Below are 144179 nucleotides of genomic sequence, written 5' to 3'. Positions count from 1 at the left end.
AACCTGTTGTTGAAGGGGATGATGAACAATCTGCAGGGGTTTTCTTGGGCCGACTGAGCACCAAGGTCTTCAATGGTTTTGCATGGACACCATCTTGGCCCACATCTTTGTATGCCATAGCTCTCCACAGTCACAGCATCCGTGTGAGGAGGAAGGCTCTCAGTTTGGTCACAAAATTTAACACATTCCTGACTAATAATGTTGATGTAACTGCAAGTGGGAGGAGAGAAAAAAACACAAGCAAGGAGAATAATTCCATTTATTCACTCTTTCTCTCCTCACTCTTCCCTTTCAGTCAAAAGATTTGTTTCATTTACGTTTTCTCGTATTATTTTGAATCACAGGAGAGGGATATCTTAGATCATTTACACTTCTCATTTACTCATTTCATTCACTCTTCCTGTTCTCACTCACAACCTCAAATGTCACTTTCTCGATTTCCTTACATTTCATTTCAGAAACGAATCACTCAATTTATTTGCAAAACAACACATGTCATGCACGGAAAACTAACAAGATTCCCATCCCAAAAAAATACTTAGAAACCATTCTCTTATTTTGAAAAATCGCCCCTGATTTTCCTAATTAACACAGTGTTTTATTCGTCAGCAGTCTAGAATCTTGAAGGCACGAGCATGAGTACAATACTCAGCAGTCTTGTTTCCGTTTCCTTTTCCATTATAGTTGATATTAACTATGTGTTTGTTCTATATTGACTTATCTACATTCATATGATATCAATCACTCCCTTCATTTCATCCATGATGGAGTCCTCAATAGTAGGTAAACTTTATTTGAAAAAAAAATTTAATTATGGAACTAGAAATCTGATTCGTGTTGTTTCACATCCTTATCTGAGAGTAAAACTGAGAGGTGTTTTTTTTTTTTTTTTTTTTTCAAAATAGCACAGGGAGATGGATCCCAAGTGTAGATCTTGAAATTCAGATGTTACCTTCTTTTCCTTTAGTCTTTTCTTCAGGAAAAAGACAAAACAAGTAGTACCTGGGTGGAACCAGCCGTTCCCAGGACAATTGCTTCACCTCGTCCCCAAAATGAAAGAACCAAATATGATTTTTTTTTTTTTTTTTTTTTTCTGGATCCAATCACCTGAACTTAAATTTTAGCTATGCAATGAGAGAGAGAGAAAACAAAAGTGACCAGGGGCTTACTGGCCATGCCCTAGACAAAATGCACCCTTCCTCTCTGCATTTAATCCTGTATAATTTTTATAAACTTGATATGTTTGTGCAAAAAAAATAATAATGTCTGTTCAATAGAAATATTCCATCACTGGTCATATTTGATCAGAAGCTGTAGTGCTAATCTCCTTTTACTCCCCTTTTCTTTTTTTTTTTCGGATAATGATTCCTACTTTACATGGAATTTAGGTTTTTTTTTTTTTTTTTTCTTTTTATCCTGTGTTTCCACCATCATCATTCAATACTCTGTGCTTGCTGCTCCATCTATTTACACAACTGCTGATAAAACATACTGACAGAATCCAACAAAAATGATCAATATCTTCACCTCTATGGTTACGTTCTTTGATCCTTTGTTTGCCATAACTTCGCTTATCCCCTTTTTTTTTCTCATTAAGGTAACCTTTTCCATATGGTGAAAACTGGGCTTGCTCACCAGTCAACACACGTCCCACTGTGTCTAACCTGATCCACCTTTACATTGGTGGCATCAAACAGATTTTGTAGAAAATAACTGGTGGGTTCCTAACAATCTACGATCCAACTCTGCTAGCCAATACGATTCGCTGCTAGCCTCTGACATATACATAAGGCCTGCCAATTACACTACAAATAAATACAGAAAAGAAATGTCACTCTCATGTGCCTCTCCTGTTCCAACAAAGAAAAATTGTCCTGTTCCTTCAAGACAGAGGAAACACAATAGTGAGCCTCCTCCCACACTGTTCTTTCATTCTTCAGGGTTTCTATCTTACAATTTCTCTCTTTTTTTTTTTTTTCTTAATCTCTCCAAGCATCTCTAAGTGCGCCTGCCCAATCAAATCCTTCGCCTTCAACTCGTCGGTTTAACCTCGCTGCCAGTGGCGCTCCTAGCATCCACTGAAAGGTCCTATCCACCATACTTGGCTGTTCATCTGGGTCTGCAGTTCTCTGTTCTTCACTATTTTGATCTGGAGGTTCACTCCTCTGATTCTCTGTTCCTATGGTAGGATAATTTTGTTCTGCCTCATCTCTTCTAACTGGAACTGACTCGGGCACTACTTCATTTTGTGGTGGAGAGATACTAGACACCACAGGAGGGGGGTGAGTCACACGGCTACGTAAGTTGTATGGGTGAGACTGGGTGGGTACCTGTGTAATTCTGTCTGAACTTCCAGACGGCTCTGTCCTCCACTGATTCCTCGATGGGAGAGAAGACAATGGGATTGATACAGGCAAACTCACCGTTCTATCTGGTTGTAGTCTCACAGGTCTGGGGTGTATTGGTGGAATCAACGCACATTCTTCTAATATGGGCTCATCAAAGATCCAAGTTTCCTTCGGCACTGTCTCTGTACATGTCTGATCCAGTGATTCACTATCTTCGGGTTCTTCTTCCTCTCCTATTCTAAGTTCGGGAAAAACTTTCCGATCGACAACCTTTGTCAACCGATCCACATGCACTATCTGCCTGTCCTTTGGGTTATACAGATTTTGTATCTCATAATTGACCAAAGAAGTTTGCCTAATTACCCGGTATGGACCTGAGCTTAATCGGGCCAGTTTCTTCGTAGTACCTGTCTTTATCTTAGGTGTGAACAGGTAAACTAAACTTCCAACACGAATATTTTTATCTACTGCCACAGCAGTTCTGCGTTCTTCTTGTTTCTGTACAGCCTCTTCCAAATGTTGAGACACAGTCTCATAAGTCCTTTGGAGACGTGCACACATTTGTTCTGAGTAGTTTTCTAACGAGGCATAGCTCCGTCTGGTTTTTCCATGCCATAGGTCAGATGGTAGCACCAAGTCTCTGCCATAGATTAAGAAGTTGGGCGATTCCTGAGTAGCACTATGGGTTGCTGCATGGTACACAGCTATCGCCAATGGCGTCATTTCATCCCAGTCTGATTGAGCCTCATTTATGACATGCGATAAAATATTTGCTAAGGTGCGATTTAGACGTTCTACTTTGGCATTTGTTTGCGGATGATATCGAGACGTATGAATTTGATGAATATTCAACCTCTCACACACTTGTCGTACCAAAGAGGACATGAAATTTGTGCCTTGGTCTGTAAGAATGTACTTAGGAATTCCATGCCTAGCAATCACATTATTAATAAAAGCTGTAGCAACTTCATCCGCTTTTTGAGTCTGCAGTGGGACCACTTCGGCATAACGAGTAAAGTTGTCAACTGCCAACAGCAAATACTTGTTTCCTTTCAGTGTCATTGGGAGAGGTCCCAAAATGTCTAATGACACCCTCACCCAAGGGGCGTTTTCGACTGGGACTCTCATCAGAGCCGCTTTAGCTTTAGGATTATAACCTTTTCGTTCCATGCAAGATGGGCAAGATTCAAGATAATTCCGGATATCTGCGTACATGCCTGACCAGAAAAAGTCCCTTTTAACTTTTTCCAGTGTCTTCTGTAACCCTAAATGGCCTCCAGAAAGTAAATCGTCATGGCATGATTTTAAAATTTCCCCCTTTAGACCTTCTGGAACGACTAACTGTTCATTTGGGTCTTCTCGGGTGTTTCCAGAGCCAGACAGAGTATAGTGGTACAATAATCCATCATTACTCATATAAAAGGAATCTGGCACTCTTGTTGATGCCTGGAGTGTTCCTTCTAGCGCTTCGATTAATTTCCGCAAGATCGGATCTTCTCTCTGTAGAGTTTTGATCAAAGTTCTGGTTTGATTTTGAGGAAAAATCACTGGTTCCTGATTTGCCTCTGTTGATATTGGAGCGACTACCTTCATATTTCTTTGTTTCCTGTGCTTTTTCTGTGACTCATCTTCCTCTAACACAGGTCTAGAAAGGAAATCTGCATTTGAATGAACTCGACCAGGGCGGTAGACAATTTGAAAATCGTATTCTTGCAACAACATGCTCCAGCGGGCTAATCTAGGCGATGGGTTCTTTAAATTAAGCAAAAAACTCAATGGTTGATGATCAGTTATTAGTGTAAAGTGATTTGACACTAGAAAAGGTTTAAATTGCATGACTGCAAAGATTATAGCCAAGGCTTCTTTCTCAGTAGTACTGTAGTTCAATTCTGACTTTTTTAACAGTCTAGACGCATAAGCTACTGGCTGTCTAGAATTCTCATCTATCTGTACTTCTAAGCATGCTGCGACACAATATGAAGATGCATCAGCAGATACCACGAAAGGTCAGGAAAAGTCAGGGTAGACCAACAAAGGTGGGGTGGTCAGAACAGTCTTTAACTGGTCGAAAGCCTGCTGCGTTGAGCTGTTCCAGACGAATGGTGTTTCTTTCTTCGTCAAATTTGTTAGAGGTCTCGCAATCTCTGAAAAATTTGGAATAAATTTCCTGTAAAATCCTGCCATTCCTAGAAAAGATCGCACTTGTTTCGCAGTTCTTGGGGCTCGACACTCTCGAACGGCAGCCACGTTGTCGGGATCGGGGCGAATACCTTCAGAATTGATTAAATGCCCAAGGTATTTTAATTGTTCTTTTAGGAACTCACATTTCTTAGGTTTTAGCTTAAGGTCGTATTCTCTCAGACGCTGGAAAACCTTTCGCAGCTTCGAAAAATGAGAATCCAGGTCGGACGAAGCAATAATTATGTCGTCGAGGTAGGCGAAAATGGATTCCTTCCCAAGGTCATGAAGCACCAAGGAGAGGGCCCTTACGAAAGCAGAGGGCCCGTTCTTCAATCCAAATGGCATTCGGGAAAATTCATACAAAGATTCCCCAGTGGTGAAGGCGGTTTTGTGCCGATCAGCTGGGTGCACCTCAATTTGGTGGAAACCACTTTGCAAATCGAGCGAAGAGAAATATCGCGCCTGACCAAGAGTTTGCAGTATTTGATCAATATGGGGGAGAGGAAAGCAATCAGAGAGAGTCTTAGCGTTCAATCTCCGAAAGTCCACACAGAGTCTGTAACTAGCATCTCGTTTCTTGACTAAAACAATTGGCGCCGCATATGGGGAATGGCTTGGTTGTATGATGTTGGCTTCCAAAAGTTCATTTACCTGCCTTCGAACTTCATCTTTTAACAAAAATGGAACTCTATAAGCTGTCTGCTTGACCGGTATGTTATCAGTCAGTCTAATCCTATGCTTTAACACCTTCGAGTTTCCTAACTGAGCTAGTGATTTAGCGAAAATATCTCTATACTCATATAACAAATCAGACAGTTTATGCCTTTGATCATCTGTCAAGTGATCGAGGTCAAAGTCTTGCAAAGTCACAGGAGCTGTAGTTTTCTCATTAGCTTCCTCACCTGTAAAAACAACTGTATTATCCCTAACACCCTCAAGACTAGCAATATTCATCCCTTTGGGAAGGTGGAGGGTTTCATTAGTCAGATTGGCTACAAGAACAGACACTCTGCCATCTGGACCTAATCTGTCTATTGAGCATTTGACTGCTAGGTCATCACGACCTAAGTTAGAGTTAGGTTCTGTCAACACTAACTGTTCGGCAGAAGCAGCAAGATGGTTACAAACAGCCGTTACTACTGTTTCTGATGAGGCGGGGATCAAATGTTTGGAAGTTAATTTGGCTACCGATGGTTTTAAATTCAAATACTGGTCTCTTACGCCTTGCTCCTCGCTACCCTCTTCCCTTAAGCAAATGTTCAAAGGGGCAGAGTGTATAATTCCCTTACCCAAGTCTAATGTAAACGAAAATCGCCTTAAAATATTTAATCCTAAGATTACATCGTACTGGTCCTTAAAATTTCCTGAAGCTACCAAAATCTTATCCCGAAAAGTCGCCTGATCTAACTTAAAATTTACTGTAATTTCTGTATGTATTGGAACCACATAACCTGAGACTCCAGTTACAGTTAAATCTGGACGTCTGGGATTCAATGATCTATCATGCTTAATTTTATTAAATAAATCTGTGCATAAAAGCGATACACTTGCTCCCGTGTCCACCAAAAACTTGGCTGGGATGCCTTGAACGTACCCATTAATTAGCGGCAGTTTGGCATCATTATTTAATATATACACCCCATGTTGTATATTTCTCTGATAGGCATAAGATTTATCGAATCTATGGAAATTCTGGCGAGGGGAAGCGGTTTTATTGCGTTGGAAGTTCCTTCCGTTTCGCACCCTGTTCCTTCTTTGTCATAAATACCTCTCCCCATTTTGCCTATAGTCTACATGATTTGGTGATCTTCCCAAAATAGATCTGTGCTGAGTTTGATCAAAGGTACATTCATCTCTGGGTGTTCCCCTTCTTTCCCTTGTAAATGAGCTCATATTATCCCTATTTCGATTGTTATTATAGATTTTATCTGTTAATGTATCTCTATTTCTATTAAAATTACTGCTCTTTCCATTAACATAGGCTGTCCCATTTTTTGGCACTGCAGTGTATTCGCGCGTCGAGCGCCAATCATGCCGAGAAGGAGAAAAATTCGGCACCGGCCGATAATTACTTGAACGGCCGCAGCCAGCAAAACGATTCTGTCCCTGCTCCCTAGCGTCTATGTGATTCGGTAACCCATGCTTCCGGTCATAATTCGGTTCTCCAAAGCGTCGGTACTCGTGATTGTTGACCCCATTCGTAGCATATCCTAGCAGCGCCCTTCCTGACTGTGAGTGCCTTACGGGGAACGCTACGTGATCGCAGAAAGGGGGGGATGCATAAGTTTCCGTATTAAAATTTTGGCTTGGATGATACCTGTTATTATCTGCGCTTTGTGTTTTTAAATTATTATGTGTAATATTATTTACAGCTAGTGTATGTAGCAATTGCTGTAGGTCTTTTATCTGGTCCTGTAATGGCTTAATGATTTCTTTAAGATAGTTTTCTTGTTGGTCCCATATTTCTCCATCACTGTTATTCTGACTATACATGGCATTAATTGACCTGTGTTTTGTTTCTGTAATAAGCTCGTTGGTTTCCTCTCGTTTCGCCACTGTAATTGCTTGTGTGAAGGTGAGAGGATTTTGTGAAAGAACCAGCCTCCTGATCTTATTTGAAACGCCCCTGAGAAATTGAGCCAGCATTGCCTGATCTAATATTGATAATGCCTCTGGCGACTCACTTTGCGTTTGAAACGCTAAACGGGCCAAATTTTTAACCCTCGTAGCAAAATTTGCTACGGTCTCATTAGGCAATTGTACAGCATGTGAAAAATTATGTAGACATGTCACACTAGGTTCCGTTTTTTCGAACTGAGCCAAAAATGCATTTTTAAACACACTATAATCTTTTTCTTTACGTAAGTCTACAGAATTTGCGAGGAATTCTGCAGCAAGAGAGCGAACTTTGGACTTACAGACAGCTATTAATTCGCAATTTCCCCAAAGTGCTAATTGTCCTACACTTTCTAGCATTTCAAAAAAATATTGAACAGACGGACCTTCATCTACTTTGCCAGAGAAAACTGGCACTAAACCCAAATAACCAGCAATATTTGTCAAATAAGGTCTGCCCATTTCGGGAGGGGGTTGTGTCTCCTGGGTTCCAAAAGGTGGAACAGAATTTTCTATACCCGAGGTTTGGGGGCTCTGTCCCTCCATTTTGACTTAATTAGTGTCTGTGTAAAATTAATGTCCCCCAAAATGGTGTAAAACCTACCTTTCCGTTGAGCTGAAACAGAAATATATTGTTAATAATCAGCAATTCTAAAGCAAAAGGTGTTACAACATGTAGCAACTCATTTTATTCTTAATTTTTGATAAATTTTCTAGTTTAAAACATTACAAGTTGCTGCCTGTTGTTCAAATGAGTGTTCCTGGAGACGTCTGTGTTATTTGTACTGCTGTAAAAAAAATATGCCTATGACTAGTCTCTGTACACACAACAATCAGTGCTGTCCCAATCCTTTCTATTAGAAGTACTTTCCTCAGTCTACAACCATCAGAATCATTTACGGGCATTCATATAAATCGGGTTTTTCATCCCGCAAGGACACACTTGAATCCTGGACACAATTGGCACCAGTGTTGCGCAGGTCTTTTCTCCGTTGTAGTATAAACTTGCTAGGGTTCCAACAATTCTCAGTTATGGTGTGATGTGTCAGTTAGGAATAAATGTTCTTTGCAAGAGTTACACTAATATTTGCATCCGGAGAAACCTGGCTTTCATGTAATCGTCTAGCAGTTAGTTAGGACAAATCCCGTGTTCTGAAAACTAACCCAGATGGACGTTGAGCTAGTCTGCAACATCAAAGATTGCGTTGTGTGATTTTCACCTTTGACTCCTTTCTATTTGATTAGAATCAAAAGCGCCGCCTTAACAGTTCTTTATCAGTAATCCATTCAAAGAAATCATGTGTCATCAGAGAGTAATCAATAGGCAGAAAATTAGCAAACAAAACATGGTTTATTAAACATACTAAATTGTTACAAAATACAGTTAGACAAAACAGTGTATAAGTCTTTAGTAAAATAGCCTTGAGCTTTATACCTTTACATATTTAGGTAACCAACGGATTAATTAATAATGGTATGGGTTTGCAAATTGTTATGTTCTTCATGAACAATCGACAGCCAAAGAGCGTTCATACATCGCGTAGCTGACGAATATTACACCACATTGGTGGAACATGTAAGATTGTAGGCCATGATTAATATTCAGTCTTAATATTTAATTATAATATTCAGTTATAATATTTAATTATAATATTCAGTTTTAATGTTAATTAGGATTATTCAGTTTTAATATTTAATTATAATTAATTCTAATTAAATAACGTCCGGTATTCATGTACAAGTTACAGCATCTATTAAATATGAAATGCTAAGTAAAATAACAAAACTCTCATCAAAGTATGAGTGTGCGTGAGGATCGATGTCTTTAAGCACATAAAAAATATATAAAAGGGGGGGGATGGAAGTATGTTCGACTTAGCGCAATTAAGTTCCGTTTATAATTAAATAACGAGGGTTAACTTACCCGAATAATTCAGCAACGCCTCAGGAACTGTAGTTAAAGGACAGTAGTTCATCTCGATTCCTTCCTATATCTCATTAACGAGTTTTTAGCCTTCTTCTTCTTCCGACTTTTCGTTTCCCCTTCTTAAGAATATTTTCTTCACATTCTAAAAAAGATTATCATTGCGACGGCTCTCTATCTTAACAAAATCCTAACTCAAACTCCGCTAACTGCCCTTACAAGTCACAGCTCTTTCACTGACCAACTCTCACTGTCCAAGGCTCGGCTCCAACTGCCTCGAACTCCGACTTCAACTATTCCCACACCCTAACTGTTAACCGAACTTCCTTCCCCCCTATTTCCCTTCTAGTTAGTTTCGTCAAACGGAAAAACATCTGGGGAACTGTATTTTTACAGCGTTCAGACTCAACCGAAAATCCGATTTATGAAAGTCGTTGAAAGAATTACATGTTTGTATGAGGCTCGCCCAAAAGCCAAAACGGACATAAAATCGTCTACTCCGACACAAGAAACTATGAAATAATAAACACTCTGCTGATGCCTGAATCAAACACAATACTAGTAGTGTTCTCCGAAAATCTAACTCCCCTGTTTTTCGTCAACAATACGCTTGCCCGCTCCGAACGAGTAAATAACGTACGGCAGGCGTCGGACGGTGGTTTTGGAATTTCGTGGGTGCGGCTCTGCTCCCATGCGAAAGCGAAAGTAATTCTGCCTTCTCCGGCGAGGTAAATATCGTATGACAGATACAGTGCAGCAAAAAGTATGAGGCCCTTGTGCTCTCTAAGAATGTACCAATACGGTTAAAAATAAATGCATTTTTAACAGTACATTAAAGCACTAAAATTCTTCTTTCACCAACACGGGCTATCATTTCTCAATCTTAAAGTTGATATTTCTCCTCATCTATTGGTCCTTGGGACCCCGTTATTGGTAGGTGAGGATCTTATAAAAATACTTAATTTCAAGAATTTTTCTGGCGCCCTCAGGCTATTAGGGACTGAGATCTAGACACTGCTTTTCGAAGATTTCAGAACTTCCCTTCCACTTTCCATCCAGCTGGATAAGTGAAATACATATTGAACATAGACATATTGATATAACTCTGTCTTTGAGTATCCTATTAGGATTGAGAAGACAAGTTTAGAACAAGAGGATAGACAATAGTCGTGTGGTTTTTTTTTTTTTTTTTTTTTTTGTTTTTTGCCTACACTTATCTGACATGGATACTGACTTGGACCATGACCAAGTTAGGATACTGACACAAGATATTGACATTGAGAATTCTTCTGGATCAGAGTCTACGGATTCATCTAAGAAAAAAAAGGGATGCAGGGGGAAGAAAACTCCCAAAACTCCTAGAATTACTCAAGCTCGAGGAGATAAAAACATTGTGGTGGAGAGTCCCTCTGTTTCGTTGGCTTCTGAGCCGCCGATGGTCATTGTCGATAGTAACTCGATTCCAACAGAATCTTCTGAAGATCTTTCTCTAACAGAGGGATTGGACCTGGGTGGGTCTTTGAATGCTTCAATTGTATATGCGACGGTTGCCAAAATCAGGAAAGCTCTGGGAGAGTTTCTATCAAAGGATTCTAGCAAGATAACTAAGTCTGCCTCTAACCGCATTCATAGTCTATGGGCGGATCTAGAGGCAGTTACCACCGCAATCTTAATTGACAATGAACGACTTAAGACCAAAGCATCTGAATTGGAAATCAGAGCAGGTCTTTTGGACAAGATGATACAGATCCAACGTGATCTACATCCTCATAAGACTTTTACGGAAGTTGTTCGTGGTGGGACAAAGCGAAATAGACAGACTCCTGAAATAACAGAGATTCCTCTGCTAACGTCTTCAGTGGAGGTGGCAGCTTCTTCGGGCAGACCAATTGCTGGTGAAGATAGGATGGATTCCGGAAGTGGGATCTCTGATTCCGAAAACATACTAATACTTAGGCCCTCAGCAGAATCTTCCCTGGCGTCTAGCCAGGATATCAGGAAGGCAGTTACTGAAGTGATTAAAAAAGATCACAAGGACATGAAAATCAAGGGTGTACGTCTTTTGAGAAATAAAGGTGTGTTGTTAGAGACAACAAATCCTGATGATGCCAAGAAGATCTCAAGTGCTTCTGCATTAAAAAAAAGCAGGATTATCAATAGAAAAACCCAGATTGTCCGATCCTACAATTTTGATCTACGGTGTCCCGAAGGAATATTCTAAGGAGGATATTTTGGAGGATTTAATTAATAAAAATTTAAAAGACTTTGGTTTTAGCCAGGAGGAAGTTAAGAATGAGATTACATTCAGATTTAACTCTGGCACCGGAACCAGAGTGACCAATTGGGTTATTGGTTTCAGCCCACGCCTTATGGGACACGTGATTCAGAGTGACAAAATTTATCTAGGTTTCACGTCACATAGATTTCGTAAGTTTACACTTGTAAGCAAATGCTTCAGATGTCTAGGATATGGTCACAGTGCGCAGTTCTGTTTCCATAAAGCTGTATCTTGTGGCCACTGCGGGGGTGGAGGCCATGTTTTTTCTGACTGTATTCACAAGGAGGAACCACCACAGTGTGTTAATTGTAAACGTAGAGGTAGGGATTGTAATCACTCGGTCAGGGATAATAAATGCCCTGAGTATCTTAAAGCTGTTGAATTGACAGACCGAAGAACCAGACATGAATAATACAACGGTAATTGATTCAACAAGTGTTAACCTGCAATACGGCGAAATAAAAATTCTTCAGATTAATGGGCAAAGATCTCGTGCAGCGGCGGACGAGATTAGGAAAGCTGCTGATGATCTGGGGTTTGATATTGTATGCTTGCAAGAACCGTATTACTCTTCTCAGGTAGGGGGTTCAGCGTATAAAGTTATAGGATATCCAATTTCGGCAAGGATTATTGCCTCAAGTGACGATCGACCCAAGGCCGCCATAATTATCTTTAACAGTGAACTAGTAATAACAACTATCTCAAGTGAATGTTCTGCTGCCACAGTTTGTATCCTGGTTTCCTCCAGGGACCAGTCGTTTTATCTGGTTTCCCAGTATTTTCCTCCCTCAGAAGATATTCAGCCAGCCTTACACAGACTTGACAGGGTATGTAGCAGATTTTCAGCTAAAAACTTACTAATTACAGCAGATTTCAACGCTAAGTCTACACTTTGGAACAGCGGCTTTTCTGATGCTCGAGGCGAGCAGTTGGTTGATCTGATCTTGGATCATAATCTCTGTGTAAAGAACTTGCCAAATAAACCATATACATTCTCGACGACAAATGGTGAATCTAATATAGATGCTACTTTAACCTCCATTAATCTGGTGGATAGGGTGCAAAATTGGGACGTCAATCCGTATCTAATTAATAGTGACCATCGAGCAATCACCTTCTCGATTTTACCGGAGGATAGGCAAGTGAATATAACAATAAGGGATTTAAGGCGTTTTCGGATGGACAGGGTGAACTGGACCAAGTTTCGTGAATATCTGAATACAATTTTTAATGGAGATAACAAAGTAATCATTAACACCTTAACAGCAAAAGAATATGTTTTTCTGGTTCAATATCATTTATATCAAGCGATGGCCTACTCGACGAAAAGAAAACAGACAGGAAGAACTTCTGTCCCATGGTGGTCTTCGACACTAGCTGAATTGAGACAACAAACTCAACAAGCACGAAAAGCATACCAAAGGAATAGGCATCTATCGGACGCAGACACTCAGGCTTTGAAAAATGATTACAGAGACTTGAGGAAGAGGTACCATAAAGCAATTGCTGATAGCAGGCAAAATTGTTGGCAACGTCTGGTGAAGGAAACAGGAAATGCTGACCCTTGGGGTATAATCTATAAGCTTTCAAGAAATAAACTTTTGTGTGGTGAAATTTACAACACGATAATTAGAGAGAATCAAGAAACTTCGGACTGGGAATCTACAGTCGAAGGGATAGTGAGTAGCCTATTTCCGGAAGATTTGCCGTTTATGGACAGCCCTGATCAAGCGGAAATTAGACGCATTAATCGTGAATATAAGGGGACAACCGAAACTGCCATTTTTAATATGCTTGAGCTAGGTGCTGCAGTAGCTAAATTGAACCATAAAAAATGTCCTGGCATTGACCTCATTGAGAATCAAGTAATTGGAAAATTTTATGAATTCTTCCCTGAGATTTTATTAAACTTATTTAATAAATGCCTGCTAGAAGGGCTTTTCCCTCTCGAATGGAAGCTTGCGCTCTTAAAAATCTTGCATAAACCGGGAAAGCCAAAAACAAACCCCAGAGCATACAGGCTCTTTATTGGCAAATCTTGGTAAATTATTTGAAAGGATGATTGCCCCAAGGATTTTTAAATTATTTACAGAACATAATCTCTCCTCTGATTGCCAGTTTGGATTCAAAAAAGGACGTTTCACTGAGGACGCAATCTCAACCCTGCTGACTTACATTCAGGAGGCAAACAGCAAATATGTTCTTGCTGTTTTTATTGACTTTGAGGGCGCTTTCGATTCCCTTTGGTGGGAGAGTGCTCTCAGGTCACTGCAACTGGCAAAGTGTGATGACTACCTGTTCAGAGTCCTCAGATCTTACTTTAAGGATCGACAAATTAGAGTATGTGCAAAGCATTTATCATACGCGACTACCGTTTCAAGAGGATGCCCTCAAGGTTCAGTCTTGGGACCTCTCTTTTGGAATGCAGTGCTAGACCAGTGGCTCACGAAGGATAGCGATGAGTTCATCAAAGTTGCATATGCAGATGACTTGGTGGTGGCGGTGCAAGGAGGATCAAGACAAATTCTCGAACAAAAAATTCAGTCAGTTTTGAATAATTTAGTGGCATGGGCGGGTTTGAATAAACTAAAGATTTCTGTCACCAAGACCAATTTCATGGTGTTTAAACACCACTTCGATTATGGAAGGCCGCCAAAGGTAACCCTATATGGTACTCAAATTCCATATGTACAGAACACCAAATATCTGGGTTTAACTTTAGATGATCGTCTCAGGTTTCATGTACATGTCACTAAAATCAATGAAAAAATCAAAAAGTTCGTAGCTGCAGTTGTTAGAATTTCCCGCAAGGAATGGGGTTTATCCAAAAAAACTCTGGTATTGTACTACAAGACGATATTTCTTCCCATTGTAGATTATGGTGCTGGTATTTGGTTTGCGGCTGCTACCAAGGTTACAACTAAAGCCAAGCTTCTGTCCCTGCAACGTACAATGTTGCTTACAGTTATACGCGCTCCAAGGACAGTGTCGACAAATGCCTTACAGGTTATTGCAGGTACCATCCCCTTGGATTTACACATTATTTTCCGAGGTATTGTATATAACTTAAAGAAGGGAAGGGCGTTACAAATATTGAATATCACCTCTAATCCAAATAACAACATAAAGGAGGAAAAACGTAGAATTTGGGGCGAGCTTGTGAATTGCTGGCAGCAACGTTGGGATTTGAGTGAGTATGGAACCATTACAAGAGGCTTCATTCCAGCCGTAAGCTTTGCAATGGACAGGAGGGTGTCGTCTTGGTTTGCTCCCACCATGACAACGAGTTACTTAATCACTGGACATGGCTTAAGGGCCAAACTATTTGAAAGAGGATTAGAACCTGACCCCTACTGTTCGTGCGGTGAGGTGGAATCTTGGAGACATGTCATCCTTGAATGCGCACTGTATACTTCAGACAGGCAGGAATTACTAAATAGGTTGCCAAACCTCACGGAGAATAATTTACCTCTCTTGGTTCAGAGGTGGGACATCTTTGCTTTGCTTCAGGAATTCTCGGCCAAAGTTTTTAAAAGAAGACAGGAGCTAAGAAATCTATTGCAGGATACCAATTAAGGGAAGTGCTGCACATTTGACGACAGAACACTTCGTGTAATGTCATCTTTATAGGATGTTTCTTGTCTACAGCGAGATGATCTTCTGCTCCTGGACACCCAATTCAGGCTTGCATTTGTGGATGGACTCTAAAGTGGAGATAATGTTAATGTTAATGTTTCTAAGTGTTAAGTTAATGTAAGTGTATGTATTTGCTATTTGCATGTAAATAATCGTATAATGTTGCTTTTTTTTTCAACAAGTGTACATTGTTCTTAGTTGGAAAATTTTTATTTTTATTTTTTATTTTATTTTTATTTTTATTATTATTATTTTTTTTTATTTATTTATTTATTTTTTTTTTTTTCGCTGGCCTCCAAGTTTGGGCAGCCTTGGGGGCGGGATTGCTGGCACCTACCAGTATAGCACTACTTCCGGTAGGTGCAGGATTTGTGCATTACAGCACACATAGAGAATGGTGGATCCAGGTGTTAGTTAATCCCTGGTGGCGAAATGGCCTGACATAATGCTCTTTTTTTCAGGCCTGTCTTGCAGACGTTCTCAGCTTTCTCAGGAGTAAAAGGTGGAGATGGGCTTGTGTCTAGGAGCCACCCTTCATATCAGGACACACACAATCAATGTACAGAAAGACTACAGTATATATAAGAGCATGTATATAAATCTGTATATAAATATTGTATATAAATTGATTAATATTGTATGTAAATTGATTAAGATAACTTGAGAATGTATATACAGTTGTGTGTTAATAAATAAAATAAATAAAATAAAAAACACAAACTTCTTGTCAATGTTTCGTATCGACATGAAACTATAAACAAACTCGTATTAGGTGGAATATTTCGAAAAGATTGAACGAAGCTGCTGTTGTCAGTGCTATCAAAGCTTTCGAAAAATCCAGGATATATCCTCTGAATAGAAATGCAGTTCCAAGTCGCAAATGCCAGAAGCTAAATCAAAATATCGAAATGATCCGATTGACCTCGACAAGTTGGCTTAGACCAGGCGACGTCTTAAGTACGCTCAGTAAATCTCAGGCTACTAAAATAGAAGCTGCTAACGAAGAGGATAGTCCTACGCATAGAAAGTTAAGGAAACATTTCTTAACTTCTCCTTTCAAGAAAGAGGAAATTCGCATCACAGATGATACAAGTAACATCTCCTGAAAATATTGCTTTAATTAAAAAAAAAAAACAAGAAATAAAGAATCATGCTAATAAATCAAAGAAAATCACAGATCCTGAGACAGAACAGTCAAATTTTTCTGATCCAAAATACTTGAATAAAAAAGCTGGAAAGATGGACAAAGAAGACACTCCATGATCCTACAATGACCTCTATCAAGACCACATAAATAAAATGCGTTCCAATGCGTGGTTCACGAGCGGGATGGCTTTTCCCGAGACTGAAGGATCCTGGCCCGTGTCTACGAATGTACTCCGTCTGGATGATCACTTTGCATCCTGCGATAATGTGTTGGATCATTTCTGAGACGAGTTGTCATCGTTCACATGTGTCACTCCGGGCTCCTTGGCGATATATTTTCTTTAATTCCTGGTCTTGGATGGCGAGCATGAATCCTTCAGTCACGGGAAAGACCATCCCGCTTGTGGTACACAATCGGGATCAGAAGTTAGCAAGGAAATACCAGTTGATCAAAGAAAGTGAACCGTATTACAAGTACGAACCCCAGGCCGTACTAGAGACCCCAACCCACAAGCTGTACTGGAACTGAGCCATATTAACGAACAACCAATCCTGCACAGCAGACCAGATATAACCATTTTAAAGACCTCAGTTAGGCACTATGTAAAGTTCCTGGTTGGCAAACTCTCTAGCCCACATATTTGAAGCGTTTTCCTCATAAGAACGACCATCTTTTGTCCAACCGGGATGCCTAACTGTGTACTTTTTCAACAACTCTGTCCTTTTAGGTGCGGTGTAGAAAGATCCGATTTGCTTAAATGTACCCTAACTAAAAGAAAATGAGTTTTCATTATATGAAACAACAATAAACTTTTAACGCATGAAACAACGTATTTATTTAATTAAGCTTTTTAATAGTAAAAATCCCGAAACTTATCTTTTTTTTTAACCTTTCAGATATTTCATCTCTCATTAAGCTCTAAGATGTATTACATCAGGGGAATCCAATAAACGGCGCATCATTTCAGATCAACTAAGAATCGCGTAGAAAATTCAATCTCGGTTTCAGTGCAGACCTAGATCCACATCAGGCCTCTTGTGAGCAGAAGTTTGTTGTCAGACATCTTTGCCACTGACGGATCAGAAATACTATCGACTTCCTCTGTAGTCCAGGTGAGTTCCAGGTTGGTGCGTTGCAACCCAAAACCAATCCTATGAAGTAGTTCATTATAAATAAATAAATTATAAATAATTTAACTAGGTGTATTTGAACTTCTCAATTATAAAATAGCGAGTGACATTTTGGCCTTTTCAAAATTATATAAAATGGAGCAGTTTTCGCGTTCTTTTGTGATTTTATTTGAACTAAGGAAACTAAGGGCATGAAGCGTCAGTGTACCAAATCTGTGAACTGCGTGTATTCTATTGATGGATTGCCTATTTTATGATGAATAACTTCCGTTTCCTGAAGTCCGAATAAATTAGCCACACTGTGAACTGTCTCGAAGTGATCCGAACCCAGGATTTTCCATATAGGGGTAGAAAGATCTCGATTGCAGCCAATATGCTAGTCGCGAGTATTACACCAGCATTCCAAATTAATTCTTAATACACGCAATTGTCTCACCGCTAAACCGAAGTCTCCATTCATCAGTGGTAAGAGAAATCTTAGAGGCAATGATCAAGAGTGAAATCCATGGACATTTAGAAAGAAATGGCATTGTGAAGGACATGGTTTTGTTAAGGGAAAACCATTTTGAAGTGACCTGGTAAGTTATTTTGATACAGTTTCTTGTGAGCTAGCTGTAAGGAACAATTTGGACAGTTTATTTGGATTTTAGCGAGGAATTTGAGAGTTTACTGTATAAGCTGGAGCACGTTGGGATTACCGGAAAAATTCTAAGATGGATTGCAGGGTGGCTGTAGGGCAGAAGATTGTGATTAATGGATATTCTTCAGATTGGTATAACATCAAAAGTAGGGTCTCCCCCCCCCAGGGATCGGTTCTTGGACCACCGTTGTTTCTCATTTTCATAAACAGCATCGACGAAGATAAAAAGGGTGTGTTGTCAAAATTTGCAGACGACTTTTACATTGGGAGAGTCGTTAACGATCCGTGTCAAGCAGTGCTCCTTTAGGATGACTTGAGCAGGCTACAAGAATGGTCAGAAAGCGGCAGATATGTTGCAATGCAGCAAAATGCAAAACACTTGGGAAAAACATCCCCAAAATAATTTTTATACTTGGTGAGGTTGAATTAAAAACGCTAAAGGAAGAAAGGGATCTGGGAGGTACGATACAGGCAGATATGAAGGTTGTACACAGGTGGCCAGGAAAGTCCATGGTGTCCTATCTATGATTTATTGAACAATATTGTAGAAGTAGCGAGGTCATTTTCCCACTTTTTAAGGCAATTGTAAGATCGTATTTGGAATACCTCGTCCAAGTATCAAGACTTCATCTGAAAAGAAAAAAAAAGGCATTGGACTTCTAAAAGGGTCCAAAGAAAAGCAACTGTCATTGTGAGATTTTTTTTTATGAAAACCCCAAACACGAGAGGTATTAGAACCTATAGTACTTAGTACCGTGCTTGGGTTGCAGGTTGGGAAGACGAAAGAAGATATTTGTTGACATTGAACTTGAACTTCTGTAGATTACAATTTTCAGGAAATACGTATGAAGGAAGGTTGTTCCAGAAAACGACAGTTGAATGAATAAACGACGAAGATGAAAAGTTGGTTCTGTGAGTTTGAAGTTGGATAGTAAATGGAAGTTGGCTGGTGTTCGGACTGTTTTGAAAGAGAGAGCGGGAATTATAGAAGCCAATTGAGAAGAACAGTTTCCATGGAAGTAGATGTAGAAAAGGCATGCAGCAGAAACAGTACGTCTATGAGAAAGCGAGTGGAGAGACTGTTAGAGATGAATCATTAATTAACCTAACTACCCTCTTCTGAATGGAATCAAGAAGCCTGAGAGAGGTTTTGGGGGCACCACCACAGATGTGGGAACAATATTGCACGGCAGGGCGGATTTGCGATTTATACAGTGAGCAACTGTTTGGAAGAAAAGTAACGCCGAGAGCGAAAGAGAAAACCAAGTTTTTTAGATGCAGAGGAAGCAATATTTGTAATGTGCTTGTGCCAAGAGAGATTAGAAGTCAGAGTAATCCCCAAAAGAGATATATCCTTTTGCCTAGAAATTGGAGTGTCACTAAAGATAAGCATAGGAGCAGAAGAATCCTTTTTGCGAGATATAAGACAAGATTGAGTTTTAGAAGGGTTGAAATCAACTGAGTTGTCTTTGCCCCACTGGAGAATTACCTGAAGATCGGCATTTAAGGAATTGGTAGCAGATTTTCGAGAACTTGAAGCTGATTGAGCAGGGCAAGGTTTCTCAAAATGGAAGGTTGAATGCAATGTGCTATCATCGGCAAAACTATGGATAGGATTTCCAGTCAATGGAAGAAGGTCATTGATATTCAAGAGGAAAAGAGTGGGGGAAAGAACTGAACCTTGGGGGACACCAGCATTAGCGGAAAAGTTAGAAGACAGAGCCATCTCCCATCACCTTCAGTGAATATTACCAGTGGATCGACACTGACGAAATCCATATTGGCGATCGTTGATCAGACGGAAGGTTTCTAGGTAGTTTAAGAGTTGGCAGTTAATTGATTTCTCCATTACTTTAGAAAGAGTAGAAGTAATTGCAATGGGAGGGAGGGATTTGTCACCCTTTTTAGGGGCGCCTCCGTAGCCAGGTGAGCAGGAGCGGCAGTGCGTAGCACACGCTTCTTGATTAGACCGGGGTTCGAGATCCGTGACCACCAAATACGGAGGATGCGGAAAGGTCAGGGAATGACCACCGCATATCCCCGGAGCAATATGGCCTTAGTTGCTAATGCTCCTAAAAACCAAATAACAATAACAACAACCCTTTTTAGGAACTGTCTGGATATGAGCAAATTTCCAAGCAGAAGGAAAAACACCTTCGGAATAAGAAAGTGAAAAAAAGCGGCAAAGAACAGGAGTAAGTTCAGGAGCACAGGTTTTGAGAACAAGTGGAGAAATACCATCGGGACCTGGAGCTTTCTTAGCATCAAGATTCGTCAAAATCCTTCTGACATCATTTTGACGGAAGACCACAGGAGGCATTGAATGCGGTGTGTTGGGAATGGGGAGAGGTGTTTTACCAAGGTCATTAATACATAATTGGAAGGGAAATGGGATGCTAGCAGGTCAGCTTTATCCTTGGCTGAAGTGACAACAGAACCATTTGATTTGGACGGAGGTGGGAGCAGAGATGGGCAAAAGTTGCGGCCAATAGCTTTGGCAAGGGACCAAAATGTTCGGCTACCATTAGGACAAGAAGCAAGTTTTCTACTCTTAGCCTGTTCAAACTCTAGTTTGGACTGATTAATAACTGCTTTACAACTGTTGCGAGCTTTCTTGTAGGCCGAAAATGAAACTGAAGAATTGGAAACAAGCCAATTACGATATGCAACATTCTTCTCTTGGACAGCCTTAGCACATTTATTGGAAAACCAAGGTTTAGATAAAGGACGAGATTTTAAAGTGGAGTGTGGAATAGAGGATTCCCATTCCTACAAGAATAATTTCGCTGACACGATCTGAGCAAATGTTGACGTCAGAAGTTTTGAAACAGTAATCCGACCAAAGAAAAGAAGAAAAGAAATCCCGCAGGCCAGAAAAACCCAAGAAATGGCGAAAAGGCCCTCCTACCTTTCTTAATACAACCCAAGTATATCTGCCCCAATACTCAAGCAACTGACATCTGTCTGAGTACACGCATTTGTATACGGAGACAGCTGCGAGTTACTTACTTGAACATTCTGGACGATAAAATTCCGGACTGCAAAGCTTTTCACTGTAAATCGATTTTTGGAAAAGTTTTACTTTTCAAAAGATTGTGCGAAGAACTGTGACAGAAACTCGCATGCTGATAGACACCAGCAGAAAGATAATTTGTTTTTTGAACATACAAATATTCCATGTACGGATTCTATAAACACTCCTCAGATTTTCCGAGCGATTCTACAGACATTTAAAATTTAAGAGCTCAACAACTCTCGTGCATTGAAAATATCATAAAATATTTTTCTTTGACGAAATTGTTGCTTTGCATTGTGTACAATAAAATGGATTTATTTAAATTACACATTGAAGGCCAAATTACAAAATATTCATAAATGCCTGGACTCTCCGTTTTTAATTATTATTGATATAGTAGGAAATATAAATAAACTTAGTAATAAGAAATTCATTAAACGAAAATCTAGTTGAGGAAAGCTATTCCTAGTGAAAACGAGATGTATGCAAAGTAGGAACAGATTCGAAAACGTTCGGGGAACAGCAAAGATATCACAAACAAGCAGAATGATTTTCGAAAAGAACCTCCAGGATTTGAAGGGCTTAATTTTCGGATGCCATATTAGTAGTTTGTCAGTAAAGGCGAAAACCTGATAAACAGGAATTCCAAAAGAAAGTGGTGAAAGGAACTGAGATACGTACTAAGAAAACGTTACATTGGAATTGTAGATGTCTACAGGATCCGTACGATACTGCATGGCATGGGTTTTCATGGTAGAACTGCTGCTCACAAACCCCAAGTAACACCAACGAAACCTGGACATCATATTGCCTACCGCGTGGTATTTGGACCGTGGAGGAGGGGAAAACCATGTTTTATGGAAAGACGAATCCCATTACATTGTCTTAAGATCAACAGGTCCATCTTCCTGTGAAGACTGGCAAAGAAAACTTCTGAAAGGTCGGAAAAGAATGGGCATCCTTTAACAATCACTACTTACAACACTCGACCATATCAGCTACCTCAGTCATTCCACAGACCAATTCCTGTCTTAAGTTTACATGGGCCTCACCAAAATGCACTACAAGAGCTGAAGTTTCTTTATAACTACAAGGACAATAACACTGTTGATAAACACCGAACTCCCCTAACTTCCCAAAAAGCTGGGCAGTGTGTGTTAAGCGTCAAGGCAAGAAACGCTATGAGGCGTCAGTACATTGTGTCTAGAATTGGTTGTGGACTGCGGTCAATTTGCTGAAAGAAAAACCAGTTTCCAGGAGTGGGGTGCAAACCATGCGACTCTTGCCTAAGACCAACTGACTCACTCAAGGTGTGAAACAAGCCCATGAAATTTCCTCGCATCATTGAAGGGATTCGAACTCAGTTTTTCCCTCCTGCTTGAGATGATGGTCATTATATCACTTGGCACTCGGGTGGTTTCCCAAAGAAAGAATGGTAGCTTGTTAACAGAAATGTGTGCTGCAAATGCATTTTCGGTTGAAGCCAGTCACACCGGCCAATGAACATCAATGAACAAACCACAGAACAGCATTTCTTTGTAATCAATCCTTTATCCAGCGTATTTTCCATTTTCCCACCAGTAGCTGCCAGAAAAACGTCTTCTCTTTAACATTATTCGCTACCTTATCGATCACCGTGGCCGACTGCTCAAACGCGAAGATATATTTCTGTAGGCCATACGATCTTTTTCAGAGGTCCTCACATAAAGTGACCAGATCCTCACTATTCCAATCCGGCACATCGATTTTACAACTCCCCCCTATGTATTTAATTCATATAAACATATGAATTAAATACATATACTTCTTTGAACCTAAACTTATAAAACAAAATATCACACTTTTAAAAAAATTAAAGTGTCTGTACCCTGTACGCATGGAAGATGTTTTAAGTGAAAACATCCTTGGCTAGGAAGAGGTTAGCGAAATATATTTGTAGAATAGTATGAGTCATGCTCATACTTCCTGCAAACCCTAGTAACTGCAGGAAGTTACCAGCAGTAGTAACTTCCTGCAGGAAGTATGATTGTGACATCGATACTACATCGGCACAATCATAAGGAAGTATGATTTGAGACGTCACAATCATACTTCCTGCAGTTACTACTTCTGAAAGTATGATTGCAACAATACAAATATTTGACCACAACATTTGCATTTCCGTTACATTCAAATGTCGCTATAGACGTTTTCATATCAATAAATAAAAGTAAGCATACGTAACTTAAATGCAATTAACTGCCAGATTTGTAAAATATGGTCCAGTTTTTAAGAACAACTCAACTCAATTTTATATTTGGCCCTTTTAGAAAGATTTGTTGAGCATTCCAAATATCCTTAAAATCGGACTAATAGAAATGCTACAATTATTACTTAATTGTTTGTCTGTCCGGCTGCATGTAATAAATCTCCCCAGTATAAATTTTAAGGAAATTTATATTTCGCTTTGTAAGAAAGATTTGGCGTTCCTTCCTATGTTTCTTTAATATTACACAATAGAATTCCATTTTCTTTCTTTTGAATATATATCACATGGGCTTAATATCTGTAGCACTGGATATTAAGCTTGCTGACATGCGCACAAACGAAGTTTTCTGTTCGCCTATAAATAATTAACGTTTGCTAAAGCGCCTAAAATGCTCTGCGCATATTAACTACCTTCTTTTTCATGTATTTATTTTTTAGCAGGTGCAAACCCCAGTAATTGATTTTTGCTGAACAGTATAATTATTCTCATTTTACTCGATGGTGCATGCAAGAAGCAGAACATGTCTCTTAATAGACTGGCCGCAACCCACCTTATGATGGTGGCGCGGCTGCCCCACCACTAACCCCCTTCCCTCAAGAGAAAAGTCCGCAGCGAAAACGCTGCGGAGTTTGGTCTACTCGCGTCCCTAGCCCTATCAAATTTTCGTGTACCCCTCGTCGCGAAGGGCGGTTTGTCTGTTATGAGGGGAAAACCGGAGTCAATCCCGGAGAAAAACCTCACGACCACGGTTTGAGACCGCCAAACTCAATGCTGAATGCCCCTGAGAAAATTCCCATGAGGGTAGTGCTGGAATCGAACCTCGATCAGCTATTCAGCAAGCCGGCAACGTTGCCACAAGGCCACCGTGGTCCCGTATGCTATCACTTTAATTTCCGTATTTGACATTACAATTCTCACCAGTCACGTGGGTAGTGTGAAGTCATTGCTAAACTTCCGTTACATTCCATCGTTAGGTGCCTCTATAGATGTTTTCATATAAAAAAAAAAATATATGGCCTAACAATATTTTTGGTTTTTTCCCAAATATATTTGTTTTATTTCTGTGAAATAATAATAATAATAGAAATTAAATATATTTTTTCTTCATTATTTGCTATTTCTTTGTAAAATTCTTCAGAAGAATTAGTAAAATTGCACCATCTATCAGACAAAAGATGCAGAATAAAAAAAATCAAATTTGTGATTCATGATATAAATATGGAGGCTAAAATCATTTTATCTTAACATATATTCTTCTCTTTTAATTCATTAAAATGTTCTGCAGCTGATGGAGAAATTTTATGAGGAACTGCAAAAAGAACACTTAGTAAGCTAATGGCGAATATTGTTTCGATTTCATTCCTAATTCAAAGTGTAAAGCTGTCCCGCGGGATAAACTTATTTCCCACTAGCTAAACTCAATTGAAAAACACTACTCTTCAGTAATGGGATTGCCAGTTTCTTGTTTCCTTTTAAAATTTAATCTGAGAGAAGACAACAGAACCTGTTCATGTATGTACTGTGCGGGTGGGTGCATCTTACGGTTACGCCTTGATCTTTTCTTTCATAACTTTGTCACGTTCTGTCTCTTCAAATTGAGTTTTCAGGAAATCCGATTACAAAGCACACTGAAACGGCTTCAACAAGTAAGTGATTCCGACTTGGAAGCGCCTTTCTCTCCTCCAAAAATAGCCTTCTTCATCCTCCCAGTAATTTACTGAAGGGCCGTAAACATAAAGAAGGGTTCTACATTCGAAATGTAAAAAAAAATACACTAATAAATTATTTTACCACATCTACGTTAAATTATTCATAAATAAAGATGATGTATATTTGTCTCTTTATTTTTTATTAAAATTAGGAAAAAAAATTTAAAATAAGTAATAATTTTAAATTATAATTAAATTAACTATTATTTTTTATAATAATAATTAAAATATTGGCTCGATAATAACGATTGTACATTTTAATTAGTGTAGAATTACTACACTAAAGTTAAACGTATCGTGGGCCGCATGCGGCCCGCTAAAGTTTGATGTGCTTGTAATGTAGATAATGACTATATAGTCTTAATTAAACTGAAAGGGGGCGTGTGTCGCGTTAATTCAATTAAGACATTATTTACGTTTTGCTGATACATTAAAATAAGGATTAAAAAGATCCAGAATGTGAAAAAATAAGAACTAATTGGAAAAACATCTATTTTCCTAAGGATAATATTTATGAAAAAACAAAATGGAAAATATAATATTTTAAGGTGTGTATAATCAGAGAAATTGATGTTATGAAAGGGTTCATTTTTTGTAGACTTTTAGGCCTGACGTAGCCGAGCGGTCAGAGCACAGATTGCAGTAACACGCGCTCTTTAAGTGGACCAGGGTTCAAGTCCATGACTGCTAAATACCATTAACGTTTGTATTGATGATTTATTGTAAACTCCATTGGCCTGGTGGTCGTGTCAGAGCATAAAAAAGAACATTATTTAGGAACGATGCAACAGAATTTCTCAGATTTTTACTTCCAAATGTCACCACCAGGAGTGCTTATTGAACTTATGCTGGAATAGAGAATTGATATCATATATTAAAATTACACAGCAGTAATTTAATAATTAATTAAGAACATTAATTAAATCTATTTATTATTGAATATTATTAAATTATTATTAATATTTAATAATAATTATTAAGCAGGAATGTTACCGGCCATAATGATTGGCCTATGAATAAGTGATTATTTGAGATGACTTAGGTTAGTGGAAGATTAAAATCCCCACAAATCAAATGTGCTGCCGTGGTACGCAGCTCATTTAAAGAGGGACTTCCTGAATATATCTAATCTAGAGTTACTGATGTGGAATGTAGTCCTCTGTCTAGTAGCCACTGCTAGAGCGTGAAGATCAATATGGCATAGAAGATCTGGCAGGTAGATCGAACCGGTGAAGATATGGTACAACAATTTTAGATCGAGAACAGTTCGCCAAGTTCCCAAAGCTTGAAGTAAGAGTAGAGATTCTCGTAGAAAATTCGGTGGTAAAACATGGAAAGATAGGGGATGGTAAAACATGGATTACGTTTGGTGGTAAAACATGGATTACGTTTGGAAAGATAGGGGATGTGTTTCATTTGCAGCGACTCTGTTTGCTGTATCAAATATGCATAGTGTGAGTTCTATATAGAAGAATCGAACTCCAGTATTGGGAGTACAATTGCTTTGAATAGGAGCACATAGAACTGAGGATCTTGAAATCTGTATGTCTGCAGTTTAATTAAGCCAATTTGTTTTTTCGCTTGGTTTAATATAGTCCTAACATGCTTATCAAACCCACATCTAGTGGTAAAAGTAACTCCCAGATCTTTAACTTCAGCAACTCTGGAAATCGGAATATACTTGATGTAATATTGGTTAACTACAATCTTAGTTTTCCTCGAAACAGCAAAACAAATAGAGTTGTATTTCTTAGGATTAATATCCAGGCCATTGAAAGCAACCCAATTAGCGAAACAGTTGAGAGCAGCTTGGAGGTTAACTGCATCATCTTTCATGTTGATACGTGAGTACCGTTTCACATCATCAACAAAGATTAAAATCTTAATACCACCTCTCTCAACGAATTGTAGTAGATCATTGACAAAGATGGTAAATAACAGAGGTCCAAGAAATGATCCCTGTGGTCCTCCTCTAGATAGAAAAAATGTCCTCGACCCTGAATTCCATAAGTGTGGAATTCAGGGTTGCACTCGATCTTATATGAAGCATATGTTAGTCTCTTGATTACAAGACGCCAGAGTCAGCAGTTTAGATTTAATACCGCCAATCATAAACCTAAATAATCTGTAGTAATTATACAGATTATACCGTCGTAGCCGAGTGGTCAAGGCAAAGGGTACATAAGTGACTGGGATTCAAGCCCGTGACTGCTAAATACTGTGCTGTTTCTTTATTCTCTTGATCTTGTGAACTCCTCTGACCGTGTGACCATCCCAGAGTATAAACAGAAAATTTATTTATGTTTTAATTTCTGAAAAGTTTTTCTTTGTTGAGAAATATAAAGTTAAATTCCAAGGGTTGTAAGTAGCTTTAAAGACATCTTCCGCTCCTTCGTATCCCTTTGTAATGAACGTTATGCTTCCATTAAATTTCTTCTGATTCTTTTAATGAAGTTTGTTATCAGATTTTCCTAAGAGTTCCCCTTTCGGGATCATATTACGGAAGGATGCTAAAAATAACATATCCTGCGGGGAAAATTATGCACCGTGAAATGTCAGAAAGTTCAGTGGAATATTGTACGCTAAGAAAAAGCGGTAAGGTCAGATTACCCATTGAGTATAATTGAATATAAGATCTTGACATAGTTATTGGATTCAGTAACTTGATACTTTGAATTTTAATTAAGTAGAGTTGGATTCTCCGAATGTATTATCGCTATTTTTCCCAACTCCAAAGAGGTAAAAAAATATTTGTAGCCTGGATTATTGTTAGAAATCGCGAGTTTATCCTTTAAAAAAATACAAAACTCCAGGATAATATAGTCATAGTTTATAGCATTAGATAAACTAGAGAGTTTGTTGTATTCTATGTCAACCCAATTGCCTCTATCAATTTTCCACAATAGCACACTGCCAGAAGGCAAGCATGTTGGCCACAACAAATCCTAAAGTGTGAAAGGCATGCTGATCATCAGTTAAAGCTACTGATGTACACTCACTATCCAAAAAATCAGAAACCTTTATTCAATATCTAGTAGGGCCACCTTTTGCATGAATTACAAACACGTACAACTCATAGCGTGAATTCCACTAGGTATTTGAGGAGGATCTAGCAACAGATTCCAATTTTATTCGATCCCGATATTTGTCAGTTGCTGCATTATGGTCGGTAGAGGACTGTGAAGCCGAACTGCCCTTTCCAGCATATTCCACACATTCTTAATTTTAATTGGATTCAGATTTGGAGAATTAGGCGACAAGGGTTGATGTTGAAGTCTTGTGAACGTTCCTCGTACCATTCAGATACAATTTTTGCACTGGGAATAGTTGTATTTTGAAGGGAAGTGAAGCATTTCAGGGTGAAGTTGGTCGATACGACAGAAAGTTATTCATTGGAGGTAAAACGACGTTCTAACGATATAAACGGACTCAGTCGTTACCGACAAAACGTAGCCCATACTCTAATACCGCCTCCAGCAGCTTGAGTGATGGACACGAGATAGTCTCATGCCTGGCCTTATCAGGTTCACGGCATACTTTAACCATACGAGGGGTGCAATGAAGCGTATGAGAGTCGTCAGCTCACATGATCTTTTTCTAATGTTCTGCATCCACTCCAGTTGAATCTTTCGATTCCTTTCAGAAAGAATTGGATTTCGTACAGGCACACGACTACCAAATCCCAGATCCTTCAACTTTCACCGCATAGTTTGGTTAGAAATGGGTCTTACTTGTCCTAAATCGAATTTCTTAGTCATTGGCTGCACGCTGGACCTTCTATTTTGACTCGAAACTAGATTTAAATTCCTATAGTCTTGTTCTTGAGGGAGCCAACTTTCTGCTGCATTCTCTTTTCGTCTTCCACTTTTTGTATACTTTTGAGATTTAAATTTTGCTTCTACTATAAGTGTTCAAACAATAATACATTTCTGTAAATCGGAAAGATCTCCTGTCTTCGCTTTCCTGGGACTAAGAAGTCCCAGGAAAGCGTACAATATTTATCTGATACCAAAGAACTCAACTTGTGAGTATGCCATGTAACAACTTACCTTTAATCATCTGTTGACGCTAATTGCAAAAGGTTTCTAATTTTTTGGCCAGTGAGTGCAGAATTGTATCATAATTTTAGTACGCTAATTACAATAGCCAACAAAAATATTTTTGTCGTACCTTCGCAATGAAAATATCTGATTCTGGAGGAAATAAACGCGCTGATTCCGAAAATCACCACAAAAAGTCTCTATCGCATCTGCATCAAAATTAGTTAAAATACTCATTTAACTTCGGAAAAAATATCATAGATCATAGCGAAATAATTATATTTCAATAATACATAATCAGCATACCTGTAATCGTCCTTAATCATCCTTTATGTGCAGGGGTGGAAGAAGAACCTTATTTGATTGCACTAAAGGAATATATTTTACATTACATTGTCCTGGTGTGAATTCGTCCCGCTTGTCCCAGTGTTGCACAACATAATGTTCTTTTGTCGCACGGCTGTGCGATAAATACAAAAAAACAACAATTTTTGTGACTCCCCCTGAAAAACCAATAACCTTAAGATCTCTGCATATGCACCTTAGACAGGCTTTAATGACTTTCTTCAAGTCCAACTGAATGAAACAGAAACTGATGGAAATTCGTTACCATTATGAAGCAAAACATGTATTTTTAATTTCTGGAGAGTATCATACGGAAGTGTTCTACGTATCATATTGAGGTAAACTTCTCTTATTTTTTTACAAATACTGATATCAACGTAGAACGTATTGAGCATTAGAGCTGCAGTTCATACTATCAAATACAAGAATTTATATGTATATTATTTCCAAAATGGTGTAATAGCATTGGTATGTGATGCAAGAAAGCAAGTTTATGCAGCATCAGCCAAAAAAAAAAAAAAAAAACACCCTCCCATTTCACCCCTCTATTCGTTTCAAATGCCTGTCCAGCTGAACCTTAAATTTATTTAGGCTATCAACTTCCCCAACAAAAGATGGCAGTCTGTTCCAGCAATCAACCACCCGCTACCTAAAGGCAAACTTCTGCACATCCATTCTACAACTGTCTTTCCTCAATTTGAAGCTATGTCCCCTCAGGTCCTTAATCTGTGCAAGAGGAAGAATCCCATCAGCATTCAGCTTGCTCAACCCATTCAAGGCCTTATACACCTCAATCAGATCACCTCACAGGAGCCTACTCTCCAGGTGCTGCAATTTGCAAAACTTAAACCTTTCTTGGTAAGAGCACCCCTTTGTTCCCCTCACCAATGTTGTTGCCCTTCTTTGTACTCGTTCTAGCAACTCTACATCCTTCCTAAAATGAGGCCTTGAGACCTGTACACAGTACTGTAGGTGTGGCCTGACCATTGAATTGTATAACGGGATAATCACCTCTCTGTCCCTGCTAGCAAAATTCGTGTATATCATTGACAAGACTCCATGAGCTGCCCTGGCAGCCCGTCTGAACTGCTCACCGAACTTCATATTTTACTGCACAATTACCCCAAGGTCTTTTTCACTTTCCACTTCCCTGAGTGTAGTACCACACAGTTGGTACGTTTCTCTTTGGTTATTGCTACCCATATGCAGTACTTTGCATTTGTCAATGTTAAACTCCATTTGCCCAACTTATCTAGATCCATTTGGAGTAGCATACTGCCATTACTGTCGTTAACAACCCTGCCAACCTTTGTATCATCTGCAAACTTGTACATTAAGCCTGATATATCTTCATCAATATCATTGATAAATATACAAAAAAACAATGGACCAGCACCTAACACTGGGGAACTCCAATAATCATTTGTCCACGAAGAACAGTGTCCATTAATTACCACTCTCTGTCGTCTCCCACTCAACCATCCATTTATCCATTCCATTGTAACAACTTATCCTTAATACCATTCTGCTCCAATTTGTACAGCAGTCTTCCATGTGCAACAGTATCAAGAGCTTACCTGAAATCCAAGTATATGATATCAAAATTATTTTTGGCATTCACATTGCGACCACATTGTAGTATCCAATCAAATTAGTCAGACAAGACCTCCCTTTAACAAGCCCATGCTGTGTCTTAAATATTACTGCAGTCTTGTCTAGATGATCCTGCAGTGCTTCTTTAACCAGTGATTCCATTATTTTCCCCGGAACACAAGTTAAACTAACAGGTCTATAGTTACCTGTGTCACCTTTTGAACCTCCTTTGTGAATTGGTGACATATTTGCACACCTTCAGTCATGGGGACCTCTCATAATTATGGCTAAGGGTTTAGTTACTTCCTTTGCTGCCTTCTTTAATATAACTGGATAGATCCCGTCCACCCCAGGTGCCTTTTTTATGTTTAACATCAACAATTTCTCCTCCACTTAGCTCCCTCTTAGAGTTTGATAAACCTTTGGCTCTCCCCTAATTGAATAACTTCTCGTGATTAAAAGTTTAATCGCGGTTTATCTGTTTTTCGATATGAATCAAATTTAATCTTTATAGAAGGAGAACATTGTATTTCATCATGCATGTCTTTGAGGTTTAATTATCATTTGAGATCTGCATTGCATCACAATGGGTATTTGTAAATCCGTAATGATGTAGATGGTACATAATCTTCTAGATAATCAATAAAATTGCAAATTTAACGATTTCCAGTTTAGAGGTTCAAGATTACATTTCTTTCATTCTAATTAGTTCCTACAAAAATTTTGTGTATATCAAACTTAAATCTGCAAACTTGGACGTTAACCCTGATATACCTTCATCAATATCATTGATAAAAATATACAAAGCAACAGTGGGCCCAACACCGAACCCTGGGAAACTCCACTAATAACATATAAAAATATAACCCAAAATATATTTTTGGGTTATAAAGATTTATAACCCAAATAATCAGACAAAGAAATCAATGTCTGAGTAATTCAGACAATGAGATCTTTGTCTGATTATTTGGGCTATTTATAACCTGTGTTTCATTAGTATATTCTAATTCCTCATTAGCAAAGATCAACTCTAGGTATTATCTTTCTCAGTTAAAATTCCTGGTGATTTTATAAATCGTTCGCATTCTTTGCACAACTATCTAGTAGATTTGGATAATTTGGGAAGATTAAAGTTTGCCAGAATAATTAACCTGGTTAGTATAAGGTTTTCTAAAATTAAATTCAACTCTTGCAAAACGTTATCAGTTACCGGAGAGGGAATGTGGACAGGAACTAAATAATATATCGTAAATTAGAGGCATTCCAGTGGATTAAATTATTTTTATAACGTCTCCACCTCTGCTATTTCTGTCCTTGTCTGTATTATAATTAGAAGTAATTAATTTAGAATGAAATACAACTGATTTGAGTCAAGTTTCAGTAAATAATACAATGTCCAGATCTTCAACCAGCAATAAATTATTTAACAGTGGAAGATGAGATACCAGACTTCGACAGTTTAATAACTAACACCGTACTTTGTGAGTAGTCATTGAACAACTACTTGGTGATTGTAGAAGGATCTTTTTAATTGGTTGCTTCAGATATACCTATTGTATCTGTACGATCATGGAATATGTTTATCAATGCGCTATTAGCCAAATAATTGTAATCTGAGGTGGTATGACTTGCATACAAAATGATCTATTTGCAGCAATATCAGGTTCCATTCTTCATAAATTTCTATTTCAATTTAGAAGCTAATTCACGCTTACACCATAATGCTCGAGAGTTAAGTTTCGAATAATTTGAAGAAACTTAGACAATGATTTCTTTGTCTGATAATTTAGGTTATTTATAACCAGTGTTATATTTCGTTTGATTCAATAATTTTACCAGTTAATGATGAAGCCAAAGCCTGATCAAAAACTAATATTCAAGAAGAAATATTTTCATTTATCTTTGGAAACTGCGCATCTGCGATTATATTAAAACTTTCCAAATTAGTTTGTTCCTCAGTGTCACTTTTGGTATATATTTCAGCTGTAGATAAAGAAAGTGTAAGCATCTTATTGTCTCTCAAATCCCTTTATCTTACTTTAGGCAAACTGCTCAAAGAAAACATAACCCAGGATTCGGCATTGGACCCACCGTTGTTTTGTATATTTATCAATGAAGGTATATCAGGTTGTTAATGGCAGTATGCTTACTGCAACAGGATCTGGAAAAGTTGGGCAGATGGGCTGAGAAGTGGCAACTGGAGTTTAACATTGACAAATGCAAAGTACTGCGTGTGGGTAGAAGTAACCCAGGAGAAATGTACCAACTGCGTGGTACTACGCTTAAGGTGGTAGAAAATGAAAAGAGCCTGAGAATAATTGTGCAGTCAGATATGAAGTTTTCTGAGCAGTGCAGACAGTCTGCCAGAGCAGGTCATGGTGTTGTCAATGATATACAGGAATTTTGCTAGTAAAGAAAAAGAGATGATTATCCGTTTGTATAAGGAAATGGTCAGGCCACGTCTTGAGTACTGTATACAGGTCTGGAGGCCTCATTTTAAGAAGGATGTAGAGTTGCTTGAGCGAGTACAGAGCAGGGCAACGATGGGATCCTCTTACTACGCGAGGTGATCTGATTGAGGCCTTGAATGGGTTGAGCACGCTGAATTCGGATGGAATTCTTCCTCTTGCTCAGATTACGAACCTGAGCGGGCATAAATTCAAATTGAGGAAAGACCGTTGTAGAATAGATGTGCGGAAATTTGCCTTTGACATCGGGTAGTTGATTGCTGGAAGAAACTTCCGTCTGTCGTTGTGGAAGTTGATAACTTAAATAAATTCAAGGAGGAACTGGACAAACTTTTAGAGGGAATGGATGTGTGAAATGTTTTTTTTTTTTTTTGGACTGATGCTACATAAGATTGGTTCCTTGCATCGCATGCCACTACTACTATACGCTTGAATAATTATAGGTTAATTCTTCTTGTTGATTAAAGCCTTTTCCTGTATTAATAACAGACTTACTGGATTCTAATAATTCAGCCTAAAACTGTCATCTTTAGTAAACTCTCAGTTTCTATGCTTTTAACTAATAAATTTTAATGTGTATTAGACTTTTTTATAATAATACAAGATTTACGGTCTGGATTCTGCAGGCAGATAGATCGTTTAGTGTATGAAGTTTTTTATTCTGCATGATGCTGATCTGATTCGCTTCAGAAAGACTCTGTGAAGTTAAGTCCTCGCTTGCTTCTTAAAATTCTGAAAGGAAATTGGATATATGCTATCGTATTCATGTTTCACAAGATGAAGCGTGTTATTCGGTCATTATGGGAGGGGGGGAGGGCTTGAATGACGTAGACTGTCATTAGATAAAACGGAAAAATTATCTGAGGGTAGATTATTAGATGCGTATTGGCTCTCTTCATTTATGTTAAGTGTGGCTGTTAATTATCTGCACCTAAAGCACCGATATCGTTTTGCTTAATGTAACATTTTCCTGTAATGTTCACGTATATCACCTTTAAAATGACGTCACACTACCCACGCGAGTGGTGAGAAATGTGAAATGAAATAGCGATAACGTACAGGACCACAGTAGGCTTGTGGCAGCGTTGCTGAATCGGGGTTCGATTCCAGCACTACCCTTATGGGAATTTTTCCAGGGGCATCCTATAGAGTTTGACGATCTCAAACCGTGGTCGTGAGGTTTTTCACCGGGTTCTTATGTTGGTATATTTGCAATTAATGTCTCAGTGGATTGACTCAAACAAGAGGAAGTAAAAGATACTCTCGATGCTTTATTTACTTTTTGCATATTTACAATTTTCATCACTAAATTTAATTTCTTTTTTTCTAAAATATCATAACTCGAATATATACTATAAATTAACACAATTACATATACAAAAAAAAAAAGCTCCAGTTGTTTAAAAGACAAGGCAATATACTATACATCGGCAGGCCAATAATGTACGTAAAGCGCCTTGATGTTGACTTTTCTCTTAATTTAATCAAGTTGGGATGTTTCTGGCGAATGTCTCGAAACTCCAGAAGCCCTCACTCCGTTGGAAACCGATACACCGGAAGTACGACCCAGTCGAAGGTATCGGGTGAGTTCATCTCCTCTAACGCAACACATATGCCAGGATCGAAAGAGCAAAGGGGTTGCCACAGAAGGGATGAAAGCAATCCACACGACGCTGATGAAGGTCAAATCGAAATGGTAGCTATGTTCGTACGATTCGGAGATGACGTGCTTCAACAGTCGGACAAGGTTTAATGGAAGAAGACAAACGGCGTATACACAGATCACTGTAATGATGAAGTTCTGGGTGCGTTTCTCTTTGGCCCAATCCAGTTCGTCATCGTCACGATTATGGGCCGCCATTCTCAGCGAAATCTCCTGAGAATTTCGCTCTCCGTGAATTGGCCTTCCTGAAGCAGCTTCGGAACAGATGGATAAGGTAACCGACGACTGTTTTCTGGAATTGGCGACCACGCACGGAGTCAGAGATGTCACCGAGTCCTCTTCGCGACCACCGACCTCGGCCCTGTCACGGTAAAAAATGGAGTACGAGGACTGGCGGGTTTTTATCTCCTCGGACACTTTGACGTGCAAGTAGGCGATGAGACCCAGCGGAAGGACGTAAAGGACGATGAATAGACCCCGGATGTATTCTTCTATGTTGTCTTCAATGTTGACGGCGCAGATTCCAGTATCTCTGAACTGGGCGCCGAAGTAGAGCTCTAGGTCTAAGTACCGAGTGTACACGGCGTACGGCAGAACGGCAAAACAACTGGCCACCCATACGCCGACCAGACAGAGAAACGGGGGTATCCGCGGCTTCAGCGGATACATGATCTGCCTGTATCGGTCGAAGGAGATGAGGAGGAAGGTGAGTATGGTGGCATGAAAAGGGACGTCCTGCAACATGGGGAAGAAGTAGCAGAAGAAGCTACCAAACACCCAGTTCTGGAAGAGAACCGTTGCCAATGAGATGGGGAGCACCACCGTGCATTTTATGAGATCATTGAGGGAATTGCTGATCAAATACTTATGAATAGATTGGCACTGCTGACGATGGACTACAATCCTCCGGATCAATATCGCATTCGTTGTGAACCCGCAGATGAAAAGCAGTCCGTACATGAATAAGAAGAAGGGATAGATGGAATGAAAGGACATACGGATGTGCGGTCGGTTGAATTCTGCGGTTTCATTGTGGAAGTTCATCATGAAGTGCATCAAGATGCCAAGGTAACTGTCCGGGATTTCTTTGAGTGGCATTTCGGATTCTTTTGTTGTGTTTCTACCAGTGGCTATAGGAAGTAAGGGAAATTTAGAATTCTGCCATCATCTTCTTGAGCCATTCAGTAAAAGGTCACTTCCAGACAGCCAGAAGGAAACGAGACGAGGAAAACTGAAAAGAGAAATAGAGAAAGCTTACTAACCTCTTTAAAGATATAAATGCATATAGGAAAAATGATTGCAACAAAAGCTCATCATCACAGACTCCTTAAATAATAAAATACGTAAAATAACTACTAGGCTACTTGACTTTTCTATTAAATATTCAATTTTTACCATGTTAATGGTATAATGATTAACAATAATACATTTATAAATAGTAAACCCGTCCACTGAGAGTAGAGTTGTTACATGTAGACGGACGAACATGAAGATAATGGGCGCATTAAAATGGTATAAATAATGATTACAATATCTATTTAATCTTTTACATACATATTCTCATTATCAACTTCTATTTAATGATGCGCATTGATCTATTTTATGTTTGAGCTTCTCAAAACGCAAATTATTCCGATTTTTTCCTCATGGATAACCATTTTTAAGTTGAATAAAATTTCCATACATCTCACCGTGATCGATCTAGAAACCTCAACTACTCTGAGAGATAAAAAGAGAGATTATTTTCCATCTTAATGCTCCTTACAATGAATTCATTAATAATTCTCAACGATTTTTGCAGCCCACTGAAAGATCTACTTTCTATAATTCGTTTTTTTTTCTTCAAAGCGAACAATATTTTTATAAGATTTTCTTGATGATCCCAAAGGAGAGGTAGGTTATCATTTCCTCCTGAGAAATCTTCACAATTCCATTCTTTTACGATCTAATTTGCGTCGAGACAGATATTAAAAAAAAAAAGTTGCTTTATCAGTTTTTTCTCTTTGTTATATAAATAAGAGTAAAAGAAGATCTCATCTCATTTCTCTGGAGCAATTACTTACTCTTTTTCACGCCAAAATTATCTTAAAGTACGCTGAAAAACAACTAGCATTTCGTTGAAGGCTAGGTGAATTTAGAATCCACATTAGTGATAGTAAATTATCTTGTCAGTAAAAGTTGTTTTTACATTATGAAATCTGTCGGTTGTACTGCTTCGATTTATTTTTCAAATCAATAAAAAAATCTATGCCTTTAAACGTAGTTTCTAAGCATCTGGCTGGCTCTATTCGTTTAGTAAACCACCACAAGATTCTTCCTCCTTCCATGACATCAGCGCGATTATAAATCGCTGTCTCGAAGGGCCCAACCATATTTCTGCGTCCTCCAGCGAATATCTACGGACCCCATCGTATGCATCGATTCTCATTAGGTGGGAAAGGTTGGATCATTATGGAACAAGGTCGTGCTATATCCCGCACACGCCAAGTCCAGTTCTTTACGGAAGATCTGTTCTGAATTTCGCCGTCAGTGTAGCGTACAAAGAAGAAACCTTTCTAGCGAAAAGAGATTTAGTGTAGTTATTACCTGAGAGTGCCAGCGGGGATAATGGCTATTTATTGGTAGTTGTCCTCTTTTGGTTTGACCTCCTTTGCTGATAATAGTGTGTTTGAATGTTCGGCCGTTTCTTATAATCGAATAAAAAACGGGAAATGGAGGCACCTGTCTTTTAGGTAGGTTGCAATGTCCATCGCTGAACATTGGTGAAAGTTATAACTTGCATTTTATTACCTCATAAAGTATTAATACGACATCCCTCTATGATACGAAGAAACGAATCGATAATAGACGTTTGTGTTAGGATTCAGCCCTCTTAGCGAGTAAACAAAGCTTTTTTTTTTCAAAGAAAGACAGTGACATAGTTAAACCGAGTTTTCATATTAATTCCTTGAGTCGCAATTGAAAGAATAGTATGATATTAAAGCGTTACACGCCTGGAAATGAATTCTGAATTGAAAATATTGTATAATAAGTTTTATAAAACCGAATAAATATAACTTCAACGATATTTCAAGCAAGCCGTTGTGGAAACTAATCAAATGCTCGTGCAGAATCAGTCAATGCCCACCTTAATCCGGGACCACACCCATAATATATTAGAATCATCCATAAATCATTTTGCTACCCTTCGATTCGACATCAAGATACCGCCTCTACATTTATCTTTCTATATGAAAATGGTTTAATTAAACCAGTTCAATCAGTAAAATATTCGTTGTCATCTTGACAACCCTGGTGTCCTCTCATTAGCGGTCAAATATATGCATCCGTAATCCACAGCACAAAGCCTGATCAAATAAAACTCAAGATGTTCAATACAACTTTGCCGCATACTTTTCAAAAAGAATCCTCCATTTTAATCATTTGGAAATAAAATCGTACGCAAATGCCCTTCCAGTGCTATTAGAAACACGGAAGCAGATTGAAAACACCAGTTTGGTAACTTAACGTAGATGTTGAGATGGTAACTTTCGCTTCACCACAACTGTAAATGACAGAAAGGGAAGGGCATATACAGGGGCCCAGACCAACGCAAAAGGACAGAAAAAACATCTTCGCAATAGCCACTTGCACAAATATTTTTAGCCGCAAAATGTAATGCCACCCGACTAGCTAAATCAAGCATGGTTTCCCTCAATACATCCTCTCCAATTGTCAAATTTCTGTGTTTTAAACGCATTAAAACGGTTGTCTCTAGGATGAGGTGTAGATCGGAGTGCTGTGAGTATCGAGACTCTTCTGGCTACAAAAATCAAGAGAGGACACGATAATTCTCCTACTTCCTTTAATTTAATAACATTTTATTTTACTGTATCCTAATTAATATTAAATTGTTAATAATAATTATTATTATTTAATTCTATTTTGAAATACAGAATGTTTATATTCTTTATGTTGAAGCCATTTTTTTTTCGCAGATTTCACGTGTCAAAAGTTGTACAGGTATAGGAGTCTTCTCCTATAAGTTGCGTAGGCATTACATTACTACATTTAATAACATTTTATTAAAGTTACCAGAAAGACTAGTCTGCCATTTGTTTGAAATTAAATTATACTAATTAAAAAATAATATTTATTTGCAATAAAAAAACTAAATACTGTACTGAAACACTTTTTAAATATATGAGAGTGAATGTATTTAAAAGTGACCACTGATACTCAACTCGTAGTACAGAAATTTGTTGAATCATGAGCACTAAGTTATTCCAGTAATTCATACTCAGAGCCGTGCCAAGGCATGGGCACAAAAATTAAAGAAATTTTAAGTTTTTTGCGGGATGCAGAATGAACTATTGCCAAAAGTAAGCTGTAGCTCTGTATTCATTGAAAGTTAGCAGGAGAAAAAGATTCAAAGATGCACACCTAGGGGATTCTTAAACAGACAGAAGCTTAAATTCCTATGGAAATACAGCAGAGACATTTATAGTAACAAATGGGCCTGGTGTAGGCAGTAGCTTTCAAGACTAACGAGTCTCTTTTTCAACTGAATATAAATACAACGGATAAGTGCTGAGAGTGAGGCATGTTATTCATTTACTATTGGTTTTGCACAGACGTGCTCTGTTTTTTACTCCACTGATCATCCAGCATTAAAACGGTTGTCTCTAGGATGGCGTGTAGACGTATGCCTTTGTGGCGGTTTATTGCCTTTGGATTGTTTAATATGTTAACTGACTCTAGCCATAGGCGGTGACGAAAGTGTCGTGAGTGGTCTACTATTTCAAAGTCACGTTTGGGGTCAAGATCGTGGTTGGTGGCCCAAAAATGTTCCGCGACTGCGGACTGTCAGTTTCGGCAAGCCGGATTGCTCTGTCATGTTCCGTAAGGCGATCTTGGAGACGTCTTGATGTTTCTCCTATGTAGCAGCTGTCACAGTCTCTACAGGTGATGCGATATACTATATTGCTGCGTAAGAGAGGTGGGACAGGGGTCTTCACACTGGAGACAAGTGAACCTAGGTTTCTGCACGGTAACTGCACACATTTGATGTTGTAATTTCTGAGGATTTTTGAGATCCGTCCTGACACTCCTGGATAATAGGGAATGTAGGCGGACGGTATACCGTCTTGGGTGGGATGTGAGTTCTTGTGCCTGTAATAGGCACCTGCTTAGCACATGGGATGGATAGCCACATTTGGTTATGACCGCCTTCACACGGGAGATCTCGTTACGCCTAATTGCATCAGTGCTGGAATGGCTCCAAGCCCTGTAGAATAGGGTGCGGGCAGTGCTATTGAGATGACTGGATGCGTGGCCGGATCTGTAGTTAGTGAATTTCCAACGAGATCCGTTTCAGGACTGCCGCAATCCTCCGCAGTATTCGGAAAACTTACTCAAACCTTAACCATCGTCAACATGCCGCCCTATCATCTATAAGAAAAGACAACTCCATCGTCGTACTTCCTGCTGATAAAGGCCGCCGGACCGTTGTATTAGACCGATCAGCCTACCAAGAGAAAGCCCTGGCCCTACTACTAGACCCAAACGTATATGAACCTCTATCTGATCCACCCATTAAGGTCTTGAAACGTCTAGAGACACATGTCAATAAACTCGTCCACACATGGTTTAAAGATAAGAAGATCTCGCCTACAACTCAACGTCTTCTACATGCTACTGGCTGCCAACTACCGCAATTCTATGGATTGCCAAAGATCTGCAAACCGGGTATTCCCCTCAGACCAATAGTGTCGTGCTGCAGTGCCCCAACGTATGAACTGTCCAAGCATATCGCGCGCATCCTCTCACCTCTTGTAGGAAATACCTCCACACCGTTAAAAATAGCAGTGAATTCATCCACCTCATTAAGGACCTTTCAATCCCTGACAACACCGTCATGGCATCATTTGATGTGATTTCTTTATTCACTTCAATTCCCGTCCAACAGGCCGTGCACTGCGCCAGAAGGCTCCTCGAGAACGACTTAAGCCTCCAATCCAGAACACCACTATCCACTAATGATATCTGTACCACCCTCAACCTATGCTTATCAAGCAACATCTTCACCTTTGAGGATTCAATCTACCAGCAGGTACATGTCACTGCTATGGGTGCCCCTGTTAGTTCCGTAGTAGCCAACATCGCCATGGAAGATCTGGAGGAGCAAATTCACTTGTACCTATTACAACATGGTGCAGATACGTTGACGATATTTTTACTATAATACCACGTGGCTCTGAAACAGCACTACTGGAATACCTCAACTCCCTATCTAATTTCATCCAGTGTACTGTAGAGTTAGAGGTCAACGACGCGCTCCCGTTCCTGGATGTCTTAGTGCATCGCGTAGGCCCACGTCTAGAGACTTCGGTATACCGCAAACCTATGTGGTGCGGACAATTCACTAACTACAGATCCGGCCACGCACCCAGTCATCTCAATAGCACTGCCCGCACCCTATTCTCCAGGGCTTCGAGCTATTCCAACACTGATGCAATTAGGCGTAACGAGATCTCCCGTGTGAAGGCGGATCTAACCAAATGTGGTTATCCATCCCATGTGCTAAGCAGGTGCCTATTACAGGCACAAGAACTCACATCCCACCCAAGACCACCGAACCAAGACGGTATACCGTCCGCCTACATTCCCTATTATCCAGGCGTGTCAGGACGGATCTCCAAAATTCTCAGAAATTACAACATCAAATGCGTGCAGTTACCCTGCAGAAACCTACGTTCACTTGTCTCCAGAGTGATGACCCCTGTCACACCTCTCTTACGCAGCAATGTAGTATATCGCATCACCTGTAGAGACTGTGACAGTTGCTACATAGGAGAAACATCAAGGCGTCTCCAAGATCGCCTTACGGAACATGACAGAGCAATCCGGCTTGCCGAAACTGACCAGTCCGCAGTTGCGGAACATTTTTGGGCCACCAACCACGATCTCGATCCCAAAACGTGACTTTGAAATATAGACACTCACGACACTTTCGCCACCGCCTATGGCTAGAGTCACTTAACATATTAAACAATCCAAAGGCAATAAACCGCCAAAGAGGTATACGTCTACACCCCATCCTAGAGACAACCGTTTTAATGCTGGATGATCAGTGGAGTAAAACAGCGCACGTCCGTGCAACACCAATAGTAAATGAATAACGTGCCTCACTCTCAGCTCATTGCATTTATCCGTTGTATTTAAATTCAGTTGAAAGAGAGACTCTTTAGCGTACTGCCTACACCAGGCCCATTTGTTACTATAAATGCCTCTGCTGCATTTCCATAGGAATTTAAGCTTCTGTCTGTTTAAGAATCCCCTAGGTGTGCATCTTTGAATCTTTTTCTCCTGCTAAATTTCAATGAATACAGAGCTACAGCTTGCTTTTGGCAATAGTTCATCCTGCATCCCGCAAAAAACTTAAAATTTTTTTTAAATTTTGCACCCATGCCTTGGCCCGGCCCTCAGTGAATTATTGGAATAACTTAGTGCTCATGATTCAACAAATTTCTGTACTACGAGTTGAGTATCAGTGGTCACTTTTAAATACATTCACTCTCATATATTTAAAAAGTGTTTCAGTACAGTATTTAGTTTTTTTATTGCAAATAAATATTATTTTTTAATTAGTATAATTTAATTTCAAACAAATGGCAGACTAGTCTTTCTGGTAACTTTAATAAAATATTATTAAATGTAGTAATGTAATGCCTACGCAACTTATAGGAGAAGACTCCTATACCTGTACAACTTTTGACACGTGAAATCTGCGAAAAAAAAATGGCTTCAACATAAAGAATATAAACATTCTGTATTTCAAAATAGAATTAAATAATAATAATTATTATTAACAATTTAATATTAATTAGGATACAGTAAAATAAAATGTTATTAAATTAAAGGAAGTAGGAGAATTATCGTGTCTTCTCTTGATTTTTTGTAGCCAGAAGAGTCTCGATACTCACAGCAGAACAAACGTTTCCTTCCTGGCGAGTTTCACTGGCATTGCACTACTTTAAAACAACCAACATTACTGCCATTTATTTAAAATATATTCATTTTTTATTACTTTTAGCAAGACCTTTTTTGTTGTTGTAAAGTCTAGTTAATGTATGGATACAAGGAGCTTAAAATCCTTTTTGTCCGAACAAATAAAAATAATTATTAATGACATTCTGTGTACTTTCTCTTTCTCTTAAATCCCTCATGGGACAATAACGAATCTCTGCAAGACTTAGTTTATTCAATAACAATCCTTTCTTTTAAGCCCTAATACTTCTCGGTAGTCATTAAGAATGAGGTATTTCGAGAGTTAATCCTTTCCTTATTACCATCGCTGCTGCTCAAGATGTTGACTAACTATCCCACCATCTAGTGATTAGTGGGTCTTCTTGTTTTCAAGTGTAATGAGGTCGCATGCAACACACGGTGGAATAGGGTCGTTACCAGACCAGCCGTTAGCTGAGGAGATAACTCAATGCGGCAGATTTACAATCTGCCAGTTTAAAAAATGGAAAAAAAGAAAACTTTTGTTCCGTTGTTAATGTAATGAAAAATGAAATCAATAAGGGAACATCGCGTGCCTCTGAAATCATTATAAAAGAATCCTCGGCTTGGTTCCACATAAATACATCGGTTTATCATTCAGCATTTGAGAGTTGAAAGAGTTCTGTCTGCACCTCAGGCCACATAAAGGATTAAGTAACCAGATCCAGACATCACGTAGGATTATTTCTTGTCTAAATAGCATGGTTAACCACTATCTTACAATTCGCTTCACCCTTGTGTTCATTAATTCGGAGGGATGGGTATTTGCGTCGACCCACAAATAGCCCATCTCCGGTCCCATGAGGTACCTTCTGAGTATTGAGGTAATGTTTCTCGGACACGATTTCCTTAACCCGAAAGGAGAATTATGAAATCATTCCATTGTGTCATCTGGGATTTGCAGTTTCCGCTTTCGGACAGTTGTTTATATCAATGGTTCGCCAGAGGACACTTGAATTGCGTGTCTGATGGAAGAGGTCCGTCCCTAGATGCATATAATGCTAATAAGTTCCGATAAATGCAGAATTTGTCAATATCTGTGTAATATACAGGCTTCACTTGTAACTAGTCAGAAATGAATCAGTACAATTACGTACCGATTCATTTAATATGTTTGTACTGAGTGTACGTTTTAAATATAGTAATAACTGAAGAACGCTGTAGTTTAAAAGTCTACTTTCAGAAATAATAGTTAAAACACTAATAATTACACTGCTCGATAAAATTAACAGAACAAAAATGTTTTTCGTGAAGGACTGCGAATATCTGAGACAATGGGCATCCTGGTATGCAAATTCCGAGTATCCAATAGAAATCGATCTACCACCTTACAGAGCCACAGATTATGCAAATTATTCATACCAATTAAAATACGGGTTGCTGCCATATCACTTCAGTTTTTTTTGTTTTTTTTTTTGGCTTTGTCAGTCGGAGAGCCACATCCCCAGTACTCAGAATGCCAAATCTTTTCGTTGAGATGGACGACTTGAAGCCAGGCAGTCGCAGGCGGCACGTTAGCTTAATGTGTGTCATCTTAAGTCTCCCGAAGGCTAATTTCAACCGACAGGACCCTACAATGAAATGTCATCAACTGTCTCTTCAAGTTTCTGTGGCCACAGGTGAAAATATTTCCAGCCGGAATGTGTTAAGAAGGGTCAATTCAAGTGGACTCTACTCAAGGAAGGCAGTGGTTTGCATCCCATTAACCACAGAGCAGAGCTCGTCAAAATTGGTGCCATGAACATGTGACTTGGAGCCTTCACAAATAGGGCATACTTCTGAGTCCCATTTTAGCCTACAAACAGATTCCAGACGTTATTTCGTCTGAAGACAACGAGTAATGCAGTACCATCCCTGCAACGTCACAGAAAGGGACACTTACGGTGGAGGCGGTGTTCTTGTGTGGCGTGACACCCCTTTTCATGTTTTTGATAGGGAGTAGCCTAACTGCGCAGAGGTACCTCTAACCCTAATGCGACTTTTAAGGGATGTGGTTGACCCAATTTTCTTTTCATGACGACAACGACACTGCACATAGGACTGAAGTGGTGGAGGAAGATCTTTAAACTAAAGATATCCAACAACTGCCGTGGCCAGCACGATGGTTAGGTTTAAACCCGATCGAACATTTGTCGCGACGCCTTTAGACGTCTCATTGCACGCCACCAGCCAACTCCTCTTTCATTTGGTGAGCTGGGGCCTGCGCTGGTGGAACAGTGTCAAGCGGCACCAGGGGGTTCCCCCATCTCTGCGTGTGCCAGTTTACTGGAAATGCCAGAGATTCAAAGTGTTGGATATTGTACATGTGCGGTGTCGTGTACCGTTGTTCATCTGGTCGTTTAGCCGCTGGACCCATACCGATGCCCCACTTTCGCCTCGTGGAGGCAGACCAGAAAACACCAGTAGACTAAGATTTACTCTGGTAGGTCCTGCCACCTAATTTGCTGAGATTTCAGTGGCTAGGAAGGCGCCACCGTAGCCAGGTGGGAAGGAGCAGCAGTGCGTAGCACACACTTGATTAGACCGGGGTTCGAGCCCGTCACCACCAAATACGTAGGATGCGGAAAGGTAAGGGAATGACCACCTCATATCCGGGAGCAATATGGCCTTAGTTGCTAATGCTCCTAAAAACCAAAACAAACAAACAGTGGCTAGGACCTAAAAAAAAAATTTATGCGCTTGCGTGGCAGGGAGACGCTAGGAATGTGAGGCCGAAAGTAATAGGCGAAGGTGATTTTAGATTGTGTGGGGCATTCTCTTGCGATCAGATAGAGCGGGGGGGGGGGAAGGCAGAGACATGGAGCCTATAGGGAAGACAGCTCCAGTTTAGAGTGGGTATGCCCATGCCCCACCAGAGAGTAAGAATGGGGGGTGGTGGGGGTGGAGACTGCAGAAACATTACCACCCCCACCTGCCAGGGAGGGGTAGAAATGGTGAGCCAGGCAAGGGAGCTGGCTCAGGTCGCCAATAGGGCGCTGCGTGCAGAGACTGCGATTTGTCCATGTGGCATTTGGTATAGACCAGTAGGATTGAGTCTCTTCCGGAATTTAACTCCTCTTTCTCTGATGTCAGTGTGAGTCAAGTTTGCCCGCCTATTTGGGTCGCTCATTGGAGCTGGGACCCGTCCAGTTAAATCAGATTTCAGCGTCCATAGGATAATGTGTAGAGGGCTGCTCGTCCCTTTTGGTGAATACTCCGTCTGTAGGTCAGGATTGAGTATTTAAGAACCAAGTCCAGGTCCATTTGAAGCTGGAAATGTAGAATCAATAAGTCCAAGTCAATGCAACAATTATTTGAGTAGTCGCTCGTGGGACCCATGTTCGGTCCATCGATATTTCGAAGAGTAGGATTTATTCGCCATTAGGGCGAATTCCATTGTTGTTTAGGAGAAAGGAGCTGTCAAGCAGAATGCAAGTCGGAGTCGTATATTGTGCACGGAGGCTATGCTTGCTCTTTTGTTTTGAGGTTGCCCTCGGGGGCCATGTCCCGTCCATGAGTCAATTTGCGGTGGAAGGGAATTGTGTGGTTGAGGTGAGTTCCAGTTCCACTATGATGTCCAGGGTTATCCAGGGGTAGAATTGGGTTTTCCTCCATACTCTTCCTGTGATACGTGTTCTGTTTGGTTAAAATTGATGATGAGTTGGGATACTTTAGTCCTAACCCAGTAGTCAGGGTTAGGACTAAATTGATGGAATTATAAGTAGTTTCCACTTGACCATGGAGCTTTCAGGTTCGGGGTGCGTGGAGTACTACATTTGTTCTTGTTGTTCCTGGTTTGCAGGCAGTGGAAGGGGTCAGTCGTCTAGGCTCTGAACAAATTCAGTTAAGGCTTTGTAGGTTGTTCCATCCTCCAGCGGGTGGTGCTCCTGGTCTTTAGGGTTGCAACGCACTTGCGTGATCAACTGGGCACTTAGGTCGTCACACAGTTCACACTCATGCATCTGGTGATCCCAGGTCTCGGGGGAGCCACAAGCACATGCAGGGGTTGTTTGTGATTCCAAGGAGATGAAGCTTGTGACGGATCGCTCCGTGTCCTGTAAGGAGGTAAGGTGACATGCAGTCCTTGGCAAAACCATATCGGAAGTTTTGGATACACTTGCTCCAGATTTGGAAGAAACTTTTGCGTGACTTCCCCTTGTCACAGTTTGTCCGGCGCTGTTGCCAGATTGATCGCAGGTAGATTTGAAGCTTGTTCTTCTCGGCTTTCCGAATCTGTTGTGTGGTCCAGGTATGTTGTAACTTTTCTTCTGCTGCAACATGCCTGTTCGGGTACCTCGAGGTCGAGAGCCCCTCTAATCACTTACAGTTCGTGGGTCGACACTGTTTTGCATGCTCGGGTGAGGGTCAATAAGATGGGTCTATGTATAATATCGAGCCGTCGGCGATTTACCACGGTTGAGGCTTTGTAGAACCATGTGCCAGAGGCATATGTGATTGCCGGGATGATTGCTGCTTTATAGAGGATCGCCAGGGTGCGCTTTTTCAGCCCCCCCCCCCCAGTCACGAATTTCCATTTGGGCTCTTGCGTCTGCGGTTACGACCAGGGAAAGGTCATCGGCGTACGCCAGTGGTTGTATGTCCCCTAGGTCGAGGTGGAGAAGCTCGTCCAAGACATAGTTCCACAGGAAGGGACCCAATACAGAGCCCTGCGGGCATCTCCGGTGTACTTGGCGCTCGACCTTGCAGTAGGGAGCTTGAACCAAGACCCTTCTTCTGCTCAGGTAGCTTTTTATGCAGCTGTAGAGATTTATCGGCAGATGAGCTGCCCTGAGTCTTGCGAGGAGGCTCGGCCACGAAAGGGCATCGAACGCTCCTGCAAAGTCGATATTTCTGTGGCCAGTTTTCTGCCATGTTCAGAATGCGCTCCAGTGGGTCCAATGTGGATTTTCCAGACTTGAAGCCATATTGCCCGTTTGCAGGAAGATTTGCTGTAGAGTAGTGTATTTCGATTCTCTGTTTGAGCAGTTGTTCTATCACATTACTCAGCACAGAGAGGAGTGCAATTGGTTGGTAGGATTCTTGTATGTGTGGCTGTTTAGTTGGATTTTTCAGGATTAGTTTTAGGCTAGCAACTTTCCAACCTGAGGGGAACGTGCCAGAGTGGAGAGAGTGGTTGTACAGTTCCAGGAGCAGATCCGGGCTAAATTCGGCCACCTCCTTGACCAGTTCTGGCTCAAGCATGTCGAGTCCAGGGGTTATTTTGTTTATGGCAGTTTGGAGTTCTAGATGAGTAATGGGATCCTCTACCTGGAGGGGGGGGGGGGACTGGTAGGCCTCATTGGCCTGGCATTTAAAATATTATTGATGGTGTCCTGTCAGTTATTAGTCATGGTGCCTGGGGGGTGTCACCTCTCCCCTGGGCAGCTTATTTGTAAATTCGGTAAATCATGGAACATCATTATTCGGTAAATGATGTTCCATGAGCCCGAGTTGCCCACAGGACAGCTTTTTTCCGCTGCCTGATCACTGGTCATTGCAATGTATGTGTTTCTTACCTCCCTGTACTGTTCCTGAGGAACAACACCTCGTGGGGGGGGGGTGAGAATTCGTCTGGCTCTTTAGAAGGAGCGTCTCTTCTGATTGATTGTTCCCCTGAGCAGATCAAGTTCTCGCGACCACCATGGGACAGCGCCGGGCATCCGAATCCTCTTCTTGATTGGCTCTGCTCACTCACAATGGCATTGGTGACCGCACGTTGGTGTTGATCCAGAGTTTGGTTCTGTAGTTGGTCGGTTGTCAGATTGTGTGCGTTGTTGATGATGGCGACTTTGAACGCATCCCAGTTTGCTTTGTTAACTGCGTACCTGTTCTGTTTGATTCATGGCTGTTTATTGGAGCTCGGTAGAGTGATCGTTGGATGGTAAAGGTGATGGCCCTGTGGTCAGAGCTGGTCCAGTCCTCCTGCACCATCCAGTCTGTCAAGTGGCCGGCAAGGGTTCTTGTAGTCATGGTGGCACTGAGAGTGGCCTCCCAAAGGGTTGAGCTGAATGTGGTTAGGACGATTAATAACAACAAAGCTGCTGTGCAGGAACTCCTCCATATGCTGGCGGTTTCTAGAGCCGCTGTGCTCCGGAGTCTCGCTATGCCACAGGGGCGAGCAGCAGAGACAAGAAGTTTTGCTCCCGACAGTTCGGTTCGGACTTGTAAGTACTGAATTGTTGGAAGGATGTCCTCCCCTGGATGGCAGTATAGTGAAATCGCATAGAGGTCCCCTAGGGAGGAGGCGCACTTGGAGCATAGGTGCGAGATCCTAGTGACTGTTATATCCGGATTCCTGACCACCATCGCAACCCAGGGGGTTGCGCCATCCATCAGGACGATCTTGTAGTTAGACGGATATCCCCGGACGGCGCCCACAGGTGTAGGATTCCTGTAGCAGGAAGGTGTCGAGGTTTTCCTCCTCAGCCTTTTGTCTGATCTGTCTAGCTACAGCAATTGCTCGCTGTGCGTTAAGTTGTAGGAATTTGATGCAACTAGCGTTATGTCTTTTAGGCAGAGTCCCCATAATAGATTCTTAGTTGTTGGGTACTTCTTGCTTTAATATAAACAGGTCACTTGTTATCTCTGGAAGCTTTTGCCAGTTGCATAGACTGGTTCATTTTCTCTGTTGGGGCAGTTTACAAAGTTGTGCCCTTTTTCAGCAGTGTCCTCCCGTTGAGCCCATGTGTGGTGGTATGGTCAAATCGGCAACTCTTTGGCACGGCAATGTGAGCTCTTGTTTTGTTATGAGTTTTCATGCATCAGGGGCCAGTCCGACATTCCTGTGCTTGGGCATTAGTAGGGTATTATGGTCGCTATCGGGTAAGTCTTTCTGGAGGTTGCATATATATATCTCCTCACATATGGCAGTAGAGGTCAGGTCTTTGTCGATATCAAGTATAACAATGGAGGAGCCTTTTTCTCTGGGTAGCTCAGCAGAGAGTACAAGCGTTGGAATCTTGGAGTTATTGATGATGAGATCTGCATCACTTTTGGTTTCGCTCTCAATTATGACCCCTGTGTTTCGGGTCTTCGTAATGGCTCTGATTTTAGCCGTTCTAAACTCTTGAGTTAGGGAGCCAATGACCTTTTTCTTGACCTCTTCACTAATTTTAAGAGTGTCAGTGGTTGTAGGGAGCAGTGTCGTCCTGGATTGGTGGTGGTGACAGTAGTAGTGGCAGTTTTGGTCCTCAGCGCTTCAGAATATGTCGGGGCGCGCTGTGGCATTTGTCTTGCCCCGCATTCCATGTAGGCGTGTAATGTGTGACATGCAGAATTTTCTCCATCTTGTGAAAGATGGTGACAATCTGTGATATCAGGCCAGACGATATCCTATTCGGATTCTCCTTGAAAATGATTTCTAGGGCCGTTTTCAGAAAGAGTTTTCTCGTATACGGAGCCCTCTGGTATGGTTCATCTTTTTTTTTTTTCTTTTTGCGGTGCAGTGGATTCTGGCTCTGCCGTTGTTTCAGCTCCGATTCAGGAACCACTCGCTTGCAGGTTTTCTGCTTGGTTGAGAGGATCTTAGGTCAGGGGGTCCTCTATATCCTGAAAGAATGCGCAGTGGAGAAACAAGCATACTGCAAGTTAATCGAAGCGGTTGGAGGTGGAATGGGGACCAAAAATGTACAGCTTTGTTGAAGCCTTCAAAAATCGAACGAATAAATGAAAATGGACAATCGTTTTTATATATAATAATGAATTATTACTATTTTCAAATGCCTTGAAATCGTATTATCCGGATTTTTAGAAAGCAACCATCCTTTCTCAATTTAAATTGATGTCCGCTTGTCAATGTCATCTTAAAACGAGTAAATATGCCACATTTAGTTCACTTAACCCTTCGAAATCCTTAAACACCACAATTAGGTCACCACAGAGATGCATAGTTTTGAAAGATTGCAATTTACAGAACCCCAGCTATTCTTGTTGCTCATCCCCGGACCTTCAAACAGGTCTACGTCCTTACTAAAATGAAGCTTCCAACCCTGTGGGTAGTGTTCCAAATAAACGGCCAAATCATTGCCTTGTACATTGCAATAATCACCACTTTGTTTCTGCTGGCAAAGTTCTTGTCACTTACATAAAATCACTTAAATCCATATTAGATACGCCTTTGCTAACCCAACCTATTATCCATGGATTTCCTGCGGTGACAGCTTTTCCGTATGCTTCCCCAAAATTGAACTGAGGATTGAATCATAGTTTTAGATGGATTTGTAATATCAAGATAGTAAGTTGAATTCACACTTCAAGCCAGGTGGTGTCGCATTCTAACTCATTTTAAAATCGAGTTGTCTTAAATATCAACGTGATTGGCAGACATAATCCCAGTCATGAATGCCTGCACGCATTTATCTCTCAGGATGGACTTTATCGCAAACGTCTGTTCTCGTTTCAACCCATTGATTTGTACCGAGTGTTCGATCGGAGAACGCAAAGTGTAATAAAAGCCTTTAGTGGGTACAATTGAAATACAACCAAATGTTGCTTCACCTATCCACCCAGAATGAAGGGGAGCGAGTTCAATTAAACATTACAATATGTATTAAATAACAATTGATTATATGGAGTCCGCGAGAGTATCTTTCTGTACCTAGCAGGATTTAAACTACTTCATGCAATTGTCAGAATATGAAAAAAGTTTCTTCCACAACGAGTTGCCTTGGCATAGCATTACTCGAACAAATGGCATCTTCAAAAGCATATACTGGCATTTATTTAAAAGATGAGTGTATCACCTTCACCATTTTTGAGAAAATAGTGCAATACCAGCGAGACTCCATTGATCTGAGAAAGTTCAACTGAAATGAGCCGTAATTATTTACTCCATTTGAAGTACATCAAGCAGCAAAACTTTAGGATATGATCCTTTACCAGTGGTTGGAATTTTCGTGTTCTTGGATGGTCATACAAAAAAAAATTTGCATTGTAGACACCTCATTAAAATAAATAAATCCTTATATGTAAATTATGTTGTTCATTCTGTATATGCTAGCAGTATTAAAATGTTCAATCTTCCTTTAATTTTTAATCACAGCTTAGCAAGTTTGAGAATTAGATTGCTTTAAAAAGTAAAGGAGATTCTATCTAATTTACGATTGTTTTACAGAAATTAACCTTCAAGCGTGGCCATTCCTAAAGTAGTTCATTAACAAGGCAACTCGTTGTGCAAGCCAAGTGTTTTTCTGCTGTGATCATAAGGAATAGTAGAATAGACTGTCTATGGTTAAGATCTGTGGCACGTTTTTTTACACATAGCAGTAGTCGTACTAGAGTTGTTTTGAAAGATTCATTAATATTTTTTTTCTTTCATCAAGAGAAAAACACTGTAGGTTGATATTCTGTCGGGACACGAGTTAGCGTCGTTTAAATTGCAAGCAAATATAAAAGAAACCGATAAACCTTTTCCAGAAATTTAAAGGAAACTTTATAAGAGTCAGGTGTACTTCTACTCAGTATCTTAGAAAGGGGGAGGGGTTGTTCGCCCCGGATGCCGTCTTGGTGGAAATTAAACCCAAAAAATATGAACAGTATCTCTCGTGCAGAGTTTCAACAAACTGTTGACCACATTCATTAGATATTACTGGATAAACAAAGAAATGATGTTTTGCATCGGTTTTTAGATGTAGTCTTATTTCTGGTTCGTCAGAATCTTCCTTTTCGTGGACATGATGAATCCATATTTTCTACAAATAAAGGGAATTTTAGAGAAGTGATAAGAGTTGCTATCAAATTATGACTCCGTTTTTAAAGAACATATTTTAAGAATTGAATATTCATCTGACAGGAAAGAACTTTCATATTTATCTCCGGAGATTCAAAACGAGTCGATTAACATTTTAAGAAATTGTGAGAGAAAAAATAACAAGCCGATAATATAAAACAAGCTAAATATTTTGGAAATCTATTTGACAGTACACAAGACATATCCAAAATGACCAAATCTGTGAAGTAATTAGTTTTTAACACATTGTACGAGATAAGGTTGAAGTGAAGGAGTCATTTTTAGTTTTCGTTCCCGATGTTGGAAAGACCGCTGCCGAACTGACAAAAGAAATTTTGAATAATTTAGAAAAGGATCGACTGCACATAAGTCAGAGTTACGACAACTTGGAGGTTCGTTCGAAGTTGGAAATATCTATGATTTTTTTTGTCTTCAGGCATTTCACCCACTCAGAGGCGCAGGAAGATGTGTTGCCCCCGGGCGTCGACGACCCTACGCTAGCTACGCGCCTCTGTGGCAGAATTTTTCGAACCTTAAAAATATTGTTCTGTGTCAGTTGTTGCAACGCTTATCACAACTCCCCATTTTTATAAAGCTTATCTATGTATTATAAACATCAGTTACCGGTGTGCAAAATTTATAATTATATTAATAATAGAGCAGTAAAACAAACTATTTTATATATAATGTGTAATGACATATTACACACTATATCATAAAATATAAAGGCATATTTTTGATGTGAAAGTATCTGTGGCAGCACCTGACAATAGAGTGTAACGGAAGTTTAACAAAGACGTCACACCACCCACGTGACTGGTGAGAATTGTAATGTCAAATACGGAAATTAAAGCGATAGCATACGGGGCCACGGTGGTCTAGTGGTAGCGTTGCCGGCTTGCTGAATAGCTGATCGAGGTTCGATTCCAGCACTACCCTCATGGGAATTTTCTCAGGGGCATTCAGCATTGAGTTTGGCGGTCTCAAACCGTGGTCGTGAGGTTTTTCTCCGGGATTGACTCCGGTTTTCCCCTCACAACAGACAAACCGCCTTTCGCGACGAAGGGGTACACGAAAATTTGATAGGGCTAGGGACGCGAGTAGACCAAACTCCGCAGCGTTTTCGCTGCGGACTTTTCTCTTGAGGGAAGGGGGTTAGTGGTGGGGCAGCCGCGCCACCATCATAAGGTGGGTTGCGGGCAGTCTATAAAGAGACATGTTCTGCTTCTTAAGGGAAGGAATTGCATGCATTAAGACTGCAGCTGAAATCCATCGATTAAAATGAGAATAATTATGCTGTTCAGCAAAAAGTAATCACTATAAGTTCATTACGAAAAAAAAGATAGTTAATGTGCGCAGAGCATCTCATTTAAGCAAACTCTAATAATTCTCGATGTACAGCAAAAAAAAAAAAAAGTGATTTCCCTGGTTATTTTGATTAACTTTTTTTTCTTTGCAATTCTGGTAATGTGAAGATTGATACCAGACAGAGGCGGATTTAACGGCGGGCGCACGCAAAACCCCAACAAACTAGTTGAACTATTACAAACTAATATGTTCAACTGTTAGTTCAAAACTTTGTGGCTATTATTCAAATTTTATTGGAAATAAAACATTAATAGTACATAATATATTTTTTTTTTATTTTCCCTGTCTCTCTCTTTTTTTAAGGGATCCGATATTTTCTTCTGCGCCCGGGGCCTCAACCGAGCTTAATCCGCTACTGCTACCAGATAATAAATATCAATAGTCTTCTCTTTTGGTGAAGCGTTACTCATTCGACGTAGTGCAATAAATCACAACTTGTTAATGAAGAGCACAATATGAGATACAGATAAAATGATGTCCCTTCGAACTACAAACGTAGATTTTTTTGTTTACGAGTTTCTATGGTGTATTTACACCAATATTATATAGCAATTCTGGTACCTAAATACCAACACATCCAGGGAAAAAAAAAAAACTCCCGCATAAGAAGTTTTGGTTTCTACCTGTATATATTGTAATGTTTATTGTTCGTGATAAAGAATACACAGTGTATCATTATAATGAAGTTTTCCCAAATATAGAAATTCTTTATTTTTAATATTAAACAATATAAACATTTGGTAATCGAACAAGTTATTGCCAAGCAGCATACCACCGAATCGGGTGAAATGGAATCGTTATTTACATCTCATACTGCGAATGCCATCACAACAAAGTTGCCCTGATATTGCACTACCCCCCCCCCCCACACACACACACTAAGTAGACTAATGTTACTTATTCTCGGTGGATACCACCACCGATAATAAGTAACAGAATGTTAGGCAATTAGAAATCCATAGTTTAAAAATGTTTCCCATAAGCAGAAAGAAATAGTACTTAATATTTAATACCCTTACGTTCATCATTTTCCCTTCTAAACCTCGAATCCCTTGGAAAACTTCTTATCGGGTTCTACTGTATATATATATATAAAATAGTTTAACTCTTCGCAGCAGAACAAGCTTTCCTTTCACAACGAGATGCCTTGCTACTGCATTAAAAGAGAACTTACCTTTCAGCGATGTCCAGACTGTAGTAAATTTAATTATTTTGCTTTATGGAATTAGTGAACTACATATGGGGATGTTTGTACAAGGAGAAATTTGGAATGACTCTTTTCTGTGCAACTATATTTGCTCTAGAAAATAAAATAAATGTTTAATTGCCAGTATACAAATCTTACAGAACCGCATCACAGATTATAATATATAAATTTTTTATTGTGTACAATGTACCCTTCACAGCAGGAATGCCAGGGGCTTCACATTAAGGTGCTACACCTTACCAAGAGTGGCGCGTTATCCCATAGGCAGAAAAGACATCTGCCTAGGGCCCCCAAAATCACTGTTTCCACGTAATTATTATCGGAAACTGAACTTTAGTTGAAGATTAATTTGAAAATTAAATTTTTTTTTAAAAAAATGGTTTAAGCGATTTTGATAAAATTTTATATTTAGTTCTCGTGTCATATAATTTATTTGTTTTTGCAATAAAATGAAATTGAAAATGTTCTTTATTAGTTTTTTTCTTGAGGTGGGCCCCATGAAGGTATAACGCACCACTTCTTACCATTGTACACATCATCGAAATGAAAAATAAACTGGACTTTGTCTCGATCATGAGAAAATGTAAAAGGTGTGATACTGAAATATTTTGTTGTATTTTTTTTTTTATCATTTTCTTATTTTTCTTATTTTTCCAGCGAATGCTGTTTCTTCACGTTTCCCAAGGTAATAAATGTCGGACATGACCGACAAACAAATGGTTTTCGTTTCTGCACTGAATATACATTGAAGATTTTCTTTGTAAAACAATACTTTTCCTCAGAACTATTTCGTTCAAAGTAGAATAACGATGAAATGAGGAGCCAGCGAGAAAACTTCGGTCAGCTATACGGGTTGTACAAGAATTCAAAAATGTCACAGTACAGAGGTCGATGCAAGTGCTCGAAAATATGGCCACATGACACCCTACATAAGGGTGTCTATACGATTCTGTGACAAACAAATCCCATTGGATTTTTTTTATCTGCTAGTACCCCCCCCCCCCCAGTGTTACGGAATTTGCTGGCATCCATTGGAATTTATTTCTCCTACAGAGGATGCGGGATTCTTACCTTGTCACTTTCGTTTGGCAGTACGCGTATGGTTGTGGCCCGCCTCTTCGCGGCGTGGACGGGTACCTGGTGATCGCTGCTCCCTAGTAACTAAGTGGCCAGGTGCAACAAGACACACTTAGCAGATGTAGACATGTAGTTGCACTAACGTTTAGGTGACGCCGCACATAAGACAACACATGTTCCACCAGCGGAGTGCCAATATGGCTGCCGTTGTGACCATCGGCATATGTTTCATCGCGATATCTTAGTTTAAAAATGTGTTTTACTTTCATCAGTGCCATGAACTCTGTCCTCACTTGCGGAGCCTTATTCTGTGGTATCAATCTTCATTGTACCAGAATTGCAAGGAAAAAAAGTTAATCAAAATAACCAGGGAAATCACATTTTTTTTTGCTGTACATCGGGAATTATTAAAGTTTGCTCTGCGCACATTAACTATCTTTTTTCGTAATGAACTTATATTGATTGATTTTTGCTGAATAGCATAATTATTCGCATTTTAATCGATGGATTGCAGCTGCAGCCTTAATGCATGCAATTCCTTCCCTTAAGAAGCAGAACATGTCTCTTAATAGACTGCTCGCAACCCACCTTATGATGGTGGGGCGGCTGCCCCACCACTAACCCCCTTCCCTCAAGAGAAAAGTCCGCTGCGGAGTTTGGTCTACTCGCGTCCCTAGCCCTATCAAATTTTCGTGTACCCCTTCGTCGCGAAAGGCGGTTTGTCTGTTGTGAGGGGAAAACCGGAGTCAATCCCGGAGAAAAACCTCACGACCACGGTTTGAGACCGCCAAACTCAATGCTGAATGCCCCTGAGAAAATTACCATGAGGGTAGTGCTGGAATCGAACCTCGATCAGCTATTCAGCAAGCCGGCAACGCTGCCACTAGACCACTGTGACCCCGTATACTATCGCTTTAATTTCCGTATTTGACATTACAATTCTCACCAGTCACGTGAGTAGTGTGACGTCGTTGCTAAACTTCCATTACACTCTATTGTTAGGCGCTGCCACAGATACTTTCACATCAAAAATATGCCTTTATATTTTATGATATAGTGTGTAATATGTCATTACACATTATATATAAAATAGTTTGTTTTACTGCTCTATTATTAATATAATTATAAATTTTGCACACCGGTAACTGATGTTTATAATCTTCATAAAAGTGGGGAGTTATGACAGGCGTTGCAACAACTGACACAGAACAATATTCTTAAGATTCGAGAAATTCTGCCACAGAGGCGTAGCTAGGGTAGGGTCGTCGACCCCCGGGGACAACACATCTTCGTGGCGCCTCCGAGTGGGTGAAATGCTGACCATTAAATATTAACTAGTTGAATCTTTACAATGTGGCGAGCTGATGACAAAAAGATCATAGGTACTTCTAATACATAAATAATTTCAATTTCGAACAAACCTCCAACCGTGGCACAGATTTATGTGCCGTCCATCCTTTTCAAAATTTCTTTTGTCAGTTCGGCAGCGGTCTTTCCAACATCGGGAAAGAAACCTAAAAATGACTCCTTCACTTCAACCTTATCTCGTACAATGTGTTCAAAACTAATTACTTCACAGATTTGGTCATTTTGGATACGTCTGGTGTACTGTCAAATAGATTTCCAAAATATTTAGCTTGTTTTATATTATCGGCCTGTTATTTTTTTCTCTCACAATTTCCTAAAATGTTAATCGACTCATTTCGAATCTCCGGAGATTCAAAATGAAGCGTGTCTTGTTGCATCTGGCCACTTAGTTACTAGGGTGCAGCCATCCTGGTGATCGCAGCTCCCTAGTACCCGTCCACGCCACGAAGAGGCGGGGACGGTACTAGGGAGCAATACAATACGCGTACTGCCAAACGAAAGTGACAAGGTGATAATCCCGCATCCTCTGTAGGAGAAATCAATTCCGTAACACCGGGGGGGGGGGGGGTGCCAGAAGATAAAAAAAAAATCCAATTGGATTTGTTTGTCACAGAATCTTATAGACACCCTTATGTCGGGCCCTTCTAGCCGTTGGGAGATCATACGCCACATGTGACCATATTTTCGAATTCTTGTACAACCCATATAGCTGACCGAAGTTTTCTCGCTGGTTCCTCATTTCATCGTTATTCTACTTTGAACGAAATAGTTCTGAGGAAAAGTATTGTTTTACAAAGAAAAACTTCAATGTATATTCAGTGCAGAAACGAAAACCGTTTGTTTGTCGGTCATGTCCGACATTTATTACCTTGGGAAACGTGAAGAAACAGCATTCGCTGGAAAAAAAAAAAAAAAATACAACAAAATATTTCAGCATCACACCTTTTACGTTTTCTCATAATCGAGACAAAGTCCAGTTTATTTTTCATTTCGATGATGTGTACAATGGTAAGAAGTGGCGCGTTATACCTTCATGGGGCCCATCTCAAGAAAAAAACTAATAAAGAACATTTTCAATTTCATTTTATTGCGACAACAAAACAAATAAATTATATGACACGAGAACTAAAAATAAAATTTTATCAAAATCGCTTAAACCATTTTTTAAAAAAATTTAATTTTCAACTAAAGTTCAGTTTCCGATAATAATCATGTTAAAACAGCAATGATTTTGGGGGCCCTAGGCAGATGTCTTTTCTGCCTATGGGATAACGCGCCACTCTTGGTAAGGTGTAGCACCTTAATGTGAAGCCCCTGGCATTCCTGCTGTGGAGGGTACATTGTACACAATAAAAAATTATATATTATAATCTGTGCTGCGGTTCTGTAAGATTTGTATACTGGCAATTAATCATTTATTTTATTTTCTACAGCAAATATAGTTGCACAGAAAAAAGAGTCATTCCAAATTTATCCTTGTACAAACATCCCCATATGTAGTTCACTAATTCCATAAAGCAAAATAATAAAAATAATTAAATTGGTAATTTAACTTAGTACAGTCTGGTCATCGCTGAAAGGTAAGTTCTCTTTTAATGCAGTAGTAAGGCATCTCGTTGTGAAAGGAAAGCTTGTTCTGCTGCGAACAGTTAAACTATTTTATATATATATATACAGTAGAACCCCGATAAGAAGTTTTCCAAGGGACTGGAGGTTTAGAACTTCTTAGAAGGGAAAATGACCAACGTAAGGGTATGAAATATTAAGTACACATATATAAGTTAAAGATCATTTTTTAAGTACTATTTCTCTCTCTGCCTATGGGAAACATTTTCAAACTGTGGATTTCTAATTGCCTAACATTCTGTTACTTATTCTCGGTGGAGACCCCCCTCCCCCCCCGGTGGTGGTATCCACCGAGAATAAGTAATATTAGTCTACTCAGTGGTGAAGCGTTGCTTAATGGGTGTAGTGCAATATCAGGGCAACTCGTTGTGAAGCCATTCACAATATGATATGTAATTAACGACTCGGTGGTATGCTGCTTGGCAATAACTTGTTCGATTACCAAATGTTTATATTGTTTAATATTAAAAATAAAGAATTTCTATATTTGGGAAAACGTCATTACAATGATACACTGTATATTCTTTATCACGAACGTTTTATGCCGGAAAATAAACATTACAATATATACAGGTGGAATTGGGACTTAACAAACCAAAACTTGTTATGCGGGAGGTTTTTTTTTTTTTTTCCTGGATGTGTTAGTATTTAGGTACCAGAATTGCTATATAATACTAGTGTAAATACACCATTGTAAACTCTTAAACGAAAAAACTACGTTTGTAGTTCGAAGAGGCATCATTTTATCTGTATCTCATATTGTGCTCCTCCTTCACAACGAGTTGCCATTAATTGCACTACCTCGAATAAGTAACGCTTCACCAAAAGAGAAGACTATTGATACTTATTCTCTGGTATCAATCTTCATTGTACCAGAAAAAAGTTAATCACTTTTTTTTTTTTTTTTTTGCTGTACATCGGGAATTATTAAAGTTTGCTTAAATGAAATGCTCTGCGCACATTAACTATATTTTTTCGTAATGAACTTATATTGGTTGATTTTTGCTGAATAGCATAATTATTCGCATTTTAATCAATGGATATCTGCAGCCTTAATGCGTGCAATTCATTCCTTTAAGAAGCAGAACATGTCTATTAATAGAGTGCCCGCAACCCACCTTATGATGGTGGCGCGGCTGCCCCACCACTAACCCCCTTCCCTCAAGAGAAAAGTCCGCAGCGAAAACGCTGCGGAGTTTGGTCTACTCGCGTCCCTAGCCCTATCAAATTTTCGTGTACCCCTTCGTCGCGAAAGGCGGTTTGTCTGTTGTGAGGGGAAAACCGGAGTCAATCCCGGAGAAAAACCTCACGACCACGGTTTGAGACCGCCAAACTCAATGCTGAATGCCCCTGAGAAAATTCCCATGAGGGTAGTGCTGGAATCGAACCTCGATCAGCTATTCAGCAAGCCGGCAACGCTGCCACTAGACCACCGTGGCCCCGTATGCTATCGCTTTAATTTCCGTATTTGACTTTACAATTCTCACCAGTCACGTGGGTAGTGTGATGTCATTGCTAAACTTCCATTACACTCTATTGTCAGGTGCTGCCACAGATACTTTCACATCAAAAATATGCCTTTATATTTTATGATATATTGTGCAATATGTCATTACACATTATATATAAAATAGTTTGTTTTACTGCACTATTATTAATATAATTATAAATTTTGCACACCGGTAACTGATGTTTATAATACATAGATAAGCTTTATAAAAATGGGGAGTTGCATCAAGACGTCGTGATAAGCGTTGCAACAACTGATACAGAACAATATTTTTAAGATCGAGAAATTCTGCCACAGAGGCGTAGCTAGGGTAGGGTCGTCGACGCCCGGGGACAACACATCTTCCTGGTGCCTCCGAGTGGGTGAAATGCTGACCATTAACTGAAGACAAAAAAAATCATAGATACTTCTAATACATAAATATTTTCAATTTCGAAAGAACCTCCAAGTTGTCGTAGCTCTGACCATGGCACAGATTTATGTGCAGTCCATCCTTTTCTAAATTATTCAAAATTTCTTTTGTCAGTTCGGCAGCGGTCTTTCCACCATCCGGAAAGAAAACTAAAAATGACTCCTTCACTTCAACCTTGTCTCCTACAATGTGTTAAAAACTAATTACTTCACAGATTTGGTCATTTTGGATATGTCTTGTGTACTGTCAAATAGATTTTCAAAATATTTAGCTTGTTTTATATTATCGGCTTGTTATTTTTTCTCTCACAATTTCTTAAAATGTTAATCGACTCATTTTGAATCTCCGGAGATAAATATGAAAGTTCTTTCCTGTCAGATGAATATTCAATTCTTAAAATATGTTCTTTAAAAACGGAGTCATAATTTGATAGCAACTCTTATCACTTCTCTAAAATTCCCTTTATTTGTAGAAAATATGGATTCATCATGTCCACGAAAAGGAAGATTCTGACGAGCCAGAAATAAGACTACATCTAAAAACCGATGCAAAACATCATTTCTTTGTTTATCCAGTACTGTCTAATGAATGTGGTCAACAGTTTGTTGAAACTTAAATTCTGCACGAGAGATACTGTTCATATTTTTTGGGTTTAATTTCCACCAAGTTTTAAAATTACTTGACGGCACCCGGGGCGAACAAACCCTCCCCCTTTCTAAGTTACTGAGTAGAAATACACCTGACTCTTATAAAGTTTCCTTTAAATTTCTGGAAAAGGTTTATCGGTTTCTTTTATATTTGCTTGAAATTTAAACGAAGCTAACTCCTGTCCCTACTGAATATCAATCTACAGTGTTTCTCTCTTGATGAAAGAAAAAAAAATATTAATGAATCTTTCAAAACAACTCTTGTACGACTACTGCTATCTGTAAAAAACGTGCCACAGATCTTAACCATAGACAGTCTATTCTACTATTCCTTATGATCACAGCAGAAAAATACTTGGCTTGCTCGAGTTGTTTTGTTAATGAACTACTTTAGGAATGGCCACGCTTGAAGGTTAATCTCGTATTTATTAATTTCTGTAAAACAATCATAAATTAGATAGAATATCCTTTACTTTTTAAAGCAAACTAATTCTCGAACCTGCTGAGCTGTGATTAAAAATTAAAGGAAGATTGGACATTTTAATACTGCTAGCGTATACAGAATGAATAACATAATTTACATATAAGGACAGAAATTAAAGATTTATTTATTTTAATGAGGTGTCTACAATATGATCATCCAAGAACACGAAAATTCCAACCACTGATAAAGGATCATATCTTAAAGTTGCTGCTTGGTGTACGTCAAATGGAGTAAATAATTACGGCTCGTTTCAGTTGAACTTTCTCAGAAGATCAATGGAGTCGCGCTTGTATTGCACTATTTTCTCAAAAATGGTGAAAGTGATACACTCATCTTTTAAATAAATGCCAGTATATGCCATTTGTTCGAGTAATGCTATGCCAAGGCAATTCGTTTGGAAGAAAATTTTTCCATATTGTGACAATTGCATGAAGCAGTTTAAATCCTGCTAGGTACAGAAAGATACTCTTGCGGACTCCATATAATCAATTTTTAATGTTTAATTGAACTCGCTCCCCTTCATACTGGGTGGATAGGTGAAGCAACGTTTAGTTGTATTTCAATTGTACCTACTAAAGGCTTTTATTACACTTTGCGTTCTCCGATCGAACACTAGGTACAAATCAATGGGTTGAAACGAGAACAGACGTTTCCGTTAGTCCTTCCTGAAGGTAAATGCGTGCAGGCATTCATGACTGGGATTATGTCTGCCAATCACGTTGATATTAAGACAACTCGATTTTAAAATGAGTTAGAATGCGACACCACCTGGCTTGAAATGTGAATTCAACTTACTATCTGGATATTACAAATCCATCTAAAACTATGACTCAATCCTCAGTCTCAGCTCAATTTTGGGGAAGCATACGGAAAAGCTGTCAGTCACCGCAGTAAATCCATGGATAATATGTTGGGTTAGCAAAGGCGTATCTAATATGGATTTAAGTGATATACAAGAACTTTGCCAGCAGAAACAAAGTGGTGATTATTGCAATAATTTGGCCGTTTATTTGGAACACTACCTACAGGGTTGGAAGCCTCATTTTAGTAAGGACGTAGACCTGTTGGAAGGTCCGTGGATGAGCAACAAGAATTGCTGGGGTTCTGTAAATTGCAATCTTTAAAAACTAAGCATCTCTGTGGTGACCTAATTGAGGTGTATAAGGATTTCGAAAGGTTAAGTGAACTAAATGTGGCATATTTACTCTTTTTAAGATGACATTGGCAAGAAGACATAGTTTAAATTGAGAAAGTATGGTTGCTTTCTAAAAATCCGGATAATATGATTTTTGGGCATTAGAAATAATTCATTATATATATATATATATATATATATATATATATATATATATATATATATATATAAACGATTATTCGTTCGATTTGGGAAGGCTTCACAAAGCTATACATTTCTGGTCCACATGCCAAAATATCCCCATTTGATCTTAACCATTCCACCTCCAACTGCTTCGATTAACTTGCAGTATGTTTGTTTGCGCATTATGCATACATGTTAATTCGCCTAAAAACAATGAAAATACTGAAATTTTAAAGCAGTTAAACTGACGTTTGCAATGGCTGGATTTTCAACATCGGATAAGAAATGAAAAGCTAAAGTGTAAAAAAACCTATGAATATTGCAACGTTCTTAGTTCTGACCACAGTGCCATCTCCTGTATAACGAGTTTGTGGCTATTGTTCTACTTTCAAACAGATTACATCGCAAAAAAAAGCTAATCTATCATTTCTGTTTATGTATTTTTTTTTTCCTAATTCATTCGTCTCACCATTAAAATAAATGGTAGATTAGCAAGCCAGTGTCATTTGTTGGTAGTAGTGCAATACCTAGGCAACTCGTGGTAGAGTGTTTCTCTGTAATGAGTACCCAAACCATTGCAGCTAATATTCACTGAAATTTGAGTTCAGTTGGCTAAAAGAGAAGGAAAAAAAAAAAAAAAAAAATACCACCCTTAGGCTACTGGTCCACTGTGTGTGTCCAGAATGTCCACCATTATACTACTGAACGACATTGGGATGAAGTGAATGTCAACTGCAGCCCAAGACAAGGGCGTCCATAATCACTTAGTTGACAACCAAGTTGATGGAGGAATGGACTAAAATACCCAAGAGGATAAAGTACGCAACTAACCCTACCGTGGTGATGGCCCTAACTGTCATGAAAATGGTGGCGCTACACCTGACAGGTATTTCTTATTATGTGCATAAATTGTAATAAAATATTTATTATCGAATCTTTCAAAAACACCATCACTGCATATCAATTTTCATGTAACTTCTAAATAAAAAGGGTATTGGGGGACTACTTGATCCTTTTATAGTAATATGACATTTTTTTTTTATAAATTATTAAAAACAATTTAATAACATTGACTTCACTAAATTATTTAATAAATATTAATAATAATTATTGAAAAGACGTTTTGAATAATATAATAAATTATATTTAATTTAATAATCAAACAATTTATCAAGGCTAAATATTTAAGCAGACAGAGATTATTTCTAGATATGCAGTCGTCCGGATATTAATGGTAGGGCAGTGTATGTACAAAAGCACTTGTATTATTGTGTCCACATAACTCAGATCTCTCTCTAAATAAGTGGAGGAAGGCGACGTATCACGCTAACTAGGCTACCCCGGAAGGCTATAAATAATTGTTCATAGAATTTTATCCAGTAACAATTCTCTGGCATATTCCTCCATATTTGGCATATGGACTTACTAATACATTCTCAAGCCAACTGTCTTTTCTTAGGCTGAAGTTTCTGTTTATCTTTGCAGTTAAAATGCGCTGCGTTCTTTTATTCTGAAGTTTAATCTTCTCAGTCCACGGCGCTCAGAAAGCCATCGATCGCGGCACTAATTTTCACTGCCAAAAAAAACGCCCTGATTTTTTGCCTGAAGCAAGAAAATTAAAGATCTTAATGATCCTCTTGGAGAAAGTCGGGTGTCGTTGAACAAGCTGGAGGTACGAGATATCTTTCGCTAGCAGTTCATCACGCAGGTGTACAAATTGGTCAATTATTTACGTGTATCGAGGTGGACTCATTAATTATGTCTTCCTCTACCATTCTCGGGAGCATTTTAATAATCCTTTGAAAGCAGAACTAAGACTGATTTAGCCTCATACATACTGTAGAAGCATGTTTTGTGCAACTAAGGCTATGAGGTGTCAGTAACCAATATTATAGGATTACTAATAACAGATTTATAATGTACCTAAATGAGAAGGAATCTCGATAATAATTCCTGCATCCCCGAAAAGTTTTCAACAGGATTTTACAGTATTTGTCTTGTTTGTTCCCTTCATATTCAAATTATGAAAAGTTCATTTACATAATTTTAACAGCAAAAAACTTGCGGTTAATTTGTTTTCTACAATATAGTAATATGTATCAGCATTGTCTACAAGTTGCTGGTGGGCGTTCGATCAGTGGTATTAAGTTCGCGTGTTTTAAAGCAGATATGGGAAAAATATTGATGGAAGTTTCTCAATGGAACCGCAGAACGATTCCAGCTGGGCCGTTAAAGCATAGAAATGGGGAACTGTAATTATTGATTAGCTGTACTCGCGAAAACACAAAAGCTCGAAGGAGGTTCACATCGATACCAAGTTAAAAACCCCCATCGAGAGCAATGCTGACACATGTTGGGAGGATCTATATTTCCACGAACTTTTCTCGAAGGCAAAAGAAACTCTGCTCTGCGAGATATACAAGAGTTGACTGGCGAATGTTCCATAGAGCAGCATAGGTGATTGTAAATGAATTGGGCTTCAGGCACATCACAGAATTAAGACCATACTATCTCATGTGGTTTATGCTTTTGGAAGGGTATATTCACGGGCTGAAAAACCGAGAATAAGACGGTGAAAAACCCTACTCCTTCCTCTTGAGATCAGCTAAATACAATGTCGACGGGCTTGGAAGCTAGATTTGTATAAACCACTATACTGTCACTGAGGATTCGAGATTTGTGTTCGGTCAACCAGAAATATGTCTCTGGAGCATGATAATTCCACCCAACGCACCACACAGCCCCGGGTGTCGAGCGTTTTAATCAAGGTACAGTTTTGTTCATTTGTTAAAGTTTTTTTACGTTCTCATTAAGTAATAGTAAACTTAGTCTTACAAATTGTAAGTTTCAGAAAGGGGAAACCACCTTTCTTTTCTTCCTTTAAACCGCTTGGTCACTCTGCAGGCACTGCTCCTGCCACCCCGTGGCAGGACCGGTAACCTGGGAGAAGAAATTCACTCTCTCAGGGCTGTAAGGAGCAAAGATGGACAACGGTATATTTCCACCTTTAGAGCCATCGAGCTCAAGACTACCTACCCAAGACACCGAAAATGACTTCTCCTAACCCAAGAGTTAAAAACAAACCCCAAGAGTGATACCAACATTCCTCATACTTCACTTTCTCTGAGTCCCCATTTCTTGTACAGAAATGCATTGAGTCTGCCGCAGGTTCACCAAAAGCAGTAAGGCGACTCCAACTGGGATCTTCTGGTAGAGACCATGAAATCATAGCATTCTGCAAAGCTGTTAAAGCTGACCACTTTTTGGCGGACAACCAGTGAAAGTTACTCCTGATGCCACCCTAAACTCCTCAAAGGGAGTAATCTCCGAATGGGATTTATTAGCAGTATCAGAGGAGGAAATCGTGAAAGAGTTAGGTGAACAAAGAGTCATCCAAGCAAGGAAGATCATGACTCGGAAAGATGATATTCTTGTTCCAACTAGAAGCATAATCCTCACTTTTAGCTCTCCCATTCTACCAACATCTGTCAAAGCAGAATATCTCCATTGCCGTGTCCGTCCTTATATCCCAAATCCCATCAAGTGCTATAAGTGCCAAAAAATACGGACACTCCCAAACTGCATGTCGTGGTGAGGCAATATGTCCTAATTGGGGATCAAAGGAACACAATCAATCCGAACGCACTGCTGCCACTTCTCATTGCCCAAACTCTAAAACTCTAAAGGTAATAACCGGACTTTCTCTAAAACTATGGAAGCAAGGTAAAAAAATCCAAAAATATAAAGCGGAGAACAAAGTTACATATTCAGAAGCGAGAAGACATAACGAAAACAGAGCCAAAAACGTACATATGCCGCAGCTGTTCAACAATTGCAGTCCGTAGCTATTCAAACAGATATTTCAGTTCCGACAAATATATCCATCGCTAATTGGGCACGTTCCATACTCTCTCCTTCTGTCACATAAGATGAACACCCCAATTACCATTCCACCCGATGTTCCTCCAACAGCAAAATCAAAAGTGACAGAAACCGCAACCTCCGATTTCAATCAGAATGGATATTAATCAAAAATGAATCCGATGTGGAACTTCATGCAACCGATGAAATGGACACGACACGTCCTTTCTTTCCTAAGAAAGATAAAACTAGATACAAACAAGCTACAACTAAAAAGCAGTCAGAAACAAAAACAACCAACAAAACCGCTTAATGGAAATAATACTTTAATGGAATTGTAGAGGCTTTCGCAAGACATGATTTATATGATCTCATCGAACGCTATGAACCAGCAGGCATATCCCTTCAGGAAACATTTAAATTCACAAGTGTGTCACTTATCATAAAAAATTACACTATTTTCAGACGAGACAGGAGTGACTCACCAGCTCGTGGAGGGGGTGGCGGTTCTTATTAGAAACACCTTTCTCTTCAAACTCCTTTTGAAGTAGTGGCAGTGCGCCCTGTAATTGGGACCCCTACTCTTCCAATAGCATCTATATAAACTAATAGAATCACTTCTTGATATTTGTGAACTTACTCTTTTGAACACAGGCGAGCCTACATTTTTCTGCAGGATCCATGAGTGCAATAGATCTATCCATCTGTTCCCCTTCTATAAATACCAATACAGAGTGGTTTGTTCTTGAAAATCCAATGAGTAGTGATCATCTATCGATCCTCTGCAAACACGAGTAAACTCCCCCTTCACTGCGTGGCTCCACTTGGAAATTTCATAGGGCGCACTGGAATAAATATGCCTCTCATATCCAATATAATGAAAATAGTCCATAGATAATGTCACAGAATCCATAATTAATCAAATATTGCAAGCTGCCATTTCTGCAATACCAAATTCTTTGCAGGGAAAGCGCAAACACAGTAATTCCTGATGTAATCAAGATTGTACACACGATAAACAGGAAAAAAACAAAGCTTGGAACTTGTTTCGCAAATTCCCCCCAACTAGTAACTTAATCACCTTTAAAAGGATAAAAGCCAAAAAACAAAAAAAGCCTATATTAGCTTTTCCTCAAGTATAAACAAGGACATGGACAGCAGAATCATCTGGAGGAAAATACAAACGCTTAATGGCAAATATGTTCGGTCCCCAGCTACAATATTAACTTGGGAAGGGAAGGAGTTGTCACCGGTAGAAATAGCAAGTGCTTTAGCGGAATCATTTGCAAGTACATCAGCAATATCCACCTACAACTCAACCTTTCAACGAATTAAAGAATCTGCGGAACAGCAAAAGATCAATTTTTCTACAATAGTTTCACACCCATTCAACCAGCCATTCACATTAACAGAACTTTTAGGGGCACTCAATAAAACACCCAGTAGTGCTGCTTGGGATCTGCTAAATAATGTTAAAACAACTTGACAACAGAGCCAAAATATTACAACGGAATATTCTTAGAAAATACCTACCCAATCTCCTAGCGTCACTCAATTGTTCTAGGCTTCCCGAAGCCAGGAAAGGATCGCTCCTTTCCACATCACTACCGTCCGATTTCACTGACTAGTTGTTTAGCCAAAGTCCTGGAAACGAACAACTTGCTAAACAGTAATCAGTATGGATTTCGGGAGTATCGGAACACGCTAGATGAGATGTTAAAAGCATTTGCCTTCGTGAAGGGACAACATCTAGTTATGATTAATCTCGATATTGAGAAAGCGTTTGATACCACCTGGCGATACGGTGTTCTTCAAGATCATTCTTTCGGCTTGAGAGGGCAGTTACCACAATTTATTCAAAACTTCCTATGCCACAGAACATTTCAGATTAGATACTTGAACAAGAGGAGGGTGTACCCCAGGGTTCCATTCTCAGTGCAACATTATTTTCAATAAGACACAAGATATACCAAATATATTTTAAAAAAATGCCTAATTCCTGTTACCAACAAGATCCGTCTATTGGGGTTATACTTAGACTAACTTAATTTTGTCTATCTTCGGAAAACTTCTCTTAAAAAACTGAACATCCTAAGAGCTGTCTCCGCTATGTCCTGGGGTGCTGATAGCTCTCTCCTACATCTCTATAGAGCTTTAATAAGATCACGCTTGGATTATGGATCATCGATCTATGACTCCGCAAGGGAAAGTTCCCTATTACGTCTGGCCACCATCCAGTATAGTGCCCTTAGGATATCTGTGGGAGTCTTCAGTTCACAGCCTGTACATTGAGGCAAATGAACTTCCTCCTCATCTCAGGAGAAAAACTTTATTGTGTAACTAGGCAGCAAAGATTAAATGTAATCCATCCCACCCTAGCTAGCAGACTTGTTTGACCCTCAGTTCACCATGCTATATCACAATAAACCCAATTAAAACTGCCCCGCAGGGCTTCGATTGCAAGAACTCGTACTGAATTGGGATATTAACTTTCAGAACCTCCTGGACTGATTACTCACCTTTCAACAGCTGCACAAATCGCATTCCTTGGCCAACTCACATAAAGTACATATTTATACTGATGGCTCCAAAAGCAGATGCGGCTGTAGGTACTGCAGAAGTTTCTTCCACCTTCTCAGTAGCTGTATTTCTTCCTACTGAACGCAGAATTATTTGCAATACAACTGGCTCTAGATAACATAACTTCTATATCGAGCAATCTCTTATATATACAGATTCCTTAAGCGAAATCACTGCCATTCAATCTACCATTTCGCCCTCTCATCCGATTCTTACAGAGACCAGGTCTAAATTATTTTACTATCAAACAGACAACCAGAAATTTACCTTCTGCTGGATCCCTGGCCATGTCGGCATCCCAGGTAACGAACATGCAGATGCCGCTGCTAAACATCCCGACTCTGGATTTTCCACTCAACTGAAAGTGCCCTACACTGACTACAAATCCATTATAAAACAATGGTATCATCTCTGGCAAATTAAAATGAATAATAAACTGTTGCAGATTAAAAAAGAGCGACAACAGTGGGCATCTAGCTTCAGGAGAAGCAGACAAGTAGTGATTCTGGCAAGGCTGCGCATCCAACTCATCTGATTTGCTTCTGGAAGAGAATTTTCCTCAGTGTTTCTTTTGCCAGTCGCACCTAACAATAAAACATATTCTCATTGAACTGTCATCTACCCGAAAATCCAGCTTTAGCTCCCTATCCAACTTACAGGAACCTTTAACCTTATCACATATTCTCGGCAATAAAGCAAATTTGGAGAGACTGTTTCAGTATTTAAAACGCTTAAATTGGTATTGAGTTTGTGGGTAGTAAATGGATGGCCATTGCACAAAACAGAAGGAACTGGAAAGTTGCTGGAGAGGCCTTCATCCTGCAGTGGATTGAAAATGGCTGATGATCATGAACAGTCACAATATGGCCCAAGAGGCCCTTGTGCTAAAAAACCTCAAATACTACTACTACGCACCACACTTGTGATTTTAATCTTTCATGGTACTGAAAAAAGCACTCAAGTTGGTAGTGTATGAATAAGTTCCGAGACCAACCAAAAGATTACTTGGAAGTTGGAGGAAGTGAAAAACTTTGGTAAATATCTGAGCAAAACTGTATGAATCGTCTTCAGCACTTACTCTGAATGACAGACTTGTTGTTGGTTGTTGTGTGTACTAAGCGCCAAAGCAACTAAGGTCAGTGAGGCGTCAGTATATTGCGTGTGGTCTTCGACCGATTTGCTGGACGAAAAACCCAATCCACTTAAATTTTACCCATAAAAATTCCTTGCATCATTGATGGATCTTTCCTCAGACCATTTTCACCCGATATGGGAGGTCGGTGATTTTAACCACTGTGCTATTCGCGAGGGTCAACAACGGCAAAGATGTTGGATTACCTCTATATATACGCGAAGCTTGAGGTAGCGATTAATCTTAAGTATGTAATCTCGTAGCCAAAAATCGGTTGCTGTCAAATCTGCAGATAGAAACTGAATAAACTTTCACAAATAGGAATTCTTGTACAACTTAATTAGCAGAGCTTGGTCAACCAAAGATAACGTGATAATTAATGGAAAATTAATGATCGACATGCCTTCCAAAGTAACCTGTACAGTAGCGCCTCCATTCGGTCATTAACTGAAACTAAATGTATTGATTCAGTAAAAAATACATGTAAAATAACCAAACTGTTGATAAACCTACATTGCAATTTTTTCCGTTTTCTTGTGTTAACAAAATAATCTGAATTATTCACGAAACGAACTTTTAAATAAGAAAGTTAAAAGTTTGGTTTCGTGCAGATAAAAACGAAAATTGATCAGTTTTCTGAAGTCACAAAAAAGTAAGTTTGACCTGTTCGCTGTAAATTTTACTCTCTCTTAAATTTAAAGAAAGCTAATGGATGTTTAACTGCAGTTTGAACGTTTTGGAAGAGACATTTACCGTCGTAATTTATTGAGAAAAGTAGAAAGCTTTATTTCTGCGACACAGTTCCCTGTTTATGTAAAATTGTCCAGCTAGTAACGCAAAAGAATATTTACAAAATCCATTTCTGAAGCAAATGGCGATATTAAATCAATGCAAACACTGCAAAGTTTACTATTGTCTATTCGAGATGTCTGTGATGACGTCATGCCTATCATGTGATCACTCAGTATTGCACAACCCTTTTCTTTCAAAGGGCAGCATTGCCAGCTGTTCTTTGATCATGTATGATGCCTGCGTTGAGTCGCATGATCACATTAAGATCTGTAGGGTGGATATAGATCTTAATATGATCGATACTACTAAGCGAATAATGTTTGAAATGCTGTGTATAATTTTAGCATACTATATTTTAATTTTTTTTTTTTTTTTTTTTTTTTTGATTTGGTAGTTGTTGGCGCATCGGCTTCTGTGGCCATATTGCACCTCCCAAGGTTTTTGCAGTACTTTGATCCAAGCCCGAGGCGGGAATCGAACCCGCGACCTTTGGGTTGCCGGACAGGTACTTTACCCACTCGGCTAGCCCGGTCGGCCTATATTTTAATACTGTATTCTTTATTTAAAATCCAAAAAGTACAATAAAATCATCAACTAATGGTAATACAACAAGCTAAAGTGAATCGCACTATACACACCACAGTTTAAAAACACACAATTTCCAGCGTATTTAACATTTGAAGAAACAAAAAAGGTGTCTGAAGAAATTTAATTAAAAAATTAATAATTTTTTAACAAATAAGAAAATAAATAAAATATAAGCACTCTCAAGTTTTATTATAAATTTTTTTAAAGAGTTAAAATCATTTTTTGAAATCTATACGAATGGTAATTATTCACATGAACAGCAGAGTCAAATCACGTGATCTGACAGACATTTTCAAAATAGGATGCAAACGTATTTATAACGTTTCATTTTTCGAGCTTATGCAATTTAAAAACGGAAGCAACCAATATGAATCAAGTGGAATTTATTCATATAATTGCCTGATTATGGACCACTACGAGGTATATTTTATTGCAGTGTCCACTGTAGCCGTTCATAACGCCATTACAAATGGATAACTTCATCTCAAAGTACATTAGTACTACATTAAAACTTCGCTATATGGATCTGATTTGCATATATTCCACATTTTCAACTTTCTAAATGTATAAACAAAGTGTAATGTCGCATTACTCCATAAATAATGGCCTTACACAAATATGTTTGGATAAATTCCGGTTACTTAGACGATGTTTAGAGGGAAGGGTCAAGACAAGATTATAAAGAGCACCAACAAGCTTGAGGCTAGCATGGAACTGGTTTACTCAGCAGACTCATATAAAAATTTAAATCAAGACAATAACAAATATTAGTGGATTTTCGCTTTCAGCGAAAATCTACTAATCTTTCTCAAAGAGTTACAGCACCTTACTTTTATATTCACTATAATCTGAGCAGCGCAAAACATTATCCTACTTCCAGAAAATAACGGCGCTTCTGTAATCCACCATCTACAACTTCTAGAACAATCAAGGATTTATTTAGGCAATCAAAACTTATCCGAGATACTGAATAATAGAAAAGTGGTGAGCTTGGAACGATGGTAAAATGCATTAACTCGCAAACGATTGGCCATAACTGTCCATCTCTAACCATAACTAAAAAGATTATTGCCTGTAACCATTATCGTTGATATTTACATGCGAGATTGTGTTTTATCAAATAATGAACCAGTAGGAAATAAAAGTGCACAACCACTCTAAGACAGCACTGAAAGGGACTGAACCTCCCGCAGGAAATTTATAGAGTATATTACTAGCAAGCCGTTGCTGTAATATTCCTCTCTAGAAAGAGGTTTTACGGGACCTCAGCAAAGACAGAGGTTTGTTATATTTCTTAGATTATTAATAGACTCTTTAAAAGTGTCCTAGGCCAGCTAACCTACCCTAGAATATGCCGTGTAGATGGATTACACTGAGTGGACAGAAATCATGGGATACCTGCCTAATAACGGGTAGGTCCACCTTTCGCCAGGACAACTGCAGTCACGCGGCGAGGCATTGAGTCCACTAGTTCACGGAAGCGTTCCACAAGTATTTCCATCCGTGCTTATTGCACCGCTGTCCATAATTCCGTTGCATTCCTGGGTGGAGGATCCAAACCTCGAACGGATCTTTCCACAGCATCCCAAAGACGCTCCACAGGGTTCATGTCCGGTGAATAGGGAGGCTATTCCATAGTGGTAAAATCTGCGGAATGTTCTAGTCACCATGGCTCTGTGGGGAAGCGCATTGTCCTGCTGGAAGAGTCCATTGCCCTGTGGGTACACGATGACCAGGAAGGGATGCACATGGTCTGCAAGGGTGGACACGTAACCTGGACTGTTTTGAGATGCGTCTAGACGCACCAGAGGTCCCAATGTGTGCAAGTTGAACATGCCCAAGACCATTACCGACCGTTCACCTGCCTGCCTGAACAGTTCCTTATTGACATGACTGGTGCATAGCTTCGTGCAGTTTCCGCCAGATACACACTCTCCGTCCACTCGAAATAACTGGAAATGGAACTCATCGGACCAGGAGACCCGTCTCCAATCATCCAAAGGTCCAGTGCCGATGTTCTTTAGCCCAGTTGAGGCGTGGTGTTAGCAATGGACTTTGGAGGCTCGGCGGCTCCCATAACCTATTGCGGCTATTGATCGCTTTGGTGGAGACGTTTCTGGCACCTCCCTCGTTGAAGTCAGCAGTGATCTGTGCCACTGTCACTGTTCGGTTGGCTGAAACAATGCGAGACAGATGTCGACGGCCACGTTCATCCATCAACCACCTTTCTCCGCCCACAGCGCTGTCCACGATGAGATGTTATTCCAGAAATGGCGTATTCCCGATACACTCTTCATACTGTCGAACGGGGACAGTGTAACTTCTGTACCACCTCAGCGATATAGTGACCCATGCGTAGGGCACCCACCATCAACCCTCTTTCAAAGTCGGTTAACTCCCGATGTCTATCCATACTGACATCTAATTACCGTCTGCGTGAATGCGGGCACCTATATAACTGCCAAACGGTGGGTTTGTCTACTAGCGAGAGGGGTGAAAGCGTCGCGTTGCCCGGAAACCCCATGAATTCTGTCCTTTCAGTGTTACTTAAAGTAGACCGGGTAAACTTTAATTGCACATGACCTCCTCAGATACTCTTCCTTCCTTTCAACAACGGAATAGCAGTTTTTAAGTTAGACTAAAATTACATAAACGTCCAATCTCGAAAGCTTTGCCTATCAACAAGATTTATAAAGTGATACGTTCTATGGAAAGGGTGCTGCTAATGTAAACTAAAATTTCAATTTCTTAAAAGTAAGGAAATTATTAGCTTTTAAAATTGAAATGTTCATTCTTTATTAGCTAATAATAATTTTTCTTAATAAAATCTTTTAGAAAAGTAGACTGTATACAAAGATATTTTATAACGTGCATTCGAAACATTAAGAGTAAATCAGAGATATGGCTACCACAGTGCAAGAATTGGGAAAGCCTAGGGGCTCCTAAATGGGAGCCCATTGGTCTGAACTGATAAGATTTTTATAAATATTATATGAACTATATAATGGATTCTTGGAAAAAGGCAATTAGCTTTGGGTTCCACAATATTGTCACATTCAAAAGGGCAGAAACTAAAATATTTAATAGGTAGGATACAAAATATAAAACTATATGAACAAACAGGATTTTTCGGGATGATGGGTCACTTGACTAATATAGAAATAAGTTACTGGTGAACATTAAATGGTTACTGGGCAGAATCAGAAACTTGCTGCTGAGATTGTAGAGCGTGTACATCGGACGCTTACCAACGTTCGTCGCGTTGCAAGACAACTACCTCCATAATGGGGTGCATGCGCACACCACTGTTGCGATTGAGGAGACTACAGCAACTGGTTATATGCAGTGCTTCAAGCCAAGATCGTTGACGGTAGTTACGTGACTGGTCAAAGAACTCGACATCTCGACGGGGGTCGAGTTGTGTTGCTCGGACCAATAGGGTTCCACGACTGAGGAGTGTTCGGAGAATGCGAACTTGGAGCCTTCTAGCAGTCTCCCCAACGTAAAAACTACCGCAATCAGGGCAAGTAATACGGTATACAGAACCGCTGCGTAAGAAGGAGAGATAGGCGTTTTCACTGTAAAGGGATGCGAAGTATTCAGTTAGGGATCCAACTTGCTCAAATATCTGCGAGGTCAAGAAATAATAAGATCACCTACGATTCATACTAGTGTAACCAATTACGATAGAGATTATGATCCTGAACCAGTTACGTTGGAATCTAAACTATTAATTGCACAACTAAAGGCTCACAGGGCTAGGTCAGTTGCTGACGACGCCAGACGGTTTTTTGATATTGTCTTATGGTGTTATCTGTTCACTGTCCTGTAAAAAATTATGCGCACTTTCCTCAAGAATCATTCAATCTCAACGTGAAAATCCGAAAATTGCCATTGTCGTCTTTAATAACAAAAGTTCAGATATATTAATACTCCTCCCTGTGCTGGCAGTTTGCCATTTGCGTGCAAATAACTTGCACTACTACTTCTTTTATTGTAATCTCCTTATACTGCTCGCTTTCGGATGATATAACTCCTTATCTTGATTCTGCTATAAACGTTCTAAACCCTGATCCAGTTATCATTCTAATGGATGAAACTCGAAATCCAGTCCTTCGCACAGCAAAAATACTGGTTCCAGAGGTCAACTCCTTGAGAACCTGATATTCTCTCAGAAACTTTGTTACAAATCTGCCCAATCACCTTTTACCTTCTGTAACTCGCTACGCAAATCGAATATTGATATGTCACTGGCATCTAATAATCTTGCTCTATACAGGGTGTCTCGAAAATATTGTTACAGACGTTTAGGGGAGGTGAGGTATGTAACATCTAAAGGAATGTGAATCGCATAGGAACCCATAATCGGAAACGTCACGGGAAAGTAGTAGCAGAGGCACAAGAAGCAGAAATGAAACAAGACGGTAATTAGTGGCAAACATTTGACATAATATTAACAATGAAATACGAGATGGATGCATTTCATGATGTTACAACAGATGCTCGAAGGTTCCACCATGAGACGCGATGCATGCATCACACCACGGTCGAACACACCTGGAGTTTCTTTGACAGCAGCGCAGACGAGTCTCGCCACGAGATCCATTTCCGTCTTCACAGGCGATTCATACACAATAGATTTGAGGGGCCCCACAGAAAGAAATCAAGGCTCGATAAATCAGGTGAGCGTGGGGGCCAGGCAACGGGTCCACCACGGCCAATCCATCGACGCCCAAAACGCCTGTTGAAATGGTCACGAACACACCTTCCATAATGGGTAGGCGCCCCGTCATGTTGAAACCAAATGTTGCGTCTCACATTTGCTGGAACATCCTCAAGTAACCCTGGTAGAACTTGTTCAAGAAAGATTCGATGTTTAGCGGAGTTCATGCGGGATGGTAACAGGTATGGGCCGACTAAGCAATCACTGACCATACCTGCCCACACATTTATTGTGGAGCGATGTTGTGCTGCATGGGGGCGCACACCGTGTGGGTTGTCGTGAGCCCACACATGAGCATTGTGCTGATTGAATAAGACTTCCCGAGTGAAATAAGCCTCATCCGTGAACAAAACATAGGCTGGAAAATTCAAGTCTTGAACCCTTTCTGGAGAAACCACTGCGCAAAAGTCACACGTGCAGGATGATCTTGGGGGAGCAGTAACTGAACCCTTTGGAGATGAAAGGGGTGTAAGGAATCGTCGTGCCAGACACGCTGTACACTGCAACGAGACACTCCTAAGGCAGAGGCAACGGCACGTGTGGTGGTAGTAGGATTATTCTGGACGGCATTCAACATACTTTCTTTCATGGCGGGAGTTCGCGTTGAACGTGGTCTGCCCGCACTACTCCTGTTACTTCTAAATAACCCATAATCGCACAAATTTTGATGCACACGCGCAAACAAACTGTGGTCCGGTACATGTCCATCTGGGAAGCGTTCTCCATAAATTCGTTGAGCGGCTCGTCCATTGCCCTCTGCTAATCCATACACTAGGTGCATGTCTGCCAGCTCACAGTTCGTATATCGATGCATGCTCTTCGTGCGGCGACCACTGCTTGAATGAGTAAACCAAAAATTTTTCTTCTCGCAAGCTGATGAACAGCGCCGTCTACCGACTTACGGTGACGTTTCCGGTTATGGGTTCCTATGCGATTCACATTCCTTTTGATGTTACCTACCTCCCCTAAACGTTTGTACCAATATTTTTGAGATACCCTGTATATCCATAACTGGCAGGTGCATGTTGATTATACCATTTCTTAACCACAAAGTGCACTCCATGGTGTACGCATTAGCTGACCATTTTGAGACGCAAAGTGCATGAAGCCAGACGTGGCTTTCAGCGAGCCCGCAGAAATCAATATACTCCTCTCAATTCTGCTCAACATCTCTATCAGGAATATAAAAACAATAAAAGATTTTATGTTAAATGTATGTATAAGAACAAACTAAATCCTTGTCAAAACTTTGTTCAAATACTGATCCATGGGACCTAATTTATAAGATCAGTAGAAATAAACTTCACCCTGGTGATATCCTAAATACAGTTAACTGTTGTAACTCAGAACAGTCAATAAAACACTAAACAGGCTGTTATATATATATGTATAAAATATTGAAGATAATAATAAAACAGGTAAATCAAATAATACCATTCAGGAATTTTAAGAAAACGCAAAGGATTTAAAAAAAAAAAAAAATGTTATCGTTGTTTACCCACAATCCACATGACTTCAACAGGAGCCAACCACCCAGACTGAAGGCAAAAAACGACAAAACGTTCTCTGTTTCTGTAATGATCAATATATGCTAAGTAATTTGAATTTAATAAAACCAAATATAGGTAATTAAAAATAGTTAAAAAATTTAGCATCAAAAGTAAGCATATATTAATCATCGTTGACCCGACAGAGAACGTAATTTAATGATTAAAATAAGATTAAATATATAATACATACTACATATTATTATGAAATATTTCTATATGAAGATCCAGGTAACTTTAGGTTCATTTTTCAGTATTGAAGAGGCATTTTATTTCTTTGGGAAAACTTCCAACTTTCATATTTACTAATGACCTCTTTTTTAATTCCAGTAAAGAAATTCTACGTATATTTAGCTGGAAGAATCGCTGTCTGAGATATATGGCACTGATTCTAGATAAAAAAATTTATTTCTCCCTGTAACAACTGAACAAAGATCATTTTCTTTGAAGCTGTCATGTGCACTTCATCTATCATGTCTAATCTTAGTTTTTAGTGATGGAAAGAGCGTTAAACTGAATCCAATACATTATTCCACATTCACTCACCAACTAAACAGCATTCTTACAGCCTGCATTCGTTTTGTGGAAAACAAAGGGTATAATTCAGTGGATCATTTTAAAAAAAAAACTGATATTAAACCATTTATCTAAAAGAACGTTAATAGCGCATTATCGCAACCAATCTGCTTCTGAACGGATAAAAGAAAGAAAAATGCAAGTACCGATGTATCATTAAGTGAGACTGATTTCTTTTCTTTAATGATGATGAAATCCGGTCAAGGATATTATGCAGAGTTAAAGAAAGCCTCACAGAAAGGAAATTAGATTATTTTGTTGCTTTTCTACATTAATAAAAAAGTTTTAATTTATCTAAAACGTGCACTCATGTTAAGTTATTTATCTTCAGATAAAGCCTCTGTATTTTAAATATTTACAAGGCTGTTATGTTAAAAATATAATTTTTTTTAAAAATCTATGCTTAGCGTGAGATGGCAAACGATTAAAATCAATATTTTAATCGTTGGTTAAAAGTGATACTCTTATTTTAATTTTATGACAAACAGTTTTGTTTTAATTTATTTTTTTATCTTCTGATTAATCTAATTTCTCATTTAGTAATACTTTATCTTTAAAATTCAAATAGTGCAATAGTAGAGCATCTCTTTGCGAAGGGAAAATTTGCTCTGCTATGTACATTAACGCCTTGGCATTAATTATCAATTTAAACTTTGCTGCTCGGACAAAAAAAAAAAAAAAGTCATGGACCAAAATAATTGCAAATGGTACCAACTAGTCAGTCTGCCAGTGAATGCTCACATAACCCGGTGGGCCACGCCATCGGTAATAAACTAAGAAAGCTACCCGATAAGACCACTGTCAAACCTATCAGGTTTATCGACAGCTGACTGCTCCTTATTACATTTGACCCTCGGAGCGGAGCGGTATTTGCTGCATGTCAATGCATTGGCTAATCGTGTCCTCGCTCCTCTCGTATTGGTTTAAGTAACAGAATCTACGTTTGATTTTCTTGAGAAGAGCTCGAGTCGTAGTATTTTATTAGTGCAAGTCGGTACAACACAAAATAAAAGTAGTAAAAACAGTGCAGTAAAGGTCAAACATTTATCTCCTCTTTTTACAATTTAAGTAGAAATGAAAGAATTCTGCAGTCCTGTTAATTCCACAGATCTGTCCCCAAATTCATTCACGCCACATCTGTAATATTATTATTATGACCACCTACCTAATACTCCGTAGGTCCTCCTTTTGTCCTCAGTACAGCAGCTATCCGACGTGGCATTGATTCAACAAGATGCCGGAAGCGTTCGGGAGGTATGGCCAACCAAGCTGTGTGTAATGCGGTGAGCAACGCAGGTATGGAGGTGACTGGTGTATCCAGACGCCTGATATACCTTCCATAGTGTCCCACAAGTGCTCTATAAAATTTATATCGGTGGAGTTCGGAGGCCAATCGATATGCTGGAAGTCAGAACTATGTTCCTCAAACCATTCCTGCACAACAAGTGCCCGATGGCTCGGCGCATTGTCATCTTGGAAGACACCATCGCCATTCGGGAAAAAGTGTAACATAGCGGGGTGTACACAGTCAGCAATAGCGGAGTGGCAACACAGCTTCATCCTCTAATGGACGAATTGAATCTAGATATTCTTCTCCTTCAGGAACCATACTGCGTCCGTGGAAGGGTCTCTGGTTACCCCTTGGCTTTCAGGAAAATCCAGATGACAAACCAATTGTGCCTCGCTGCTATCATCGTCCGCAATCCAGACCTAGTAGTAACACAGATAGAATCACTCTTCACCCCTCCCCCCCCACCTAGCTGGGGCTACAATAGAAGGCATCTTCGGCCGTATTGCGGTCCTAACAGCATATTTCCAATTTGGTACAGATATCCTCCCGCACATAGCTCGACTGGAACAAGCTCTTGACCTCCTGGAGAACACTGATGTCATTATAGCAGCAGATTCGAATGCCCGGTCGAAACAATGGTTCAACACCTCTACCGATGCAAGAGGAGACATGTTAGATGAATTCATTGCCTCATGTGGCCTTGAAATAATCAACAGATCAGGACAACCAACCACCTACTCTTCGGGAACTGGAGAGTCTACCCTGGACATCACATTGACTACTTCTTCTCTTCGCAATAGACTCCTTCATTGGCAGGTGCATGACACGGCCACTACTAGTGACCATCGCCTCATCACCTACAGTGTCACCGATTCTGCCCTCCCTCGCCAAGTGTCTATCCAGGATATTGTAAGATTCTCTACTAAAACAGCGAACTGGGACCAGTTTGACAATGTAATTCAAGATGTTCTTCATGACCCAGCTAGCAACTTCTACCAATCAATGAACAGTGTGCAGAAAACAGACTTTGTGCAGTCTGCTTCTCAAAGCTTCAGAGGCTTCCATGAAAAAATGTTTCAGGAACCCAAGATCTGTACCATGGTCGTCGCAGGAACTCACTAACCTGCGCAATTCTCTGAAGTGCGCTCGCAAAGAGTACCAACGCAAGAGAAGGACTGAACCTGCTCACATCGTAGAATACTATAGAGACCGATTCAAAGCAGTCCGCCGTGAATATACTAACAAAATTTACCATGCCAAGCAGAGCTCCTGGCGTTCCCTTGTCGAGACTGAGGGGAACCGGAATCCATGGGGTTTAGTCCACAAACTCGCGAGGAATAAGCTGAGATCCACAGATGTCATACACTGCGTCCGCTCTGATGACTCATCTGAGACTACACACTGGGAAGATACAATCAACCGGATTCTGGATGAACTAATATATCAGGACAACACCAACTCTGATACTGACATCCACAGGAAGATAGCAGTACAAAATTCGAGCTTCCAGCCAGATATTATGGAGGAACCATTCACAGAGGAGGAAGTCGATGCAGCAATTAAAAAAATCAAAAAAGGTAAAGCTCCTGGTCTGGATTTTATTGAAGGCGAGACTGTGCAACGTCTCTTGGCCATAGCTCTAATGATACTTCTTCAGCTCTTCAACACCTGTCTGAATGAGGGTAACTTTCCATCACGTTGGAAGCATGCTAACCTGAGGCTCTTACCTAAGGATCCCACAGGTACCTCCAAGGCATACCGCCCTATTGCGCTGCTTCCCATTCTCGGAAAGGTTTTTGAGAGACTGCTGCTCTCCCGCTTCCAACCCCGATATGAAGCCAGTGGTTTGGCATCCTCGCTTCAATTTGGATTCAAACAAGGGTGCTCCACAATTGATGCTCTATCTAAAACCCTCAAAGTTGCAGAACAGAAAAGCTCCTTTGAAGTCAATCTTCATTGACTTCAAAGGAGCTTTCGACAGTGTGGTGGCCGGGCGTTCTTCAGAGGGCCAGAGTCTCTAATTGTACCTGGAATTTCTACCACTGTCTCAAAAGCTACTTCTCTAACCGCAAGGTCAGCATCAAAACAAAATATCACTGCATCACCCGACATCTAACCCGAGGCTGTCCCCAGGGCTCCATCCTGGGGCCAGCTGTCTGGAATATGATACTCGACGACTGGCTCCTGAGGGACTACCCACACACTACTCAGCTTTCTTACGCCGACGACATGGTTATCATCATCGAGGGCCTCGCCCTCACCACCACCATAGAAACCCAGGCTGCGGTTGTTCTCTCTTCTCTGTCCGTATGGGCCACGGAAAATAAACTCTGTCTCCACTGAGAAGAGCAAAACCCTCCTATTAAAAGGCAAACTGGACTTCTCCAGACCTCCTACCATACGTTTTAATAACCGCCACTGAAAAACTACCGATCGGTGAAGTACCTAGGAGTAATTTTGGACGACAGGAGAACTTTCATCCCCCATATCCAAGCTATCAAAGAAAAGATAAAACATTACATCACTATGTTAGCACACTTTACCCGCAAGGACTGGGGTCCTAAAGGACCATCTCAACGCCTTCTATAATCAGCGGTATTTATACCAATTGTCACATATGGAGCTGCAGTATCACCGAATGACTTTAGTGCATGCTCAACGTAAAATTCAGCAAATTCGACGACTTATGCTACTACAAATGACCCGCGCATGTAGAACGACATCAACTGCCGCCCTACAGATACTAACAGGCTGCCTCCCCTTGGACCTCCACGTCGCTTTTATCGGACTCTCTCATGCCATCAAGAAGAATAAGGAAGCTGAATTACTCACTATTCAAACCCGTGTCGATACCGACATCAAAGAGGAACATAAACGTGTGTGGCTAGAATTGATAAACCTATGGCAAACCCGCTGGAATAACTCCACAACTGGTGCAACTACTAAACTTTTCCTCCCTGAGGTAACCTACATCAACAAACAACGTTCCACTTGGTTCTTCCCAAACGTCTATGCTTCCTTCCTATTAACTGGCCACGGGTCCTTCAAGAGACGCCTTCGAGAGTTCGGCCTAGTCGAGGATGCCCTCTGTACCTGCGGAGAACCTGAAGACTGGAATCACGTGATGCACTCATGCAACATATACTTAGACCTAAGAATCCAACTACTCCTAGACCTCCACACTACATCAATTCGGCCAGAAACCAAGTTACTGGAATCTAACGATGCTTTCCGTGCACTAACCACTTATGCCAACGAGGTCTTTCGTCGTCGCTGGCATCACCTGCAACTCCCGAACACTACTCCTGGATAACTTCCTCCACACAGCAACTGATATCCAGCACCGGAAACTTCCAGTCATGAAATTGAAAATTGAGGCCAGCCCTGCCGACGCCGCTCCGTGATTCTCCATTGTGACGAGCCTGGACTCTTTAATTTGAACTTTACTTGTTCTCTTCTTCCTACCCACAGTCCTTCTCCAGGACTCACACAACTGCACCTAGCACTCTGCCTGCTCCTTTTCGCCTGGGAGGATGCCTACGCTCGTCATCCCCCGCTATCTTACCTGTCTTCCACTTTCCTGTCTCTTCTCTGCTCTTTCCTTGGCCCTCCTCACTCTCGCTCCTGCATGAGTGTGGACGACCCGCCAGATGTCTTTTACTCCCTGGTCCGGCTCCTCGTGCCAGTGGACGGATGCTGGGAGGCTCCTTCCTGGTGATCGCGCCTCCCAGTAACGGAGAGGCCAGTCAAGCAACACACTACTCACACATAACGCACACTGACTGGTTTTGCTAGGTTAACAGAGTACTTAACGCGGATTTGTGGGAAATCACGGGAACCGCATACCAATAACACTATGTCCACTATAATAGCGGAGACCACTGATACGTTGTTCCACATGCATCAGGGGTCCAGGTTCCTGCCCCACACCATACAACCGCCTCCACCGGCATGCACGATAGAGACGAAGAGCCTCGTGTTGTTGACGCCAAATTCGTACACGACGATCCACAGTATGGAGTAAATAATGTGACTCATCCGACCAGCACACCTTCTGCCGTCTTCTAACGTCCAACTTGCATGCTCTTTGCACCAGGCGAGTCTTTTACGCCGATGAACCTTGGTTAGGAGAGGATCCGTAGGAGTTGTCTGCTGGTATAGCCCATACGTGCGACTCATGGTCATGCCAGATATTGTTCTGGGTTGGCCCATGTTGTATTGGGTAGTCAACTCTTCAACAGTGGTGCGCCTGTACGAGTCGTCGGACCCGGGGCTCACCTGTAACATCAACCTTTCGTTGACCTTTGCAGTTTTGCCGTCGGGTCGTTGTTTGACCATTTTGACGCCAGTCCTGGTACACTTTAACTACGGCGGCGTTCGAACACCCCACCAGTTCGTCGAGCACCCACAATCTGTCCTTTACAAAGTCCGATAAATCCTTCCTTTTACCCATCACGCTCGGAATTTTACTACCTACCGAACCACTGACACCTTATCTATGCTACGTAGGTCGACTAACTCTGCACTCACGTGGTCAACGGGTCGCATTCAGTTTTCATAGGGGTGGTCATAATTAAGTGATCACTCAGTCTATATCAGAATAATATCAAAAATTGCAACAGCATGTGGTTTAAATATTCCGTTTGTTTTCCTGCCATTATTTACATAACATTATGAAAAAATTGCCACATTAGGACAACCTGAAAACGTTCATCTACTCAGTTTGCCGGTTTTTCTGGACGAAAAACAAGTTTCGGAGAACCTTGCTGTCCATGCCCGACTAACTCAGCAATGGAATGAAAAAAAGACCATTCAAGTTCATCGCTTCATTGACGGGATTCGAACCTTGGCCTTTATCAGCCAGTATTGGGAGGATTGCGATTATAGATCACTCTGTTACCCGCAGTGCTTACGTTATCTTTAGAGGACTTCATCTACAGTGATTATTGGGAGATCTCATGAACCTTCCGACAAGACGAGATGCATTTGTTGTCAAAATCTGAGAGGATTAAACGCATCTCGTTGTATCCCGGACATGGTACAGCTTGAGCAAAATACCAAAAATGGAGCTCACATCTCAAGACAAAACCATCCACGGTTCATGATATACGGACTTGCAACGATGTCTTAAATCCAGAATAAATCATCATTACGGATCCAAAATGTTCCTTTCTTTCTGGATTCCAAGCTGCTTCGTCCCGTAAACAGAATTTGTTTCTCAGAGGTCACAGTCAAGTGCTTGGATTGGACAGAGCCTTTACTCTAACAGGAAGAATGTGCGACCAGAGTAGTTACCGATCTTAATCCTGTTTGCACAATTCCCCAGGAGCACATGTTCCAGATATTTGGTTCTGAAATGGTATCTAGAGTATTTTAGCTTCTCTGTGATTATTCTAGTGACTTGGCCATCTTTCTTTATCCCGAAGGAATAATGTTTTGCAGATAAAAACAACAAATAGTATATGGAAAAATGCATTATTTAGAAATAAATATTCTAAAAAAATTAATACTGGTTACTGTTAAAATCAGAGGGCGTTAATAGTTTCTCTAGACAGACTTACTTCATCAACAGATAGCAAGACTCAAGGGATTTATGAAATTCATAATCACAACCATGTCTTATATTAGATTTTATAATAAATGGCTAATTACTTCGTTAATTTCTAAACCTTTTAACGCAATGAAGAGGTCGCGAAAACTGTGTTGAAACGTTTAGTTTTAATTAACTCTCATTACACCTAGGTAACTTTCTCCTACGTTCATCTGTATCTCATTTTAAGCGCTACTAATTACGTAGTTAGCCATTATGGCCCATTCTCAGCTAAGTCACCAAAGTACTTTGTATGTTTGATGCGTCATTTTTTTTTAGTCGGAAACATAATATTATAAAATTAGCTCGTAAAATGCGCTCGCTCGCTCATTTAAACAGCTTATAGACATTTCTCAGATGACATGAGCTCTGTCCACCACAGTTAATTAGGGAGACATTTTCCCGTCACAGGTGCAGCTGTCATTTCTTATTTTCTAGACACATCCCTCATTGCAGAGTTGATGGGTCAGTAGTTTGCCACCGGTGAAATATGAAGCCATCAACTTGGACATAATTTAAGAACTTTACAAGTTCCAATTTGTATGCACCCATTTTGAATCGCAAGACATTCAAGCCTATAGATTGTTTCAGAAAGGAGAATACTTTGTAAACCTTAGAGTAGAGTCATTTGCGATAAAGATTACAAATGGAGAATTGTTGGATTGTATTTGTATGTCGTTTAAAAGTACTGTTTATCCCAGCTCACCATCAGTCCTAATAGTCTATTGTGTTTCAAGTTTATTGAGCATTGTAGTAGAGCGCCTCTAGTGGCAAAACGAGCAAACAGCAGTTAGATTAAACATTGCATTCTGCTGACAGCGTATTTCTGGTATGGTTTCGTATGGATCAAGCTTTATTAATGTTTAAAATGCGGTTTCCATTGTTCATGAGTTCCTTAATGTGTTCAGCATGTATTTCATCACACGTGCAGATAAGACAAGCGAAGTCTTTTTGATCTTCGATTCCTGTATTCAATGCTCAGTGGTTCTACATTGCCAAAGTTTATTCCTTCCATGAACGATTTCAATTTTCCTTCAGAAAACTTTATACTGGTGTTAGTATATATTTCATCAAGGGAGACCTCGTTTCTCTTGATGTAAAAGCGATTTTAAAAGGCGCCTACCATCGATGTCTTGCTATAAAAGACGAACTGGGAAACTTGAGTAGGAAGGCCATTAAATCTTTTAAAGAGATAGCCCACAACGTATATTACTCAAGAGATAATCCATTGCCATAGAAATAGCAAGGACTAATATAGTTTTTGTCACCACCGATATAATAATGCATCCGAAGGGTCTTCTGATGCATCAGCTGTTTGCGCAACTCTCAGAAGATTGAATAAATAAGTAATATTGCCCCATTAGAGCACATTTATGTAAACGAAGAGTACCTCTGTATAAAGGAGAGACTTTGCATTTACACAGATAAATAATATCAAGTGACAAGTCTCAACCAGAATCGAGTTTATGATATAAACCAGGATTTAATCAGCTGATTTTTAAATAATCAATGCGCTTGCGCAATTGAGTATTTAACATTGTAAATCGGGATATTATAAGCACAGCTACAACACTTGAACCAGTGGTGTATTGATCCAGTTTTACTATAGTTATAAGTTGAGAATTTTTTTAAAAAATCCATATGCAAGGCAGTAGCTCAAATCTTACTTGGTGTTACGTTCGATTAAGTCATTACTTAAATAAAAATAATTATAATTCCTTCATTTTACTCAGCATATCCCCAAAACACGTTGTTTCATTTGGTTATTCGATTTGCATATTGTAACTGGTTGCGGGATTTCGTTAAAGGGGTCAAACAGAAGTTGTTCCCTTTCATAAAGGAAGAATATTTGGCTCTATTTTTATTTGCGATTAGAAATGTACTCCCTTTATGTTTATTCCTTAATTTTTGATAAATATTGTATGTCTCGCATTAATAATAATCTTAATATATATTTTCAGTAAACCACTAAATATCATTCAAATCGCTTTTAGAAATAAGCAGCTCTTTCTATTGACTGTCTTCGATGTCTAGTACAGGGAGTGGACAAAATAATGGAAACACCGAATATGAAAGTAGTAGTTTTTGTAATAGCTGTATAACGTTCATTTTCCTCCATGAAGAATGATCCAGTATTCCTCTTAAGACAGATCAAAATTGATTTGAATCTGTTTTTAAGAGTAAGGGTGACCCAACACCATATTAGTGCATACCTGTAACTCTTATCACTGGTGTTTCCATCATTTTGTCCATCCACTTTAAATCAGTCAACCGAATCTGAATTTCTTTCCTACACGTTGTCCTTAAGAAATTTCAAAAAATAATTTCGCATTTTCAAATCTGGTATGTGCGGTCACCAAATCCATTCAACCACATAGCGTTCACGATATTTATTTATTCAAGTCTTAATTTAGGGAGAGCATGTTGCACAGAGTGTTAGACGCAGTCAAGTTTATTAAGCTTAGAACGCCATTAGGTGTTACGGATGCAGTGCTTCCTTCCTTCCTTCTCTTGAGTGTCTGTCAGCACCCTGGAGATATCATGGGGGTCAATTCCCTCGTTAGGAGTTGCGACAATTTAGGAAGGCCCCTAGCAACAACAAGATATTTTCAAGGAATGACTTGCAGTTAGCAAGCTGGTTTGTTTGTTTGGTGTAAGACTTTAGGTCGTATTGCACCCGTAGCATGTCTGTAAATTGCGTGTGTTCTGTGGTCGATTTGCTGCTTGCTGGATGAAAAACCCGAGTTTACGGGAGAAAAGAGCCATGTTACCTGCGCCTGAGACCAATTAACTCAGCCACGTTGTGAAAAAAGTCCATAGAAATGCCTCATGTCGTCGATGGAATTCGAATTCAGGTCTTTTCCATCCGGTTGGGGGAGGACGGTGATATGGAAATTGTTGGTGGGGTTCCAAGAAACTTTATTTATCCATCGGAGGATCCGGTATTCCATGTTGAGGGACTTTAGTTGATAAATTAATTGGGGCAGTAGGCCAAATTATACTTGCATAGATATAACTGGAGTATTCATTGGTCAGTAAATGATATGATCATTTTGGCGTTATACCAGTAAGTTCCTGTTTGATATTCCACAGTACTACTAATACTGTATTTTGATTTTTTGGTTGTTTAAAGTGCTTGATAAATGTAAGATTCTCATTCCAGATGAGCTCATGGTCTTTATGAGATTTGACTTTTTTGAATTTGCGTGTTGTTGATTTAATTGTTTTATTTTTCTGATTTCTCTTCATAAATGTCATTCTAACTGATTTACTGTAGCTAATTTCGAGACCAATTGAGTTTAGATTTGAAGTTCAACTGATAGTTGAATGACATGTCTAATTTTGATGGTGACTTGCTTCGAGTCACCTGCATATGAGGATGACTGGAATGTGGAATATTTTTTTTAAGAAAAAAACATTTTTTGTCTTACTAAGCAATGATTAAAGTGGATGTTTGTTATAAACCAAATTGTTGCAAGAGCTGCTTTATGACCCTCACTGTAGCACAGCGGTTGAAATCATTGTCCTCCATGCACCGAGTGGGAAAGGCCTGGATTCGATTTCCTTCAATGACGCGAGGAATTTTTATGGGTTTTTCCAGAATGTCACAGAGTTAGTCGCTCTCAAGCGAAGGTTGCATGTTTTTATCTCGGAAGCTGGAAGTTCTCGTCGAGCACACATGCAAATCAATCACAGAACATGCAATTTATAGACACAGTACACTGACGCCTCACAGCCTCAGTTGCTCAACACAAACATAGCTGCTTTACAAATTTTCAAGACAATAAGTAACTACATTAGGTATTTGGTAAAATGCAATGTTTGTTTTCAGGCGTTCTCACAAATTTCTTTCTACGAACAACTCCCTTCTTATCATCATAAACTTTATGATAACCATAAACATTCGTACAAACTTTTTTAACCAACCCTATAGTTTCTGATCTGCTTGGATAGTCACTATAAAATGTTATTGAAATTTCGCGCTGTACTCTACCCAGTAGTGCACGCCATTTTGTTCAAAACTGGATGAGGGCAGCAAACTGTCTAGTTTCACATGTTCTGTGGCAGCAGATTAACTTAAGTAACATAACACACTTCCCGAAAAAATTAACAGAAAATGTGGTGCAACTCGTGCAATTTGCGATGAAGGGGGGCAAAATTTGGTATGCTGGTGTACCAAAGAATAACGATGAAATGAGGAGCCAGCGAGACTTCGGACATGTATAAGGGACATTCAGAGGGGTTATAAGAATTGCCAAAAAGGTCACATTACACAAGTCGATAGCAAATGCTAGAAAATATGGTCACCTGATATCAGTACGGCGTATGATACCCTCCAACGGCTAAACAGGCCTGACAGTGGTGAACCATGCTCGGTATAAGGGTGTCTATAAGATTCTTTAGCAACAAATCCCACCAACGCAGACCTTGGTAAGGTTTGTGTTGGTGGGATTTGGTGAGCTCATCGAGTGACCGATGAGTTGGCTGTCGGCGTGAGATGCGAAGCCCAAGGGCGTCTCATACATGTTTGATCGGATTTAAGTGTGGTCCATCTTCCTGGCCATGGCAGTCGTGAGATAGATATCTTCAGTTTCAAGATATTCCTCCATCATTTTCACTCCATGTGCAGTGGTGTTGCCGTGCATGAAAAGAAAATCTAGGTTAGGTCAACCATAACCCTAAAAAGTCGCACATAGGTTCGAGGATCTGTTCTCGGTATCTCTGCGCAATTACGGTATCCCCATCAAAAACATGAAGAGGGGTGCGACCGTTAATTATTATTCCACCTCCACCGTAAGTATCCTTTTCTCTGATGTTGGAGAGATGGTACCGCATTCCTCGTTGTCGGCAGATGAAATAACTTCTAGAATCTGTTTGTAGTCTAAAACGGGACTCATCACAGAACAGAACTATACCCGATTTGTCAGGGCTTCAAGTCTTAGACACCAGTTCATGAGATACAAAACACTGGTTTCCTTGCGTAGAGTCCACTTGAATTTAGCCTTCTTAACACAGTCCGGTTGGAAATGTTTTCACCTGTGGCCACAGCAACGTCAAGAACCTAGGATATCGTAGGGATTCGTCTTGCTGTTAGAGTCAGACAGCAGTCTGTTCTGGTTGACATAGCCCTCCGTCGATCTTGGCCAGCTCTTCTTGTAATGATTCCTGTCTCCTGATACGCCTTTCATAGTGCCGAGATGACACCGTGACACATTCGCGCCACCTCCAGAGCGAATGCAAGACTTCATGTCGTTCAACGATCCGCCACATCAAAGAATCATTTAAACGGCGATGATTTGCTATCGGGAGTATTGCAGATGTCGCTAACCCACTGAGCAAGCAAATAAAAAAAAAAAAAAAACAGAATTAAGTGAAGTGATCGCAATGTGTTTTTATAGTCATAATTTGATTAATGTACGGCTACTTAAGGTGGGAGATCGATTTCTATTGGACACTAGGAATTTGCATGCCAGGATGCCTATTACATCAAGTATTCTGATTTGGTGACACTGTTCGCAATAAAATATTCATGAAAAACATTTTGTTCTGTTAATTTTGCCGAGCAGTCTACGTGAATGGCCGCCATCGTGGGTAGCACAATTGGTATGATCGCCGTCCTCCCCACACCGGGTGGAGAAGACCAGAGTTCGAATGACGGGAAGAGAGTTTTTATGGATACTTTTCACAACATGGCTGAGTTAGTCGGCTTCAGGCGAGGGTAGCATGGTTTTTTTCTCCCGGAAACTTCAGTTTTTGTCCAATAAACAGAAAATAAACCTCAGAACACACGCAATTTATAGACAATATACACGGACCCTTAATCGGCCATGCTCCTAAAACCGAGCAATAACATAAGAATGGCCTCTATTGAGTTTCAAAAAAACTTTTCAGGTTTGAAAAATTTTTAAGTCTAACAAATTTCCCGTGTACCCTCATTTTTCGTTTTGCAAGACAGAATAGTGCCGCATATATTAAGAGCTGATTTCCTATAAGAAATAATTGAATGTTTTGTTTCCTTTCCTAAGAAAGGAAAGTGCACCTTCCATTCTATGGTTGCTTAATTAAATTAAATTAAATTAAATTAAGAAAAATAGAAGCTAATAGCCGCGCACGAGCGACTTTCAAAATTCGTCCTCAGTTAGCTATAGTGGAGGAAGGGGGGAAAAGAGAGCGCGCTTGTGTTATATACGGGTTGGGTTCCCGAAATGCATTTCAGTGCACGTGGAAACTTAATACGTGCTAAATTCCAAATGGGGGAGAAATTGGCGAGAATCTTTTTGTTTAACACGGTGAGTGATGTATGGCGCTTAAACCATTCGATGACAAGGGCTTCGTTTTCAAGGATTTTGTAGCTGGAATTTAATTTGACTACTGTGATGGCTGAATCGATGAGTGGGTTGTGATTTTGAAATTGAACGTGTTGTGTTAGTTCTATACTTGCTGAATTAGTTTTGAAGCTATTAAAGTGGTAGTATACACGCGTGTTGGAAATTTTTGATGTCCCGAATTTTGCTGTTGTACTGCCTATGTAACATGCTTGGCAATTTGATTGGCATCTGATCAAATATATGATGTTGTTATGATCTTGTGTCCCATATTCGTGTGTTGTCTTGTATGAATTGAATTTGGAACTTGATTTGTTATAAGATGTGAATATTAATTTGATATCTGTATTTTTAAAAATCTGTTGAAGTCTTCTAGCATATTGTTGATGGTATGGAAGGGCGATAAGGGGTTTATGTATCTTATTCTTGTTCACGCGGTTAATAATTTTGTTTGGGTTATTAGTGTTATTATGAACTTTTGTGATGGTTTCTTTTATTAGTTGTGAGGGGTATTTTCTGTCGATGAATTTTTTGGTGAGGTATTGCAATTCTATAGATAGGTCTGTTTGTGTGTGGCTATATTTTACAGCGTTATATATCTGGTTGTATATTTTTGGAATAGTCAAACTCCATAAACAAGATTATCCTTTAAGGCCCATCGTTTCCTATAAACAGTCCGCCTATGCTAACCTATCCATATTCCTCGTCAAAATTATTTCACCTTTAATGACATTTTCTCGGTTCAGGGTCTACAATACTAAACAAGCACACGAATATATAACTTCCATAACCATATCTGAATACGATATTCTCGCATCCTTCGACGTCGTCTCCCTATACACAAACGTGCACATCGAATCCATGCTACTGGCCCTTAAAGAACTATTAATTAAAGACGACACATTAACAAAACGTACCGACTTAAACATTAATGACATTTTAGAACTCACATCACTGTTACTTGACGCCAAACAATTTAAATTCCAAAATAACATCTAAGAACAAATTTTCGGCCTTCCCATGGACCTCGGTATCTCTGCCCCTTTATCCGTGATCTACCTCGCATCTATCGAAGAAAAAAATTCTCCAACCCTTTTCCCCAGGAATTAAACTATACATGAGGTATGCAGATGACGTCCTCTTAATAGGCAACAGAACCACCATCGATACTTTACTGAACGCCTTTAACACAACACATGAGACTCAAATTTACCCTCGAATTAGAAACCGATAATAAAATTAATTTTCTAAACCTCACTGTATACAAAATAAGCACACCTTTAGGCACCAAAATATACAGAAGAAACACACATACAGGTAAATTCTTATCTTACCACTCACACCACCCTCTATACATCAAAAAGGCAGTTCTATACAACCAGATATACAACACTGTAAAATATAGCCACACACAAACAGACCTATCTATAGAATTGCAATACCTCACCAAAAAATTCATCGACAGAAAATACCCCTCACAACTAGTTAAAAAAACCATCACCAAAGTTCATAATAACACTAATAACCCAAACAAAATTATTAACCACGTGAACAAGAATAAGATACATAAATCCCTTATCGCGCTCCCATATCATCAACAATACGCTAGAAGACTTCAACAGATTTTTAAAAATACAGATATCAAATTAATATTCACATCTTATAACAAATCAAGTTCCAAATTCAATGCATACAAGACAACACACGAGTACGAGACACAAGATCACAACAACATTATATATTTGATCAGATGCCAATCAGATTGCCAAGCATGTTACATAGGCAGTACAACAGCAAAATTCGGGACATCAAAAATTTCCAACACGCGTGCATACTACCACTTTAACAGCTTCAAAACTAATTCAGCAAGTACAGAACTAACACAACACGTACAATCTCAAAATCACAATCCACTCATTGATTCAGCCATCACAGTAGTCAAATTAAATTCCAGCTACAAAATCCTTGAAAACGAAGCCCTCGTCATCGAATGGTTTAAGCGCCATACATCACTCAACGTGTTAAAAAAAAAAAGAGTCCTGCCAACTTCTCCCCCATTTCGAATTTAGCACGTATTAAGTTTCCACGTGCACTGAAATGCATTTCGGGAACCCAACCCGTATATAACACAAGCACGCTCTCTTCCCCACCACTATAACTAACTGAGGACGAATTTCGAAAGTCGCTCGTGCGCGGCGATTAGCTTCTATTTTTCTTCATTTAATTTAATTTAATTAGGCAACCATAGAATGGAAGGTGCACTTTCCTTTCTTAGCAAAATTTTTATAGCCCATAACTTAGTTTTAAACCCATAATCCCTGTAAGTTATTAGAATCCTATAACCACTATGTATGTGATAAAACTCTCCACCAACTAAGCGGATTACTATGAGGTGAGTGCTAAAAATTAAGCTAAGCTATACATACGATCTAGTTATTACATTACAGCACATAAGGACTCCTTAAAAATCTAGAGTAACCGATGGATCTAAAAGAAGCAAATATATATATACATTAACATATGAGACCAAGTACTATATATATATACGAGGAGTTGCAATAAAAAAATTTCAGAGCAATCACGACCTGATTGCAAACATTTATTACGCCCAAAAAGATTCAATTTGGCAGTAACGTTTCTTTATGTCCTCATCATCCTTAAATCTCTTTCATTTGAGGGCAGTTTCACCTTGGAAAAGAGGAATAAGTCTGCCAGTGCTTACACCCCATTTATTGAAAAATGACTGTGCTCCATGTGCAGTGGAGCACAGTCGTTTTCGGGACCTGCAGCGTCTTCATCCTGGACTTCTGTAAATGAAAAGTTTTGAGCTTTGATGATTTTGAAGTCTACTGCACGCTCTGACCTGATCCTCTCAGTCATATTGAAACACCCAACACCTCACCTGCAGTGACAATACAGTCAAGGAAATTAGGACTGTCTTGACAAACTTGGGTGAAGTCTTCGAATGATGATACTCTTTGTTTCTGCTCACCCGTGAGGCACAAATTTTACACAGAACTTCCTTTCTCTTAAATCTTTGATGAATCATGTCCATATTCATATCTAACCCATTAGCCATTATTCTGAGGGTTAAGTGACTGTCTCTTGCTGCTACAATTTCCCGAACTTTTACAACTCTACCCTTATTTCGAGAGGTTGACTCTCGCAAAGAAAGCCCATCAACGCGAACATCCTCGTGTCCGTCATTGAACGGCTTATACCATTTAGACCCACGGTTGTACTATCCAGGTAAAACTTAATTTCATCACCATAAACAATTTTTAACATTTTGTACGATTTTGTTGCAGATTTTGCTTGTTTAAAGCAAAATTTTATATTCGTTCGTTGCTCCATTGCAAAATCGTAACGCTGTTAACGAAACTGGTTGTTACCTGTCAGCCTACTGAGCAATCACTGCACCATCTTTTAGAGGAAGTTTGAACATACAGCATACCACCTCATTTTATTTTGTAACTCATCGGGGAGCTTATTGCCACACCTCTTATACGTCATATCAAGTTTCTAGATGATGATAAATAATTATTGACCGTCCTTTGTATAAAAAATAACTGTTCTTTCAGAGGTTTCTACAAAGAAAAAAGAAAACCTTGACAACACTTATGGCGGTACCATGTAGGAGTTATTAACTTTGAACTAAGTTTAATACTGCCTACACTAGACTTTGAAAATAACGAAGTTCTTGCTTAGTTTATTTTCCAATATGAAACAATTTCATAATAAATCGACAAGCTGTTAATAACGAATGTCTTGTTCCGTTCTCCTTTGGAGTCTCTTAACTACTTACCCCACGCTGAGGGTCCTTGGAAAGGCACTTCGACAACTAATATTTCGCCTTGCGATAGCCAACCAAGGCTCAAGATAATTGCAAATGGCAACTGGTCTGGGTACCCTCTACCAGTGTATTCCCACAGTGACTACAGCAGCGGTAATAAACAAGAAAAACCTTACTGTTACGATTCTTACTGAACTGTCTGTAAAGGTCAACGACCCCTTATTACATATGAACCTCGGAATAGCAATATTTAAAACATGTCGATGAGACAACTAAGTAATTGTATCTTCACCCGCCCCCCAATCCGCTCCTATAGGTACAGAATCCAGGTTCGATTTTCCTGTAAATTTATCAAATGTTAATATATTATTTATGATAGTTAACTCAGTACATCAGTCATAAAAGCTGCAGAGGCCGAACTACAAAATCACACCATCCCCAATCTTTCATCCCATGATTAAATTAGTCATAAAAGAATGAGTGCAGTTCTGCTAACTTCAAATTTATGCACAAAATCGTGTATTATATGGGATACTGTAATAAAAGACTAATTACGTAGTTGATTATGTACCCTTTAACACGACAAAAGGGGTCAAGAAACTCTGTTGAAACGTTTAATTTTAATTAACACTCATAATACGTAGTCATAAGTGGCTTTCTCCTATGTTCATTCATGTCTTATTTTAAATGTTGCTAATTACGCGAGTAGTTCATTAAGATCCATTCCCAACTAAGTAGCAAATTAATGCACTTCGAATATTTGATGCGTCAATCTATCATTTTGAAACAGTGAGATGTAATAAAATCAACGTGTAAAATGTGTACTCTCCTTCATTTAAATAACTTGTAAACATTTTCTCAGGTGACATGAGCTGTGTCCAACAGAGGTAATTAGGGAGGCATTTTCCCGTCACAGGTGCAGCTGTCATTTCTTATTTGATAGACACATCCCTCACTTTCGAGTTGATGGGTGAATAGATTGCTAGCGTTGAAATATGAAGCCATCAACTTATACGTAGTTGAAGAATTTGCACACCCATTTGTCTTCTGAATGCATGCAAGTACTTGGCCTCAGAAAGGAGAATGCTAAATCTAGGAATGTTCTACTAGAGACATTATAAATAAAGGCTGCCTAGGTTGTTTAAAAGCACAATTTGATTAACATGAACACTGTGTTTAACGTTGCCAAGGCAATGTTTGCAAGTTTTCTCTTTTTTTAAGTGATTGGAGAGCGCCTCTAGTGGCAAAACGAATAAACAGAACTAAATCTAGCCATTCCACTCTACATATGTGTTGTGGTTTGAAGTTAGATATTTTAAAGTTATGAAGATTTAGCTATCAAGGTGTTTTTTTTTTTTTTTTTTTTTAATCAATCCGTAAAATACAGTTTGTGTGTGTTTTTATGACAAGCAGAAAGCCAATATGCATTTCATTATACAAGAGAATTGAGCAACTTGGTTATAATGCTCGCTTATATGCATTCTCGACCACCTCCACGCCTTCGCACCATGCATTAAGATTCGGTGCAGCAACCCTGCATCACCACGCACTTCGCGAGTTTATTATTATTTTTCTTTCTTTCCACGTTCAAATTAAATTTGCATGAATCTGAATAAATTAAAGAAATGCTGATGAATTCCAAGTTTACAAGCAATAATTTAAAAATAAAAGGTGTCTTAATTAATTTAAATTAATTTGTTATTATTATTAATAAATTAGTACTATTTATCAATATTTGCACTTATCTTTAAGAATACAAAAAAATCTTTTAAAAATTATTACTTAATATTCAATTACATATTAAAAATATATACTTCACTCAGTACCAGGACATTACTTGTATTAGATATTCCACTTATACATTTGGTAACTTCGTTGTACGCCGAATTGCATAAGCAGACCTTCATTAAAACTTTCAAAAGTAGCTTTTGCAATCTCTAATACCGAAGAAATAATTCTCTGCGACTGAGATGTAGAAAAACCGATATATGTCCTTTAGAGTAACTACCAGTCTAATAATGCGTCAGGAGATTCTTTTTCGAGCTCCTTTAAGCGTAAAAAATATCTTATCCAAATCTATTTACGTAGGATTCTAAGAATGGTTGGATGAATTAACAAGGTTGAACCAACTCCCATGAGATCAATATTCCATCGAGCAATGGCACGTTCTGTACAACAGCATTGCTAATATCTGTATTCGAGCCTGCCTAAAAGGAAATGGTGCTTAGACTAAAATTTGTTTGAAATATTCATGCGCATTTTCGATTAAAAAAATTCATGGTTCGTGCTGGAAGAAGTACTGTATTTTAAGTTACTTTGGGGTTAATAAACCGTGGCAAAACATTTAATAGGGGTTGCGCTTGATATTCAGATATCGTAATTTTCCTATTAAATAAAATTTCCTCGTGCAACCAAAATATGAGTTCAGATCCAGTCTTTTCAAATAATTAATAGCTTCCTTATATGTATTTAACATTTTGATTTTAAGAAATAGTTGGATTTTGAAACTAATGGAGGATTGTTGTTATTTTTGTATAGGTTATACCTGGGAAAAGAAGAAGTTATGGAGATTGTGGGGTTTGAAGCTAGATCTCTTTCATAGTCTGAAGGGGTTATAACCCACTGTTCTTGTCACGAGAACTTTTAAGGTTGGGTTTTTAGAGAAATGTCAAAGGAAAATAAAAAAAAAATTCGATCATTGATATCTTATATAAATACTCTCTTGTAGAGAAACAAAAGTGCTGAAGTTCATCCAATTAGAATGGAATCTAAACGTTCAGTAATATTTTTATACTGGAATTACTTATTAAGAAATAGCACTTAATGAAGAATTATTAATAAAATATTTAATTATTTTTTTTATTGTTAAAAGAAGTACGATTTTTATTATTTCACAGAAATTCCTACATTATATAAAAGGTATTTCTGTGAAATAAAACACACATAGGCTAAATTTGTTTTTTTGATATGAAAACATCTGTAACAGCGCCTCCCAATGGAATGTAACGGAAGTTTAGCAATGACGTCACAATAACAGGTGAGAAATGTGATTTGAAATACGAAAATTAAAGCGATAGCATACGGGGCTACGGTGGCCTTGTGGCAGCGTTGCTGGCTTGCTGAAATAGCTGATCGAGGTTCGATTCCAGCACTACCCTCATGGGAATTTTCTCAGGGGCATTCAGCATTGAGTTCGGCGGTCTCAAACCGTGGTCGTGAGGTTTTTCACCGGGATTGACTCCGGTTATCCCCTCACAACAGACAACCCGCCCTTCGCGACGAGGGGTGCACGAAAAATTGTTAGGGCTAGGGACGCGAGTAGACTAAACTCCGCAGCGTTTTCGCTGCGGACTTTCCTCTTGAGGGGAGGGGGTTAGTGGGGAAGCCGCGCCACCTCATAGGTGGGTTTCAGGCAGTCTTTAACAGACATGTTCTGCTCCTTCAAAGCATGCATTGTACTAATTTCAACTGCAGCTAAAATCCATCGATTAAAATACGAATAATTATGCTGAACAGCATAATTGCTGGGGTGTGCATCTGCTGAAAAATATAAGTTCATTAGAAAAGGTAGTTAACGCAGAGAATTTAATTTCAGCGTTAGCAAACGTTAATAATGCCTGATTTACAGGGAGAGAAAAAAAAAAAAAAAAAAAAAACACTATTTATGAGCGAACAGTGAAAATTTCGTTTCATGTCAACAAGCATAATATGCAGTGCTACAGTATATGAAAATTTATACTCCAATAAAAGAAAATAACTGCTGTAATTTTAATGAAATATAGGAAGGTTTCTTGAGCGAAATATAAAATTTCCTTAAAATCCGTCCACTAGAAAGAATCATTAGATGCAGAAGGACGGACAAAGAAATAATTGTAGCATTTCTATTAGTCCGATTTTAATGATATTTGGAGTGCCCAACAAATCTTTCTAAAAAGTTCCAAACATAAATTTCATGAAAATCTGTACTGAGAGTTGAGTTGTTATATGGTAGGGGCCAGCAGGCGCATTGTGTATATATGCTAACTTTCTTAAAATCTGGCAGTTAATTGCATAATTAAGGTATGTATGCTTACTTTTATTTATTGATGTGAAAACATCTGTAGAGACATTGGAATGTAAGGGAAATGCAGTGGTCAAATATTTTGACCACAACATTTGCAATCATACTTCCAGCAGTAGTAACAGTACCACCTTCCAGTATCTGGAGCTGTGTACGTCCATCCAAGATAACACCTCGACCGCCATATCGATCCTTTTCAGCGATGTTTGCGGGGTGATACCGTGCGTCAACCTCTCACCAGATTAACTGACATCCAGAATCGCTGCTGAGACTGAATCTACTCTGATCAGTAAAGTGTACCTTAAGTAAAGATTTTGTGGTTGTAACCTTTAGAAATAGTGTTGGTCCTTACGCTTTGCACAGCAGTATATTATAGAAATGCATTTCGCTAATCTCTTACAAGCCAAGGATGTTTTCACATAAAACATCTTTCGTGAGTACAGGATACGAACGTTTCAAAAGTTTGATATTTTATTTTATAAGTTTAGTTCAAAGAAGTATATGTATTTAATTTATATTTTGTACTTGAATATTTTTTATAAATAAAAAAATATGTATATTGATTTTAAGGGGGTGGGAGGGGGGTATTGTAAAATCGATGTCCCGCATTGGAATACTAAAGATCTGGTCACTTTAGTATAAGGAGTTGCCTAAATATTGCATTACTTTTAAACAAATGATATCAGAAAATGGATAATCTACTCTTTATTTGTCCTATTATTCTTTTAATTGTCTCAAATCTCTGTTCATTTTTTGCACCAATTAAGGCTGTGTCATTTGTCTTAAGTAGTGAATACCTATGAAACTCTGCAAGGTGGTAAAGTAGATCGCTCTATTATGATTTTAGAGAGTTGGTTATGGTTAAGACTGGAAAGAATTTTAAGAGAGGTCACCATAAAAGTACATTTTTTTATAAATTTGCGTATCCTAGAATGAATATCCGTACACTGGATCCTACAGAGGACAACCTTGGAGATTTTTTTCAAAGCACTAATCTGAGGCAATCTCTATTTAAAAAAAAAAATGGTATGATATATTGGTTCTATTCATACGGGCTCAGTTTTAAAATATAACTTAATTAATACAACGGAACCAGGGCAGGGTGTCTTGGACATTGGTCTTGTTTGTCTACGCTTAAATTCGGCCTTGGCCCCCCACAACAAAAGGCTAAAAATTGAGAAATCCTGGTGTAGAAATCGCTACAAGACCACTTCCCTTTAGTATCCAACTCTACATATTCCTCAACTACAATACCATAACTTAATTTTCTTCTCAGCTGGAATGCCACCATCTATTCGCTCTTTTCTCTTACAATAACAACTTCCTCTTTCACTTTCATCCCAATATTTTTGTTTAATTTTATTATCTGTGTTTAATCGAGGTACACTTGCTGTAAACATTTCCATCCATCACCAGCATAAGCCTCATTTCTTGGATTAAATTTCTTCTTTGATATGTGCGATCATAAATCTCTCTCTCACTCACTCCAGCAAGTTTTAATATTAAGAAATATTCGCATGCGAAGCCTTTAATTTCGGAGGTAGTGGAAGTCTTTCATAAACTTCCTGGCTCTTCTCTGTCAGATATTACATTCTGTAGAATAATAGGCCACTTAGGCCAGCAGTTTATTTCGGAATAAACAAATATTCCCACATTTATGCGTTACCTTTTTTTTTACAATCTATTATTTCAGGAATCTAAAATCTGTTTACGTGTTTTGTTCTATTTAATAGATGTTTGAAAGTAGGCAGGTCTTTTAATGTAATTTTCTATTTGAATTGAATTTTCTGTGAACATATAAAAAGTGTTTTTGAAAGGCCAAGAGCATCAACAAAATGTATAAAAGTCTTACTTTTGATTTGCATGTATGTCAATTCTTGTGTTTCCCTTTTTGTGTGCTTTAAATGCTCTTGATTCTCATTTCTCCCCTGCCTGTTTCTCCTACGTTTCATCTGATGTACATCTTGATAGATGCAAAAGGTAAAAAATATCGATATATATCATTGCTGTCCCTAAAAAAACTCTTTGAAGCTCGGGAATTTTACTTTATATCCGTTCTGATTTAAAAGAAATGCCATTCCCGAAATCGATGTCTTTCTTTTTGAATTTGGGATAGAATGCAGAAATACGTTGAAAAACCACCTAATTTTTTTTTAAGTATAGTAATGATCAAAAATATTAATACTAAGTGATAACTTCACATTAATATATGTTTTTTAAAAATTTACTGATTTTTAAAATGTATATTTTCTCGTATTGTTAAAAAAAAATATGATACCGTACTGCGGACTTGGAGGGTGTATTAATACCATTTGTTGTGCGAGGAGACCCTGTACTTTTCTCAGTGGTGTCAACTTAAGTTGGAACGGAGTATAATTCAAGAAGTCACTCGTCCAAACGACCTATTCCCATGTCGCCAAACGTCTCATGATGTTTCTACTTTCAGCACCGTTCGCCCGAATGTTCTTCAGCTGGGATGATCACATTACGAAACCCTAAAAGACAGCTACAGAGTTCTTAATACTTTTCATTCAGATATAAGGGACAAAGACTAACCAAACAACTTTGGTACTGTGAAAGTGTCGTAATGGGGTTTGTTCACTCAGTGCCTTCTATCAGCGTTCCAAATAGTCGCAGGGATTGTTTGCGCGGTCGTGAAACGCGGATCGCCAAACAAACGGGAAACGTAATCCGTCTGATCACGTGACTCATCTGGTCTTCTAGTGTCCATTCTTTTGACGTCCTCCATACGTTCTGTTTGCGATCACGTGAATAAATAAAAGACTACAGTAGTAAGTTCGAGTCCATCCTTTCCATTCCTATCTCCTAACAATCCGTGCCATTTATCTTATTACCTACTGCAAGCTTCTTATTTGTATCTATGCCATCTAAATTGGTGCTTCCTTTCTGAAACACTTCCATAGACATTCAAGTATCGACGATGTTGCCTTGGGAACTCATAATAAAACCACCTCGTTCGAAGATTAGTCATCACTCCCATTCTGTTATCCGATCCATTTGCTGCATTCGTCCTTACGTTATACTTCCAAAATACGAGCTCAAATGTCAGAGACTGGTATTTTGGCTACTGCCCACATTCTAAAAATTCCTTTTGAATCGTTAAATCTTATGATTATCTTTAGAGGATTTTCTTTTGCCCTCTAAAAGGCGAAATAATTCATAATATTTTATAAGAAGCCATTATTTGCAATATTTTACATTTTAATTATAGTTTTAAAAAAAACCGGAAAATTTAGTTGCATGTCAGTAAGCATAATATTCAGTGCTTCAGGTATAGTATATGGATAGCCCATGTGATAGATATTTTTCAAAAATAATTGCTGGAATTATATTGTGATTTTGATCAAAGATCAACAATTTTTTCTTACAGAGCGAAATATAAAATTTCCTTAAAATCCATCAACTGGGAAGAGTTATTACATGCAGACGGACGGACAAAGAAATAGTAATTGTAGAATTTCTATTAATCGATTTTAATGGTATTTGGAATGCTCAATAAGTCTTTCTGAAAGGTTGAAATATAAATTTCATGAAAATCCGTCCTGAGAGGAGTTGGTACATGCTAGCAGACGATAGGAGTGGTGAAGGCAATAGGCGCATTATGTATATATGCTAACGTTCTTAAAAACGGGACCATATTTCACAAATCAGACAGTTAATTGCATTGCTAAGGTACGTATGCTTACTTTTTTGATGTGAAAACATCTATACAGACACATAAACAATGGAAATGTAACAGAAATACCTTCCGTTACATTTCCATTGTAACGGAAGTATGATGTGACGTCACAATAATACTTCCTTATGATTGTGACGTTATACTATTCTACAAATGGATTTCGCTAATCTTTTTCATGCCAAGGATATTTTCACAAAAAACATCTTTCGTGCGTCCAGGGTACTTACACATGCCTTACATTTTTTTTTTTTTTTTTTAAACCAACAACGTTGCCACTTTTATATAAAATTAAAGGTTTCAATTAACTGGTTGTCAGTATTATCACGTTTTTCCCATAATGCCGCGGTCCATGGAGTATTTACCATTTACTGAAGACAGGCCAGGGGGAGGAAGTGGGGGGAACAGGTAATTTTGATAAGCTGCAAAAAGAATAAAAAATAATTTTCGATTTCTGAGGCTTAATGGTACGCAGAAATACAATAAGCTATCTTACGATGTGTAATTTTAGATGAATTATATGAGAAGTAAAAAGGTGTTACCACAATTCAAAATACAAGGATGTCCGCATAACTTATATTAATAGATGTGCATTTAATATAAAATATATAATAGTTATTAATAACTAAATGAGGAAAAATTGCAAAAAGGGTAAAGCTACCAGATTTTTATTGGTTCTGCAGACATTCGTTTCAACAGTTTGCACACTGCAAACAAATAGGCTTATGCGTGAAACGTCTGACTTTTTGATTTTTCCTGCTTTCTTTTGAGTGACTAAAATCGTTACCACTCACACTACTTTTAATCTTTTAAATTAATGTAAATTAAAATATACGGTTGGTAAGTTATCATAAAGATGTATAAGGGGTTACAAAACTCTATTGCCATGATAAAATTAGTAACACACCATTTTTTATAGTTTATAAAGCTTGGTACGTTTTCCTCTTAACATTATTACTAAATAAGTTTATGATTTGGAAGGAATTCTGTTTATTATATCTCTTTCTTAATTTTCTCTTAAAAAACTGCTTGGTAATTTTTCGTTTTTTCTCGGCACTCCTTTAAAGAAAAGAAAATTATTTCTGCACAGATTATTTGTGTTTACTCACTTGGCCCTTTTCAGGTGACTATTGAATTCTCAAGTGTATAAACCCATTAAAAGAGAATCAGAAATAGAGTAGATACCATTCCCGAAAAGTCATGGTTCTTGACTGTCCAACTTCAACCAAATTAAAAAAAAAAAAAGCCGACTTTTCCTCAAGAGTATTCGAAGTCGGGGACAGCAGTGTTTCTTTTCTGGGGTTTTATGACGTTTAATAGTTGCACAGTGGAATTAACTGAATCTTTAGACTCCATTTGCTTTAATATTTCATTAACGTTCTTTTTCTAACGCGAAGAATTAAAATATGAGTAATGAAATAAAAATGCTTTTCGTAATCAGTCACTGGTGTTTGGGAGTGTGCACGAAAGAATGAGCGCTTTACTTTAAAATTCTTCAGGTTGCTCGCTGAACCAAATTTGCTGGTTTTTCTCTTTGTTATTTAAGGACAAGCCACTCTCCGTGAACTCATTAACAAGCCTTAAACCAAGTGACAAGACCAGGAGCTGTTTAGTTGCGATACTGCCTTTGCACCACAATTTTTCTCCATTATTTCTTTAAAGAAATAAAAATACGTCGGTCTTTTAAGGGTTTCTTAATTAGGTTAGCGAAATAAGGAACAATAGAACCTCTGGAAGAAGAAGGAATTTTGTGGGCGATGCCATCACAGTTTACATGAATTTGTAGGTCCTAAATGCAACGTTACCGGCCCCTTTTTTAAAAGTAAAATTTGCACTCGGTGTTGTTAAACTTGGTAGCTGCGTCAATAAACAATTCTTCAGATATCGATCACGAGGAAAATTCAGCTGACTATTTGTGTCACGTGGTTTTCTCGATGACGTCAACTAGTTTTATTTAAAAACAACTGCGTTGGTGCTGCCTTGCATAAACGCTTTCATGTCCCTTCTCGGTTCGATTCTTGTAGATGCAAACAGTTCAGTTTTGTTTAAGAAACAAAATGTCGCTATAGGCAGAAAAATGCAGTTTATTTATTCATTTTTTCTTTCAAATTATTCTTAAAACCACGATGCAATACACATTACATTAGATTTGAGGCAGCCATGGGATTTGGAGTTGAACAGCCATGTTGGTGGCTCTCTGTTAGGGGAGGAGGAAGAAAATGTGATGTTTGAGGGTTGCCCACTTCGGTATCCAGTATTCGCTGGCGAGGATGGACTACTGCGGAGGCTCATATTTCAAAGACATACAGAAAAGTAGGATACACAACGGTTTGTGGATATCTGATTGTAGTTTTTGCATCCGTATTATGAAGATGTTGTTGATGGGCGATCCAGCTCATTCGGCTTATCTTGCGTAGAACAGATTCCATGTGACAGTTGAACCTAAGCTTTAGGTCGAAAGTTACACCGAGGTCTTTGTGTTTAGTCACAACAAATACGGATTTTTGGGAGTTCAGTTTGAGATAGTTGGAGAGAGCTATGGTCTTGTTACTGAATTGCATCGTGATCACTCCTCTGTCTTTATATCGTCGGGGTAGGTAATTACATCGTCTCTGTTACACACAAACGGAATAGGGAGGGCAGTAAATAGTAGCCCCGATAAAACGCCACCTTGCGGCACGCCTCCATTGATGGATCGGGGGGTATAGGAGGCGTTGCGATGAGTGAGGTACGCTGTTCTATTCTGGAGGAGTGAGTGCAGAAAAGCGAAAACGTCGCCTTTTATCTTTAAGAAATTTATTAGGAGATTCAGAAGGGCTGTGATGTTGAGGCTATCAAAAGCAGCTTCGATATCGGCATAAACAACCGCAATTTCTGTTCTGGACTAAAATCCATTTAGACTGCCAGAAGATTGGAGACAGTTGATCTATTAGGGAGAACATAATGGGGTTGCTTTGGTGGTTGTGGAAGAAGATGGTGCGTTATGTGCGGAAGAATGGCTTTTCTTGTAGCTTTAGGAGCGTGAAGGCAGTTGATATCGGTCTATAGTGCTTCAGCTGGCTTGGTACTTGAACTTTGGCTAGTGGGGCGAGAGCGTATTTGCTCCAGGATGCAGGAAACACTCTATGAGAGAGGATGGGTTTGAAAAAGTAGAGCAGAGGATCAAGAATGCAGGACTTTATCCACGCCAGCAGTGCGCCACGGACGCAGCGAATTGATGGCTTGAAGGGGCTACTATCAATCAATTTGGATGGAAAACAGTTCATCAGCTGGACCAGAAATGGAGTCTGGTTGTTGTCCTGAAATCTGGTTACTTAGTTGATCCATTCAACTGAATTGAAGTCAGAATCTGGTTCAGAGTGAGCGAAACAGAATGCTAATTTGCAAGTTTGTAATTTGATGTTAATTAAAGTAATAAAATAAAATTATATTATTAATATTTTTAAGCTATTAAAGAAAATTTAAGACACCATTCTTTTTTTATATGATGGGCCTAAAATTACCGATTAATAGTTTTTTTGCTTAAACGTGGATCGGATATTTATCATGACGTTTTTTATGACGTCTTGCAGCATGTTTTTGTATTGCAAAAAACAGGAAGATTGAAAAACGGCCATCTTGGATACAAATGATGTCTTTAGTTTTGTATTGTGTTTATCGATGGATGAAAACTACGTATAATTTTTATCCGTGTAAGAGACTTTTTTTAAACTAAGTTAACGAACAACTGCAATAATAACGAGTTGATAATCTCGCAAATCTCTTCAAGCTGCAATATAAATGTCTACGTCTTTATGTGGAAAGTTTACAGATGCGGGATCAATAATAAATCCGCTTAGAATATCTAAACAACCGAATTACGCTTAATTGTGTTGGCTAATACCGAGGACCCAAATTTTCTGTAATTACACCCGGTTACAGAAATTCAATTTCATTCCGAAATTTTGAATGCATTTCTCCAATAGCACTCTGCTCGTCATCTGTTGCATATTTACAACAGAACACCATTGGAGTACAGTATTGAGATGAGGTAAACTAGTAGGGCATCGAGATGAGGATAATTCCTCCATACTTCAGTAATTATAAGAATAATCACAAAGGTAATCTAGAAACAGACAGGATTTCGCGTAATTTGAACGATGTCAGGAGTTAGGAATTTTAGAAAGTTTGCTCGAATGAACTGAATAAACGGAAAGCATTTCGTGAGACAATACTAATATTAATGGAGCTTACTGGCCTCCTCTCTCTACTTAGTATTAATGATGCGAAGAAGGGAACCAGCAGCTTTAAACTTGAGCTCAATGCCTATGCTATTTGACAACCCCTGCCCATTGGTGAACTTCATTAGGTCCTGTAAGATATGGAATGTAAGATATCCTGTATAGATATGGAAAAGTGCAGTGTTTTCCTTTGGAAGGGAGTGAGGGACAGTGAAGCGTATCTAGTAAGTAATAGTGGGAAGAGTCCGCAGTTAAAGGAGTGTTTGAAGAAAGGGTCTCCAAATAAGCCCAGTAATCTTTCCTATGCAAGGAGCAGAAGCGTCCAATAGTAACAAGAACCTTTGTGATAGCCGCATCAAAGAGGAGAATGTCAAGCAAGGGTCATGCAGAAGCCATTCAAGGAAGACGGAAGACCGTACGACTCTTGTAAGAAAGAACTCTTATCTAGAAGAAGGATAAATAAAACGGAGAGAAGGCAAAAGAAGAAATGGTACAAGTAAGTCCTCTGAAAAATTGATAATTAATCACAGACATTATTCAAGGCATATAGGTTGGCCTGAGTAATTTAATAAAGGATGAGAACAGATTTACTTAAGTAGTGAGAAAGAGTGAGTGAGGGAGAATATTACCTTTCTGTGACAAAGAGGCATGTGTAGAATTATAAATCTGAAGGTATTGTCAGGTATAAGGGAAGCAAGAGTTTAAGGTTGAGAATTCACTCTGTATATGTGAATTACATTGATCTGTGAACCAAAGAAGGTAATGTACCCGACTGTGATGCCCTGGTGTATCAAGGGAAAGTGAGATTATAATGAATTTGTAAGATTAGACTAAGAAATGATGCGAAGAAATTGGCTAAAAGAGTAGCGCACTATCTGTAGAATTATGTATAACTCTAGAGGAGAGTATATACCAACCATCCTTGTATTTGTATTGTCCTTATAATTGTCAGGAAGAAGTTTATCATTTTATGATTATGGTAATGATAATTGTGTTTGTAAATTCCATATAAACTTAAAAAATGAAAATTTCTGATCAATACAGAGAAATACATACAGCTCTACAGTAAACCACTTTAGTATCGCGAACAAGAGGAAGAAAAAGGGAATTAAAAAATTCCTCATGAACCAGAGTTTTCTGTAAAAGGATAGGTGGCGCAGGTAGGTTGTGGACCTTGGAGGGAGTGATGGCCACAGTGTTGATTCCAAACTGATACCCAATTGAGCTTCCAAGGTAAGCTGGGGTCACAGAAAGCAATAAAATTATATAGTTAAATAAAAATAAATAAGATAAAAAATAAGAGATAGACCCAGTTCCCACATTCCAATCTTCTCAGATTCTATATTTCTGATCTTTGGTTCGTGCCCCCCCCACGAATGAGAACAAACCTTCCTTATCTACACTGAGTGGAGAGAAATCATGGGATACCTACCTAGTAACGGGTAGGCCCACCTTTCTCCCCGATAAAGTCAGTCACGCAGTGAGGCATTGAGTCCACTAGTTCACGAAAGTGTTCCACAGGTATTTCCATCCATGGTTGCTGCACCGCTGTCCATAATTCCTTCGCATTCCTGGGTGGAGCATCCAAAGCTCGAACAGATCTTTCCACAGCATCCCAGAAATGCTGCATAGGGTTCACGTCCGGTGAACGGGAAGGCCAATCCATGGTGGTAAAATCTGCGGAATACTCTTCGAATCATGTTCTGGTCACCACTGCCCTGTGGGGAGGCGCATTGTCCTGCTGGAAGAGTCCATAGCCCTGTGAGTGCATGATGGCCATGAAGGGATGCAGATAGTCTGCAAGGATCTACACGTAATCTGGATCGTTCAGATATGCGTCTAGACGCACCAGAGGTCCCAATGTGTGCTAGTTGAACACACCCCAGACCATTACCGACCGTCCACTTGCCTGAATAATTCTTTGTTGACATGTCGGGTGCATATCTTCGTGTGATTTCTGCCAGATACGCACCCTCCCGTCCTCTCGAAATAACTGGAAATGGGACTCGTCTCCAATCATCTAAGGCCCAGTGCCGATGTTCTTTCGCCCAGTTCAGGAGTAGAGTCCTGTGTCGGGGTGTTAGCAATGGGTCTCTGGAGAGAGAGAGAGAGAGAGGGGGGGGGGTGACCGCGTTGCCCAGGAACCAAGTATCCCATGAATTCTGTCCTTTCAGTGCATTACACGTGTCTAGTTTTCAAGGTAAAGTGAGATACCTTCCACGTTTAACGAATCCATGGTGGGATCTATTCAAGATTCCATACTTGTCCCGATGGTCTTCAATGGCATCCTTAACCATGGACTCCATAATCTTCTCAACCACAGAAGTCAAACTAACTGGGCTATAGTTACTGAACTCTTATTTAGCACCACGTTTGTGGATTGGGGAGACATTAGCACTCCTCTGGTTCAAGGAGATCTTCCCGGAGTCCAATGACGCTCTTATTGCCATTTCCAACAGTTTTATGCACTTGCATGTAGCCTTTTTAATCACAACTAAATTTAAATACCATTTTCCCCTAGAGCCTTTGCTTTAATCTCCGCAACTGTTCCAAGTAACGTCTGCCATCATTATATCACTAATTCACTAATTTTACAGTAGTCTGGTACCTTAATATTCGCTAGAGTTTGGAGCTTGCTTTTTACTGAGAAATATCGATGGGAAGCATCTGTTCAAAAATTAACAGAAGTCCACTCAACAGATAACTACCAATAAATCACTAAAGCCATCAATGTAAAACGTCTGCATCTTGCTCAATATTTGTTAAACAAATATTGAGCAAGATGCATATACAAATAAATCCTCTGAAATCTGCTATGATTACCTTCTAATTGACGCCAAACCAACAACATCTTCCAGTGATGTTAAACGGCTCTTTCATTCGGAGGGCCTACTACTAGGCAGATCTAGGAGTGATATTTGAACCAAACCTGCAGTTCCACAGGCATCTTGATGTCCTTCATATCAATGTGTAGATTGAGTGCATTTAATTCATATGCACGACTCTGCAACTTTCATCAAAAACGTTTATAGGATGATTCGTCCCTCTTTCCTGTTTGACTCAGAAATCTAGGCTTCAGTCTCTGCATCCACACTCCGCAGCATTTAGTCCGACGAATATTGGATGATCAGCTGGTTTGCACACAAACCTCACAAATGATGTCCAAACTGCCACCATTACAGCAGCCCTCAATTACACAACTATAAAATCAAAGGTTGAAGAAAGGAGGCTAACGACTATCATTAAACTGATTATAGGATACATCAGCTCTCCTGATTTGTGGAACATTTGTTATTTGAGGATCCCACACCAATCTCTATTACATAGCCTTTCCCCCTCTTCGCAGTACCTATAATAGACTCCACCTAGCTAATCGTTTCATTCCCACCAGCATGCTTCAGACTGTCTTGTCCAAAACCTGGATGCAGATCTCCAATTAATTTGTAACAAAACAGTATGGAAAAGATGTCGTTAGAAGCATAACACCATGATATCACCGGAAGTCCATTGAAGTGTCATCATATCCTGTTATATTTTTCTAATTTTTATATAATTGTGTAGTATTCTGATTTATTGTATTTATTCATACATAATTGTCCACCTCCCTAAATTATGTAGTATTTGATAAATTTAAACCAGCAGCCTAAAGACTCAGAAATACGTTGTAAATCCGCTAGTCTTAATTCAACTTTCTCAATAAAAACTCCCATAGAAGTCAAGAGTCGTATTACTGCAAACTAATGAAGATTTCTCATTAACAAAATGTGGGAATGCAACGTGTTTCAACCAATATGCCTCTCATCTTGACTGATGGTCATTGAGAGCTCTCAGTTCTCACATATCGGGATCTTTGTTGACAACGTGCTGCTGACCCACACTTCGTTTCTTTCATCATTACTGGTGACGAACAGTGGGTACATGCTATGACTCAGAAAGAGAAGCCAGTCCTCTCAGGGGAATACTCCATCTTCTCTAATACCAAAAAAAAAAAAAAAAAGAGGATCTCGATCAAATGTGAAGGTCATGCTTATCGTATGTTTTTTGACTCCCAGGGCATTATTCATTAAGAATGTCTTTCATGGTCAAACAGGGAACCAGGAGTACTACAAAGCAGTTGTAAGATGCCTTTTGGAAAATATAAAAGCAGCTAAATGGGGTTCAGGGAATTGATGTCCGCATCATCACAAAGCTCTTCATCACTTGCCATTCAAGAATTTCTTGCGAAGTACTATATCAAATGTGGTCCCCATCTGCCACATTCTTCGGTTTAATTCTGTGAATGTGATTCTTTTTCTTTTTTTTTTGCTTCCCAAACTTAAAGGCTCATTGAAGAGCTACAGATTTGCAACGACTGAGAAATTCGTTCCAGAGGTGTTGGGATCTGTGTATAAAATGACAAGGAGATTACTTCGAAGGCGATCCATTCGAATCGCCGGTAACTTTCATCATTTCTCAGATACTGTTTCTTTTCTCGAACCTTCTGAAAAGGAGCAGTGAAATACCATGTTGTAAATAAAATAGACCACATTGAAACAAATCAAATAGCGTGTACTCCTACCACCTCTAGACAAATCTCTCACCTTCGTGATATCGTTTGCGAATTTTGGAGAGCCTGCACTATGCTTCACTCTTTGTTGAGGTTGAGCAATAGTGTACATTTGTCTAGATCTATCCTGCGATTTTTCACTCAGATTAAGATTGGGTGAGCAGAGTCAGCCCTTATGAAGTAGGTCCTTGTCATCTCTGAAAATAAATCTACTATGGCGTATGAACGAACTAATGGTTTAAAATCCTCAAAATTATGATTCTGACGTTTCAATGATCCTTCTGTTATGATGTATAGGCCATCAATTCGGATACCTTCCTAGTCTATCGGTGTACCCCAACTAACTCATTTCGTTTCTACATTACGTTAAAAGTGATTCTAGACTCAACATGAAGAGAACTGAAATTGGAACGGTTTGTTTTCCATTGAGATGTGTCGATGGAATACAAACCGCTAGTCTGGGAGCATGAATTCCTCTTTGTCAAAATGATTCATATGGGCGAGTTGCATATATGTCCTCTCGTGGTAGTAAAGACCTCGAGTTTCAGTTCGCAGTTGTAGTTCTAACGAACAGTTTAAAGCTGTCCTCACTCTATTTGAGTTGATTCTAGAGTCTACTGATGATATTTCGTGACATTCAGGTACTTGTGCCACATTCCGCCGATTTTGAACAGTCTCCAGCCTATCGATGGCAGTCAAATCTGTTCTCAGCGGAAGCAAAAGAGGGGTTAATCACAAAGATGGTGCGTTTGATCTCCAGCAGCCACGTGGTTGGCTTCGCTGCTGAAGAACTTGTGTTGCTATGAAAATATTTTAAAAGCATATATAAGTTGCCGATTTGTCTGCTGCAGTTGAACACACACATCAACAATAAGATAAACTACCCAGGGTGTATACATTCCAATGATGGTTTGTCTGTAATCAGTTAAAAGAACCTGAGAACTTTTGAGAAAGTTCTACCATTATGTGATAAACAGTAACTCAGTTATGTATTTTAATGATTTCAGGATTAGTTCCATCAAGACAGCAAACTTCAACCGCGACCCCTTTCGATGCCCCCAAATACACTTTTCGCTGCAAGCGAATTGGAAGTCTATCAGCAAGGAATTTTGTGGCAGGCGCGCGTGAAAAATAACCCCGCAAACTTACTGGTATCTAAGTGGCTGAAAGATGAATTTTTCACGGCTTAGTTAAGATATTCGTGGCATTCCACACGCGCTCCGCACGATGGTTTCTAAATCGCATTATTTATTATTTTTATGATTAATGGCGCGTGTCTAGAGTGTTCGTTGTCACCTTCTTAGAACGTCTCCCTTAATTACCGTATCTGTAAACTCAATTAATTAAAGCGCGCTAAGGTGTGTGATTAATTTCTGGAGTTCTTCATCGCGCATAACTCTGACAAGGAGTTATTCTTCTCCGGAATAATCTGATTTTCAGCCAAATGTGATAATAAAATTTCCAGCCGCACTCACTCACTAGAAAATGATAACCTTGTTTGCGATAACGGGGAAGAGAACAAAGTCCATTGGAAGTGGAGCGTATTTATTTGACAATTTGGCGTGCCGATAACGAAGAATGTGATATGATCTTAAGTTACTTTCCAAGAGTGAGTGAGCAGCATTTTTCCATTGATTTACTTCGGGCATTCGTTGGTGTAAAGGGATTGCAAAGTTCTTAGGGTTGTCTTCATTTAGCGGCAGAGTAACTCTTGTAATCAATGTCCGTGTGTCGCAAAAGTAAACTGTCTCTGTTCTAAAGCTTGTTTTTCTGTTTAGTGAATGAAAAACATTGAGTAGTTCTGAAATCTGCTTAATTAAACCATTAGGGATTCTCCCCATTGGACAGACGTTAATGGGGACTCCGAATCTTTGTGGTTGTAGTTATAGGTAGGTTCATTTGCATACAGTTCTTGACAACATAGTGGTTTTGCAGTTGACACTTGCTCCAAAAAGTCTTGGTTCAAATCTTTCGGAGACTGGACGAATATTTAAAGGCCGCGTTAATCGGGGCCATAAATCTAGCGTGTTAAGTTAAAATTTTTAAATTAAATTTGTACGCAACCGAAAATCCACTTCGAAGTGATTCAATTAGCATTCCTATTTCAGTTGGATTCCAAAAACCCATTCAGAATTCAATCCGTTTCCTGATAGTTCGGTTAACTGCCTCTCTTCCTTTTCTTCCATGTTTCCATGCAAACATGTCGTATATGAAAAGGTCCAATTTTTTTTGTGCCATCTTTCTTTGCGCGAACACGAATTTCCCATCTTCTGTGGCTTCTGGCGCAGTTGATGAATTGCATTCGCAAAACAGCAAGAGAGCGAAAAAAGAAGACTGGGACATTATATTTGTCTTCAGTGGCACCTTTGTTGAACACAGGAACGATATTTCAAGTGAGCTTTGAAGGTGACTTCTACTATGTCTATTGATCAATGGTCTTTGCCTGGAAGCCAACGCAATAATTCTTTCGATTCGAGTTCCCTATAAAGTTAGAAATTCTTCGGTTAGTTCCTATGTACAACAATGTCTATTTTTGTTTGATCCGTCAGTATATTTTTTTGATAATGACCATGCATTTTAGATTAAAATGTTTTACGTCCTGCACTTTGTGTACTGCTATTTATATTTTTGAAATACTATCTGATAGGGCCGGTATTCATCCTACCAGGCACCGAGCTTCAGGAGAATAAAAAAAAAAAAAGTCCATATCCTTGTGAATATCGGAAATACAAATCTTTTCTCTCAAGTGGCAATATTTGCGCAGAACATGAACTATAACTGCAGTTATTCCTCGGATATCTGAGGCACGTTCTCGATTGGTTCTACATATTCTTCCTGAGCAATGTTTAAGACACTAATTAATATAGCATCCCCCACTATCCAAGTACTTGATCTCAAATTATCTTGCTTTTGTTCTCCATGGATATGGGATCTTTATAACCAAACACCACCATATGCATTCTACTCTGGAATCTGCACTCATCATTCCTAATAATAGGGATTTTAGTCTAGCAAATAGACCTCAGAATACACGCAATTTACAGACAATATACATGGAGCAACGTGGCCTAGGTGTTGCTGGTGCTCCTAAAACCCCAAAACAACAATATCCTAATAATAGGGAATCCTTGAGATCTCCACTGATAAGCAAAATGGTAAGGAATATACTCGTACCTCAGCAGCGATAGATAATCATTTGTGAGCTCGTCCCTTGGGGCCTCGTGACATCCTCTCCACTGTTTATCTGTCTCGCTACAGTAAGATTAACCCTACTGCCATGTGGAACGTTAGGATTTCTATAAACATCTATCTTTATGGTAGCAAAAATATCGTCAACGTAACGCTTCCAATTATGGATAGCAAATTGGTGGGAAGTGTACCCGATCCCTCAAGGAACTGGATTTTTAATATACAGCAACATTAGACGTCACAGCGCTAATAGCACAGTCCAATTCTGTACTTTGAATGTGGTTATATTTTGAAAAGACAATTTTACATTCTTACTGAAGGCAGAGCAGCTTTAGCAATGCTCACTAAGCTATCTGCATAGCCAAAGCTGATCTGCCTTCTACAATATACTATAGAATAAAATATTTAAGGGTATTTGTCGAAATAAAAGGAACTCGACACCTTTTAAGGCTTTATGTGACGGTTAGAAACAAATTATTCATATTATACTCACTAAAAAAATATTGCTGATGCTGTGACACGTTTTTGATTAGTCTTAATAATTTATGGCCATTAAAAATTAACTGCGTGAACTGAAGAAGTAAATGTTATTACCTACTTTCTGCTTTTTAGATTTATAAATACAGTTTTAATAAAAAGAAATGTATTTTATAAGAAATGTTTGTGTTGATGTATGCAGTGAATATTATTTAATATTTATTTCACTATAATGCTGATTTGAATAATTAATACTCAATCTTCCAAAAGAAATCACAAATAAGTATGAATAAAATAAATTAGTCTTTCCGTGGTCTTCTTGACTAATAAAAAAAAAGTTTTCTGAGGACCAATAAAGAAGAATAATAAATATGGCGATTGTTTATTTAAAAGGATGCAGAAAAATGTTTTGGGCGACATCTGGAGGCAATTTTTAAAAATCCAGTTTCAATTTTTTTTAAAGTCCTCTTTGAAGTTGAGGCATCAATTTACTTTCTTCAGTTTTTGGTAAAATGACACCGAGATACAGATGGAACATTACTTGGAGAAAATACCGAAGAACCGCTCGTGCAGAGAATTGTTAGAGAAATTCGTGTCGCGTGTCAAATCCAGGTATAAAATGACTTTTATAAAATAAAATTTTCACGGTATATAGAAATAACGAGAACCGCTTCGGTGATTTTCAAAAAAAGAGTACGTAATTGGATGCGTTCCAAGAGGAAAACCTGACAAATAGATTGATAGTCCTACGCATTCCATCGATCACTAGATGGCGCTTCACATAATGGTGGTAAGTTAACGAATAGTGGCAATTTTTCCTCGTGTGTTGAAGCCAATATAAATGAGGGGGAGGAAGACATCTACACGAATGTGGACCTTACCAAATTGTGTTTATGTTGTTTCTGTAAAATTCAAAAAATGTTTTTAAGACAAAACGATGAAATTCGTAATTTAAAATGGCACTGCAACGTGATCTCGATTGCTTTAGACAGGTAGAAAAATTTTAAATTTGTAAAAGATGACTTCATCCGCAGGGCATCTCGGATGCGCTCTATTTACAACAGTTCTTGACACTTTCTTAAGTTTAAAAAGGAGTTTTTTTTTTTTTTTTTTTATATGAGATATTTTAATTAATATTCGTCTTTCGAAAGATGGATTTATTTCACAGATGTCAAATCCATATTAATTGCAGACTAAGTGTTTAAGATTGGGCACGAAAAGGACACCACTCAAAATTAATGCTTCACATATTTTAAAAATTAAAATTGAAAACTAAATCCACAGAACACGTCCAATTTATGGATTTACAGTAGAGGTAGCTCTACTGGTTTTTGGTATTTTGTACGTAGAGGTGTTGAGTAGTGGTAGTGTGTGGAGTGGCGTTGTGCATAGTGGCATGTAGTGGAGTGGTGTGTGGGAAAAGAAAGATTTTTTTTTTTGGTATCGAGAGATTTCGGGCCTAATAAATTGGAGGAGTTATGGCGAAGAGCTAGAATTTTGAAGAGTCGGAATCGAGTTAAGGGCTTTGACCAAGAGAAAGAGGCAAGAAAAAGGTCTAGGACAATAAAAAAGAAAAAAAGGGAAAAAAAAAGCACATAGTCAGAGGCATACATGCAATCTGCAAAAGAGGCCACTACGCTCCAGTCTCATCTCCTTGAAATGTACCAACTGGATGTTCCCACTGAATACAATGGAAATCCTAAACCGATACCAAGTCAACTGTGGAAAATTATGCTCCAGTAAAGCCTACAGAACGACTACCTTCCAACAAACAACTGAGTTCCAACAGTACTAACTGGAATCCATAGTCTTTTGCTTGCAGCGGACAAAAACTGAGCTGGAAGGCAGGCCTCCAGTTGGAAGGGGTCTCCATGTGCAGTTCTCTCCAGTTGTCAATCGTGGTCGAGGATGCCGTGTAGGATGTTGACAGCCAGCGCAGTTATGTTCCTCAAAGCCATGCTGCAATCAAGCAGTCTGGTTGCGGATGCTCCCCTTCGAAGTCAATCAGCAATGAAGAACAACATTTATTTATACAAACGATTTTTTTTCTCAAAACTGTAAATATATTTTCTAAGTTTTTAATATTCTCCTCTAGCTTGCATGCTCTTCAAGGGGCGATAGCTCACTGGTGTGCAAAACTATTTCTAAAGGTTACAACCACAAAATCTTTACTTAAGGTACTCTTACTGATGAGAGTATATTCAGTCTCAGCAGCGATTCTGGACGTCAGCTAATCTGGCGAAAGTTTGGCACACAGTATTACCCCACAAACATCACTGAAAGGGATCGATATGGCGGTCGAGGTGTTCTCGTCTGGGGGAGGAGTTATCTTGGAAGGACCTACACAACTCCAGATACTGGAAGGCGGTACTGTAACCGGTGCAGGCTGTTGTACTGAGGTAATCCCTCCCCATGTGCGTCTGTTCCGAGGTGACATTGGCCCCGAGGTCGTGTTTATGGATGATAATGCCACAACCCATCGCACTGCAGCTGTTGATGTGCTTTTGGAAAGTGAGGACATTGTTCGTATGAATTGGCCTGCCCGTTCATCCGACCGATCTAAATCTCATCGAACACATATGGGACGTTCTGGGAGATGCCTAGCGGCACGTCCACACCCACCAGAAAAGGTTCACCAGCTGAAGATGGCGCTGACAAAGGAATGGACGATGTTACCGCAAGAACTTTTCAACAACATTCTAAGTACAGATAGGTGATGCAAAGCCTGCATCGACATTAGGGGTGGCCATATCTCCCCTACTGAGGACCACCTCTTCCTTTCCATCTTTGGCAGTGATGAATCTGTATCATTGCAGCCAGTGATATGTTCCCATTTTTGAATAAAGTCCCTCTGTACCGTTTTGTTTCAGTTGTTGTTTCCTTCATCATTTCTGTACCTCACGAGGTTCCTTTGGTATGCTTTTCCCATATCCAGGCCATTCCTATGAGAAGCTACAGGTGAAAACCTGACTGGTACTCATATTTTGAACACCAGTGTAAATAGCATTCAACTGATAAAATAAATAAAGAAAATGATGAAAAATCCTCAAAAATTCAACTTGAAGTAATTTTTTTTTTAAATCTTTACTCCCCTGAACATGACCTGTAATAATAATCCTATTTCATAATGTAACAGTTGAACAAAAATTAGCGTCTTAAGTTTTTTTTCTTTACTCACAAATACTGTCTACATTTTTACTAAAATCATATAGTGCAGTTATTATTTTGAAGTGTGAAAATCTAATCTCATTAACAAGCTTAAATACACTGAGTGACCACTGAATTATGACCACCCCTATGAAAGCTGAATGCGACCAGCTGACCACGTGAGGTACGAGAGTGCGCAGTTACTCCACCTATGCAGCATAGATAAAGTCAGTGGTTCAGTAGGTAGTAAAATTCCGAGCGTGATGGGTAAAAGGAAGGATTTATCGGACTTTTATAAAGGCCAGATTGTGGGTGCTCGACGAACTGGTGCCTCGATTTCCCAAACGGCTCCACTGGTGGGGTGTTCGAGAGCCGCCGTAGTTAAAGTGTATCAGGCCTGGCGTCAAAATGGTCAAACAACGACCCGACGGCAAAACTGCAAAGGTCAGCGAAAGGTTGACGTCAGAGGTGAGCGCCGGGTCCGACGACTCGTACAAGCGCAGCACTGTTGAAGAGTTGACTGCCCAATACAACATGGGCCAACCCGTAACAATATCTGGCATGACCATGCGTCGCACACTCTCACGTATTGGCTATACCAGCAGACGACCTACGGCATCCTCTCCTAACCAAGGTTCATCGGCTTAAAAGACTCGCCTGGTGGAAAGAGCGCGCAAGTTGGGCGTTAGAAGACCTGGAAGAAGGTGTGCTAGTCGGATGAGTCACGTTTTTTACTCCACACCATGGATGGTCGTGTACGGATTTGGCGTCAACAACATAAGGTTCTTGATCCATCATGCATGTTATCAAAAGTGCAGGCCGGTGGAGGCGGTTGTCTGGTCTGGGGCATGTTTCACTGGCAGGAACTTGTACCCCTGGTGCATGTGGAACAACGTATCAGTGGGCTCCGCTATCGTGACTGTGTACACCCCGCTATGTTACCCTTTTTCCCGAATGAGTGATGGTGTCTTCCAAGATGATAATGCGCCGATCCATCGGGCACTTCTTGTTGTTTTGTTGTTGTTTGTTTGTTATTTGGAGCATTAGCAACTAAGGCCATATTGCTCCGGGGATATTCGGTGGTCATTCCCTGACCTTTCCGCATCCTCCGTATTTGGTGGTGATGGGCTCGAACCCCGGTCTAATCAAGAATCGTGTGCTACGCACTGCTGCTCCTGCCCACCTGGCTCCGGAGGCGCCGGCACTTTTTGTGCAGGAATGGTTTGAGGAACACAGTTCTGACTTCCAGCACATGGATTGGCCTCCGAACTCCCCCGATATTAATCCCATAGAACACTTGTGGGACACTGTGGAAAGACATATTAGGAGTCTGGATACACCAATCACCTCCATACCTGCATTGCTAACCGCGTTATACACAGCTTGGGTGGTCCTACCTCCCTAACCCTTCCGACATCTTGTTGAATGAATCAATGCCATGTCGGATAGCTGCTCTACTGGAGAAAAAGGAGGACATACAAAGTATTACATAGGTGGTCATAATTCAATGATCACTCAGTATATATATATATATATATATATACACACACACACACACACACACACACATATATACACACACACTAGTGTGCAAAATTTAAGGACCAGTCAGGTTTTCACCTGTAACTTCCCAAAGGAGTGGCCTGGATATGTGAAAAGCATACCAAAGGAACCTCGTGAGGTACAGAAATGATGAAGGAAACAACACCGATACAACAACGGAAACAAAACGGTACAGAGGGACTTTATTCAAAAATGGCAACATAGCACTGGCTGCCATGATACAGATGCATCACTGCCAAAGATGGAACAAAGGGAAGAGGTGGTCCTCAGTAGGAGATATGGCCACCCCTAATGTCGATGTAGGCTTTGCACCGCCGGTCCATACTTAGAACAATGTTATTGATAAGTTCATGAGGTAATATCGACCATTCATCTGTCAGCTCCATCTTCAGCTGGTGAACATTTTCTGGTGGGTGTGGACATGCCGCTAGGCGTCTCCCCAGAGCGTCCCATATGTGTTCCATGGGTTTAGATCGGTCGGAGGAACGGGCAGGCCAATCCATACGAACAATGTCCTCACTTTCCAAAAGCATATCATCATCATCTGCAGTGCGATGGGGTGTGGCGTTATCATCCATAAACACGAACTCGGGGCCAATGGCACCTCGGAACAGACGCACATGGGAAGGATTACCTCAGTACAGTAGCGTGCACCGGTTAAAGTACCGTACGCCTTCCAGTATATGGAGTTGTGTACGTTCATCCAAGATAACGTCTCCCCAGACGAGAACACCTCGATCGCCATATCAATCCCTTTCAGTGATGTCTGCGGGGTGATACCGTGTGCCAACCTCTCCCAGATTAGCTGATGTCCAGAATCGCTACTGAGACTGGATCGACTCTCATCAGTAAATAGTACCTTAAGTAAAGATTTTGTGGTTGTAACCTTTAGAAATAGTGTCGGTCCACGAGTTTTGCACACCAGTGTATATATCACACACACCGCTATTGTTATGTCCTTAAGTCTGTTTGTCCGAACGCATGTAAAGGATTTTCGTGAATTTTATATTTAGTTCTTTTAGAAAGATTTGTCGACCATCCAAGTTTCATTAAAATCAGAAAAACAGAAATTCGTCAACTATTACTTCTGTTTTTCACAGATGTCGTAAGGAAAAAAAATTTTTAGATTCAACCTGATTTTAATGCGGAATTGTCTTGAAACAGTTTATGGACGCTACGCGTATATTTTTATGTAAGATTCGTGAATGCAGTATCCCTTGAGAAGAGATACACGAGTCGGTGAGAACTGGAGTAGTGAAATTCAATTTAATGGCTTTTAGAGGTATTTAAAATGTTTCACGAATCGTGTTGCAGAAAAATGAAGAACTGTGATGAAATGTTTTTGTAACTACATTATTATAACGTAATAGTTAAATTTCAATAAAATTTTAAAAATATATATATCACAAACATTGTGATTCTGAGGTGGTTGTCGTTATACTAAGGTTTTTTTGAGCATCAGCGACTAAGGCATATTGCTCAGTGTATATTGTCTGTAAATTGCGTGTGTTCCGAGGTCGATTTTCTATTTTGCTGGATGAAAAACCAGAGTTTCCGGGAGGAAAACCACGCCACCCTCGCCTGAAACCGACTAACTCAGCCATGTTGTGAAAGAGCCCCATAATTCTACGTCATCGACGAGACTCCAACTTATGTCTTTTCCACCTGGTCTGGAGAGAACGGCGATTCTACCAACTATGCTACCCACAAGGGCGATTTCTGAGGTTAAAGTTTAAGCCTGGAAGTGGTGTAAGTCTTCTTACACCACGTCCATGCTTAAAATTAATGGCAGGGTGAAGAAGACAATGACTTATTCCAATGTTATTTATTTAAATTTAGAAAAGGAAACGGTTTATTTACAAAAGATTATTAATACACAACTTAATATTAATATTCGTCTAGTTCTTTTGTGTACAAATAAGTGTCCCTCTTAAAAATCCTGAATACTCTCCTTGTAAAGTGTTTAATAAGGTTGATTGTTTTTTTCATAACGAATCCATTTAAATTTTAACTAGTTGACAAGCTGATTGTCAAGGTTCCTTCTTCGTCCAGTTATATTCTTTTCTAAGGTCTTGTTGAAAATAAGTCGTCAGACGTCATTCGACAGATCATAAACTTGTTGATCCAAAATGGGCATCATTAGGCAGAAAAGAGTGCCCAGAAACCAAGAATTTCTTCTCTATCATTTCAACATCAGATTAGCCACATTGCAATTTCATTAGAGCCAAGGGCATTTTGATTTTGACGTATACACAAAGAAAAGGCACGTATTTGTGATAATTTTTGGAAAACTGGCTTTTTCAAACGACAGAATGTATTTTTATGTATGAATGCATCTTTATTTGTACCAATACTGGCGTCTTTTGCGTTTGGGAAGTTATATATTCGTACAGAGAAAGGAGACTTAAAAAAAGTATAGGGGAGAAGTGTAATAAATATTATACGGTTGTAATTACACTGAACGGCTAAGTCTCGAGAACACCAAACTATAGAATTCTATTAAATGTTCTATAAAGTTTTGATAAGAAGAAGATTATAAGATTTTTTTTTTTCTTTGTGGAGTAGGGCGCTGATGAAAATTTGCACAATAGCCTTTACAAAGGACACGCAGCAGCCCTGGGAATGGAAGCGCGTTGCTTCCAGTCGTATACTAACTATTTGAATGCTAATTCGCTTCTAAGGAGACGATAATCGATACGAAAAGAAAAGTTAGGGTTAACTGCTAACCCAAAGCTTGATTCCTTACCCGTTGTCACTTGTTGAATCTATTGACAAGCGATGCAGTAAGGCAACGAACTCAAGAAAGAAAATTACCAAATAATACTAAAACTAATTAAAACTGCCAGTTTGAAACAGCTTCTTCGTCTACGAAACTCATTACTTGAAAACTATTTTCCAACTGGCAATTATCTTCCCCTTCAAACATTGCTCTCGAAATTAAATAAATACGTCCTTGAAAGACATTTAATGAGGGCATGTGAGAGAACGGTTAATTTGCATTTAATTGGAAACTAATAAACTATTTCGTTATAAGGAATTCGTCCCAAAGAATTGTCATGGCAACAATGTCTATCGATACACGTACAAGATAATTTTTTCTGAATTTCAAAAATAGCAAAGTTATTTCTCTCTGGAATTATGTGACCATTGAGGAGAAGCTATAAACAGTCCAAAGTGAATTTTTGTTTCCAAAGAGTTCCTTTTAATTTCCACGGTAGCAAATTAAAACTTGCAGCCATATTACAAAGAATATTAACCACTGGATGAGCTACAGGAGTAAAATTGCCAAAAAAACTGGTACATATTCTGAACAGAGCAATGTTCATTTTTTCCAATACTCCCCTTGTGCTCAGGTTTTCGTTGCCCAGCAACGATCTTCTGAAAACGCCATAAAAGAAAAGCTAGTTTGCTGAAGTTAAAAGCAGTCTCCATATTATTCCTGGATATTTCCATCTCTTTCTGAAATTTAATTCTACACGAAGAGTTTAATGGGTTTAAAAATGAATTTTCTAAAACAGGATAGAAATGGTTAAGAAGATTACGTAGATTTGCTGGACCGATATTAACATGAGCGAACAAACAAGTTGATGTCATTTCTCTGGTTATTGTAATTCAAAGAATTCGATTTGGCCACCTTTAATTCAAATTGCCGAAGGCTTTTCCTTGCCAGAGCATTATTCTTTGATTTACGTCCATCGTGGAGAATAAAAAGATATATTCCTAAATGTAACTGGAATTGGAGAAACTCAACTCATTATTAAGCGCTGTCTAGAGAAATAAATTTACCCGATTAGCACATGGTCCAATGTTACTTTTTGTTGTGTGATCCATATTCTTTAAATGAAAAAGCAAAATATTCTATTACTTGGCTAAGCCATAACAGGGAATGCGCAGTCAACCAGTCCAGTCATGTGGTTCATACATTCATGAACCACAATATTATGGCTACCCTGTCTCCACGAGTGGGCAAATTCCAGCACCTAGGAGTGACATCAACGACTGGCGCATCGCATAATGATGGCAAGGGTAGTGTGTCATTTGGTCAGTACAAAACCCGAGCAATGGGGACAGGGAAGGACCCGACAGAGTTTGAACTGATGATGATTTTTGGCTTTAAGGAGGCAATGTCCACCATTTCAGCAATCTCAGGCATTCTCGACTGTTAAAAGGTGTGGTGAGAATGATCCGAAGAGGAATACACAACTATTCAACGTGCCGGGACGGGGAGGCCACCACTGATTGACAGTCGAGGTACACGGCAGTTGGCACGGGCTCTCCGGGACAACGGACGGCTCATCAATAAAATCAATAAACTTAGAATCTCGCTTTGCTCTCTGGAGTTCGATGTCTACGTCCTTACTGAAACGTGGTTGCACAATGGCATTGTGGATGCGGAAGTAATCAGTTTGGGCTATACTGTTCTCAGAAAACACAGAGGCTCAAGAGGAGGTAGCTGTTGTTGTTGTAGTGTTGGATTTCAAAAGCATCATCGACTAAGGCCATATTGCTCCGTGTATACAGCCTGTAAATTGCGTGTAGTCAATTTACTGTTTTTCGGACGAAAAACCAGTTTCCGGGAGAAAAAACTATGTTACCCTCACCTGAAACCAACTAACTCAGCCACGTTTGTGAAAAAGGCCCATAAAAATTCCTTCAGTCATCGACAGGATTCGAAGTCGGGTATTTTCCAGTCGGTGTGGGGAGGACGCCAGTCCTACCAACTGTTCTACGCACGAGGGCAAAGGAGGTGGAGTCGCAATCATTATCTTAAACCAATATGTGGTAATAACGCACAGGACTTTCCACCATCTATAAGAAATGTCTTGTCAGATGATGGTTCATAAGAAAATTATTCTCATTGCACCCAAGATTGATTTACATGCAGTTGAGGGACTATCATAATTGCTTTGTAAGTTTGAAACGTATTTTCATCAGCATGAAAAATACGTTTCAAATGTTCAGCATTCTCCATCGGGCATTGAAGGGTCACCTTTTAGAACAAGGTTGCTCTATGACACTGTATGAACTTGGTCTCAAATAGGATAACTAAACATGTACTAGTGGCCAAGCGTTACTAGAGCTCCTTTATTCGTCCAAGCAGATCTTAATTACTGAAGCAGTTTCTCTACTTCCATCTGGTAGGCTTTAAGCTGCCAAATAGGACCGGAAAATAAAAAAAAAACTATTGTCTCAGCCAAGGTAACCGGCAATAAATAAGTCTCGTTCTTGATAAAACTCATTGGGTTTCTTATCCATTTATAATATAGACCCAATCACTGATCAACACAATCTCCTCTATTGTACTGGACATCGTACCTCTCAGTAAAAACTACAGGAACAGATTTCCTCATTGGCGCACGGCAGAAACTAAAATCCTATGTAAAGAACAGTGACCAGAAAATATTTCAGTACAAAACGGAATGAAACATCTTATTGTTTCAGGAAACGCAGAAGAAACCTTTCAAAATGATCCGAATGCAGCACTTGCTGTATATTCAATCGATTCAATGTAGCTTCACTGTTGGATACTTGAAAGCCATTTTAGAATATGCTAAAGAACACAAACAATTGCCCAACAGGGACCAACGTTATAGATACTGATGGCACGCCTATAGCCCGTAATAAAACTAAAGCAGGTCTTTTTGCGAATCTGTTCTATTCATATTCCGAGCACAGGGCAGCTTCGGTTGATTCTACTTATGAATTTCCAGTAGTTAAGGATAATACAGTTCACATCTCAATTGGGACACACGATTCCACTGAGTCTCTTCGAAAATTGTCAAAAGATTCCGCATATACTCTAGAAGAAATGCTTACCACAACTGAAATATATAATATCGCATATATTCAATCTTTCTGTTAAGACGGGCACTGCCCCACTTATTTCAAAACAGTGAATGCTATTCCATCCCTAAGAGCAACTCAACATACTCATTAGAAAATTACAGTGCGGTCTGTTTCCTGAACTCGCTGACGAAAATTATGGACACAATCGTTCACAGCTGACTGATGGACTATCGTCCTTGGGATGGACCTCGAGTGTACTAAGTCCCTCGCCTTCGCTGATGACCTAGTCCTAGTTGTACATCTAGCTAAAGCTCAATCAAAAACCAGGGTTAACCAAGCTCTCAGCAAGCTCCAATGCAGGACTGACACCCACAGGCTCCTAATATCTGGAGATAAGACAATCTATACTGCTAAAAGGATCCCTTCAGCTGAAGGGATCCTTTTAGCAGTTCGATTGTGAATACTCCAATTAAACTGTCATCAGAAATAAAATACTTAGGCTTAATAATTGACATGAAGCCTACCTTTGCAATAAACAGTTCTTCTTTTATCCCCACGTGGCTTCAAAGATCAGAAAATACATGGCTATGATTACTCCTCCCTGGTTTTCTCCTGGGCTACAAGTAACATTTATGTTAATGGGGCCCGATCTGTTTAATAGCAAGTTGACAACTCTTGGAATACAGCAAAACCCCCTCTGCACTTGTGGTGACCCTGAAACTTGGGACCACGTTATGTATACATGTCCTGAATATGAAGAATATCGCGTGACACACGAGTAAAATACAGCAAAACACACGAAACAAGAGTATCTCGTCCTCAAAGAGGAACACATCTATACTGCACTTACTGAGTGTGCAATCAGTATTCTAACATAGGCGTTCTATTCAGAGGCAACCTCTGTAATTTGACATCCATATAACTCGACAGCCAAATGCTGAAAAAAAAAAATCCAAAGTCATAGTATACACACTCCTCTATCTTCTGGACTCTTAACCTCGACCTTGGTGATGTGAGGTCACAGGCCTGTACGGATGACCTGATCCTGATCCTGATGGCGGACTTAAGGGCTCAATTAGAGATCTCTGCAAACCGAGCAAATCAGAAGGCCTCCCCAGATTCAAGAAACAATAATTAAACTTTCCACCGCACTTAAATATCTTTGTATTTTGCTGGATAAAAATCTGTCATTCACACTCCATCTTACATACCTCCGAAGCAAAACCAAAAAAAAAAATAATAAAATAATAAAATACTCTGCGCTAATAGCTAGAGTCACCCTCCGAGATTGGGGGCTTAAGAAGAGGACCCTAGCCCTCTTCTATAAGGCAGTCTTCTTACCAGCAATAACATACACATCAGGAGTCTGGTTTCACAAGGCAGTAACAGCAGTAAATAAAAGGAAGCTAGAGACTGTTCAACGTTCAATCCTACTGACAATCTCCAGAGCCTGCTGTGCTGTAAGCACTCACACTCTCCAAGTCTTCATGGGCGCTCTCTCCCTGGACCTGGAGATCGTCCGCTGTGGGTTGCTTTATCAACTGTCCAAAGGCAGAGCAATCACCTGCCTACAGTCGTAAATTTTAGAAAAAATGCCTTCTCACCCACCTACAACAGATTTAGCAAACCCGCTGGATGACCTCGATAAAAGGGAAGTCACCCGAAGGTTCATATTGGATAATCAACTAGCGGTTCCCAAAGGCCCAAACCTGTTTTCACCGGTGACTGCTGACATCATACCTACTCACGGGTCACGGCACATTAAGAGTAAAACTCTCCAGTTTCGGATTGAGTGACACTTCTCTCTGACACTGTGTACAAACCAAACTATTATTTTTGGGCCACCCGAATAAATAAATTCATCTGCCGTGCTGTGTCTTATGTCTGTTAATTGCGTGTGTTCTATGGTCGATTTGTCTGTTTTGCTGGACGAAAAACCCCAGTTTTTTGGGGGAAAGACTTTGCTATCTACGCCAGAGACCGACTAACTCAGCCATGAAGTGAAAAAACCCATTAGAGTTCCTCGAGTTAATCAATGGGTTTCGAACCCGTGCCTTTTCCACCCGGTGTTTGCAGAACGGTGACGATACCACTGTGCTACACCGGCGCAGAGCCGCCACTGTGGACATTCCATTTATTCACACACACAATTTTATGTAGATTCTCATAATATATAAACAGTACATTAATTTATGTAAAAGATTATACACATTATCAGATATATACACTGTGCTGTCACTTTATTAGATACACCTACCTAGTAGCGTGTTGAGCCTCCTTTAGCCTTCAAAACAGCCTAAATTCGTCTAGGCATGGACTGAACAAGATGCTGAAAACGTTGTGCAGGAATGGAGTACCATGCAGACATGAGTATATAACGCAGTTCCTTGAGATTCAACGGAGGTGTGGGCCTGCAGCGAACAGCCCTTTCCAGCTCATCCCAAAGACGATCAATAGGATTGAGAAACGGGAAACTGAGCGGGACACTGCAGCAAAGAAAAGTCATTGTCATGTTCCTGAAACCATTCCATAGTGATTTGGACTTTGTGCACCGGCGCATTATCCTGCTGGAAGTAACCATTTAACTCAGGATAAACATGAATGGATGCACTTGGTCATCAACGATGTGGCATTTAGACGTGAATCTATAGGTATCAATGGACCCAACGTGTGCCAAGAAAACATTCTCCACACCATAACACTGCCCCCACCACCTTGCACAGTAGTCGTCAGACATGACGGGTCCATGGATTCATGTTGTTTTCACCAAATTCTGAGCCTTCCATCAACGTGATGCACCAGGAACTTCGATTCGTCAGACCAAGCAACTGTTTTCCAATCCTCGATAGTCCAGTGCTGGTGTTGCTGTGCCCACAGGAAGGGTGCTCTCTTGTTCTTCATTGATAACAAAGGTACGCGATGTGACCTACCTGTTGTAGCCTATTCGCGACAAAGTGCGACTAGTGGTCCGTTGCGATATTTTGTTCTGAGAACCAAGGTTGTATTCTGACGTGATGTGCGACATTGTGGCCTGTCTGTTTGCTTGCAGAGTTCTAGTCATCCTCCTCTGACCTCTCTCATCAACAAGCGATTTTCTTCCACAGGAGTGTCGTTGAGAGGATATTTTCTGTTCGTTGCACCATTCTCGATACACCCTTGAAACTGTGGTGCGTGAAAAGTTTAGAACTGCCGTTTCAGAGATGCTTTGTCCAGCAATTCATGCACCTACTACCATGCCACGTTCGAAGTCCGTTAGATCACTCCTTTTCCCCGTTCTTGCTACGGTTTGTACGCTTAACTGATACTAGAAAGGTTGTTCTGCTGCATTTATATCCACAGCTGTGGTCATGTGACCTGCAACATTGTGGGACAAACCATTTGTGTGCACAGCAGGGTGTACCTAATAAAGTGACAGCACAGTGCATATATATCCATTCTATATAATAGTAATCAAGGTACTGTGTGTGTGTGTGTGTGTGTGTGTGTGTTTTCTTGTATCGAGGTGGCTCCTAGGCGTTAGTCCATCACCTTTGTACTCTGGTATGGTGCAGAAACTCTACATAACGGGCCTGAAAAAGTGTAAGTGTAAATATTAATGTGCGTTGTATTGTTTGTGTCAGGCCACGTTGCCACCAGCCAGGATGCAGTCAACACATGGGCAGCTGCTGTCTGGTGCCCATCCATAGCACCGGGCCTGGGTCAACTGTCATCCTGTACCGGTGTAATTACCACCGAAAATCTCGCACCCACCAGAGGTAGTGCAATAGCAGCGGGTGACTGCAATCCTGCTCCCAAGTTGCCCATACTTGGGAGCCAGCAAAAAAAAAAAAAAAAAAAAAAAAACTAATGGTTATATGCCACTGTGAACAGCTAGAGACATAGGAGTACCTCATGCACCACTGCCAACTACACGAAGACCTCCGCTGCCTCTTAATAACCAGAATACGTTTCTCGCCAATAAACCAAGAACAATATCTCTTGGAGAGCGAGGACAATTATAAAGCCTTAATGCAGTTCGCGCAGGATCTTTTTACTAGACGGACATACCCACAACCTTAGCAGGAATTTTCTACAAACCAACCACTCGTCATCCAGAATAAAGATCCTTAGATGCCTTTTTTTGGGATTATCTTCACTATTGACCCCATATTTCTGTCTCTCACCCCCACCAATCTTGTCTACCTTCCCTCTCTAGCTATCTCACGATTAGCGTTTCACCTTTTTCAAAATTACACAAGCCCCGCACTCAAAAAAATCTAACTCTACCCTTCATAACTTATCTCTTTCGACCTGACCCAATTTCTAGCGTTTCTCCCCTCCCGTCTGTTTTTTTTTTTAGGTCTTAGCCACCGAAATCTCAGGAAATTAGGTGGCAGGACCTGCCAGAGTGAATAGTAAATCTCTAAAATACTGGTGTATCTGGTCTGCCTCCACGAGGTAGAGTGTGGGCAATGGTGAGTCCCATTAGGGGCCCAACGGCTAAAAGGCCAGATGAAGAACGGTACAAAACATCGCCCACCACAATATCCATACACTTTTAAACCTCTGGCCTGTACATCGCTCTGTATCACACCACAATGTATAGTAATCGGAGATGGGGGAAGCCCCTGGTGCCGTCAGACCCTAAACACACTATACACTATCTACTGGACTCAACTCTGGCAGAAATTGCTCAAATGGATGCCAAACAAATGGACTAACCATCTACAATTAATTTCAAACACTCATTGATAACAAATGGATGCTCTGGATGCTCCAGGGTAGGATTTGCTGGTCCCAGTAGACTGCGAAAGTTGCATCTGTATACTGTCTGGTGGGTCAGGTGCTGCTGTCACCTGTCTCTCAGGCAATAGATGCCATTCTGGTGCTTCACTTTGTAGGACATCCTTGCCCTGCAAGCCTCCTATTTTCCTGGGCATGAGTGGACCTCTCAGCCCAGCGAAATCCAACCATTTACTTCTTCCCTACTTCCTTCCCACTTTTGCTTCCCCTCTTAAAATATATCCCTCGCCTTTTTTTTTTTAACTTGATCTCCGCCAGAAAGATCAGGCAACCCTGGCAGAGACTAGCCACAGAACAATGGACTGCCTGGCTCACTTCCCTATGGTGGTTGCGGGAGACGTCGAGTCCCACTAGGATTCTGCTGCCAAATAGCCAGAAGAACAACACACTATATTACACAAACCACACGTTTCTAGCATTTACAGAGTTCTGTTTACCTCACAAGGGTTTTAATGCCGCAGTTCTGGGAAAGACACCGGTGGCGCCTTACTCCAACACTGTGCCACTCACTATGATGGACTATCTTCAGCAATTAATCTGCAACAGTCAACATGGCTTTCCTGGTTGCTCAACTACCACTAATCTTCTCACTATCTGGCAGCAGGTTTTAAATACCGTCGATACAGGTGGACAGGTTGATGTTATCTACGTCTTTACCAAGGCATTTGACAGTGTTCCACAATATAATCTCGGTAAAAACTAAGCACGTATGGAATACTATTCCCTCTACTATCCTGTTTGATGAGCTATAACTCCTATCGCAAACTGTATAATCATTAGAGAGAAAATCTTAAATTCTTCCCATCTAAAGGAGTTCCACAAGGATCAGCTCTTGGGCCTCTGTCATTCACGATTTGATTTTTGTCAATAACCTACAGCACTTGTTCTCGTGGGTAGCACAGTTGGTAGAATCACCGTTCTCCCCACATCGGGTGGGAAAGACCTGCGTTCGAGTCTCGTCGATGGCGTGAGGAAGTTTTTATGGGCTTCTTTCACAACATGGCTGAATTAGTTAGTCTCAGGCGAGAGTACATTGGTTTTTTTTTTTTTTCCAGCAAACAGAAAATATACCACAGAACAAACGCAATTTACAGAATGTACACGGTGCAATATCGCCTTGGTTGGTGATGCTCCTAAAAATCCGAATACAACATCAATTGCAGCACTCTGTAGAAAGAGGTAGTATCAAAATAATGTTTGCTGACAATGCGAAACTTTACTCAACTATCAACATTAAATCAACACATATAACCTTCAGGCTGCCATAAATTCTTTCGCTGATTGGGTTGCTTTAAATGGTCTTGACGTCAACCCTCAGAAGCGTTGTTCGCTTACGTTTGCAGAATCAAGAAGTGCTAAGTACTCCTTGATTCTTAGAAAACCAATACTCCAATGGAATTTCTGTTCCCAGAGTTTCCGATGGTAAAAATCCAGGAGTTACATTTACGTCAGGATGCGATTTCGACAAAAATATCCGGAACCTGTTCAATCAAACAAAACAAACTGGCTTCAACAAACGTCACACATACAGGTTCAAAGATCCTCGGTTCTCTGTGCTTCTATTTAAAGAAACTGTTCTTCCCATATTGGAATATGCTGCTCCGATATGGAACCATCACTCTAAAATCTGGATACAGCAAATATAAGCATTGCAAATGAAAGTCATACACTATCTTTCTAGACGAAACCCTATGTTTTATGAGCGAATTTTCTGTCCAAATCTGCATTCCTACTCCAAATTGAAATCTGTGGACTTCATTAGGAACTGTCCTGGACTTTATAATGCTACATCACATTTTCTCAGAAGTAAAGTTACCTTCTAGATCTTCTATGCCATCTCAACTTTCATGCACTGGCCCCCGCTACAAGACAAAAAATGACCTTCTACATCAGAAGATCAAGATTTCCAAGAATCTCTTTCTAGAAAAGAAACAATGGCAATTATAAACCTGCACGACATTGATCTTTCTCTGGACAGGAAAGTCTTTCACAAGGCTATCGGGTTGTTTGATTGGTTATGTTATTGTAGTAGGGTTTTTAGGAGCACCAAGGCCATATGGCTCCGTCTATACCGTCTGTAAATTATGTTTGTTCCATGGTAGAGTTTGTTTGCTGGAAGCAAAACCAGAGTTTCCGGGAGAAAAATCACGCTACCCTCGCCGCCTGAAACCGAATAATGGGCTGTTATCAGCCACATGGTGATAACAGCCCATAATTCCTTGCGTCATCGACGGGACTTGAACTCAGGTCTCTTCCAGCTGGTGAGGAGGAGAATGACGAATCTACCAACTGCGCTACTCACATGGGTAATTGGTTATGCGTGATATTTATGACATATGATTATTATTAGCCATGCGTGAGGTTTATGCTGCACCAGCCAAAAATAAAATTTCTGAATTACTCCGAGAGAGAGAGAGAGAGAGAGAAGTAGAAGGGAATCATCAAGAAAGAGAAGAATGATGATATCCAGCTCAGGACCTTTGGTGTACCAAGCCCATACTCACCAGATGTGAGCCCCTGGGGTTGATGGAGGATAATAGGAAAGCATATTCTTTTGTAGTCTTGGATTGATCTATTTCGTGATAAAACTGTAACATCATTATACGATGTATTTTTTATTGCATTACTTACGTTTAAACTCCATTTATTTACAACTTAATGTAACAGTTTATGATTATATACTGTATACGGCTCTGCTGTACACTAACTGGGCACATACCTGTAGTGTATATTAGATTTAATATTAATAATAATTAAAAGCAGACGTTTCCGAGCACACCATGTATAGAACGCTCTTGTGGATAGAGCTACGGAATACGTGACCTGTTCATGTGACCGTGTTGACCGACCGTTATCGATAATTCCGCTTGCAGCGATCAAGGAGCGTCGTTTCTGGTCAGTGGACGACTGGAAACGAGTCGCCTGATCTGATGAATCAAGGTTCGAACTACATCATGCCGATGGACGGGTCTGTATTCAACAACGAGCAGATGAACAGCTGTAATCAGACTGTGCGGTTGGATGAAAACAGGTCGGCGTCAATGGAATCATGAATTGAGGGATGTTTTCATGGATATCACTGGGTCCCCCCATTAAAATTGAAATCGCTCACCGCCAAATACTTCGACATTGTTTTGTCCTACATGGTGACCGTGTATCCAGATGGCACTGGACTCTTTGAACAAGACAACGCTCGTACTACAGGGCCCGTACTGTGCAAGAATGGTTCGAGGATCAAGAATTTCGTGTGCTGCCCTGGCCATCAAATTCCCCAACAATCCATCGAACATTTGTGGAATGTGGTGGAACGCACCATTCGCCAATCCATGCCAGTGCCTCGCTCCGTTCGAACTCTGGGACGTCCCTGTTATTGGTTTTTAGGAGCTTTAGCGACTAAGGCCATATTGGTCCGTGTATATTGTCTGTAAATCGCGTGTACTCTGTTGTTGATTTTCTGTTTGCTGGACAAAAAACCCGAGTTTTCGGAAGAAAAACCCATGCTATCCTCGCCTGAGACAGTAACTCAGCCACGTTGTGAAAAAAGCCCATAAAAATTCTTTTCGTCATCGACGGGATTCGAACTCAGGTCTTTCCCGCCCGGTGTGGGGAGGACAGCGATCCTACCAACTGCTCTACCCACGAGGGCCGTATATGAATCATCGCTGACACGCATTCTAGTAGGAGCGACATTTAAATCCTGTATACAGCAGATAGTCAGATCACTGAGACGAAAACTTCCATCTAAAGTTCTGCTTAATGTGTGTAAAAATGGAAGAGCCAAGGATCCGAATACTCACTTAGCACCAAGTTGAGCAGAACCTGTTTCAGAAAGACAAACTACACAGGTGGGCTCCTGTACCAGGGCATGCGTTCCAATCTAAAAAAAAAAAGGGGGGACCTTCATCCTCCAAAACAAGAAAGTCAACCACAGACCACATGCAATTTGCAGACACAGTATAACGACTCCTTATGGCCTTAGTTACCTCAAAACAAACTCTTCATTGGGGTGCAGACCATCAATAAAAACAATACCCAAGACACGGAGAAACTGAAATTTTAATTGAAACAAGTTACTTATTAGCCGTTTTTTTTCTGATGTCTGATGGAACCTTTCTGGATTGTAATAACCACAGGTTTGAAGCAAAGTGGCTCACCTTAAATAGCACACAGTACAAGGACTACACGTCATCAGTGATTCTAGCTATATTCTGTTTAGAAAATTCATTTTGAATCCCATTAAAATTTTTACGTGGGCTTAAATTTTGGATCACTTTAAAGACATCGGTGGATAACACCAAACTGCTTAAACTTCGGCAAACTAGTTTACGTTTATGACGTATAGAAGAACGTTGCCTGGCAACAGCAAAGCTGGATACCACCAGCGGATCGGAAAGATAACATCTGGTTTGTTCAAAACACGAATCATCTATACGAAATTTTACTCAGGTGGCTCGCAGCTATCGGATAACCGCCTTTGTAATTTGGTTTAAGATTTAATTTCCTCCAGTGGACATTAAAAGGAAAACTTTGAAAACAGATCTCTTAAGGGACTGCACGTAAATTTCCCTTTCTGGAAAGACGCAAATGAAAATTTGAAGGCAAGCAAACTTCGCTACATGAAGTGGTTTTTCTGCCAATGATAGGCAGCTTGTTATGAATTCACTGAGTGTGTAATGGAGATTGATTTCATTTCAATTTCGCAACCGAATCCCCAGAGTTATTCCAAAACTACTTCGTTAACGTAACTTTTACTTTACTTGGGGTTGTCATACAAGATATTTCGAAATGATTGGTGCTCAAAGATCATCGAGACCACTGCTATTGAGGTAAATTTATTATCGAAGGAACACACGATGTACGAGGAAAATGTATCATTTGAGAACTGGTCTGGTTAACAAATAAGAAAATCGTTATTATGGAAGAAGGTTCAGAGAAATATTCTGACTTTGATATAATAAAGAAACCATGAGATATATTTCTTCAAAACAAAATTTCTTTTAAATTTCTTCCGGATATCAACTAAAACAGTAATTCATCTGGAACGAATAATGAGTTAAAGTACAAGACAAATTTAATCAGCCTATGTACGCTATATATGTAAAAGTATCCGAACACGTGCTTGTTTCAAAGAACCTTTTATCTGTCAGTCGAATGACTTCACATTTCTTAACGATCCATACCGGCCAACGCAGTGGGATCCGAGTCTTAATAAAGTGTAAGAAAACCCACTACTGCAAAACACCGAAATCTGTCAGCAAGGATTATTGATAGTTCTGGTCTTGAATGGAAATAGTCAAATTCACGAAGTTAGACTACTGAGCTTCGAAGACTCACCTTGATCAACAACCAGGATCCATGCAGTTTAAGCTGATGCATTAAACGCCAGAAGACTACGCAATAAACTTCCAATTCTTGATCAAGCATCAATATGAATTGGTCAGAATCCTAACAAGCAGAATCTGTAAGTGTCATGGCGCAGAGTTGAAAACAGATTCCCACATGCGGATTCAATGCTGAAGGATGCATACGAGAATGTCGACGCTTGAACAATCTGTTGTGGTTCATGTTCCACAGCTGTGAGTACTTAGATAAAGGAATGTGAGGTCATAGGTTACATGGGCGATAGACCGCATAAAGGTTGTTGTTGTTGGGTTGTAGGGGCATTAGTGACTAAGGCCATATTACTCCTTATATGCTGTGTTCTGTGGTCGATCCTGTTTGCTGGATGAAAAACATGACTTTCCGGGAGAAGAAACCATGCTACCCTCGCTGAGACAGACTAAATCAGCAACTTTGTGAAAAAGGTCCATGAAAATTCCTTACGTCATCGACGCGACTTGAACTCGGGTATTTTCCACCCAGTGTGGGGAGGACGACGATTCCACCAACTGTGCTACCCACGAGGGCCCGCATAAAGGACGACCTTTTATTCACTAATTATTACAAACATTCTTTAGCGTAAATACCCCTACAGTAACGCTGAAAGAGAAATGGAAGTTGTTTGAACGAGAAATTTATATTTAGAAAATGTAAATTCATAAATTTTTGCTGAAATCAGCATTTCTATTAATTCGACCTCAATCTATAAGTCATCCACCGATCCGTCGTTGATTTAAATGGACTTAAAGCTTTCTTTTTCTTTACAACTCCTTCGAGATTTTTCTTTCCCAATGTATTACTTTGTGCCTTGTCAGCGATCAGTTCCCAGCCATCAACAGCAGTCTTTGTAATGAACCAAGACGATATAAAATAGCGCGCTTCATTTGCTTGGTAATATTGACCTAGTGAAGGTCTTTTTTTGTGCTTCGTTCCTTTCCCTTCACTTTTTTCTTCTTCTCATCCTTAATGACTTCTTTTTTTAGGAAAGCTATGTTCACGTTCTCTGTTAAGCAGTCTCTTACATTCTCAAATGACAGACTTGACTGACGCTTAAAAAAAATAACACAGTGATTTGCGACAGGAGCGACATCTACAGACTTGAATGTCAAGGGATAATAAACAGAGTTGATTCGAGTATAAATAATTACAAAAATAAGGAACGTTCTCTTTTTAAGAGACAGAGCCGAGTCATGCAAATGATATAGCAGCGATTCGAAATCAGCTCGAAGTATTTGCTCCAATTTATTGAAACTCTTGGGGAACAGTCCTTCCCCTAGAGCCTCTGTATTTAATGAGGGACTTTGGTTTTTGGTTTGGTGTTTATGGCGCATGAGCGGTTAAGGCTATAATGCAGCAAGTCCAAAATCAGGGAACATCACAAGGCAATAGTATCCGCACAATACGGAGAACCCTTCAAACAATGTACTAAGGAAGTAGAATTCACGGAACCACTGATCTTGGATACCAACAAGAGAACCGGAGGCAAGGCACGTGGTATTCTGTTATCCTTCTGCACCCACCCACACACACACACACACCAGAAAATTCATTTCATCCGTTAGAAAATCGTCTAGAAGAGCAGAGCATGAAACAGATCAAACAAAGAGAAAATAAGGGCAAGGATTGGTTCAATCACTACCGGGATGAACATCGAAGACTACACCGCCAGTCAGAAAAAGTGGGTTGCTTTCAGATCTAAAACCTGGTATTAATTTCTGCTAAACCGAACGTAGGAGATTATGAAAAAGGGTCTGCAGAATCTACTGCTCAGGAGGAAATATCCAAAAGATGCTCTGAAACTGACGTAGTCGGAAATAGGGATTATGATGTCCCGAAACCAAATTCACCTTACAGACATGTTAGAAAGTGGATGGAATCGCTTTTCATCAAACAAAATGCAAGCGACCTCAACATTTAGAGGTCGTGAAATAAAATAACTCAGAATACAAGTTTTAAATAACAAATTAACAGTCGCTTTTTACTGACCATAAAGTCAATCATACAGATGTCGTAAAAGGCTTAGAGGATATGTAAGTAACGCTAAGACCGTTGACACCGAAGCTAGTGAAATGGACTACCATTCCATCTTGGAAGGCCATTCCTTTGATCTGACTCGCTTCAACACTTAGGGTTCTGTGAGATGGACTATCTGAACAAGATCCGTGCCGTTATCTGCACTATGTCCCCGACTCGTCACGCTCTGATTCGCACGCTTCTCTTTCTTGAGGATGCCTCTATGGATGATTTCCACCTCTTGTTGGCCTTTCATTACGGCGATTCAGGTCTTAATCCTCGCTTTCGCTCTCAATATTCACGCTAGTTGCATGCAATTCAACAAATGGCTGCCCTTTTCAGGGTGACCAAAACAAAAGCGAGCGTTATTTGTTGGGAACTGAGCATGTCCAATAGCTCCAAGACGAAATAGAAAAGCAGACAGCATTTAAACATGTAGTTAAAGCCACTAATATTTAGTTGGATTGGCTAGTTCTCATCCGCCATATCAAGTAGCGCTTTTCTAATATAACGAATAGAAGATAATTCAGTCGTCCTCCTAATAGGAAATTCATGTGGTGGTAGGTGACATGCTCCGAGATCAAGGAGAAGCAAGCAACTTTTTTTTACATTTCAGCAAATCACTTTGCTAGCCTGCCATTCCAGAAAAATGCTTAACGGTTTCTCTTCTTTCATTGCAGTTACGGCAAGATTTCAGCGCACCCCTTAAGTTTGGGCGTTACTGCGTTGAGTAGAATGCGCCCGTATGCCATCCTTAAAGCGGAATCCTTAGATCTATAGCCAGGAGTTTTCTGTACTTTCAACAATTCATGCATGGACCCAGATACCTAGTAGCTCAGCTACTAGTTTACTTTTTCTCAGCTAATGAACTGTATACGAACAAAGATATTTTCGTTCCTCCAGCTCCTAAAATACATTCTGAATCCGTTTGCCTTCAGAGTCAGGAAGAGTCTAAACATTACACTATACAGTAGGGAGGTAAGCTGCAGCTCGTCTCCTTTGATATTTTAAACCAGGAGAGTGATGTTCTCGTCTAGATGTCTTATGTAAAACTGTTTGGATGGCTACTCTCCACAGATCTTCTGCTAAAATTAATTGTATAGAGCAGCAGCCAGTCGAAAGTGGGAATGTTACATCCAGCTTCTTCTGCACCCATCGGTAGGTACCTTTTGGTGCTTATTTCCAAGAAGACCGTGGCCACACTACCGGATAAATTTAAAAATTAGGAACCTGTTGCAATTGGCATCAACAGATAATTAAAAGTACGATATTCAAATAAAAGTTGTCACGTGGTATGGTCAAGTTCCTTGGTATCAGATAAATAATTTACGCGTTCTGGGGGCCTCAGTCTATCTGGTCGTGAAAAAGACCTTTCTGATTTCCGATTAGGGAAGATCTTTTCGATTTTCAAAAAGGTGTATTTTTGGAGCACCTTTAGCAGGATTGGTGTAACGAAAGCAACCATCTTAAAATGTGTAATGCATGGAAGACAAAAAGAGAACTTAAAAGGGAAAAAGTGCGGCTAAAGGCCGAGCCCGTAGGAATTCAAAGCGAATTGTGCATCACAACGGAAGGCCCTACATGCAGCACTAAATGACTGAAAAGTGTGGCGTGAACCTCATGAAGCCATGCATCTAGACTGTCTCATGTCCACCACTCAAGCTGCTGGAGGTGGGTATGTTCTGTTGTACGGACTGGGTCCGCTCGTATCGTTAGAAGGTCGAGTTACCTCCAATGGATACCTTTCTGTCGTATCGGATCAACGTCGCATTGCAATGCTTCACCTGGACTGTGACGGATTCTTTCAGGATGATAACACTACTGTCCACTGTGTAAAAAGTGCACCTGAATGGTTCGAGGAACATTGCCAAGATTTTCAATACCCTGGCCGCCTAATTCTTCAGATCTTAATCCAATTTGAGAAATATCTAAGATATGTTTGACAGAGCACTTCCTGAAACACCTAAATGTAGTCCATGGCACGACGTGTATGCCTATAACTCAGGGAAAGATGCCTCTACTAGATATTGTGGCCAGTGAGTGTATATACGTGGCTAAATACATTATCATAAGCATCATTTGGTTTATGACTATGGGCCAGGCAAATAAGGAGGTCACATCGATTAACCATCACAAGTAAACAACTCGTAGAATATGCAAAGATTAAAAAGGTTAAGTCGTTTAAATTTAAAAAAAAATAATAATAATTTCGTACTCCTCATTAAAATTTAGGTTAAAAATATCTAAACGTTCCTTCACAAAAAGAGTCTCATTTTCGTTTACATACACATCCGAATAGTCAACAAATCTCGCTAATCCGAAATAGAAAAATTAATTACCTTTCCACTTTTCGACTAAACGGAATTGGAGATAGAAAAACAAATATGATAACTCCACCAAAGGAAAATCTAAATTAATTCTGACTATATTTTAGTTACAGCAACATCTACAACACCTATATAATCCAAATTGAGCTAAAATTATCGGATTATTAAAACATCGATGTTCTAAATTATGATATATCGTTTTATAGCAAATAAAAATTTCTTTGGAAGTTCCTAAGCAAAACACAGCTGCGAATAATGCAGAGCTCTGAATGATCACATCGTGTACACAAGCCGGAAGAGTCAGGAAATTTGTTAACTCCACTCGAAATAGCTTCCTGAGATAATGGATGGTGGTGCACGGATACAGAATCATATCCTGCAAACTTACTGTCCGGGATGCGTATCCGGCTGTTGGAGAAACTTCAAAATATGTAAAGCACCGAAGATTATTCCACATCTGGTTAATGCAATATCCAACCAACACGACTGGACACCTGTAAAAGAAACGCGTGAAAATTCTGGTTGCCAATACGTAAGAGATCAACAGTGCATCTCGTTATCTGTATGCCACGGTCCAAATGGGAGGGAATTATCCCATATGGCTTCTTAATCTTTTTTTTTTTTTTTTTTTTTTTACAGGCCACAGGTGAACGCACATGAAAACGTCTACTAGAATTGAACTTGACTTACCCGTCTGCCTACATCCTTTGGGAGTTGCTCTTTCGGAACTACAGTGCACTTCTGCTAGGTCTCCAACTCTCACTTTCCAAAGGCCACATCTCTCTCTCGTGTTGGTTCGGTGAGGACTTAAAGGGAGGAACTGAGAGCCAGCGGAGCAGTGTTTGCTCTTAAATCACCACACCCTTTAGCGAGTCAGCCACACGCCGAACAGGGATGTCTTCCTCGTCTCATAGCAACCAACAACCATGTGACTGAAAAGTTCAGCGATCGATGGATGGGTGCGTGAGCGAGTAAACCGTCTCCAAAGCGATGCCCGATGGTTTCTTTAGCACCGCCTTTAAGTCTTAAGTAGTACATGGCAGTGACAATACCCAATAACAACAAAACTGGACGATTTCGTGAACTCTTATTTAAAATGAATTCGTACTTCATCATCATCGTCATTATCCTATTAATTACTTATCATTAATTCAGTCATGGATGTTTTTCAACACTCGCAAAGAAACACACACAACACTTTCAACACACACAAAGAAATGAAAATTATAAGGAGGTCGCAGTAATTCACAGTGGCAATCAAATAACTTTAATCGCTTAAGGACCAGAAGTGCCAAAACTGCAACCAGATTCGTATGACAGTCATTTCTATTCGAAATTTTATCTCTGATTGGAAATGTTTTGTGAAAGATCGTATGGGAAAAATAAAAGTAACATAAAATAGTTGAAAAATGGCTAAAAATTCATATTAATATCTTAATTTTAATAAGAAAAACTATATTTGTATCTTAACATGTTTCTTATGCTACTTTATAATAGAAAATCGCTTTAGTGGGTACCTCGGCATTGTTTTTGGTTATCGGTAGTTGAGCAGATTTGGAAGGGTTCAGGTGCAACCAAATTGTGGTTAGATAGTTTTCCAGTTTTCATTATCTGTGTAGAGGCCTGTTGGTTAATATCGAGGATCTGATCAGGATGGTTTGAACTCACGTAGAACTTCAGATCATCGGCATAAGAGACAAAGTTAGAATTACATGCTAGGAAAGGTTCCAAAACTGCTGCGAAGAGGACTGTTGAAAGCACACTCCTTTGCGGGATGCCTCGTGACGTCGAAAGTTATCTGGAAGTCGTTGACAGTAACAGACAGATGTCTGAGAAGTAGGATGAACTTCAAGATTTGTAGCAAGGTATCTGCCAGACCGGAGTAGTGCTTCATAATAGTAAAGAAAGCTGGTAGGTATATTCTATCGTATGCTGATTTAATGTCCAGGAAGATTATATCAATCTGGGATTTGTTATTGATGGCCTTGTAAGATCTGAAAATCTTACAAAAATAAAATATATTTTTTTGACTTCTGAAGTTAGTTTTCCTTTTTGGATTCTTGCCGTTGGGAGAAATGTTAATAGCGTCAGTTTCTATAAACAAGAATTATCCAGTAAGGATTGTAAAACTTAAAAGGTAGGAAGAACGAAAAACAGAAAAATTAGCTTTACATCCGTCAAAAACAGAAAACTGACGGAAAATACTATAGCAAGCCCAGCAGGTGGTACGGCGCAACAAGTTTATGAGGGGTCACGCACCGGAAACGCATATGGCTAAACGCACACACAAGCCTCTAAAAATAGACGCGATGGTCTCCAGTGACACATTTGTGGTTTGTCTGTAGTGCTTTTGAGACAAGCTGTGATGACCCAGAAGGAGTTGTTTTGATGCATTCGGCCTACATGAAAGAGCTCAACGGATGTTAACAGGTAGGAAAAAAA

The 144179-nt window shown here is 39.6% G+C and overlaps 1 protein-coding gene across 1 annotated transcript; it reads right to left on the bottom strand.

The window, feature by feature from the left end:
* Positions 1-34715: 34715 nt before the first annotated feature.
* On the bottom strand, positions 34716-142542 carry LOC150085414 (prolactin-releasing peptide receptor). Its single transcript, XM_090373214.1, has 2 exons — positions 142428-142542; positions 34716-36213 (listed from the first exon to the last, which is right to left on the bottom strand). Exon 2 carries the CDS (start codon positions 36078-36080, stop codon positions 34800-34802), a length of 1281 nt encoding a protein of 426 aa, XP_090229340.1. The 5' UTR covers positions 36081-36213; positions 142428-142542; the 3' UTR covers positions 34716-34799.
* Positions 142543-144179: the final 1637 nt, after the last annotated feature.

Source organism: Mastigoproctus giganteus, chromosome 5 (assembly GCF_048544385.1).
Source record: "Mastigoproctus giganteus isolate SK-2022 chromosome 5, ASM4854438v1, whole genome shotgun sequence".
Taxonomy (NCBI): domain Eukaryota; kingdom Metazoa; phylum Arthropoda; class Arachnida; order Uropygi; family Thelyphonidae; genus Mastigoproctus; species Mastigoproctus giganteus.
This window is presented reverse-complemented; position numbering and strand designations above follow the sequence as displayed.

Excerpts from the sequence above, each read along its gene's own strand:
- LOC150085414 (XM_090373214.1), bottom strand. The coding sequence starts at position 36,080 with ATGCCACTCAAAGAAATCCCGGACAGTTACCTTGGCATCTTGATGCAC.